This window comes from Ylistrum balloti, unplaced genomic scaffold (assembly GCF_031769215.1).
Source record: "Ylistrum balloti isolate Yb309-2 unplaced genomic scaffold, AGI_CSIRO_Ybal_v1 Utg371830, whole genome shotgun sequence".
In the NCBI taxonomy this organism is placed as follows: Eukaryota; Metazoa; Mollusca; class Bivalvia; order Pectinida; family Pectinidae; genus Ylistrum; species Ylistrum balloti.
This window is the reverse complement of record NW_026782909.1, coordinates 245,626-389,804: the sequence shown is the minus strand read 5'-3', so window position 1 is coordinate 389,804 and position 144,179 is coordinate 245,626. Positions and strand designations below refer to the sequence as shown.

The 144,179-nt window shown below is 36.5% G+C and overlaps 5 protein-coding genes across 5 annotated transcripts in view; 3 read left to right on the top strand and 2 right to left on the bottom strand.

Moving 5' to 3' along the window:
• Nucleotides 1-10,494, top strand: part of LOC132563704 (complexin-like) — a 13,062-nt gene extending 2,568 nt beyond the window's left edge. Inside the window, exons 2-4 of the mRNA XM_060228455.1 lie at nucleotides 116-291; nucleotides 2,587-2,734; nucleotides 10,415-10,494. Of these exons, the coding sequence (XP_060084438.1) occupies nucleotides 116-291; nucleotides 2,587-2,734; nucleotides 10,415-10,494 (404 nt within the window). The remainder of the gene's footprint in view (nucleotides 1-115; nucleotides 292-2,586; nucleotides 2,735-10,414) is intronic.
• Nucleotides 10,495-25,065: 14,571 nt separating this feature from the next.
• Nucleotides 25,066-99,049, bottom strand: LOC132563715 (huntingtin-like). Its single transcript, XM_060228466.1, has 56 exons — nucleotides 98,967-99,049; nucleotides 97,011-97,094; nucleotides 96,097-96,217; nucleotides 95,410-95,549; nucleotides 94,010-94,148; nucleotides 92,930-93,071; nucleotides 92,408-92,589; nucleotides 91,144-91,330; nucleotides 90,144-90,818; nucleotides 85,960-86,118; nucleotides 85,504-85,703; nucleotides 84,516-84,617; nucleotides 83,994-84,094; nucleotides 83,509-83,761; nucleotides 83,119-83,279; nucleotides 82,419-82,561; nucleotides 81,921-82,053; nucleotides 81,012-81,205; nucleotides 79,695-79,813; nucleotides 79,127-79,312; nucleotides 77,161-77,381; nucleotides 76,896-76,971; nucleotides 75,842-76,059; nucleotides 74,899-75,047; nucleotides 74,336-74,472; nucleotides 73,715-73,831; nucleotides 73,298-73,420; nucleotides 71,869-72,074; nucleotides 70,977-71,116; nucleotides 70,318-70,546; nucleotides 69,875-69,974; nucleotides 69,538-69,641; nucleotides 67,960-68,035; nucleotides 67,441-67,617; nucleotides 66,995-67,071; nucleotides 65,581-65,713; nucleotides 65,077-65,196; nucleotides 62,560-62,985; nucleotides 61,511-61,688; nucleotides 61,196-61,273; nucleotides 59,444-59,566; nucleotides 58,121-58,297; nucleotides 57,795-57,901; nucleotides 57,114-57,268; nucleotides 56,357-56,425; nucleotides 54,178-54,283; nucleotides 53,632-53,922; nucleotides 52,197-52,352; nucleotides 50,168-50,355; nucleotides 49,446-49,560; nucleotides 38,868-39,013; nucleotides 38,651-38,718; nucleotides 37,813-37,948; nucleotides 36,393-36,555; nucleotides 31,044-31,204; nucleotides 25,066-29,993 (listed from the first exon to the last, which is right to left on the bottom strand). The coding sequence occupies exons 1-56, from the start codon at nucleotides 99,047-99,049 to the stop codon at nucleotides 29,792-29,794; spliced, it is 8,952 nt and encodes a 2,983-aa protein (XP_060084449.1). The 3' UTR covers nucleotides 25,066-29,791.
• A 2,826-nt stretch (nucleotides 99,050-101,875) lies between these two features.
• LOC132563707 (ubiquitin-like domain-containing CTD phosphatase 1) lies at nucleotides 101,876-122,890 on the top strand. The gene is made up of 9 exons (XM_060228459.1): nucleotides 101,876-102,035; nucleotides 106,018-106,109; nucleotides 106,941-107,026; nucleotides 110,870-110,985; nucleotides 116,828-116,924; nucleotides 117,923-117,956; nucleotides 119,720-119,833; nucleotides 120,469-120,596; nucleotides 120,841-122,890. The coding sequence occupies exons 1-9, from the start codon at nucleotides 101,876-101,878 to the stop codon at nucleotides 120,908-120,910; spliced, it is 897 nt and encodes a 298-aa protein (XP_060084442.1). The 3' UTR covers nucleotides 120,911-122,890.
• Nucleotides 122,891-125,413: 2,523 nt separating this feature from the next.
• On the top strand, nucleotides 125,414-133,109 carry LOC132563705 (charged multivesicular body protein 3-like). The gene is made up of 6 exons (XM_060228457.1): nucleotides 125,414-125,518; nucleotides 127,511-127,571; nucleotides 127,879-128,058; nucleotides 128,576-128,697; nucleotides 129,104-129,218; nucleotides 129,730-133,109. The coding sequence occupies exons 1-6, from the start codon at nucleotides 125,474-125,476 to the stop codon at nucleotides 129,867-129,869; spliced, it is 663 nt and encodes a 220-aa protein (XP_060084440.1). The 5' UTR covers nucleotides 125,414-125,473; the 3' UTR covers nucleotides 129,870-133,109.
• A 1,587-nt stretch (nucleotides 133,110-134,696) lies between these two features.
• Nucleotides 134,697-143,424, bottom strand: LOC132563713 (ankyrin repeat, PH and SEC7 domain containing protein secG-like). Its single transcript, XM_060228464.1, has 5 exons — nucleotides 143,172-143,424; nucleotides 141,594-141,740; nucleotides 140,941-141,168; nucleotides 139,948-140,160; nucleotides 134,697-139,006 (listed from the first exon to the last, which is right to left on the bottom strand). The coding sequence occupies exons 1-5, from the start codon at nucleotides 143,422-143,424 to the stop codon at nucleotides 138,519-138,521; spliced, it is 1,329 nt and encodes a 442-aa protein (XP_060084447.1). The 3' UTR covers nucleotides 134,697-138,518.
• Between the last annotated feature and the right edge of the window lie 755 nt (nucleotides 143,425-144,179).

Sequence of the window (144,179 nt, the reverse complement as noted above, 5' to 3'; positions counted from 1 at the left end):
GGAGATAACCATTTTTGGATATGGCATTATGTCCAGTAACAGGGGACTCCATCAGAGGAGCGGTAAGTGTGAGAGGGTAGATGTCCGTGTTAGCTCTGTTTTGTGTATTTATTAGGTGCTATGGGTGACAAAGACGGTGAGGGGGGAGATGCATCAGCTGAAGATGGCCCTAATTCAGAGCAGCAGAATGAAATAGAGGAAGCACGCAGAGAGGCGGAGGAGAAACGAAAGGAGAAACATAGAAAGATGGAAGAGGAAAGAGAAGATATTCGACAAGGCATACGAGATAAGGTAAAGAACCTTACTCCAAAACAAAGGTTCCATCTCCTGTGGTTTATCTCTGATGGGGTGGCATTCCTGCTTCAAGAGTGTTATTAACTACATCTAGTTAGACCTGGTGACAGTTTATGTATTGTAAGGACCCCGCATTGAGATTCCAGTGCCCTATAGTAATGAGCTTGTCTGTCAGTGTGTCCATCCGTCTGTCTATTTTTGCCTTCCGCACAATAGATTTGTATTTGTTGTCGGATTCTCACTGAATTTGGTATGTGACTTTATATTAATGAGACCTCACATGGGTTTGATAACCATTGAAATCTGTCAATATTTCCAAGAGTCATGAGACTTTGAATGCTGAAAATGTACCGTTTTATTACTTTCTGTAAACTGTGTATTTGCAGTCCAATTTTCACTATATTTGATATGTGGATTTATGTACACGAGATGTGGCATAAATTTTATAACCATTAAATTCTTTTCATAACTACACGAGTTATAGGACTTTGAATGCTGATAAAAATGATCATTATTACTTCCCTGATAAGTGTTGTTCATTTTAGTGCTGATTGTAAAATCCAATATAGCCACCATGTTGATTTTAGTGCAGATCAGAAAATCCAATATGGCCACAATCTCTCCTGAGTGGCTGAGGCATTTTTGACTTTTTGACAAAAATAACTGTTGCCATTGACTTCTAACTTGATACAAATGATCATCATGAGGTCCTGTACAAATGTTGTGGGTTTTTCAAGCACATTGCAAAATTTTAAATGTTTGCTGTGTATAATTAGACCTGGCGAAAGTTTGTCTGTTGTTTGCTGTGTATAATTAGACCTGGCGAAAGTTTGTCTGTTGTTTGCTGTGTATAATTAGACCTGGCGAAAGTTTGTCTGTTGTTTGCTGTGTATAATTAGACCTGGCGAAAGTTTGTCTGTTGTTTGCTGTGTATAATTAGACCTGGTGAAAGTTTGTCTGTTGTTTGCTGTGTATAATTAGACCTGATGAAAGGTTGTCTGTTGTTTGCTGTGTATAATTAGATCTAGGGTTGATTTACCCTAGACGTCTGCTGTAAAAGTCCTGAAAATAGAAGGAAATTGTGATTTATATAGGATCTGTTTCACAACTTCCAGGACATCGTTTTATCTTGATAATATATTATTGTATTTAAGTTATTGTTATACTTACTACTGAGGTCTTGCGTTTCTGTACCTAGTTTTATGATTTTTTATTTGATTTTTGTCAGTAGTGATTTTACTCAGACAGTTCAGACAAAATGATCGGTGTGATAGTCGTGAAATATCAAATTTAGTCTTTGGCTCGTCAGTTCTAGGCAATTCTGATTGACAAGATTGATAAGATGGTCCCCACTAGTAGTTATTGTAGATTTATGGAGTTTGTTACCACTATGTCAAGTATCCAGTTTGGGTGCTGCTTGTTCAGGTCTGATCATGATAAGATGGTCCCCACTAGTAGTTATTGTAGATTTATGGAGTTTGTTACCACTATGTCAAGTATCCAGTTTGGGTGCTGCTTGTTCATGCCACATTACCAGGTCTGATCATGATAAGATGGTCCCCACTAGTAGTTATTGTAGTTTTATGAAGTTTGTTAGCACTTCTGTTAAGAACTATCTAAAGGAATCTTGTTGAAACTTCTGCCATGTGTTTATTACAGCACATGGTGGTAAACCTCAGTGTTATGAGATATAGAAGATTACCACCAGTGGTCATTTTGAACTTTTGGACTTTGGACTTTATCAGTTTGTTACTGACATTATTGTGAGGGATCTTATTTAATCTTTGGTATAAGTTCTATATGGGTTCCTGTGAATTGTTCAAACATTTTTTATTTGGATATTTTTTATATTTTTTTCAAGGTTATCTATAAAAATCATTCTGATATTTTCCCACACATCCAGTCTGTAATGTAGATGTTTATGTTTATAGCTCTGTCAAATATTCAAGACAGATTCAAGTAGCCATTATGAAGTTATTGCTGCTGAGATATCTATATTAAATCTGAGGGACATGTTCAGTATAGAAGGTGTTGGTTGTGAAAGTCACATTTTAGCCCTGATTGGTCTGTCTGCTTTCTATTCAAGCTCATGTTTTTGAAGTAAACTTCCAGATGTATTCCAAATTTATCTTCTGATAAGAACAGAGTTAACATAAAGACAAATTCACAAGTGAGGAAGGCAGATGGTCCAGATATGATTTATGATGCCTGAGATGATGAGTACCGTGACCCCTCTGGGAGTTCTTATTGCTTAAAAGGAAGCTTCAATGGATTGGATCATTTATTTTACAGTATGGAATCAAGAAAAAGGAGCCAGAAGTAGATCCAGCCTCACTCCTACAGGAGGATGGAGATGGACGACTAGGTCGCAAGAAAAAGACACCTGCAGAACTTGCAGCTGAGGCAAATGCTGATTCAGAGGATGAAGATGAATTTACAAGTAAATTTTCAGCCTTGTGTTGCTGTATGAACTTTGTGTGATAACAGTTTCATTTATATAACATTTTCTGTTTCTATATTCATCAATATTCGAATGTGTACCACACATTCATTACACCTCCAAGCATGACTTACTTGTATATATGTCACACCTTTGACTTACCTGTACAACAGTTAACACATACAGATGTGACTTACCTGTGCATCTGCCACACTTCCAGACTTGATTTACTAGTACAACTGTCACACCTCCAGCGGTGATTTACCTATGAATCCATCACACTTCCAGACATGATTTACTTGTATATCTGTCATCTCTTCAGATGTGACGTTACAGTACATCCGTCACACCTTAAAATTTGACATATCTGTACATCTGTCACACCTTTAGATGTGACTTACCTGTACTTCAGTCGTACCCTCAGGTGCGACATATCTGTACATCAGTCGTACCCTCAGGTGCGACATATCTGTACATCTGTCACAACTTTAGATGTGACATATCGGTACTTGTGTCACACCTTCAGATGTGACATACCTGTACATCTGTCTCACCTTTTGATGTGACATATCTGTATGTATGTCACACCTTCACATATCGGTACTTGTGTCACACCTTCAGATGTGACATACCTGTACATTTGTCACACCATCAGATGTGACTTACCTGTACATCTGTCACACCTCCAGATCTGATTAACATTTGTCATGATTTCAGGTAGAAAATTACTCATGTTTTATTTCTTTTGGTGCTATTACTTTAAATTTCTTTCATTTTCTTGCATTATGCTTTACTTCTATTTCCTAAATCTCAATATATCTGTGGGAAATTTTAGAATAAAGCCAAATTATTAAGTTCTGTTGGTTACAATTCATACATGTTTGGAACAGGGCAGATCAGTCAGTATACCCGATAGGTAATTTTTGAAAGAAGGTTACTGAATTGTTGAACCTTAATGATAAGTCTAAACCTTACTGTGCTTAAATAAGAAATCCAGAGTTGAAATTATTTTCCTGATAAATAATGTTGATGCAAAGGATATTCTTCAAAATTACTTTATTTATCCTATGATGTTGTCCTCTCTGAATCTGCTGCCATTGTCATTTCATTTTTGGAAAGAATGATAAAATCCTTGCATCATTTATATAGCTTGTTGTCGCCATGATTGTAGGACTCCATAGGGACACAAAGTCTTCAGAAGGAGTGAGAGTTACGCCCCTTTCATTACAAATCATTGTTGTTTACTCTCATCACACTTGTTAATTTTCATTTCCAAATCTGTGTTTAATAAGTCACTTGGATTGGAAAAGAGGCAGAGTTGACAGTGATTCTCTCTGGTACATCTTATCTAAATAATAAATGGTTGTCAGAGACTTAAGACAAAAACCAGTGGATTTATTTAATATTTGTAATGATAACTGGTATTTAATGAAACAATTTTTTTATAAAAACAATAGCATGTTGGATTTAGTGATATGAAAACTAAAAATGGAAATTAATTTTCTCCAAAAATTGACCAGAGTCTCCATTTTATTTAACAATTTGTATAATGCTGTCTGTTCTCTGCTAAGTTATTTTGAATTATTGTAAAGTCAGTTACACAAGTTATCTCAATCACAATGGACTTCAAATAGAAATTAATATGAAATCAATGGTAGGCTCATTCAACATGACATTAATGTCTGCGTGTATATGTGATAACTTTGTTGATAAATATCATTCTAGAAGATTGAATTCCTAGCCTGTTTAACATTGACTATATGATTACAATGGACAGCCCTGGGAAGGATGGGATCAATCTTTAGTATCATGTTTATATGTAAATTCATGTTGATATTAAAATTATATAAATTTTCTTGTTAAAGTTTGTTTAAAAAGATAAAATCTGACATGTATGTAGATCTAAGAGTGATCAGTATGTAGTGATGTATTAGATGAAACTGATCTGAAGGCTTTTTCCTTTATACAACTAGTACAATGTACAATAAGTTTCAGTTTTGAAACTTTACATCGGGGACCAAATACATCAACAATTGTCACCTCAGGGTAGCAAATGTAAATGTAACTATGTTAACCAATACTATAAATGTAACTACGGTAACCAACAATTTAAATGTAACTGATTACTAGCCTTGTAAAAAGAACTGTAGTAATCAATGCTGTAAATGTTACTATGGTAATCAATGATGAACATGATGAAACATTTAACTTACACTGTACACATACAAATACTGTAAATGTAACCTTGGACACCTACGCTGTACAGATAAGGGCGACTAGCCATGACCTGGCAGTGTCCTGACACTGTACAGATTAGGGCAACTAGCCATGACCTGGCAGCATCCTGACACTGTACAGAGGACAACTAGCCATGACCTGGTGGTGTTCTGACACTGTACAGATAGGGACAACTAGCCACGACCTGGTGGTGTCCTGACACTGTACAGATTAGGGCAACTAGCCATGACCTGGCAGCATCCTGACACTGTACAGAGGACAACTAGCCATGACCTGGTGGTGTTCTGACACTGTACAGATAGGGACAACTAGCCACGACCTGGCGGTGTCCTTACACTGCACAGATAGGGACAACTAGCCATGACCTGGCAGCATCCTGACACTGTACAGAGGACAACTAGCCATGACCTGGTGGTGTCCTGACACTGTACAGATAGGTACAACTAGCCACGACCTGGCAGTGTCCTGACACTGTACAGATAAGGGCAACTAGCCATGACCTGGCAGTGTCCTTACACTGCACAGATAGGGACAACTAGCCATGACCTGGCAGTGTCCTGACACTGTACAGATAGGGACAACTAGCCATGACCTGGCAGTGTCCTTACACTGCACAGATAGGGACAACTAGCCATGACCTGGCAGTGTCCTGACACTGCACAGATAGGGACAACTAGCCATGACCTGGCAGTGTCCTGACACTGCACAGATAGGGACAACTAGCCATGACCTGGTGGTGTCCTGACACTGTACAGATAGGGACAACTAGCCATGACCTGGCAGTGTCCTTACACTGCACAGATAGGGACAACTAGCCATGACCTGGCAGTGTCCTGACACTGTACAGATAGGGACAACTAACCATGACCTGGCAGTTTTCTGACACTGTACAAATAAGGACAACTAGCCACGACCTTGTGGTGTCCTGACACTGTACAGATTTGGAGATGTAGCTTCAACCTGGCAATGATCTGACACTGTGTAGGTTTGGGGAACTAGCCACGACCTAACAATGGTCTGACACTGTGTATGTTTGGGGAACTAGCCACGACCTAACAATGGTCTGACACTGTGTAGGTTTGGGGAACTAGCCATGACCTAACAATGGTCTGACACTGTGTAGGTTTGGGGAACTAGCCACGACCTAACAATGGTCTGACACTGTGTATGTTTGGGGAACTAGCCACGACCTAACAATGGTCTGACACTGTGTATGTTTGGGGAACTAGCCACGACCTAACAATGGTCTGACACTGTGTAGGTTTGGGGAACTAGCCACGACCTAACAATGGTCTGACACTGTGTATGTTTGGGGAACTAGCCACGACCTAACAATGGTCTGACACTGTGTAGGTTTGGGGAACTAGCCACGACCTAACAATGGTCTGACACTGTGTATGTTTGGGGAACTAGCCACGACCTAACAATGGTCTGACACTGTGTAGGTTTGGGGAACTAGCCACGACCTAACAATGGTCTGACACTGTGTAGGTTTGGGGAACTAGCCACGACCTAACAATGGTCTGACACTGTATAAGTTTGGGGAACTAGCCACGACCTAACAATGGTCTGACACTGTGTATGTTTGGGGAACTAGCCATGACCTAACAATGGTCTGACACTGTATAGGTTTGGGGAACTAGCCATGACCTAACAATGGTCTGGCACTCAGTATTTAAAGGGAAGTAGTCATTACTTAACAGTGTTATGAGACAAGATAATGAGGAAGTTCAAAACTTGATTTTTAAAATTTTTGTTATGTTCTTAAATTTTAAGTTGTAGAATGTTTAGTCATAGTTATTTACTTTTAGTAAAATTATGAAACAGGCTAGATATATATACTGGATGTGTTGATGCTCAAATTTAATGGTTTTATGTTTTTACAATATTTTCATGATATTATCAATTGTATATGTGCCATTTATCAATATGTGTGCAATATTTATATATGATTTGAGTGTGAAACATCCATGTTCAATAGAGTATCTTAATATTTGAACATCTGTTTACAATATTGATGTAGGATTTTCCTGTAATACTTATATGTTTAAATGTATGTATACAATAGTGATATAGGATTTACCTGTAATACTTACGTGTTCAAACATCTGTATACAATAGTGATTTAGGATTTACCTGTAATACTTATGTGTTCAAACATCTGTATACAATAGTGATATAGGATTTACCTGTAATACTTACGTGTTCAAACATCTGTATACAATAGTGATTTAGGATTTACCTGTAATACTTACGTGTTCAAACATCTGTATACAATAGTGATGTAGGATTTACCTGTTATAATTAAGTGTTCAAACATCTGTATACAATAGTGATGTAGGATTTACCTGTAATACTTACGTGTTCAAACATCTGTATACAATAGTGATTTAGGATTTACCTGTAATACTTAAGTGTTCAAACATCTGTATACAATAGTGATGTAGGATTTACCTGTAATACTTAAGTGTTCAAACATCTGTATACAATAGTGATTTAGGATTTACCTGTAATACTTAAGTGTTCAAACATCTGTATACAATAGTGATATAGGATTTACCTGTAATACTTACGTGTTCAAACATCTGTATACAATAGTGATTTAGGATTTACCTGTAATACTTAAGTGTTCAAACATTTGTATACAATAGTGATGTAGGATTTACCTGTAATACTAAAGTGTTCAAACATCTGTATACAATAGTGATATAGGATTTACCTGTAATACTTAAGTGTTCAAACATCTGTATACAATAGTGATTTAGGATTTACCTGTAATACTAAAGTGTTCAAACATCTGTATACAATAGTGATTTAGGATTTACCTGTAATACTTAAGTGTTCAAACATCTGTATACAATAGTGATGTAGGATTTACCTAAAATGCTAATGTGTTCAAACCATTGCAGTCAGAAAATTTAAGACTCAGTTTGATTGGAAACAAAGCACAGCAGAAATTATTTCAAATAAGATGGTTGTGTTTGATTGACACTAAGGCTGATCACCTATCACACTCCATGTATTAAGGGACAGTATCATGGCCTGTTTTTGTTTCAGTTTTGATGTTGAACAAATATTAACTATGATTATCACTTTTAATAAATAAGCATGAGTACTAGAAACCTTAGAACCAAACCATGGCACAATGTGTCACTTCAATATAAGAGGTGTACACTGCACATAACATGTTCCTATGGTAATACTACCATCAATATTGTGAATTCTTTTATATATAAAAACAGTATTTGTTGTGTGATAGTGTAGACTTTTTAAAAACTTGGTTCCTGAATGGAGCATAAATCGCATTTCATGTTGACTTTAGACTCTCAATTCAAGTTCCAAAGTTCTAACAATGAAATTACTGCAACATAGTCTGTCCTTTTTCTGTCTCTGATGTGAAATGTATGTCCCTTTAAGGGGAAATAAACGTACATCATTTAATTTTGATATCATCATGAATTCAATAGCACCAAACCTTCTACCCCACTCCATGCCCTGCTATAAGTACATAATTATCCAAGTTTATTTGAGCAGGAATTGTATTAGATGCAATGTATTACTGATTGTCTACCAGTGTTTATGCCCAACCAGTGGCCATACTTCCAGTGGCCAGCTCTAAGGTCATCCCTACATATGGCTAGACTTAGTTGTAGCAAATTGCTGCTGTGGCCAACCCTACCAGTAACCCCATCTTGTAGTCAATCCTGTCTGGGCACTGCTAGCAGTGGCTATCGTCATGGTCACCCTACTTGTGGCCAACCCTACCAGTAACCTAATCAACTGCCACCCCATCTTGTAGTCAATCCTGTCTGGGCACTGCTAGCAGTGGCTATCGTCATGGTCACCCTACTTGTGGCCAACCCTACCAGTAACCTAATCAACTGCCACCCCATCTTGTAGTCAATCCTGTCTGGGCACTGCTAGCAGTGGCTATCGTCATGGTCACCCTACTTGTGGCCAACCCTACCAGTAACCTAATCAACTGCCACCCCATCTTGTAGTCAATCCTGTCTGGGCACTGCTAGCAGTGGCTATCATCATGGTCACCCTACTTGTGGCCAACCGTACTTGAGGTTGACTCTTTACCACTGATAGTTTTTGCCAATGGCCATATCCAGGGTCACTCGAACAGGTGGTCAACCTTACTTGCTGCTGTCCTTTTATCAGTGACCACCCTACATACAGCCATCTCTAGGATCACCCCAATAGGTGGCCACACTTACTTGATGCTGTCCCTGTATCAGTGACCACCCTACATACAGCCATCTCTAGGATCACCCCAATAGGTGGCCACACTTACTTGATGCTGTCCCTGTATCAGTGACCAACCTACATACAGCCATCTCTAGGATCACCCCAATAGGTGGCCACACTTACTTGATGCTGTCCCTGTATCAGTGACCACCCTACATACAGCCATCTCTAGGATCACCCCAATAGGTGGCCACACTTACTTAATGCTGTCCCTGTATCTCTAGAATCACCTCAGTAGATTTGAGCTGATTTGATTTAAACTAACTCCAGAAACATACTCTTCTAGGAAAAGGGAGGCAACTATTTCAAAACAAATTGTTGGAAGAACCTTCAAACGAGATAATATTGACAAGGTTTATAATAGTAATAAAAGTAACGCTGGTACACTGTGCATATCAGTGAAAGAAAAGGGCATTCTCAACAGTGTTAACTTAAACCTCAATATGTATGATATATGTTTGTATCAACAATATATACAACTACATTTGGGTAGGAAAGGTAAACTCCTTACATTTAATGTTTTATAGCCAGAATATTGTCTATCCTTTGAGGTTAAATATCCTCCATGTTGATATTGGTGAATTGCTGTGTTCCCCAGCATTGTTGGTATAGTATCCCTGTAACATAGAATGCCATGCCAACTCCTTGGTTGTGATGCCATCACACCTTAGTCATTTTAACCTTTTCTCTCCCATTTCTTAATTCCATTTTGTCTGTATGTAATGATTTTCCTCACCGTTTTGTTCCATTACCGTCTAAATTCTTTTCATTTTGTTGCTTTTTATATTTCTTTGTGCCCTATAGAGTCCCAGCATTGACAAATTTCCTCCAATGAAAACTTAGATACTGCCATATTACCGTGTAGTAATTACATTTTCAGGGGTGAAAATCAGTGGAAATTTATTTTCATTTTTCCTTGTTTACAGAGAAATCCACATGTTTTGTTGTGTATAAAGTGGCCCTGTCTGACTAGGGAAATCTAAAGTCTGCACAGTCTTAAGACCGCTTATATGTAACTGGTGTCACAAAGATAGATTCCCCAAGAAAATCAGAAAATAAGGCATATTTACTATAACAGTGTCTTACAACAGACTCTGAGACAGGTTCTCACTATAAATACTATAATTACATGATAGACGAGGAAGAAAAAATGACATGGTTCCAATGAGTTTTCTTTATGTTTTCCAGTGCCAAAAAGTCTTGATGAATTGAAATCGAAAGTGGTCACTAGTGTTGGGGAGGTAACTGAAAAGTGTACACTACAGTGAGATATAGGGCAAGGCTTGCTTTCTTATGTAAGTAATTCTCCCAGTGTGATGCACTGTAGTGTAGCCTTCTCACCTCTATGTTGTCAGCAGTTCTATAGTTTCCTTGCTGTCGTGCTACCTTGATGTTGTGTATATGTTGTGTTGTACAAGTTTTCTCTAGATTGTCTCCCTTGCTTACCTCCTATGACTAAGCTCTTTTCTTGGAAATCTACATCTAAGACTTGGTGATTTGGGGTTTATCTATTTTTGTCTCACTGAACAAAGGAAAAGGAATAAGACAGAAGTGTAACTTTGCCATCAGCATCCATATTTGAGCTGCATTTTGCAGTGTCCCAGGAATTGTAAGTAGTACGGGGTGTAATTTTGGTGTAAAGTAGGATCAGAGATTGGCCACAATTTCAATGAGAAGAATAAGAACCAAATGAAAATTAATTTCTTTGATTTGTAAAGCTCTTTCTTATATAGGTATTTTTATTGAGAAACACCAGCCACCATAGTTATGTCCCATGATTTCATTTGTCAGACTAGATCATAGGGTATCACTAACCAGAAAGTATAAAAAGAAAGGGTTTTAATTTGTTTATCATCCATTTTTAGGATAAGTTAATATTGTTTGTCAGACAGGTACTTAGTCTCAGTTCAGATAACACTTTTAAAAATTATTTCCTTTTCATTAATATCATTCCTTGAATACATGTGTTATGAATGTCTAGCTTATGATAACATGATCATATTTTGAAAGTTTCTAAATAAGTCTTTCTATTCTCAATAGGTATTATGATTGATATAATTAAAAAAACAACCTATCAATGTTTGCATGTGTTGCTGTGGTAAAAAGTGTTGTTAATTAAGCATGTGATCACTAGATACTGTATACAAAGGAAGAATGAGTCTACATGTCTGTCATCAGTCAGTTGTCATGGTTTTGTCCCTAAATCATTCTTGTTATCACTATTTTTCAAGAATGTGTTACAGGGATTTTCCTCAAAATTCTCATATTGGTTCCCTTCAAAACCTTCTTGTGTTAAACCAGAAGACTAAAATGGTTGAGGGTAAGTTGTTATGAATATTTCTTGGATCTCACTTTGATTTTATAAGTGGATTCCATTTAGCTGTGGCCGTGGATTGTGTCAAAATTTGGCAGTCAATAGTCTACTATTGCTCTTTCTCAGATGGTAGCTGATAGAGCTTTTTTGAGTTGTTTTGAAAGATTGTCTGGGTCATGAGTTGTGCATGTTTAATTGGAAGGATATGATAGTCAATAGGCAGCCATTTTGGATTTTCTTTCGCAGAGATTGATTTTTTAGATGTTTAGAAGGCATGTTTCATAGACAGGCTTCAGTTGAGCTTATCAATATTTTTATGCTGACCGGGAAATTCAAATGGCTTTCAGCAGAACATTGGAATGTGTTTTTAAGTTTGTTATATGTGTTTTTAAAAGAGTACTCGATGCAGCCATGTTGGATATCAATTCATACGAGTGAAATCAATTTTCATTGAAAAAAAGATGTTGTTAGACTCTGTAACAAAATCTAACTGAAAACAATTGTCAGAATAATTAATTATGTGTAGATTTTATGATTATTAATCTATTATAATAAATTTGGTTTTGATTCCTTTATGTTCAAAGTGAATTAACAAGTGAGTGTTACAGTTGGACCTGTTGTGAGCTGTAGGTGACCTGTACTGTTACCAGTCAGTTGGACTGTCGTTGATTGGTGGTGACCTGTACTGTTACCGGTCAGTTGGACCTGTTGTGAGCTGTAGGTGACCTGTACTGTTACCAGTCAGTTGGACTGTCGTTGATTGGTGGTGACCTGTACTGTTACCAGTCAGTTGGACCTGTTGTGAGCTGTAGGTGACCTGTACTGTTACCAGTCAGTTGGACTGTCGTTGATTGGTGGTGACCTGTACTGTTACCGGTCAGTTGGACCTGTTGTGAGCTGTAGGTGACCTGTACTGTTACCAGTCAGTTGGACTGTCGTTGATTGGTGGTGACCTGTACTGTTACCGGTCAGTTGGACCTGTTGTGAGCTGTAGGTGACCTGTACTGTTACCAGTCAGTTGGACTGTCGTTGATTGGTGGTGACCTGTACTGTTACCGGTCAGTTGGACCTGTTGTGAGCTGTAGGTGACCTGTACTGTTACCAGTCAGTTGGACTGTCGTTGATTGGTGGTGACCTGTACTGTTACCGGTCAGTTGGACCTGTTGTGAGCTGTAGGTGACCTGTACTGTTACCAGTCAGTTGGACTGTCGTTGATTGGTGGTGACCTGTACTGTTACTGATCAGTTGGACCTGTTGTGAGCTGTAGGTGACCTGTACTGTTACCAGTCAGTTGGACTGTCGTTGATTGGTGGTGACCTGTACTGTTACCGGTCAGTTGGACCTGTTGTGAGCTGTAAGTGACCTGTACTGTTACCAGTCAGTTGGACTGTCGTTGATTGGTGGTGACCTGTACTGTTGCCGGTTAGTTGGACCTGGCGTGAGCTGTAGGTGACCTGTACTGTTACCGGGCAGTTGGACCTGTTGTGAGCTGTAGGTGACCTGTACTGTTACCGGTCAGTTGGACTGTCGTTGATTGGTGGTGACCTGTACTGTTGCCGGTTAGTTGGACCTGGCGTGAGCTGTAGGTGACCTGTACTGTTACCGGTCAGTTGGACCTGTTGTGAGCTGTAGGTGACCTGTACTGTTACCAGTCAGTTGGACTGTCGTTGATTGGTGGTGACCTGTACTGTTACTGGTTAGTTGGACCTGTTGTGATCTGTAGGTGACCTGTACTGTTACTGGTCAGTTGGACCTGTTGTGAGCTGTAGGTGACCTGTACTGTTACCAGTCAGTTGGACTGTCGTTGATTGGTGGTGACCTGTACTGTTACCGGTCAGTTGGACCTGTTGTGAGCTGTAGGTGACCTGTACTGTTACCAGTCAGTTGGACTGTCGTTGATTGGTGGTGACCTGTACTGTTGCCGGTTAGTTGGACCTGGCGTGAGCTGTAGGTGACCTGTACTGTTACCGATCAGTTGGACCTGACGTGAGCTGTAGGTGACCTGTACTGTTAACCGGTCAGTTGGACCTGTTGTGAGCTGTAGGTGACCTGCACTGTTACCGGTCAGTTGGACCTGACGTGAGCTATAGGTGACCTGTACTGTTACCGGGTAGTTGGACCTGTTGTGAGCTGTAGGTGACGTGTACTGTTACCAGTCAGTTGGACTGTCGTTGATTGGTGGTGACCTGTACTGTTACTGGTTAGTTGGACCTGTTGTGATCTGTAGGTGACCTGTACTGTTACTGGTCAGTTGGACCTGTTGTGAGCTGTAGGTGACCTGTACTGTTACCAGTCAGTTAGACTGTCGTTGATTGGTGGTGACCTGTACTGTTACCGGTCAGTTGGACCTGTTGTGAGCTGTAGGTGACCTGTACTGTTACCAGTCAGTTGGACTGTCGTTGATTGGTGGTGACCTGTACTGTTGCCGGTTAGTTGGACCTGGCGTGAGCTGTAGGTGACCTGTACTGTTAACCGGTCAGTTGGACCTGACGTGAGCTGTAGGTGACCTGTACTGTTAACCGGTCAGTTGGACCTGTTGTGAGCTGTAGGTGACCTGCACTGTTACCGGTCAGTTGGACCTGACGTGAGCTATAGGTGACCTGTACTGTTACCGGGTAGTTGGACCTGTTGTGAGCTGTAGGTGACGTGTACTGTTACAGGTCAGTTGGACCTGTTGTGAGCTGTAGGTGACCTGTACTGTTACCAGTCAGTTGGACTGTCGTTGATTGGTGGTGACCTGTACTGTTACCGGTCAGTTGGACCTGTTGTGAGCTGTAGGTGACCTGTACTGTTACCAGTCAGTTGGACTGTCGTTGATTGGTGGTGACCTGTACTGTTGCCGGTTAGTTGGACCTGGCGTGAGCTGTAGGTGACCTGTACTGTTACTGGGCAGTTGGACCTGTTGTGAGCTGTAGGTGACCTGTACTGTTACCGATCAGTTGGACCTGACGTGAGCTGTAGGTGACCTGTACTGTTAACCGGTCAGTTGGACCTGTTGTGAGCTGTAGGTGACCTGCACTGTTACCGGTCAGTTGGACCTGACGTGAGCTATAGGTGACCTGTACTGTTACCGGGTAGTTGGACCTGTTGTGAGCTGTAGGTGACGTGTACTGTTACCGGTCAGTTGGACCTGTTGTGAGCTGTAGGTGACCTTGAACTGTTACAGGTCATCAGTTGGATCTGTCGTTGATTGGTGGTGACCTATACTGTTACTGGTCAGTTGGGCCTGTTGTGATCTGTAGGTGACCTGTACTGTTACCGGTCAGTTAGACCTGTTGTGAGCTGTAGGTGACCTGCACTGTTACCGGTCAGTTGGACCTGACGTGAGCTATAGGTGACCTGTACTGTTACCGGGTAGTTGGACCTGTTGTGAGCTGTAGGTGACGTGTACTGTTACCGGTCAGTTGGACCTGTTGTGAGCTGTAGGTGACCTTGAACTGTTACAGGTCATCAGTTGGATCTGTCGTTGATTGGTGGTGACCTATACTGTTACTGGTCAGTTGGGCCTGTTGTGATCTGTAGGTGACCTGTACTGTTACCGGTCAGTTAGACCTGTTGTGAGCTGTAGGTGACCTGTACTGTTACAAGTCAGTTAGACCTGTTGTGAGCTGTAGATGACCTGTACTGTTATCGGTCAGTTAGACCTGTTGTGAGCTGTACGTGACCTGTACTGTTACAGGTCAGTTTGACTTGTTGTGAGCTGTAGGTGACCTGTACTGTTACCGGTCAGTTGGACCTGACGTGAGCTGTAGGTGACCTGTACTGTTACAGGTCAGTTGGACTTGTTGTGGGTTGTTGATAATCTGTACTGTTACAGGTCAGTTAGACCTGTCATGAGCTGTAGGTGACCTGTACTGTTACCGGTCAGTTAGACCTGTCATGAGCTGTAGGTGACGTGTACTGTTACAGGTCAGTTAGATCTTTTGTGAGCTGTAGGTGACGTGTACTATTACAGGTCAGTTAGAACTGTTGTGAGCTGTAGGTGACCTGTACTGTTACCGGTCAGTTAGACCTGTCATGAGATGTAGGTGACCAGTACCGTTACCAGTCAGTTGGACCTGTCATGAGCTGTAGGTGACCAGTTCACTGCCCTGTCCACTTTTCACACCATATTGTGATGTCCATGTAGACAACACATTGCATGCAATATACTCCTGTACTGTAAAATCAATCATTTTTGTGGGGGTTTTAGTTTCACTGAACTCATGTTACTTATAATCCACAAATCATCTTTACATAAATGGTGAATGGATCAGTATCATCATGGTTTCTAGTTCTTGTGGATTTTATTGGCAAGATTTACCCACAAAACTAAGTGCAATTTCATTGGGCATTATTTTATAAAACCACAAAATTGAGTCCTACGAAAATATATGATTTTTCAGTAATGTCATAGAGAGTTATTAAAAAAGATGTATTTAAACTGAAATATTAAAGAAAACAACTGATGTTAATTTAAATTGCTATTAAAAAGTTTTATTTATGAATTAGGATGAGAATTTAAAATTTTTTGTTCTTATCATTGCTATCCTTTCTTTAGGTTTGACAATGACGATAATATTGTCTAATATAGGTCTTGACTGATACATAGTGCCATTGTTTTCTAGCATGTTGGCAGCGTTCAGGACAAGACGGAGGTGGCCACAGTTTGTCGGACCTGTAGGACTTATGCATTAATGTTGTGAGCGCGAGACATTTAGGGCTGTTTGGTCTGGCAGCAATTCTTTTGGCAGTACTGTTGTTGTCACCAATATGTCAGGCGAGATAATTTTTTTTTACTGTGTTATAATTCTTGGATGTGTTTCATTTTTCCAACAGTTACAGATTTGAAAGATTGAAGTAAAGAAATTAAAATAAGAGTAAAACATCTGCCATAACTAAAGGGATATTTCTGTTGTTTAATAACTTCTTCTGTATCGGCTGTTCATTTCCTCAACTCCCTTAATTTCTGTATCCACTGTTGCTCAACTTCTTTATACTCTGTTTAGTTCCTAAACTCCATTATTGACCTTTCCATTCCTCAACTTCTGTATCCACTGTTCAATTCCTCAACTCCTGTATCCACTGTTCAATTCCTCAACTTCTGTATCCACTGTTCAATTCCTCAGCTCCTGTATCCACTGTTCAATTCCTCAACTTCTGTATACACTGTTCAATTTCTCAACTTCTGTATCCACTGTTCAATTCCTCAGCTCCTGTATCCACTGTTCAATTCCTCAACTTCTGTATACACTGTTCAATTTCTCAACTCCTGTATCCACTGTTCAATTTCTCAACTCCTGTATCCACTGTTCAATTTCTCAACTCTGAATACACTGTTCAGTTCCTCAACTCCTGTATACACTGTTCAATTCCTCAACTTCTGTATACACTGTTCAATTCCTCAACTTCTGTATCCACTGTTCAATTTCTTCTCAACTCTGTATACACTGTTCAATTTCTCAACTTCTGTATCCACTGTTCAATTCCTCAACTTCTGTATCCACCGTTCAATTCCTCAACTTCTGAATCCACCATTCAATTCCTCAACTTCTGTATCCACTGTTCAATTCCTCAACTTCTGTATCAACTGTTCAATTTCTCAACTCCTGTATCCACTGTTCAATTTCTCAACTCCTGAATACACTGTTCAGTTCCTCAACTCCTGTATACAGTGTTCAATTCCTCAACTTCTGTATCAACTGTTCAATTTCTCAACTCCTCTATTAACTGTTCAATTTCTCAACTCCTCTATTAACTGTTCAATTTCTCAACTCCTCTATTAACTGTTCGATTTGTCATCCCCTTTATTGACTGTTCAATTCTTCATTAACTCTTTTATCCAGTGTTCAATTCCTCAACTTCTGTATCAACTGTTCAATTTCTCAACTCCTCTATTAACTGTTCAATTTCTCAACTCCTCTATTAACTGTTCAATTTCTCAACTCCTCTATTAACTGTTCGATTTGTCATCCCCTTTATTGACTGTTCAATTCTTCATTAACTCTTTTATCCAGTGTTCAATTCCTCAACTCCTTTCTCCATTGTTCTATCTTCAATAAGTGGTTTCTCTGTTGATGTATTGGAAATGAAATATATTTCAGGGTACCAGAAATGTGTTATTGGTGGCAACAATATTCCTTAGCTAAAGAACAAGACGGTTTAGAGGTTTTAGTTTTAATTATTTGATTAATTACAATATATATATACATACATACATTTTATCATTTATATATGCAATACACAGGTATAGTTTGTCTACATAGTTGAGGTATCCAGTTTGCTAATGAACTAGCAAAGTGAGCAAATGCCTTGTGCAAGAGCTAAAGACAATGCCCAGAGCTGTAGCATCTCAGGCCATTGTCCTAGGTTTAATGATAGTTGAGGTTTTGCCTCATTATCAAGTAAATTGTGGGGAAATAGCGTTTCCCTACTCTACAGAAACCCTGAGGCAATAATCGCTCACACTGCAAGTGGACTGATGGATTTTCACTCTAAGACAGTCGTTCTATTCGTAAGTTGGCCAGTGAACTACAGGATGATGATAACATCTCTAGTAAACTGTGGGATGTTGCCAGCATCTCTAGAAAGCTATTGGAAACTGTTGACATCTTCAGTGAGCTGAAGATTGTTGGCTCACACTGAGATGTTGGATGGTGACACACTCATTAGTGAATTGTGAGATGTTGACAACCTCTCTAATGAACTGTTGAGTGTTTGCAACCTCTCTAGTGAACCGTGGAATGTTGGCAACCTGCCCAGTGAACTGTGGCATGTTTGCAACCTCTCACGTGATCTCTGGTGAAATGTGAAGCTGCCAGCTTGATCAGTTGTGTAAGGGCAGGATATTCCAAATGATCTCTTGATATATAGACAATTGTTAGATTTTGTATTGTACATTTGTATTTTTAACTAAAAAAGAATCATGTAGCATTTATGCTTTATCATTGAATTTGTATAAATGATGGCAGACCTAATTAATTTGTAAACAACTTTCAAAATGAGTTTCTCTCAAAGCATTTCTGATATGTTCACTGAATACAGTAATAGATCGTTTGACCAGAAACATTTCATCATATTTATCTTATCACTATAATGACCCTAAAGGTATAGAGGGACACACATTAGGAATAGGATGGAGAACATGCAATGGAGTGGATTTTACCTGGTAGATTTTCTATATTAGAAGATGAGAAGATAAATGGAAACCTGGATGATTATTTGATGACTTATCATGATAAGGGGTTCAAATGCACATTGATGTAAAGGCAACTGGTTAGCTTCTGTCATAGTCTTAGGTATATCTAAGTCTGTACTTCAGTGTAATGTTAGACAGGCTGGCAATCTCTTCAGCAAGGAAAACTCAGTTATATCTGTTGTAGGTTAGATTAGAACTAGGGGTTTATAGGAACTCCCGCTGTAACTGATGGGTATATGTATTGTAGGAGTGAATGTGACTCATCAGTTTTATTAAATATGCAATTATCTATTATTTAATCATATTTCAAGAGGCATTTTTGCACCAGTTGATCAATGGAATAATTTGTCTCCTATTTGGTATGTATCATGTAGTCTCATTTCTGTCTCTATACAGGAAATCCTTCATCAGTTCAATTTTGTTTATATTTTAAACAAGAAAATATAGCCATACATTCTGATTTCAGGGTATGCCATGTTTTTGCCATTTGACATCATTTCCTAGTTGTAGAATCGTAATGAAGTAGGCCACCTGTATATTTTCTTGAATCTGTGTTTATAATTGAAACAATCCATTTAGTTTATATATATATATATATATATATATATATATATACCTCTATATCCAAATGTACAGAGAAGCCAAGGGGTCATGTAACAGCGCAAAGGGACCAAGGGGTCATTTTACAGTACATAAGGGCCAAAGGGCCATGTTACAGTACATAGGGACTAAGGGGTCATTTTACAGTACATAAGGGCCAAGGGGTCATGTTACAGTACAAAGGGACCAAGGGGCCATGTAACAGCACACAGGGACCAATGGGTCATTTTACAGTACATAAGGACCAAGGAGCCATGTTACAGTACATAGGAGCCTTGGGACCAAGGGGCCATGTTATAGTACATAGGGGCAAAGGGGCCATGTTACAGTACATAGGGACCAATGGGTCATTTTACAGTACATAAGGGCCAAGGGGCCATGTAATGGTACATAGGGACCAAGGGGTCATTTTACAGTACATAAGGGCCAAGGGGTCATGTTACAGTACAAAGGGACCAAGGGGCCATGTAACAGCACATAGGGACCAATGGGTCATTTTACAGTACATAAGGACCAAGGAGCCATGTTACAGTACATAGGAGCCTTGGGACCAAGGGGCCATGTTATAGTACATAGGGGCAAAGGGGCCATGTTACTATACATAGGGACCAATGGGTCATTTTACAGTGCTTAAGAGCCAAGGGGCGGTGTTACAGTACATAGGTACCATGTGGTCATTTTACAGTACATAAAGGCCAAGGGGCTATGTTGTAGTAAATAGGGATGAAGGGGCCATGTAACAATACATAGGGACCAAGGGGCCATGTTACAGTACATAGGGACCAAGGGGCCATGTTAGGTATGGCTACAGTATACCCCTATTACACTAGTGAAGACAATCTATACTGTACCTGTGTGATGAACCTAAGGAGTCACTACCGGTCACTACCCTACTTAGGATGACCTATGGGACTACATTATACCCTTACTTGGTGATTCTAGATTCCTACTTAGGACTACTGGGTCCAGCCAGAGCTCCTTGCTAGGATTGACTGTCCACTACTTTTGTATGATCTATGAGGCAATTCTTGGCCCCTACCTTGTATATCTAACAATCTATAAACACTCCAATTACTGGTTTACTCGCTATCTTTTGTTTATTAACACAACTCTACTAACAAATAACAAATATGCAAATTACATTTCATGCGTTTTTACTCAGCTTTAATTTTTCCTGGAAACTGATTATTGATACATGTATGATGTTGTTTGAACATGTTATAGTGCAGTGTATTCAGCTTTTACAGCAAGGTATGACAAGGTGATACATAGTGATCAATTAAATACAATCATTAGTACATTCCAGTGACCTCACATATATAGTCAGGTTGTGACCAGGGGTCAAACATCTATTTATCATGCAGGGTTGTCTGCCCTTATGTCAATAAATCTAAGGTTAGTGACAAAATTGTCTTATTTAATCAAACTAGACCAATATTTCTTCTATGTTGAGTTGTACTTCGGAAACTCCTCACAAATATCTGTATATATTACTCAGTCTCCTCAAATGCATGCTACAATATTTCCACAAGGCCCCTGTGGCCAATCCCCAATCATATCGTTTTGTCACAGCAGTTCCCATGATTCATCATTCCAGAATATTGAAATAGGTCATGTTGACCCTGATCTCTCTGACAAGTGTTAACGAGTTGATACATTATTGTTGTATAATTTATTTTCTTGTTATTGTTGGTGTGAAATAAGTTATTATTTCTTTTTATTTTGTTTGTATCAATTTTTTTATTCATGATGAGCATAATATTCCAATTGTTTTACAGAATATCATTTCTGTTGTATTCCTACTTAATAGTTTTGTTACGTTACAAATGTTATGGTATTACAATAAGTGAACATGTTACAGTGTATTACAATATATACTAAATATGTTGTAATATTACATAGATATGTTGTGGTATAACAATGTAAATTGTTGTATTACACTGTATGGTGATGTATTACATCACACTGCCTAGAAGTTACTCTCCTATATTGTATTTACACTATGTCTTGTTGTATAGACTGGTACTATAAAAGACAAATGAAGCACTCTGTCCAGTCTGAAGAGACTGTGAACTGACATACATGCTCCTCTTTTTTCCTTGGCCATGACTGATTGCTGTGAGGGATGTGTTTTATCAGCACCATCATCAATTAAGGATTCTTTAATCTTTACATCAGTGTAAGGTCTGTCATGGGATGATATACCAAGATATTATAGCCTGGTCAACACACTCAAGCTAATTGTCCAAGTTGGGCTGCATGACTGGGTGGACCTCTACCAGACTTTGTCTGGGTGTCATAATTGAGTGGAACTGTAACAGGTCTGGGTGTCATGTCTGAGTAGACTTATACCAAGTCTTACTGTCATGGTGAAGTGGACCTCTACAAAGTCTGGCCATCAAGGCTTGGTAGATAGGGCTGACCTGTACCAGTTATGGCAAAGGAGACCTGTACCTGGTCTAGCTGTCATGACTGGGACGACATGTACCTGGTCTGACTGCCATGACCTGTACCTGGTCTGGCTGTCATGACTGGGAGGACATGTACCTGGTCTGGCTGTCATGACTGGGACAATCTGTACCTGGTCTGGCTGTCATGACCTGGAATGACCTGTACCTGGTCTGGCTGTCATGACTGGGAGGACATGTACCTGGTCTGGCTGTCACGACCTGTAATGACCTCTACCTGGTCTGGCTGTCATGACCTGTAATGACCTGTACCTGCTCTGGCTGTCATGACCTGGAATGACCTGTACCTGGTCAATCTGTCACAACCTGTATCAGGTCTGGCTGTCATGACCTGTAATGACCTGTACCTGGTCTGGCGGTCATGACTGGGACAACATGTACCTGGTCTGGCTGTCATGACTGGGACAACCTGTACCTGGTCAATTTGTCACAACCTGTATCAGGTCTGGTTGTCATGACCTGTAATGACCTGTACCTGGTCTGGCGGTCATGACTGGGACGACATGTACCTGGTCTGGCTGTCATGACTGGGACAACCTGTACCTGGTCTGTCTGTCATGACCTGGAATGACCTGTACCTGGTCAATCTGTCACAACCTGTATCAGGTCTGGCTGTCATAGCAAACATATACAGGATTACCAGTACAGACAGTACCCCACTGCCATGACAAACATGCATGCTAGCACTACAATGCAGGATCAGAGTTGACTTTTTCATTCTGTTTAGTTTGAATTGGAACACCAGAATCTCATATATTCTATATTCTTGCAGGACATAATTATGTTCTGCTTATTGATTATTGAAATTTCAGTTTTTAATGTAAAAACAAAAGATGCTGTGTAGATTCTAAAACCTGACAGATTGTATAGCTACATCAGAGCCTGTCCTAGCTGACATCTCTCCGTCTCTCTAAAGGTCATCTGTCCGTACATCACTGTCCGATCCACACTAATTTTCAGTCCATGACACAATCAGCAGTAATTAAGAATCTGTGTAATATGACACAGTGCCTATAATGACCAGCTGGACGGGTGTTGTTTAAGACAGGTTTCGGTGTGTTGTATGTTTGTCAGGTCAATGTGTACTTATTGTGTGTTTATGTCACTTATGTAGTGATAACAGGACATTATCTGTCTGTAGACTCTATATCCCAGCCTCACTATCCTTCACACTGTTTAAATATTGAAATACTTTTGATTCTAGTTCAGCTGTAAGACAATATTTGATAGGTTTTATTCAGGATTCTCATATTTGGAACACTGATAACTTCTGAAGGAAGAGACATATATCCTTCTATCAATTGTTTTTTCTCTGTTTTTCCTGTGAAGAGATACAAATAAAACTACAGTACAAAAGTAAATACTTGTGTCATTAAAAGTATGAATGGCTATCCAGGCTGGGATCAGAGTAACTTTGAACTGTAAATAAATTGCTAGTATGGAAATGCTCATGTTGATTGTGATGATTCGTTGATTTGTAGATAGATCCAACACACTACATGCGTAGGTTACGCTCCGTTAATTTGGAAGCTATCTTGAAACTTTTTTCACCCATTTCTCTTGGGGAGAAACTTCAGAAGAAAGAAGAAAGATCAGACAAGATATAAACAGTTTGGGCATTGTCTTCCAGATAGCTTCTGATTTATAACATTTTAGAACCGTACTTGTTGATTGAATAAAGGATTTAAAGCAAAATTGAGCTTTCCTTATCTATTAGAGAGCCATTAAAAGACATCATCCTAATAGGATGCCTGCACATGGAAAATCTTACGCAAGTGTACCACGACTTGTCTCCCTTGAACATACATCATCTCATATATCTTAAGTCTAACCTTCAGATTTACATAATAGTTCTAATGTACTGTTTCAAAGGATATATATTAATTCTTCACAAGTGTACTTAGAGTTTTCTCCCTTGCACAATTAGTATTATATATCAGTTCTAATGTACACTGTCAAAGGAAAAAGATAATTGTCACCCTCGAACATACATCATCTTATGGATCTCCAGTTCATTAGTGTGTTAAACCTTCAGATTTACATACCAGTTCTAAAGTACTCTGTCGAATGATATATCCAGTCATTTCTGATGGTATGTTCTGACTATAGAATTGTGGCAGACAAAAGAGGTCTATGGAAACTTAACAATTCATCAAGACATTAATTTGTGATGATTTTTGTCATCCTACATAAAAATTTGATTTGAAGACATTGGCTGTTCTACTTCAGAATATATCACAAACATTGGTCTCTCCTCAACATTGTAAATATAACAGAGAACATTGGTCTCTCCTCAACATTGTAAATATAACAGAGAACATTGGTCTCTCCTCAACATTGTAAATATAACAGAGAACATTGGTCTCTCCTCAACATTGTAAATATAACCGAGAACATTGGTCTCTCCTCAACATTGTAAATATAACAGAGAACATTGGTCTCTCCTCAACATTGTAAATATAACCGAGAACATTGGTCTCTCCTCAACATTGTAAATATAACCGAGAACATTGGTCTCTCCTCAACATTGTAAATATAACAGAGAACATTGGTCTCTCCTCAACATTGTAAATATAACCGAGAACATTGGTCTCTCCTCAACATTGTAAATATAACAGAGAACATTGGTCTCTCCTCAACATTGTAAATATAACAGAGAACATTGGTCTCTCCTCAACATTGTAAATATAACAGAGAACATTGGTCTCTCCTCAACATTGTAAATATAACAGAGAACATTGGTCTCTCCTCAACATTGTAAATATAACAGAGAACATTGGTCTCTCCTCAACATTGTAAATATAACAGAGAACATTGGTCTCTCCTCAACATTGTAAATATAACAGAGAACATTGGTCTCTCCTCAACATTGTTAATATAACAGAGAACATTGGTCTCTCTTCAACATTGTAAATATAACCGAGAACACTGGTGTCTGCTCAACATTGTAAATATAACAGAGAACACTGGTCTCTCCTCAACATTGTTAATATAACAGAGAACATTGGTGTCTCCTCAACATTGTAAATATAACTTAAAATATAGGTCTCTCCTCTTCATTGATAATATAACAAATTTTTATCTAATTAAATGCATTCTCTGGCTTATAAAATCAACCATCCAGCACATGGAACCATTGTTATCAAGCATCCTTTGTCTTTCCAGTGGAAAAATCAGGTGTTTCCAGTTTCTATAACAATCATATGATGTTTAACACTTTGAATAACAATATAGGACAAAAAAATATAACACAAATCTTTGAAGAATTTTATTCATACATAGAAATGCCATTACAAGCATCATAAAACACAAGCACATGCCTGGTATATGGTGAAGTACACGAACATATATTGAAGTGTGCTGATCTACGGAACTCACAGTTAATGTGTTACAAGTTATAAAACACATTATATCATCAGTGACATATAGGACCTGACAGGGGAAACTCCAATCCCCAAAAACTGTCAAAGTAGACTAAATTATAAAATCACAAAATTCTAAGCATAACCTGTAACATAAAAAATGAAGGTGACAAATTTAACTTCTCATCCCCACAAACCTGGAGTAGACTAGTCTAACCTGTAACCTCACTTACCTCTGACAGGATTATAGATAAGAAGACTAACCTAACCTCCCATCCCTACAAACCTGGAGTAGACTAGTCTAACCTGTAACCCTCACTTACCTCTGACAGGACTATAGATAAGAAGACTAACCTAACCTCTCACCCCTACAAACTTGGAGTAGACTAGTCTAATTTGCAACCCTCACTTACCTCTGACAGGACTATAGATAAGAAGACTTACCTAACCTTTCATCCCTATAAACCTGGAGTAGACTAGTTTAATCTGTAACCCTCACTTACCTCTGACAGGACTATAGATTAGAAGACTAACCTAACCTTTCATCCCCACATACCTGGAGTAGACTAGTTTAATCTGTAACCCTCACTTACCTCTGACAGGACTATAGATTAGAAGACTAACCTAACCTCTCATCCCCACATACCTGTGGAGTAGACTAGTTTAATCTGTAACCCTCACTTACCTCTGACAGGACTATAGATTAGAAGACTAACCTAACCTCTCATCCCTACAAACTCCTAACCTGTGACCCTCATAAATCTGATCACTAGCTTTACCTACAAAACATGTCACCTAAACACTGATGTTTGTCAGTGAGGCAATGTCTTCAGACAGGATAAATCAATGAGATGGAAAACTACAGGTACTGTTATCTGAGTGAGTGTTAGTCACATACTTCTTACAGTTAACCCGTCCTGGACCCTTGGACTTCTCCAATCAACCTAGTCTAATCTGGACTAACCTACTTGCTACTCCTAACTTACAGGTTTTTATCTCCAGGACTTATTGCCAAGAATTGCCTCACAGACAAAGGTTGATAAACCTCTCACAACTCTTTTATATCACCCCATTTTGGAACACCTCCCTCCCTTTCCAGTCACTTCCATCAAAGGTAAGATGACTGCAGGAATCAGCCAAGGTGTTCCAAATGATATCACATTCCACAAACTAGCTTAGACCAGTCTATCCCAATATCCTCATAAACCCTGGGGCTGATAAGTCTTCTATACATTTGCAAACTCAGTATCCCAACTCACCTGATTTCATAAATGTGAACCTGACACTGACCACACACTGATCTGTTCAAATCACGAGAAAAAAGGAATGGTCTGATATTTCTTCAGCTTTGATCAATATTGAAAAGTTTTTATTCAATTTTTTTATCTAATAAAGTCAAAAAAATGTTTAAATATAACATAATTTCAATGCCAACATAAATGATACCTATACAATAGATTAGGATATCTTTTTACCTAATGAATCTTTAAAACACCCTGTCGCCCATGATTTTGAAGGCCATGACCAGATATTGTTTGATAAGAGGTTAGCGATACAGCAATGAATAAACCTCTCATTAATAAAGCTGTTTATCTGTAGTTTTTTTTTTCATGAAATTCTGTGCACATGTACATATGTACTTCTCACCTTTCATCAATTTTCATATTAAGGCAGTTAATAGAGAACTAGTAAATGAAGTTTGAGTAGAAAATAACAAATGATAGCCAAGTTTACAGTGTAATTTTAGCAACAGATGGCTTCAGCAATTACTTATATGACAGTAACATCATCATTCAGTGTATTTCATCACCATACTACAAATTCATAACTCTAAACAATTTAATTCCTACCTATACTGAAATACAGAACACATTGCATGGTCATTAATTTATTCTTGATATAGTTATAACCCTGATATAACAAAGATGATTTTCAATTCCAGTAAATTGATTGTATCATCACTACTTATGCAGCACACCAACTCAGTGAATGTGAACACTGAGCACATCACAGGTAATTTTGTAACTAAGCTATTGTTTTTATATAATTATGAGGTAAAAAAATGTATAGGGTAAATGTAAGCCCTAGGAACTTCAAAAGAAAAGAAACACAACTTCTCCAAAGTAGACAGTCAGGCATGTATGGGTGGCAGAAATACAAACCTATCATTACCATACTGTGACAGGTCACCACTACATACTAGCGACAGGTCTGCAGACTACATCACTGTATAAATACTACTAGTAAAAAGCATTACAATATATCAATAACATTCATAGAAACCACAGAGTTTACACTAATATTTCACTTGGCATGTAACCAAACCAGAAAATTACATCTCAACACATCTGTACAAATTTGACCTTTACAGCTTAGATTTATATATGTGACCTGATCGTACTGGTGTGACCTTGAGAAGAGCAATTATACTGACATGACTTTGAAATCTGAAATGGTGAAATAACACTGTGTTATTACAAGGATATGACCTTGAGAGTATTGATCTCGCTGACATGACCTTGAGAGGTGAAATGGCCAAATAACATTGACATAACCTTGAAGTTGTAATTACAACGACATGACCTTGAGAAGTTTAATTCACACTGACATGACCTTGAAAAGTTTAAATCACAATGACATGACCTAGATAAATTTAAATCACACTGACATGGCCTTCAGAAGTTTAAATCACACTGACATAACCTTGAGAAGTTTAATTTCACCAATTTGTTTTTTGCAGGCTTATGAACACTAAAGTCTCAATATGGAATGTCAAATAACAAACAAACAAATTCACAAACAAACATACAATACAACACGAGATCATTCTAACTGTCATATCATGATAAAGTTACCACTAATTTTTTTTTGTTTCCTGTGTACAACCATTTCATAGTGTGAACAGCTTCGGGTAAGTTTGCATTGATATCAATATAAATCACATATAGGGACCAAACCTGTAAACACACTGGTTACAACATAAATATTCAACAATAATCTGCCTTACACATTCATCCTTTACTACTAACATCCATCCCACTTGTTACATTATCTATACACATACAGATATTATGTATTCTGAATGTTTATACAGATGTACCACTAGTTATACTATTACTGCTAATTAAATACTTGGCATTAGCCTCATCAGCTATGATATTTGGTATGAAGAGTAATGACACTTAAAAGACATATTGCAGTCATTGTCTGTAATGTATTGCTTATAAAGTTCAGGTTCACCTAGACTAGAATCTTTTAGTAGAGTTTATCACACTAATAGTTTAACAATAGCTCTCCTAAATCAAGTTTATTTCTAGCTAATTAATACACTTTTAATCAAATTCAACATCAACCTTCTAGGTCAATTTTACCTTTATCACCATACTCCTTTCATTCAATCTATAATGACATTTGGCTATAACAGTTGTATTTCTAAAAGCCTGAATACTGAAAATTAGCAGTAATGTTAAGATTTTCACATGATACAGCTTTGAGACATATATACATATATAAATATACAAGGAAATATACAAAACAATAGCACTTTTTTTCTTGTATTACCACCTGTGATTATTCAACCTTCCATCCAACTATTTCAATCACTTCAGATTAAATCTCTTATAAAGATAAAACAGCCTGAAGGAATGTTTTAAACAGTATTTAAATACAGTCCCGTATTTTTCATAATTGGGAATGGAGAATAAGTCATATCTTGTTTCCTACAGAGGAATGTGAAGATTTCCCTTTTGTTTTCCTACCGTCTTACCTTCCTATTATTACTGCACATACAACCCATCCTACATTTGACCTTGCTGAGGAACTGTTGTGGTGATTCACATATTACAGCAGCCCGATCCTCTATTCCTTCCACAGACATACCATCCACATTACTATCAATTATAGAAATACATCACATCATATATATATATAAATATCTTTAAGACAGAAGCTTTTCTGATTGGAAGATAAGGAGGTCACACATAAGAATAAGCTGTGCTGATTGGGTGTCTGAACAATAAAGAACACAAAGGTAATAGTTTTATCACTTATATATAAAGATATATAACTACACTTTATGCAATCTTATGATGGCTGAATATATTCCATAATCCAGAGGTTATAGGGCATTCCTTCACCACCATATAATAAGAATTTTTCACAAAGCAAGCTTATACATGTCAACAATTTCTTTTTACACTTATAATATCTAAGTGCTCCATTACAGAGATTTCCAGGTAAATCACACATTCCTGTTGGCACGATTTCTTATAGGCAGGATATACAGGCTTTGTACTAAAACATTTGGTAGTGAAACTATTCTGTTCTACATTCCTTCAACAATAAACTTGGTGCTTCAAGCCTTAAGCCTTAAAGCAGCAATGGGTTTATCGTTTACCAAGTAATCACATGAGGAAGCAAATTTCATCCATTCTTTTTTGAAGCATCATGGCTAGACTCATTGGCAGTGTGTCATGGTGACTATGACCTCTCTGCATAAGGACATAGATACCACTTTGTCACCTCTCGCTTCCCCAGATGTAGAACACCAGGGCATAGATATCACTACCATCATCTCTCACTTCCCAAGACTCTGGACTCTAGATATGTCGCAGTATTTTAAAATGTACTAGATAAAGGTTAATTCTAAGACTTGGGCAGACTGTTGATATGTTGAAGCAGTTCCTGGTACACAATGCCTGGCTGGGACACTGCCATAAATGTTGATGTAAATGCCCGGCGCTGACTCTCATCTACCAGCTGGTTGTAGAAGTCCATGGCCGTGATGCAGAACAGACGACGGTCAACAATATCCATTCGACCCATCCTTCCTATTACATGATTAAAGCTGATTAAGTTAAGGATTGATACTCCACTGGGAAATTCAACAATTTTCTTGGTTATCTCAACTTCAATTAACAGCATCTATTTTAACTGGAGTTGGATGAGCAAGTTCAGTCAAGCTCAATGTCACAACAACTGAGTATGTTTCATAGAGTCAATCTGACATGGAAATACGGTAAGTGTTTTATCCATCGATTATTTGATATAGCCTAAACAAACATGCTCCTATAAAATCACTATCAGACAGGGAAATTTTGAATTCAACACTACATTGTACATTACTGAGACAGTAGTTAATACCAGGGACAGGCTAGTTAGACGTTATGTATAAAATTTACTGTGTTCAGTACATCACTAATATTATTATGACCAGGGACAGGCTAGTTAGAAGTTATATATAAAATTTACTGTGTTCAGTACATCACTAACAGTATTATGACCAGGGACAGGCTAGTTAGAAGTTATATATAAAATTTACTGTGTTCAGTACATCACTAACAGTATTATGACCAGGGACAGGCTAGTTAGAAGTTATATATAAAATTTACTGTGTTCAGTACATCACTAACAGTATTATGACCAGGGACAGGCTAGTTAGACGTTAAGTATAAAATTTACTGTGTTCATCATATCACTATAATATTACAGTATTTAATACCAGGGACAGGCTAGTTAGACGTTAAGTATAAAATTTACTGTGTTCAGTACATCACTAACAGTATTATGACCAGGGACAGGCTAGTTAGAAGTTATATATAAAATTTACTGTGTTCAGTACATCACTAACAGTATTATGACCAGGGACAGGCTAGTTAGAAGTTATATATAAAATTTACTGTGTTCATCATATCACTATAATATTACAGTATTTAATACCAGGGACAGGCTAGTTAGTAGTTACCAGGTATGTATAAAACTTACTGTATTAATTAAATTACTTACTGTGTTACAGTATTTGATATAATTCTATACACTACTTAACATAAAACAGATAATATTCACTATTAAATACCACAATGATAGACTAAATGCAGACATGCCACAGAAAGGATACAGGGCTCGCAGCCAGGGATTGACTGAGGCACTGATAAAGAAACAAGTGAGACTCCACATTGCCATGGCAATAGGTGTGCGCTGTGTAAAGTTGGATAGAGATAGCATCACCCAGTCCCTTACTAATGCTTGCTGCTTCTGTTGGTGGAGATTGGCAAACACCTGATAATAAAAGAACACAATAGATAACTGAGATCTGTCATTGGATAATAAAAGTACATATACAAATCTACACACAAGTCTCTGAGCAATACTTAATGTTTCTCATCCCAATGTCTTATACACTGGGCAATACTTAATGTTTCTCATCCCAATGTCTTATACACTGGGCAATATTTAATGTTTCTCATCCCAATGTCTTATACACTGGGCAATATTTAATGTTTCTCATCCCAATGTCTTATACACTGGGCAATACTTAATGTTCCTCATCCCACTGACAAATACACTGGGCAATACTTAATGTTTCTCATCCCAATGTCTTATACACTGGGCAATACTTAATGTTTCTCATCCCACTGACAAATACACTGGGCAATACTTAATGTTTCTCATCCTAATGTCTTATACACTGGGCAATACTTAATGTTTCTCATCCCAATGTCTTATACACTGGACAATATTTAATGTTCCTCATCCCACTGACAAATACACTGGGCAATACTTAATGTTTCTCATCCCAATGTCTTATACACTGGGCAATACTTAATGTTTCTCATCCCAATGTCTTATACACTGGGCAATACTTAATGTTTCTCATCCCAATGTCTTATACACTGGGCAATACTTAATGTTTCTCATCCCAATGTCTTATACACTGGGCAATACTTAATGTTCCTCATCCCAATGTCTTATACACTGGGCAATACTTAATGTTTCTCATCCCAATGTCTTATACACTGGACAATACTTAATGTTTCTCATCCCAATGTCTTATACACTGGGCAATATTTAATGTTTCTCATCCCAATGTCTTATACACTGGGCAATACTTAATGTTCCTCATCCCACTGACAAATACACTGGGCAATACTTAATGTTTCTCATCCCAATGTCTTATACACTGGGCAATACTTAATGTTTCTCATCCCACTGACAAATACACTGGGCAATACTTAATGTTTCTCATCCCAATGTCTTATACACTGGGCAATATTTAATGTTTCTCATCCCAATGTCTTATACACTGGGCAATACTTAATGTTCCTCATCCCACTGACAAATACACTGGGCAATACTTAATGTTTCTCATCCCAATGTCTTATACACTGGGCAATACTTAATGTTCCTCATCCCACTGACAAATACACTGGGCAATACTTAATGTTTCTCATCCCAATGTCTTATACACTGGGCAATACTTAATGTTTCTCATCCCACTGACAAATACACTGGGCAATACTTAATGTTTCTCATCCTAATGTCTTATACACTGGGCAATACTTAATGTTTCTCATCCCAATGTCTTATACACTGGGCAATACTTAATGTTTCTCATCCCACTGACAAATACACTGGGCAATACTTAATGTTTCTCATCCCAATGTCTTATACACTGGGCAATACTTAATGTTCCTCATCCCACTGACAAATACACTGGGCAATACTTAATGTTTCTCATCCCAATGTCTTATACACTGGGCAATACTTAATGTTTCTCATCCCACTGACAAATACACTGGGCAATACTTAATGTTTCTCATCCCAATGTCTTATACACTGGGCAATACTTAATGTTCCTCATCCCACTGACAAATACACTGGGCAATACTTAATGTTTCTCATCCCAATGTCTTATACACTGGGCAATACTTAATGTTTCTCATCCCAATGTCTTATACACTGGACAATATTTAATGTTCCTCATCCCACTGACAAATACACTGGGCAATACTTAATGTTTTCATCCCAATGTCTTATACACTGGGCAATACTTAATGTTCCTCATCCCACTGACAAATACACTGGGCAATACTTAATGTTTCTCATCCCAATGTCTTATACACTGGGCAATACTTAATGTTTCTCATCCCACTGACAAATACACTGGGCAATACTTAATGTTTCTCATCCCAATGTCTTATACACTGGGCAATACTTAATGTTTCTCATCCCAATGTCTTATACACTGGGCAATACTTAATGTTTCTCATCCCAATGTCTTATACACTGGGCAATACTTAATTTTCTCAATGTTTACTTAATGTTTCTCATCCCAATGTCTTATACACTGGGCAATACTTAATGTTTCTCATCCCAATGTCTTATACACTGGGCAATACTTAATGTTTCTCATCCCAATGTCTTATACACTGGGCAATACTTAATGTTACTCATCCCAATGTCTTATACACTGGGCAATACTTAATGTTTCTCATCCCAATGTCTTATACACTGGGCAATACTTAATGTTCCTCATCATCCCAATGTCTTATACACTGGGCAATATTACACTGGGCAATCAATACTTAATGTTTCTCATCCCACTGACAAATACACTGGGCAATACTTAATGTTTCTCATCCCAATGTCTTATACACTGGGCAATACTTAATGTTTCTCATCCCAATGTCTTATACACTGGGCAATACTTAATGTTCCTCATCCCACTGACAAATACACTGGGCAATACGTAATGTTCCTCATCCCACTGACAAATACACTGGGCAATACTTAATGTTTCTGTCTTATACACTGGGCAATACTTAATGTTCCTCATCCCACTCCCAATGTCTTATACACTGGGCAATACTTAATGTTCTCATCCCATGTCTTATACACTGGGCAATACTTAATGTTCCTCATCCCACTGACACTGGGCAATACTTAATGTTTCATCCCAATGTCTGGGCAATAATACTTAATGTTCCTCATCCCAATGTCTTATACACTGGGCAATACTTAATGTTTCTCATCCCAATGTCTTATACACTGGGCAATACGTAATGTTCCTCATCCCACTGACAAATACACTGGGCAATACTTAATGTTTCTCATCCCAATGTCTTATACACTGGGCAATACGTAATGTTCCTCATCCCACTGACAAACACACTGGGCAATACTTAATGTTTCTCATCCTAATGTCTTATACACTGGGCAATACTTAATGTTTCTCATCCCAATGTCTTATACACTGGGCAATACTTAATGTTTCTCATCCCACTGACAAATACACTGGGCAATACTTAATGTTTCTCATACAAATACACTGGGCAATACTTAATGTTCCTCATCCCACTGACAAATACACTGGGCAATACTTAATGTTCCTGGGCAATACTTAATGTTCCTCATCCCACTGACAAATACACTGGGCAATACTTAATGTTCCTCATCCCACTGACAAATACACTGGGCAATACTTAATGTTTCTCATCCCAATGTCTTATACACTGGGCAATACTTAATGTTTCTCATCCCACTGACAAATACACTGGGCAATACTTAATGTTCCTCATCCCAATGTCTTATACACTGGGCAATACTTAATGTTCCTCATCCCAATGTCTTATACACAATACTTAATGTTTCTCATCCCAATGTCATACACTGGGCATACACTGGGCAATACTTAATGTTCCTCATCCCACTGACCACTGGGCAATACTTAATGTTCCTCATCCCATGACAAATACACTGGGCAATACTTAATGTTCCTCATCCCAATGTCTTATACACTGGGCAATACTTAATGTTCCTCATCCCACTGACAAATACACTGGGCAATACTTAATGTTTCTCATCCCACTGACAAATACACTGGGCAATACTTAATGTTCCTCATCCCACTGACAAATACACTGGACAATATTTAATGTTTCTCATCCCAATGTCTTATACACTGGGCAATACGTAATGTTCCTCATCCCACTGACAAATACACTGGGCAATACTTAATGTTTCTCATCCCAATGTCTTATACACTGGGCAATACTTAATGTTCCTCATCCCACTGACAAACACACTGGGCAATACTTAATGTTTCTCATCCCACTGACAAATACACTGGGCAATACTTAATGTTCCTCATCCCAATGTCTTATACACTGGGCAATACTTAATGTTTCTCATCCCACTGACAAATACACTGGGCAATACTTAATGTTCCTCATCCCAATGTCTTATACACTGGGCAATACTTAATGTTCCTCATCCCACTGACAAATACACTGGGCAATACTTAATGTTTCTCATCCCAATGTCTTATACACTGGGCAATACTTAATGTTCCTCATCCCAATGTCTTATACACTGGGCAATACTTAATGTTTCTCATCCCACTGACAAATACACTGGGCAATACTTAATGTTCCTCATCCCACTGACAAATACACTGGGCAATACTTAATGTTCCTCATCCCACTGACAAATACACTGGACAATATTTAATGTTCCTCATCCCAATGTCTTATACACTGGGCAATACTTAATGTTTCTCATCCCACTGACAAATACACTGGGCAATACTTAATGTTCCTCATCCCAATGTCTTATACACTGGGCAATACTTAATGTTCCTCATCCCACTGACAAATACACTGGGCAATACTTAATGTTTCTCATCCCAATGTCTTATACACTGGGCAATACTTAATGTTCCTCATCCCAATGTCTTATACACTGGGCAATACTTAATGTTTCTCATCCCACTGACAAATATACTGGGCAATACTTAATGTTCCTCATCCCAATGTCTTATACACTGGGCAATACTTAATGTTCCTCATCCCACTGACAAATACACTGGGCAATACTTAATGTTTCTCATCCCACTGACAAATACACTGGGCAATACTTAATGTTCCTCATCCCAATGTCTTATACACTGGGCAATACTTAATGTTCCTCATCCCACTGACAAATACACTGGGCAATACTTAATGTTTCTCATCCCAATGTCTTATACACTGGGCAATACTTAATGTTCCTCATCCCAATGTCTTATACACTGGGCAATACTTAATGTTTCTCATCCCACTGACAAATACACTGGGCAATACTTAATGTTCCTCATCCCACTGACAAATACACTGGACAATATTTAATGTTCCTCATCCCAATGTCTTATACACTGGGCAATACTTAATGTTTCTCATCCCAATGTCTTATACACTGGGCAATACTTAATGTTTCTCATCCCAATGTCTTCATCCTATGACCATATCAGCTATATATCATGCCTCTAGGTCTTTTGGGTCATGAGAAGAAGTAATTTAAATGTAAATTATAATAGAATTTGTATACTTGTACAACATAAACAACAAATATACCTGGTGTTGGTAACTGAACCAACAAGAACATGACTGCCTATTCCTTATACCTATATCATCAGAACTATCAGACTTACCTGGAACACAACCTTAGCAACAACCTGTGGGTATGGCTGCTGTGAGGAAATGAACTCCCCAATGACCTTGTTCATCACATCCTGAGGTGGAAAAAAGTCAGCCAGGAATGTTGGCAGTACTCGTGATATCACACGTGCCTCATAAGGGTAGCCTTTTTTAATCCTACAATACAAATATCATTCAAAGAGGAAATTCTACAAACAGAAACGTTTATCATTTTTTCACTTCTTATTACAATATTGCAGCCAAAATGACATTTTTCTAATATGGTATCCTGGAAGACAGATACAAAGTTTTACTCAATACAAGAGATCCCAGAGGGATCTTGGCGCCCACCATTTGAGGATCTGTTTTCAGTTCTTGAAGATTTGTTGATTTTTTTTTTGTTACAGGTGTTGTAAATGTTCATGAACTGGTCTTCATTGAATGTACTCAATGATGGCACAAGATATTTTTATTAAGCACCTATTAGCAAATATCATTTGAAAAAGATCCCAAAGTATTATTAGATATCAGTCAGTTACAGGTGGATAATGGACATGGTCTTGAATCAATATGATAGAATATCGAAGAAAATATGCTTGTTTTGTATTACTGTCGACATCCAAGAAGGCTGCCTGTGGGCCACCTTGATTTCAAATCAGTCCAAAAAAGGTACAATGCACAACTAGGGACCAAGGGAAACCAATAACTATGAAATATCAGAAGGATCCATCCAGTACTTCCTCAGAAATAGCGGTAACAAGATTTTACTCTCAAAATCCAAGATGGCTACCTGTCAGCCATCTTGAATTCGAATCAGTCAGTACACTGCACAACTAGGGACCAAGGGGAAGCTCCCTATGAAATTTGAGAAAGATCCATCCAGTACTTTCCCAGAAATAGCGTTAACAAACTTTTACTTTCAAACTCCAAGATGGCTGCCTGTCGGCCATCTTGAATTCAAATTAGTCCAAAAAAGGTACAATGCACAACTAGGGACCAAGGGGAACCTGCATATGAAATCTGAGAAAGATCCATCTGGTACTTTTCCATAAATAGCGGTAACAAGAATTGTTTACGGACGAACGGACGGACGGACGGACCAGGGACGCAGGGCGATTTGAATAGCCCACCATCTGATGGTGGGCTTATAAATATGGGGAATCTGTCTGTTGGTTAGATAAAGACAACTGCTGTAGCATTACAAAACATAATCAGAAAAAGAATATAGCGCATATACATATAAAGCTATAAACAATATAATTTTTAAACAGACAATAGCATATATTTCAATCCCTTTATCAAAAGCACTGGAAGCTTTTATAGAAGTAAATTAGCAGAGAAATTCAATCTTTGGCAAGTGCTGAGTATCTAACAGGCTTTAGTTTACCTGTGACACATTAGTACAAGATCTGTTTCTACAATAACTCATCTTACCTGTCAAAGAGAACAGTGACTCGCTCCATGGCAAGAATGAGTGACTCAGGGTCTTGGTACACCACTTCAAAGTCGTAAGCTGTAGTACCGGGCTCTGCATCACGTGGGGATGGGCTGTACTGGTCATATTGTTTACCTGTACACAAAGTAAAACAAGTCCTGTTTACCATTTCCACTGCATAGTTTTCATTGAATTTTATATGCAGGTAAACATGTGACACAGCAGAGGACAAATCTGAGAAAATACAGGTAAACATGTGACCACCAGAGAATTTACCTTCGTGCATACATGTAAACATGGGACAAAGTCAAGACATATCTAAGTACATATACCGGTAGTTGAACGTGGGAAAAAGGACAGGACTTATCTGGATCATACAGGTAAACATGAGACCAACAGAGAATTTACCTGAGTACATACAGGTAAACATGAGACCAACATAGGATTTACCTGAGTACATACAGGTAAACATGAGACCAACATAGGATTTACCTGAGTACATACAGGTAAACATGAGACCAACATAGGATTTACCTGAGTACATACAGGTAAACATGAGACCAACAGAGGACTTATCTGAGTACATGCAGGTAAATATGAGACCAACAGAGGACTTATCTGAGTACATGTAGGTAATGTAGGTAAACATGAGACCAACATAGGATTTACCTGAGAACATACATGTAAATATGAGAGAATGACAGGATTCACCTGAGTACATACAAATGAACATGAGACGAAGACTGGACTTATCTGAGTACATACAAATGAACATGAGACGAAGACTGGACTTATCTGAGTTCATACAGGTTACCACAAGATGAAGGTCTGACTTACCTGAGTACATACAAGTAAACATCAGACCAAGAGCTGCCAATGACCTCTGTGGACTAGGCAAGCACAATCTATAAAAAATACAAATAAATGACTGTAATTCATAGAAAATATCTTTCAAAAGGTATCCAGATCTATAAAGAAGGCCATCAAACTTTTTATTACACAAATATAGACTTGTTTATATTCATTATATATAACCAGCCTTCCAATACCCTACCTGTCAACCCCGAGTTTGATAATGGCCTCAGCATCCTGTTTTGAGAGAACATCTGTGAGTAGGAGGCGCTCTAGGCCTTTAAGGATGGCCAGATACACTGCTGTTGACACACTATCCTCACTACCTGATGCTGTAATCACTGCCAGCTGTAAGGAAAGACAGGATAATCAATGTTTACTGCTTCTAAACATACCTATTATTTATTGTCATTACCTAGGTCATTACAAAGGAGCTAAATATACTAGAAATTGTATAACACAGTGGGCTCACCAAAACTTAGTCCCAACACCTCAAACCCATAAATGTTCCCACCTACTAAATTTGACCACAGTCACGTTTTACTATTCTATTAAGGAATACATGTAGAACAATGTATTCAACCCGCAATGAGCACATGTATGATAATAAGCCCATCTCTTTGCTGATCAGTAGCATCCCAAATGCTATTCCAATTGATTTAAACATGTTTTATTTGCAAACACAAAAATGGGATCAGCCACAAGTTGAAAAACTTATAATCTATCCTCTCCATAATACAGTATTCTGTAATGACTCCAGCCCCTGACTTTCAGTAAGACACTATCTATTAGTCCACATTTCAATTAATAATACAAACTGTAAATTTTATCATGGATTACAACCTATTGACCTGACCTTACAAGGTTATTCTCAGCTAAATCAAAACTAAGGAAAAATAATGTCAAATCCACTGATTTGCTTGTGAACTATATAATAGATTCATCACAGTAATATTGATCAGACTACAGTTTCTCTATACACAATAACGTCTACCACTAGTGATACAACAGGAAAATCCACTATTTCTATGGTGAGGCCAATGTATGATTGTTCACTATTGACCCCATATCATTATAAAATTATTGTAAATTCAGGCATTTTGATGACTTCGTTTCTTTAGTTGTATCCATTAAGACATTTTCGTTTCACTTACAAACCCCTCTAGTCACAGTCATTCCTAATTACAATCTCAAAGATCAATCAGACGTAAGTTATCTCGGTTCTCCTTCTACAACTGTTCTCATTATAAATATTTCAATTATACAGTGATCCTAAGCACATACCTTTGTACTGAAAATGCTGCATTTAGTGATGAAATAATTTCAAATCAACGCTATCAAGAACTATATCAAATGTTTAATTTCGTGAGCTCAAAAACATGTATATATTTACTTAAAAACAACAATTCTTAAAATAAGGAATGGTGGTCACACGGCACACCTAAATGTCCAAGGTTCAATTTCCCAAATGGACTAAAAAAGTATGGGGTCACCTTCCCACCCATTATGTTTTTCCTTGGTTTCCTCCCACAACAAGACCCTCACACACTTCTATCCTACAAACAATAGAGATAGTGATAAGTTGGATATCTTATTTAACAATTATTGTAATGATTAGTTGGATATCTAACAATAATTGTAGTGATTAGTTGGATATCTAACAATAATTGTAGTGATTAGTTGGATATCTAACAATTATTGTAATGATTAGTTGGATATCTAACAATAATTGTAGTGATTAGTTGGATATCTAACAATTATTGTAGTGATTAGTTGGATATCTAACAATAATTGTAGTGATTAGTTGGATATCTAACAATTATTGTAATGATTAGTTGGATATCTAACAATAATTGTAGTGATTAGTTGGATATCTAACAATTATTGTAATGATTAGTTGGATATCTAACAATTATTGTAATGATTAGTTGGATATCTAACAATAATTGTAGTGATTAGTTGGATATCTAACAATAATTGTAGTGATTAGTTGGATATCTAACAATTATTGTAGTGATTAGTTGGATATCTAACAATAATTGTAGTGATTAGTTGGATATCTAACAATTATTGTAATGATTAGTTGGATATCTAACAATTATTGTAATGATTAGTTGGATATCTAACAATAATTGTAGTGATTAGTTGGATATCTAACAATAATTGTAGTGATTAGTTGGATATCTAACAATAATTGTAATGATTAGTTGGATATCTAACAATTATTGTAATGATTAGTTGGATATCTAACAATAATTGTAGTGATTAGTTGGATATCTAACAATAATTGTAGTGATTAGTTGGATAACTAACAATAATTGTAGTGATTAGTTGGATATCTAACAATAATTGTAGTGATTAGTTGGATATCTAACAATAATTGTAGTGATTAGTTGGATATCTAACAATAATTGTAGTGATTAGTTGGATATCTAACAATAATTGTAGTGATTAGTTGGATATCTAACAATAATTGTAGTGATTAGTTGGATATCTAACAATAATTGTAGTGATTAGTTGGATATCTAACAATAATTGTAGTGATTAGTTGGATATCTAACAATAATTGTAGTGATTAGTTGGATATCTAACAATAATTGTAGTGATTAGTTGGATATCTAACAATAATTGTAGTGATTAGTTGGATATCTAACAATAATTGTAGTGATTAGTTGGATATCTAACAATAATTGTAGTGATTAGTTGGATATCTAACAATAATTGTAATGATTAGTTGGATATCTAACAATTATTGTAATGATTAGTTGGATATCTAACAATAATTGTAGTGATTAGTTGGATATCTAACAATAATTGTAGTGATTAGTTGGATATCTAACAATAATTGTAATGATTAGTTGGATATCTAACAATTATTGTAATGATTAGTTGGATATCTAACAATAATTGTAGTGATTAGTTGGATATCTAACAATTATTGTAATGATTAGTTGGATATCTAACAATAATTGTAGTGATTAGTTGGATATCTAACAATTATTGTAGTGATTAGTTGGATATCTAACAATTATTGTAATGATTAGTTGGATATCTAACAATTATTGTAATGATTAGTTGGATATCTAACAATTATTGTAATGATTAGTTGGATATCTAACAATAATTGTAGTGATTAGTTGGATATCTAACAATTATTGTAATGATTAGTTGGATATCTAACAATAATTGTAGTGATTAGTTGGATATCTAACAATAATTGTAGTGATTAGTTGGATATCTAACAATTATTGTAATGATTAGTTGGATATCTAACAATAATTGTAGTGATTAGTTGGATATCTAACAATTATTGTAATGATTAGTTGGATATCTAACAATTATTGTAGTGATTAGTTGGATATCTAACAATAATTGTAATGATTAGTTGGATATCTAACAATTATTGTAATGATTAGTTGGATATCTAACAATAATTGTAATGATTAGTTGGATATCTAACAATAATTGTAGTGATTAGTTGGATATCTAACAATTATTGTAATGATTAGTTGGATATCTAACAATAATTGTAATGATTAGTTGGATATCTAACAATTATTGTAATGATTAGTTGGATATCTTATTTAACAATTATTGTCAAATAAATAAAGTCTGTACCAAGGAATGTTTTTTAATCAAATTAATAATAATATAGGAAAACATATAGGGGGTCAACATGTTACCTCTGACTTAAATTTAGTGTGTGGGGTTATTACAGGATCCCAGGGGGTCAACATGTTACCTCTGACTTAAATTAAGTGTGTGGGGGTTATTACAGGACCCCAGGGGGTCAACATGTTACCTCTGACTTAAATTAAGTGTGTGGGGTTATTACAGGACCCCAGGGGGTCAACAAGTTACCTCTGACTTAAATTTAGTGTGTGGGGTTATTACAGAACCCCAGGGGTTCAACATGTTACCTCTGACTTAAATTTAGTGTGTGGGGTTATTACAGGATCCCAGGGGGTCAACATGTTACCTCTGACTTAAATTAAGTGTGTGGGGGTTATTACAGGACCCCAGGGGGTCAACATGTTACCTCTGACTTAAATTAAGTGTGTGGGGTTATTACAGGACCCCAGGGGGTCAACATGTTACCTCTGACTTAAATTAAGTGTGTGGGGTTATTACAGGACCCCAGGGGGTCAACATGATACCTCTGATTTAAATTTAGTGTGTGGGGTTATTACAGGACCCCAGGGGGTCAACATGTTACCTCTGATTTAAATTAAGTGTGTGGGGTTATTACAGGACCCCAGGGGGTCAACATGTTACCTCTGATTTAAATTTAGTGTGTGGGGTTATTACAGGACCCAATGGGGTCAATATGTTACCAATGACACAAAGTTAGTGAATGGGGTTATTAAAGAACCCCAGGGGATCAATATTTTCCTCTGACACAAAGTTAGGGGGAGGGCTTATTACAGGACCACAGGGCATCAACACATTACCTATGACTCAAATTTACAGGGAAGGCTTAACACAGGTCCCAAGGGGTCAACATATTACTTCTGACTCAAAGCTAGTAAGTGGGCCTATTACAAGACCCAATGGGGTCAAGACATTGCCTGAAGATTTTTAAGCATGTATACTTAAATATGTGATTGATATGATTGTTTCAAAGGCATCTCTAAAATCAATAATTAATTATAAGCATATGAATTATTCACAAGTTCATCTCAGAAACAATACCACAAGTACTGATTTATATATCATCTCAGAAACAATCCCACAAGTATTGATTTATATATCATCTCAGAAACAGTACCACAAGTACTGATTTATATATCATCTCAGAAACAATCCCACAAGTATTGATTTATATATCATCTCAGAAACAATCCCACAAGTATTGATTTATATATCATCTCAGAAACAGTACCACAAGTACTGATTTATATAACATCTCAGAAACAGTACCACAAGTACTGATTCATATATCATCTCAGAAACAGTACCACAAGTACTGATTTATATATTATCTCAGAAACAGTACCACAAGTACTGATTTATATATCATCTCAGAAACAGTACCACAAGTACTGATTTATATATCATCTCAGAAACAGTACCACAAGTACTGATTTATATAACATCTCAGAAACAGTACCACAAGTACTGATTCATATATCATCTCAGAAACAGTACCACAAGTACTGATTCATATATCATCTCAGAAACAATACCACAAGTACTGATTTATATATCATCTCAGAAACAATACCACAAGTACTGATTTATATATCATCTCAGAAACAATACCACAAGTATTGATTTATATAACATCTCAGAAACAGTACCACAAGTACTGATTCATATATCAAGAAGCATGTAAGACAGGCCATTAACCAATTATATCATGGTTGTGATAGCTATAGGTCTAAATAACTAGAATATTGATAACCAACAACATTTCAAGCCACAAAATATGTCTGCAGAAATGTCTAGCAGGTGTCTTTATATTAAAACAATCAAAACAATTATCATTTGAACAATTCACAACAGATCTACAATATTAATATTTTATTTGTATGTACTATAAAGCAGATTGATACAATTACATGGTAGATTAAATATTACTGACAAGAGCTTATGGAGTGTGACAGACATACAAAGGCCTCTATAGGTATATTGGATTATCAGTGATAGAGAGCTGTCATTGTGTAATTGTCACGCTTCGTGACCACCATGGACAACTGAGGTATCTATAACAGAGAGCTGGTCAGCAGGCACAAGACAACACACTCCTCCACACCACATAGTAAACGAGACATTGTGTGGACATTTAAATCAAACCTACAGAGCTTCAGTCTATGGCTGATGTTGTCTCACACAAGGACGATATGTAAAACTTCTAATCTGGAAAAGATCTGTGATGTAGGATTAAACTAGTCACTCTGCACTTTTACATAAAGATGAAAGGTACAGTACAACAAAGTCAAAAACTTGAATGGTACTAATTTGTATCAAGACAATATCCTGTGATGAAAAGATCAATTAAAGCTCACACTTATCAGTTGTGTATTTCATACTCAAAGTAATATGTAAATCACTACATTTTAAGTTTTTCTATGGAAAGAATCATTTTAGATATGCAAATGCATTGTTATGAACAAATAATTGAAATCATCAAAACAACAAAAGGTGATATTTTGAGATAAAGTGATGACTATTAATGTACATGTGATACAGGATATGCCGTATACTATACTCCTACTGATATGAACTAACTTTGTTGATGTACTCATGAAATACACAGTATGCTTTTTATTTCAACTTTGACTAATGACCACCAAATTCATATGATGAACTTTATGTTATGAGGCAATAAGCTGGATATAAAGAAAATTTGTGTATTAAATATTTTTGTTATATATGCCAGCCAACATAGAGATGCACAACATCATAAATCTTCCTTTGTTTGTAATGTAAATAACAACATGCACTGTGAAATCTTTAAAATTACTGACAATTTACTGATAATGTTGTTCTTTTTTTCCATCTAAAAATCCTGCATGTAACAATATCATTTTGGCCATTTCTTAAGTCAATTTCTGCAAACTTTAAAATCCCATTCCAGAAAGTGGGTCAGAGTTTTTCATTTGAATAAACTTGGTAGCCCTTCATTCTAGTGTGCTACAGGCCCAATATTAGTACCCAAGGCCTTTTGGTTATTGTTTGAAGGGACAGATGAACGGCGAAAACCACTGCATAAGTTCACCTGAACTTTGGGCAGGTGAACTAATAACAATGCCTTCATACAAAAGCACATCCATTTTATATTTACAGATTATACCAAGAGACGATGTGATAGGAGTAACTATTGAGATCTAACTTTCCTCACACAACATGTCTATAAAGAAACCCCTGAACCCAGGACAGGAGACTGTGTCCCTATGTCAGCACCATCCACATGAGGAACTGTGCTACAGCTGTACTGATTGTGATGGCAGCCTTGCATGTCCCGAGTGTGTGACCTCCACACACCAAGGCCACACTCTGGTCAAGCTCAAAAACACTCCTGACTTTGTCTGGAAAAAACTGATAGAGCACTACATAGTGAAAGCTGAGAAATTTGAGATTCCAAAAATCTTAAAAGAATTAAAATTTGCTGAAGGTAAACTTGAACAGAATCGAAAACACTATCAGGAGTTGATAGGTGTAGTCCAACAGAGAGGAGAGGAACTTAAAGCAGAGATTGACAAAATCACACAACGTCATGTTTCCACTATCACAGAGGTTGCTAAAGAAAATACAGTGTACATTGAGTACTATCGTGGAGAGCTGAGTCGTCTCCACACAGATTTAATCTATGCTCTCCGCAAGTGTCATCAGGCCAACGATAGTCAGGACTTCTCTATTGTACTTGATTCCGAGAAAACAATCCGTGCAGGACTCAAGCTTCCACGAGTTCCTATCACCCAGACAACCAAGTACAAGATGGGTAACTCTCCTTTACCCCTGTTGGAGTCTGCCTTTGGTGGTATAGAGATCATAGGGTATAGGCCCAAACAGCTGTCCCCAGTGAAACCACAGACAGTTAAAAAGGTGGAGAAACCTGTGCCTAGTCAAGCCCTGTACAGCATTGTGTCCGAGTTTCGTCATCTGACAGACATTACCTCCCTTGTGCCAACAGAGGATGTGTACAGCTGGATTAGTAATGAAGAAAAGAAGGAGGTGATCCTCCTGGACAGGGAAGGGGATGTCAAACAGAGCACAGGTCTGGGTCTCCACATCCGGGACATCTGCACCTCTCCTGTCACCAACAACTTGTGGTGCTGTAGTGAGTATGACTATAGCATACGCGAGATGACCACGCCCACCAATACAGTAGTCAGACTTAATCTCCCCTTTGTCCCACGTGCACTTGCCCTCACCCAGGATGAGAAGGTTATTGTTGGGACATTTCGTAAAGTGTGTGTTTACAACAAGGAGGGAGATGAGTTATTCACAGCTTCATCAGACAAGCTTGGTCGTCAACTCATAGCCTCACCACAACACATCAGTGTGTGTCCTGTCTCCAGGAACATTGCTGTTGTGGACTGGGATGAACAATCTCATGAGGGCAAGGGAAACCCCTCTGTGACTGTGTTGACCTCTGAACTTCAGCTGCTATTCCAGTACCGTGGACCCACCACAGGAACAAAAGCTCTGAGGTCTGGGAAATCCAGGACAACATCTGCCAGGAGTGGGAGGAATAAAAAGGAGTCTATTTCAACATTCTGGCCTACAGACGCATGTTATGATGTGGCTGGACAACTGTTCATTGCTGAACGAACCAGCAAGTCAATACAGATGGTCAGCAATGATGGGCAATTCATGAGAAATCTCTATACAGACCAAGAATTTGGTCCAAAAACTGTTGGTGTACAAACAGGAGGTTTCTTATGGATTGGCTTTGACTTTGGAATTGTGAAGGTCATTAAGTACAAACAGTAAGACAGAGAAAGTTAAAGGATAAAAAATGTGAGATAGAGGTCAACAATTACAAATGCAAAGTGGCAATTAAGGTAATGAAATGAAATATCACAAGTACAAACCTACAGACTGTGAGGAAATCAAAGGTCACCAGGTATAAACCTACAGACTGTGAGGGAATCAAATGTCACCAGGTATAAACCTACAGACTGTGAGGAAATCAAAGGTCACCAGGTATAAACCTACAGACTGTGAGGGAATCAAACAGTACCAGGTATAAACCTACAGACTGTGAGGGAATCAAAGGTAGCTAGGTATAAACCTACAGACTGTGAGGGAATCAAAGGTCACCAGGTATAAACCTACAGACTGTGAGGGAATCAAAGGTCACCAGGTATAAACCTACAGACTGTGAGGGAATCGAAGGTCACCAGGTATAAACCTACAGACTGTGAGGAAATCAAAGGTCACCAGGTATAAACCTACAGACTGTGAGGGAATCAAAGGTCACCAGGTATAAACCTACAGACTGTGAGGGAATCAAAGGTCACCAGGTATAAACCTACAGACTGTGAGGAAATCAAAGGTCACCAGGTATAAACCTACAGACTGTGAGGGAATCAAAGGTCACCAGGTATAAACCTACAGACTGTGAGGGAATCAAAGGTCACCAGGTATAAACCTACAGACTGTGAGGGAATCAAAGGTCACCAGGTATAAACCTACAGACTGTGAGGGAATCAATGGTAACCAGGTATAAACCAACAGACTGTGAGGGAATCAAAGGTCACCAGGTATAAACCTACAGACTGTGAGGGAATCAATGGTCACCAGGTATAAACCTACAGACTGTGAGGGAATCAAAGATCCCTAGGTATAAACCTACAGACTGTGAGGGAATCAAAGGTCACCAGGTATAAACCTACAGACTGTGAGGGAATCAAATGTCACCAGGTATAAACCTACAGTCTGTGAGGAAATCAAACAGTACCAGGTATAAACCTACAGACTGTGAGGGAATCAAAGGTCCCTAGGTATAAACCTACAGACTGTGAGGGAATCAATGGTAACCAGGTATAAACCAACAGACTGTGAGGGAATCAAAGGGCACCAGGTATAAACCTACAGACTGTGAGGGAATCAATGGTCACCAGGTATAAACCTACAGACTGTGAGGGAATCAAAGGTCACCAGGTATAAACCTACAGACTGTGAGGGAATCAATGGTCACCAGGTATAAACCTACAGACTGTGAGGGAATCAAACAGTACCAGGTATAAACCTACAGACTGTGAGGGAATCAAAGGTCACCAGGTATAAACCTACAGACTGTGAGGGAATCAAAGGTCACCAGGTATAAACCTACAGACTGTGAGGGAATCAAACAGTACCAGGTATAAACCTACAGACTGTGAGGGAATCAAAGGTCACCAGGTATAAACCTACAGACTGTGAGGAAATCAAAGGTCACCAGGTATAAACCTACAGACTGTGAGGGAATCAGACAGTACCAGGTATAAACCTACAGACTGTGAGGGAATCAAAGGTCTCCAGGTATAAACCTACAGACTGTGAGGGAATCAAATGTCACCAGGTATAAACCTACAGACTGTGAGGGAATCAAACAGTACCAGGTATAAACCTACAGACTGTGAGGGAATCAAACAGTACCAGGTATAAACCTACAGACTGTGAGGGAATCAAAGGTCACCAGGTATAAACCTACAGACTGTGAGGGAATCAAACAGTACCAGGTATAAACCTACAGACTGTGAGGGAATCAAAGGTCACCAGGTATAAACCTACAGACTGTGGGGGAATCAAACAGTACCAGGTATAAACCTACAGACTGTGAGGGAATCAAAGGTCACCAGGTATAAACCTACAGACTGTGAGGGAATCAAAGGTCCCTAGGTATAAACCTACAGACTGTGAGGGAATCAAAGGTCACCAAGTATAAACCTACAGACTGTGAGGGAATCAAAGGTCACCAGGTATAAACCTACAGACTGTGAGGGAATCAAATGTCACCAGGTATAAACCTACAGACTGTGAGGAAATCATGATCATGTAAATACATACTTTAAATTTTGCAAAATATCTACAAGACATTCCCCTCTTGATTATGAAAACCAAAATCTGATCAGGTGCTGAACTTGATATTGTGATACAATGGGGTAAATATGAAAGTTCTCAATTAATGTTATTGTTTCCAAACAGACAGGATGGAACAGTTAGACATAGTAACACCATATGCCCTCCAATAAAATTATGGGGGTTTAAGATGGTTATCAAATAAAAACAAAGACTGTTTGGTTATCATCACAAGGTTAAAATACAATGTAAGTAAGCTGTGACTTACCTGAAGGACCTTGCTTGGAAACTCAAGGTCTTTAAGGTCTATATGATAATTCTCCATGATATAGAATGCTGTTGACCACATAGTTAGCATGTAGTTCTGACTGGTGATACAGGTCCTGAAATAAATCAGTATCAAACCACATTTAATGATCTCCTCTATACGTAAACATAGCATTCGTGTAGAACAATATTAACATACATTCCAGCTTTTGTAAGGCTGGATCATGAAATATCATCTTTCAATTCCAATATCATTATATGTTATCTATATACAACTGCTTTATATGAGTTATTACTGTCTATTTCCCCTACGTTTGTTTAAGTTATCACTGGAAAAAATAGTACATATTCCTATAAATGGTACTTACATTTTTAGAATTTGTACACATACTTAACTAGTTACAAGATAACTAGTTTGTTTACTATATTCCAAAGTTTTTCTGATTAACTCTGAAAGAGTAGAATTGTTGTTGTATTGACTCACTGTGAGTGATCATCTCAGGAGGTGGTTCAATGCCAGATGTAGATTGATAGAGGGTGATGAACTCAGTTGTTGAGTCGGTGAGTCAAAAAGCAGATCATGACAGGTAATAGACAGTATTTCAATTTAAGATGGATGTTATACTGAGGGAAATGTGTTGTAATAGAAATTTTCACCTGTAACTCCTACAATATTCGACTCCTTTTTTTGATGACACTAAAAATACCTTGTAATTTACTTACTGACTGACTGCTGATAAATTTCTGAGCAGGAAATCTGTTGCTAAGGGAACAAGTAACTTAGTAACATCCTGTATTCCTGCCTCCAAAAGATAAAGAGTTCCGTGCAGAGCTCCAATTCTGCTTGGTAAATGTGGACTTCTGAAGCCAGCATCAATGATCTTCATCAACTTCTCTGTTGTGGCATTGTCCTTAATAAACAATACGAAAACACATATAACAGTAACCAAACAGAAGCTGTTTTCTATTGTAATAAAATGTTAATAAACATATTTTAAGCAATAAACAGTCTAATTTTATTTTTATTTTTTAGTAGTAAAGATAAGAGTTCAAAATTGCACCTTTAAGCAAGGAATTAAAAATACTTCCGTGGCTAAATTACTCATTTTTATAGGAATGTCTCATTGTATGTACGCTTCAACTGGATTCCAATTAAAACAATTAACAAACTGAATGTAGTAATATACAGGAAGGACATACCATGATATATTGTTTTAAAAATTGAACTGTTGAAATGTTTTAAAGCAATATTTTTATTTTAGGGTGATAAAGGATTGTAATATCCTGTTCTGTCAGAATAAGACCTATGTATCTATAAATCCTGTTGACTTAACATCATTTTAAGAGCTTTTTTGTTTCTAACAAATGAATATATTTTATCTACAATTTTACTAAAGGCAATTTACAATAACTGTAATGTAGTATAATACAATGTTGATTCTAGGAATTGCAATGTAAAGGTACACCAGTACCACATATTCTGACAACCCTATTCATAGACCAACCAGATGGCCTCAGTACATACTTTGTCCACCACTGCTGCAGCCTTACATATCCCCAAGTACTTACCATGCCTACCACTGCTACAACCTTACAGATCCTCAAGTACCTACCATTCCCAACACTTCTGCAGCCTTGCAGATCCCCAAGTGCTTATCATGCCCACCACTGCTGCAGCCTTACAGATCCTAAGTAATTACCATGCCCACCACTGCTGCAGCCTTACAGATCCCCAAGTACTAACCATGCCCACTACTGCAGAAGCCTTACAGATCCTCAAGTACTTACCATTCCCAACACTTCTGCAGCCTTGCAGATCCCCAAGTGCTTATCATACCCACCACTGCTGCAGCCTTACAGATCCTAAGTAATTACCATGCCCACCACTTCTGCAGCCTTACAGATCCCCAAGTACTAACCATGCCCACTACTGCAGAAGCCTTATAGATCCTAAGTACTTACCATGCCCACCACTGCTGCAGCCTTACAGATCCCCATGTATTTACCATGCCCACTACTGCTGCAGCCTTACAGATCCCCAAGTATTTACCATTACCACCACTTCTGCAGCCTTACAGATCCTAAGTAATTACCATGCCCACTACTGCTGCAGCCTTACAGATCCCCAAGTATTTACCATTACCACCACTTCTGCAGCCTTACAGATCCCCAAGTATTTACCATTACCACCACTGCTGCAGCCTTACAGATCCCCAAGTATTTACCATTACCACCACTTCTGCAGCCTTACAGATCCCCAAGTATTTACCATGCCCACTACTGCTGCAGCCTTACAGATCCCCAAGTATTTACCATTCCCACCACTGCTGCAGCCTTACAGATCCTAAGTAATTACCATGCCCACCACTGCTTCAGCCTTACAGATCCCCAAGTATTTACCATGCCCACTACTGCTGCAGCCTTACAGATCCCCAAGTATTTACCATTCCCACCACTGTTGCAGCCTTACAGATCCCCAAGTACTTACCTTGCCCACCACTGCTTCAGCCTTACAGATCCCCAAGTATTTACGATGCTCACTACTGCTGCAGCCTTACAGATCCCTAAGTATTTACCATTCCCACCACTGTTGCAGCCTTACAGGTCCCCAAGTACTTACCATGCCAACCACTGCTGCAGCCTTACAGATCCCCAAGTATTTACCATGCCCACCGCTGCTGCAGCCTTACAGATCCCTAAGTATTTACCATTCCCACCACTGTTGCAGCCTTACAGGTCCCCAAGTACTTACCATGCCAACCACTGCTGCAGCCTTACAGATCCCAACATTTAAATATTGCATTAGAATTTCATCTTCCTGTGGATGGGTTTTATACAGGTCCAATAACACCTCCTGCATCCAGTCATACTGTTCCCTCTCCATGAACAAGTCTGATAAGCACACAATCTGTGACAGAATGTACACAACTTGTCAACAATTTGTTATAGAGTATATGATAGGTCAATATAACTAGTCACAAAATCTGTAACATGTGATTACCATATTTTATGGGTTATAAGCAGCATTAGTATATAAGCCACAAGGTCAATTTTAGTGTTTTTAAAAATTGATCTACATACAAGCAGCAGCGGATTATAAGCCACATTCTTTCTTAGGAAGTGGTAAAGTTCAATGACGAAAGTTTGTTGATATAACGGACCATGGGGGGCAATATATCAAGATCATCAGTGAAACCTTTAATGAAGTTTGCAAATGATTATACGCAGATAATCCTTTATCTTATTGATGTATTTTAAAAATGTAAAACAGTAGATATCAAAATCGTTTTGCTTGGGCTTCTCAGATATAGGGCCTGACATGTACGGTTTACTAAACAATCTCTCCATCTGTGTCTCTATTGTTAAATATTAACACAGAGTCTTGTAAGCTGACCAAATTCTTAAGTCCCACATGATTTTTTCTAGGAAATTACATGAAGCCATTCATATCATAAAAAAGTATGGTGGTCATTCTAGAATTTGACCTATAACCTGATGACCATTGACTATTGTAAACTTCCGTTATGGCTTCAAAGTAAATGCAGAAGTTCAGGAGACATTATTGTGATTCATATTAAAAGATATGATTAATTAGATCCACAAGAATGTGATTTTTTTTCAATATTCAAATAATCCTGTTTAAGATTGCAAATGACGGTTCTAGAGTATCTGTTTCAGTCACAAACATGTGACGGGTAGGCACTCATAAAAAAATCAGTACCATCGGCTGGTGAACTGGTATGCTTCCTGTTTTGTTTTTTGTTTCTGTTTTATTTTTTACAACCTGCCAATTTTTTTTTTTTGTTCACATATAAGCGACTGGTATATGAGTCACATGCACTACACACAAAAAAAAGGTGCTGCTTATAATCATTATAGCATAATATATTATAATTGGTCACAAAATTTGGATACGAGAATCCTATGAAAAAAAAACAGACATAGGAAAATAATATTATAACAGTTGTTGTTAAATGAAGTTTTACCAAAAAGCTTTATGAAAGAAGGATGTGTTTTTCACAGAAAACATGAAATAAGCTAAGATATTCTCTTTTAACTTTATTTTCAAGAGATCTATCTCTAGTAATTTTTCCATCCTGATAAATAACATCCTTTCCAATACTATAGACAGATATAATAGTAAGTACACAGATATCACAACATTATGACAACATAGAAGTACTTACAGACTTGACAACTTCATTCTTGAGCATAAGTGGTGGTCTGGGAGTTGTCAGCATCCATTGACCATACAGCTCTAACAGGAACTGGAGACAAGAGTGGATATCCAGTCCACTAAAGTTAACTGACCGCTCTCGTCGCTCTCTCTCAAATGACAGGAGTGGGAACTGTTGACGTGACCGGCCGGGTGTGTCAGGGGAATCTGTAGTTGGGCTTTCCATAGAATCAGTTGTGTCTGATTCAGCAATGTGGAAATCCAGGGCTCCCACAATCGACCAGATAGCTTCTATTGCAATCTGTTAAATATCCCACATATGCCAATATTCATCTTCCAAATTACCTTCACTATTTCATATTCAAAGCAAGAGGCTAAATGGGTCTGTATCACTCATATCATCTGCCTATCAGTTATTGAAAAGAATTAGTATAGAGGAAAATGTTGACGCTGGATAAACATCTATCATGGAGAATAAATTGTGCATCTGCAGATGATCTCAGAAAAAATCTGAGAAGATGAAATAACACAAACAAGATGTATCTATAAAACGTACCTGTCCAAGGGTATAATCATCGGCCATGATCTCCCTCTCCAAATTACTGTCAAACATATATCGTAGTACATCCTTCTCGTCACCAGTACAACCTGACCTGACCATTCTACAACACAGTGATACACATTGCTATAAACGTTACCTGTCCATTTTACAAAACAGAGGGATACACATTGCCATGAAATTTCCATTGCCCAACAATTCGAACAAGAAAACAATTTATGTCTTAAACACAGTGGAGTACATAAGGCTATAAACATAATTTGTCTTTAATCGCATGAAAATTTTTAAAATTCAAAATGTTTGGAAACTGTCAAAACTAAAGATTCTTTTAATTTAACACTGACGGCCTGGTTACATATCTGCCACAGTGTTATAATACCCTGGTTACCTACCTAGGACAGTGTTATAATACCCTGGTTACCTACCTAGGACAGTGTTATAATACCCTGGTTACCTACCTAGGACAGTGTTATAATACCCTGGTTACCTACCTAGGACAGTGTTAAAATACCCTGGTTACTTACCTAGGACAGTGTTATAATACCCTGGTTACCTACCTACAACAGTGTTATAATAACCTGGTAACCTACCTACAGCAGTGTTATGATATGCTGGTTACATACCTACAGCAGTGTTATGATGCAATGGTTACTACCTACAACAGTGTTATGATGCCATGGTTACTACCTACAACAGTGTTATGATGCCATGGTTACTACCTACAGCAGTGTTATGATGCAATGGTTACTACCTACAACAGTGTTATGATGCCATGGTTACTACCTACAACAGTGTTATGATGCCATGGTTACTACATACAACAGTGTTATGATGCAATGGTTACTACCTACAACAGTGTTATGATGCCATGGTTACTACCTACAACAGTGTTATGATGCCATGGTTAATACCTACAACAGTGATATGATGCAATGGTTACTACCTACAACAGTGTTATGATGCCATGGTTACTACCTACAACAGTGTAATGATGCCATGGTTACTACCTACAACAGTGTTATGATGCAATGGTTACTACCTACAACAGTGTTATGATGCCATGGTTACTACCTACAACAGTGTTATGATGCAATGGTTACTACCTACAACAGTGTTATGATGCCATGGTTACTACCTACAACAGTGTTATGATGCCATGGTTACTACCTACAACAGTGTTATGATGCCATGGTTACTACCTACAACAGTGTTATGATTCCCTGGTTACTACCTACAACAGTGTTATGATGCCATGGTTACTACCTACAACAGTGTTTCATGATGCCATGATTACCTACCTCGGACAGTGTTATGATGCCATGGTTACTACCTACAACAGTACTATGATGTCCTGGTTACCTACCTTCAACAGTATCATGATTCCATGGTTACTAACCTAGAACCGTAATTTGATGCCTTGGTTACCTACCTTGGACAGTGTTATCATGCCCTGGTTACCTACCTAGGACAGTGTTATCATGCCCTCGTTACCTACCTAGGACAGTGTTATCATGCCTTGGTTACCTACCTTGGACAGTGTTATCATGCCCTGGTTACCTACCTAGGACAGTGTTATCATGCCCTCGTTACCTACCTAGGACAGTGTTGTCAGGTCCTGGTTACCTACCTAGGACAGTGTTATCATGCCTTGGTTACCTACCTAGGACAGTGTTATCATGCCCTGGTTACCTACCTAGGACAGTGTTATCATGCCCTCGTTACCTACCTAGGACAGTGTTGTCATGTCCTGGTTACCTACCTAGGACAGTGTTATCATGCCTTGGTTACCTACCTAGGACAGTGTTATGCCCTCGTTACCTACCTAGGACAGTGTTATCATGCCCTCGTTACCTACCTAGGACAGTGTTATCATGCCCTCGTTACCTACCTAGGACAGTGTTGTCATGTCCTGGTTACCTACCTAGGACAGTGTTATCATGCCCTCGTTACCTACCTAGGACAGTGTTGTCATGTCCTGGTTACCTACCTAGGACAGTGTTATCATGCCTTGGTTACCTACCTAGGACAGTGTTATCATGCCCTGGTTACCTACCTAGGACAGTGTTATGCCCTCGTTACCTACCTAGGACAGTGTTATCATGCCCTGGTTACCTTCCTACAACATCATTTTATGATGCCATGGTTTCCTACCTGCAAATATTTTTTGATTACCCACCTACGACAGTGAAGATTGTGGACTTCCTGTTCTATCACACCTCGTATCACAGTAAGCTTCTTCCCACATCTGGTTATAAAACAAACAATAGATTTATGACTTAAAATTCAGCAACCTACTTACACAAAATCTCACATGAGTGCAAATGTGATATGAAATTCATTTAATGAGCTCAAAAACCTTTAAGCAAGTGACATTCAAATGGTCAAATTACTGAACGAGTGTAATGAATTTCATATTACATGAAAAAGAGTATAAGATTCTATTTATCATAAAACTTATATTTCTGAAAAAGAAGCAAAAAACTCTCAAATTCATTTCTCTGTAACACAGACTTATATTGATTCAGATGGTATGTTTTCCACTACCAAGAAAAATGACATCTTCACAAAATGACTTAACTGTGATGTCACAACAGTGTTATTACACGAGTGTCCCAGGATATTTATTTAATGCCAGTTGATATGACACAAAAGGCCACCTATATGATAAAATAGTTATTGCAGGCCCAAGCTTTTTGCCTAAATAACAAAACACAAACTGCCACATGCAGGAACCATCAAACTATACACCTCAGGTTTTTACCTGAGGTTATGTAGACCAAATGAGCTTTGGCAGCCCCTCCTGGAGCTGTTCCACAACACTCAGTCCTACCATGGTACAAACATCTCCAGTTTCACTTGAAAATCTTCAAAAAGCCTATTTTATAAATGAAACAAATGTATATCTGTACTGTTTTAAAACAAAGTAATCATACCTTGTATGGAGAAATCCTAGAGGTTTGTCTCTGGGTCGGATCTCGTATGAGCTGTAACTGGTGTTGCCTGGTACTGGGATCAGAGTGGATTGTATAAGGAGGGATGTGATTGCTCTTACTGCCATAACTGTACACTGGGCACGTTCCATCTCTTCCTATTTACAGATATATTAATACCTCATATAATTCAATGATGTCTGAATTACTGCTAATTGAATGAAATGAATATTTCAAATCCAGGGCAGTTTTTGTTTAATGGTCTGACCAGTTGGACGAAAGCTGTTTGTTTAATAAGAACAAACCTACTGATCTTATAAAACTTTCTAACAAGTCTCACAAAATCTTTCTAAACCAGTATTAATATCTTGATTTATGCCTGAAATGATAAATTTAGAGTGTCAACAAATCTACTATTCCTAATAAACAAAAAAGCATTATCCTAAACATGGTCTGCAATTTTACAACTTTCCTTTTATATCAAAGATTTCAGAACTTCACATAAGTCTACAGCCCATAAAATTGCCCAGGAGTAGAGTAAAAGGACACTTGGACCATGAAAAAAAAGGTCATGACAAGTTAAGAACCTATGTTTAAAATAAATAAACTTTGTTTTATTTTGTTTGCAATACAACATCTAACTTCTTGGAGAGTCAGAGAATACATCTTCAAAATAACACTTACCTCAGGGGAGACCACCATTTCCTCACCATTTGATGGCATTGTTACAGGATTAACAACAGACAACAAACTCATCCATGTTTCCTCAAACTGTTGTCTGTTAATCCAACCTATCAAGGAAAGAAGTTGAGCATAACAAAATAAATATTTATTCCAATCCTTTCCATTCTTAACTGTTTGTCTATTTGCTGGCTACATGATATGCTTACAGAACCTTACAACATCAACTCAATATTCTTATTATCATTCATGACCATTCTAATCATTTTTAAACCTGAAGAAAAGACAGTGAGTATTTCACCAAAATAAACAGATTTTATGGGTCATACCAAGAGAGTTAATCCTGAAAACATATTCCCTCAATACATCCTTGTCTTCCAGGAAATCAACAGGCAGGGGAGGTAACTTGGTCTTAGGTTCTCCATTTGGTGATGGTATCCAGCCCATCTTCCAGACAATGGACGGGGTTCTGGCGTAACTGTTGAGTACTGGTTGTCTTCCTAAACCTACAAGGAACAATCAGCATAGTTGTCAGAAGAAACAAGAGACCCATGGGCCTTAACAGTCACTTGAGGTCTTCAGGTATCTGGACAGTTTTAGAACCCATCAGTCCCAGCATTTCCAAGTTTAAAGGCTTAATTTTCAATTTAACAGAACAGATAACATTGTTTGTTGTTGAAATTTAGTATATTTGTCCCCTGTGACCTTGAATGGAGAGCAAGCTCATTTATTTAAACTAACATGATACTCTTCATCCCAGCATGCTACTGGCCCATATCATGACTCTGGGTCATTGTGTTATTGAGAACAGTCATTTAAAGATTTTTAACACATTTGATCCCTGTGACCATGAAGGTATGTCAAGGTCATTCATTTTAAAAACACTAACTAGCCCTTCATCCTAGTATGCTACTGGCCCAATACCATGATCCTGGGCCTTTTGTGCTTTGGGAAGAAGTCAAAAATGTCAATTATTTACAACGGACGATGCTTGCACATTAGACAATGGATGACAACAGACAAATGTGATCGCAATAAATCACCTGAAACTTTATCTCAGGTGACCTTAAAAGATCTACAACCAGACCTGTGACCCTAGCTTACAAATCAGTTATCAACTAATGTCTGTATTTTCCAATTTTGAAAAGACTAGATGCTTTCTATTCAAAATATGACAGCAACACAGTTGTCCTATATCCTATCTCTTTTACAGTTTTATGACTTGGTAGGACCATCAATATTTCACAGTATTTTAAATGGTGATTCAGTCATCCTACATTCTACCTCTCTTATAGTGTCATGACTTGGTAGGACATCTATACTTCACCTTACTTAGCAGAGTGATTCAGTTACCCTACATTCTATCTCTCTTTACAGTATTATGATGTGGTAGGACATCTATATGTCACCTTATTTAGCACAGTGATTCAGTTACCCTATATCCTTTCTGTTTTACTTCAATTAATAAAGCCTTTCAAAAATATGTTGGATGTAATGCCAGTAAACATAAATAAGATTTATCACACATTTGTTTATGATGAGGTACTTCTTGCCCATTTGAGACAGGTATTGTTTTGTTATATCATTGCCTTATGCTGACCTGTACATAGTTATCAATATTGCTGTACATATAGTTTAAACAGCTGGTTTACCTGTGATAATATTCCTGAGATTATGTTGTAAAAAGCTTGGTATCACCTGGGACCTGCCTGACAAATGATGTTGAGAAAATTCCACCAGTTCTGATACCTGGTCACATGCTTTAATGATCAAATCTACAGAAAAAAAAGAGAATAAGTCATCAAGTAACAGAATAATTACATCTTAGTGAAATACATTTTCTTATAATTCTACATTGAGTTGCTGAGGTTGTCATAATTTCCTTTTCAAATTGAAAATATAACTAAGAGAGATTTCACTTAATAGACCAGTTGAAATAGTAATTGAAACTGGAGTATAAATATTTCATAATCCAGTATGAATCTGGAGAGTTATCAAGTATGTACACATGTAAAGTTGAAATTCATTATCTCATAATTCAAGAGACAATGAAAAATGTTTCCATGTTGTAGATATAAGTTTTCTAGCGTTGGTTACTGCTGAACAAAGCACAATTGTAATGTATAACTCTGGACCGAAATGCTTTAGCCATTTGTTAATTACAACACAGGAGACTTTCATATCTGTATATATATTGATCAAAAATGTTCAGAAGACATTCTTATGATTAGAAAACAAGAGGCCCAAGGGACTTAATGGTCATCTGACTTTAAAAACTTCAGCAGGGAGAAGGGTTAATTTTTCTACTTTGCATGAAATCTTACTAAGAAGCTGTTTTCCATGACACAGATGGTAGTTTTGGTGAGGAGTTGGTAACTGTAACAAGTTTTATCTATTTTTTGACAATTAAGTTGGAGCTCCATCCAACTGGTGAAACTTGAGAAAGTTTGAAATAGTTGTTGCCCAGGAACATCATGATTGCACAATCATTTTACCAAATGGCCTTCCTGGCTGCCATATCAAAGTTTTGTCAAGGTCAAAAAATAACAACACTTTGTTGGCTACTTTCCTTAAAGTTCCCACCAATTTTTAGCTCAATATCACCAGTGGAACTGGAGAATTTTAAAATATATTTTTCAAGATAGCGGCCACGGCAGCCATCTTGAATTTCAGACAGACCAGAAAAATAACAACACTTGGTTAGGACCATTTCAAAATTATTGCATGCAAGTTTGAGCTAAATCCTACTGGTGAAACTTGAGAAGTTTGAAATGTCAAAAGTCTATGTATGATGGATGCGCACAGTGACAGACGAAGCACGATGGTTATAGGTCATCATGACCCTAAAAATCAATTTCAAGACGAATGACTTTTCAAATGCTTAACAATTGAAGAGATTGAAAAATCGCTTGAATTCATTTTGACTCAATGAAATTTGAGTTTTATAAACTAACTCTACAAAGATGAAAAAGAAGAAAAATCAGAACTTGGAAACGATTTCAACTCAAACAGAAATTTGGTTCAAGCCATTTTGTGACAATTTTGCATCAAATGTAGGATTCTATACTACCAAATGTATAAGAATGAATAAAACATGCTGAAAAGAAAAAAAATTATAACTAGAAAATGTCTGTAAGACATGAATGCCCCCGCCCCCCATGTGAAATAATAGTGAAAGGTCCGAATGAAGTTGTTAGGCGGTATATACTGATTTGGGACGGGACGCGACGGGACGGGACAGGACGCGACGCGATGCAACGGGACGGGACGGGACGGGACGGATGGACATGGGCAACGCTATATGCCTCCGGCCATAAATGGTGGGGGCATAAAAAAGATATAAGATAGATAATATATATTTTCCACAGACACTCTGTAAATAAATGTTCCTATTTTACACTGACCATTCAGTGTTTCCTTGGAATGATCCCCTGAGTTTTGTGTCACTGTTGACACCAGCTTTTCTCCTGGTACCACCATTACTGAAACATAAATAAAGTATCATATTCAACAAACCTACACAAAATCAGTCAGTTCCATCACAGAGTTAAGTTCTCTCCTGTACTCAATTAGGCTAACATATATGTATATCATTCTGTGAAATGTATGTGATCTGACAGCAGAGTAATTAAGAGTGAAGTCTCAAATGTACCAAAAGTGGTCCTTATTTTCCATACATAAACAGTTTCCAACTTGGCAGTTCCAACTGTAATACTTACAAGAGTAAACAGTTTGGTAGGCTGTTCCAGTAAGTGCACAAACCCATGAGGTGTGCTGTTTCTGTCCTATCACTACAGACAGTTGGGGATGCTGGAGTATCAGAGACATACACTGCAGACAGCTGTTGAGACGCTTGGATGTTGGCAGCAAATCATGATGGAACATCCAGTCTATCATCTACAATTTAACCGTATACATCATTAGACCAAACCATGTACTGTCAGACAAACATCAAACCATGAACTATCATATTGACATCAAATTGTTCTATCATACAGACATCTAACCATACAATATCAGACAGACATCAAACTATTTACTATCACACTGACATCAAACCATGAACTATCAGACAGACATCAAAACATATAATATCAGAGGCATCAAACCATGTACTATCACATTGACATCAAACTGCTCTATCATACAGGCATCTAACCATACAATATCAGACAGACATCAACCCGTATAATATCAGAGGCATCAAACCATGTACTATCATATTGACATCAAATTGTTCTATCATATAGGCATCTAACCATACAATATCAGAGACATCAAACTATTTACTATCACATTGACATCAAACCATGAACTATCAGACAGACATCAAAACGTATATCAGACAGACATCAAACCATGTACTGTCAGACAAACATCAAACTATTTATCAAACCATGTACTGTCAGACAGACATCAAACTATTTACTATCACATTGACATCAAACCATGAACCATCAGACTGACATCCCACCATGTACCATCAGACTGACATCACACCATGTACCATCAGACTGACATCACACCATGTACCATCAGACTGACATCACACCATGTACCATCAGACTGACATCACACCATGTACCATCAGACTGACATCACACCATGTACCATCAAGATATTCCCACACAATTTTTTTTTTGTATTTTGAGGATGAATCTGCAACCAATGTCTACAAGGAAAAGATACACTCAATCGAGTTATTTTAGCTATGTTCACCAAATCAAAACGCTGAATGCTATTGATTTCAGACAGAAAAATCACTTACCTCTGCACATAAAACACAGAACTGACCAATATCACAGTGAGATTCAACAGGCACCTCCGGCTGCCATGGAAATGTAGACAAAGTTTGAATGTAAATGTTCAAAGATGAAACTAACATAAACACCATATCTGACCACGACGTGTCCGAAAAAAAGTCATCCATTTTTTCTAGGTAGCGTGTGCGTTTGGCAGTCTTTGAGTCTGTACCATATTTAATCACTTGGTGGGGCGTAGGGAGCATGTTGATTATATTGTTAACATGACGTATAAGTGTCAGCTGGGCAGCCTGTAGCAGTGGGTCAAACATTGGTTCTTGTGGAATCTTGTTGCCTTCACTGTCTAGGATATCAGTAGAGTCGTTGTTTTTGATGAGTGTATCGTGAGCTCCCAGTAATATACACTCTGGAAGGATGCATAGGTTAAATTCCTGCCAACAAAACAATAAAAAAATTAAACAAGAGGCCACTGGGCCTTAATGGTCAGCTGACTATAAAGACCTACACATGAAAGAGGCGAAATAGACCTAAAATAAATTGTTCAAATACTCTACAGCTCACAAAGAAGACATTGGTTCATCAAAACATTTTCTGCAAACTTGAAATCATATTCTTTATACATGCACTACACAACTGCCATTACTCCGCAAGAATTGCTTGTTGAAAAAGCAAGCTACAAGCCCAATATCAAGATCCTTCAGTTGGCTTTTCAGTTATTGAGAAGAAGTTGTTTAAGCATTTCAACACATTTGACCCTTGTGACCTTGAATATTGAGAAGTTATTGAGACATTTTAACAAATTTGATATCTATGACCTTAAAAGTGGGTCAATGTCATTCATATTAACAAAGTTGGTAGCCCTAACATCCTAGCATGCTACTGGTTAAATATCAACAACTGGGCCATCTGGTTATTGAGCAAAGTCATTTAAAGATTTTAACATATCTGACACCTGTGATTTTGAAAGCCGGTCAAGGTCACTCAAATCAATTCGGGGCTGAATCAACTTTCTGAATTTAAGAAATGATTCCCCACTCTCAATGATGTTTCACATCAAATTTGGATGAAATCCATTTAAGCATTAAGAAGTAGTAGAATTTTGAAGCAAAATCTTGTCAAACTTTGGCATTTGGGGCCCTGCCCTTAAGTGCCTATGGGTAATAATCAACTTTTGGAATCTAAGAAATGATGTTTTATACAAAATTTGGTTGAAATAAATTCAAGCATTAAGAAAGAGTAGCATTTTGAAGCAAAAAATTGACTAACTTTTTTCCCATTTAGGGACCCACACATCCAAAGGTTAATAATGGATGAATCAAGTTTCTGAATCTAAGAAGTGATTCTCTCGATCAAGGATGTTTCACATCAAATATGGTTGAAATCAATTCAAGCATTAGAAGTAGTAGCATATTGAAGCAAAATATTAACTTACTTTCCTATTTGGGACCTAAGTCATAGTGATGGAGAGAATATCTACGTAATTAGGGCTATTGGTATGTACCTGTGTCATAGTGATGGAATGAGTGTCTGCGTATATAAGGTTAATTATATGATGGAAAGAATATCAGCCTATGTAATTTTAACATACCTTGGTCATAGTGATGGAGAGAATATCACAGCATATAAAAGTTTATTTGTACATACCTTGGTCATAGCCATGGAGAGAATATCTATGTAATTAGGGTTATCGGGACATACCTTGGTCATAGTGATGGAGAGAATATCTACGTAATTAGGGCTATCGGGACATAACTTGGTCATAGTGATGGAGAGAATATCACAGCATATAAAAGTTTATTTGTACATACCTTGGTCATAGTGATGGAGAGAAAGTCACAGCATATAAAAGTTTATTTGTACATACTTTGGTCATAGTGATGGAGAGGATGTCACAGCATATAAAAGTTTATTTGTACATACCTTGGTCATAGTGATGGAGAGGATGTCACAGCATATAAAAGTTTATTTGTACATACCTTGGTCATAGCCATGGAGAGAATATCTATGTAATTAGGGTTATCGGGACATACCTTGGTCATAGTGATGGAGAGAATATCTACGTAATTAGGGCTATCGGGACATAACTTGGTCATAGTGATGGAGAGAATATCACAGCATATAAAAGTTTATTTGTACATACCTTGGTCATAGTGATGGAGAGAAAGTCACAGCATATAAAAGTTTATTTGTACATACCTTGGTCATAGTGATGGAGAGGATGTCACAGCATATAAAAGTTTATTTGTACATACCTTGGTCATAGCCATGGAGAGAATATCTATGTAATTAGGGTTATCGGGACATACCAAAGTCATAGTGTTGGAGAGAATATCTATGTAATTAGGGCTATCGGGACATACCTTGGTCATAGTGATGGAGAGAATATCTATGTAATTAGGGCTATCGGGACATACCTTGGTCATAGTGATGGAGAGAATATCTATGTAATTAGGGCTATCGGGACATACCTTGGTCATAGTGATGGAGAGAATATCTATGTAATTAGGGCTATCGGGACATACCTTGGTCATAGTGATGGAGAGAATATCAGCATACGTAAGGTTATGCAGTAGTTTGGCACATTCACTGGGATTACAGTCAGCACTAAAACACTGGTTCTTCACTATAGACACATAGCACTCCTGAAGTTGAAAAAGCATCCATTTTTCATATGAAATTTTCATATTAAAATTTATCTTATATCTAACAAATGGAACAAAATGCAGAAGAAAACCTTTTGTTATAACTACTTTGCTAAAGTCCATACAAAAATAGCTGAAGCTTAATGTATGTCATACATAACTAGAATCCTTACTAAGCAAGTTTATAAGACTTTCAAGGTGAACTCTTCTGAATTTCTGTGGAAGTAATGATTACAAAACAACATTTTTATAAGTCTTTTATAAGACAAACAACAGATTAAAGCTGAATAGTGGGGCACCATCTGATGGACTGATGACCATCAAAACCTAAGCCTTTAGCTTGATGTCCTTAATGTGGTAACAACACAATCTGTAGCAGCTGACCTTGTTGATGTTTATATCAGACAGGGACTTCGGGAGAGACAAAGGGTGTGGCCTTTCTCCCACAATATCAGCTGTTTCCTCCGGGTGTATCTCCATCCTCAGCTTCTGTAGCAGGGACACCAGGCGTGCATGACTGGGAACAAGAGATAAAATACATATTTCTGTTTTGTCTCAATTAGTCAGCGACTATAAAAACTAAAGGCCTGTACAATGTCAGAGTTTTGATGTTAATTGGAATCCAGGAATCTGACTTTTCAATGAAACTAGATTTTAACTTATTCTAATAATGTTCAAATGTGCAAAAGTAATATGGACGACAGTAAACAGCTTTATAAGTGACCCTGTCAAACATATGAACAAATACATCATTCATGGAGAATATTATGAAGACAAATGTCATTTATTATCAAAATCAATGCAGTGGAAAAATTACTATTATTAACTTAAAAGGTTTCTGTTGACACAGTCATGAGAGGCCAATGTTATGTAAGATCATCAATATTTCTACATCAATCAGGTAAATGTGGTTTATAAGATATTCAACCCTAACTATCAGGTTACCACTAATATACCACATTAAAAGTATTTTTAAGAACCCACTCACTGTCAGGTAAGTACATCCTTTTTCCTAACTATCCACTCACTGTCAGGTAAGTTTATCCTTTTTCCTAACTATCCACTCACTGTCAGGTAATTCCATCCTTTTTCCTAACTACCCACTCACTGTCTGGTAAGACCATCCTTTTTCCTAACTACCCACTCACTGTCTGGTAAGTCCATCCTTTTTCCTAACTATCCACTCACTGTCAGGTAAGTCCATCCTTTTTCCTAACTACTCACTCACTGTCTGGTAAGTACATCCTTTTTCCTAACTACCCACTCACTGTCTGGTAAGTACATCCTTTTTCCTAACTACCCACTCACTGCTTGGTAAGTCCATCCTTTTTCCTAACTACTCACTCACTGCTTGGTAAGTCCATCCTTTTTCCTAACTACCCACTCACTGCTTGGTAAGTACATCCTTTTTCCTAACTACCCACTCACTGCTTGGTAAGTCCATCCTTTTTCCTAACTACTCACTCACTGTCAGGTAAGTCCAACCTTTTTCCTAACTACTCACTCACTGCTTGGTAAGTCCATCCTTTTTCCTAACTACTCACTCACTGTCAGGTAAGTCCAACCTTTTTCCTAACTACTCACTCACTGCTTGGTAAGTCCAACCTTTTTCCTAACTACTCACTCACTGTCAGGTAAGTCCAACCTTTTTCCTAACTACCCATTCACTGTCTGGTAAGTACATCCTTTTTCCTAACTACCCACTCACTGTTCGGTAAATTCAGTACACACTTTTTTCCGACTACCAACTCACTGCTTGGTAAATTCAGTACACACTTTTTTCCGACTACCAACTCACCGTTTGGTTAGTTTGTTGCTTTCCATGTATTTAAGAAGCTTGGTGAGATCCTCTAGAGGCAACTGTTTGAAGGCATCCTTTAAAAAAGGTAAAATGACAATTACCACAGTTGTCAAAGTTTGTACCAGTGGTAACATTTCCCTCACATGGTCAGAGTCAAAATATGATGATTAACAACAAAATTATTTCACAAAATGTCCTGATGCTGTGACAGACAGACTGAGAAACTTATTTAAGATATTTTTCAACAGAATTCCTTATGTAGATAATTTTCCAAGATGCCATGTTCATGTTGGTTTGACGGTTTTGTTTTGATCTTTCCTGCAGATGCACACAACTGTATATGATTTTACAAGATATCACTGATTAAGACATTTTACTACTAAATTAATTGTGATCATTATTTGATAAAGAGCTTGGATAATTACAACTGCAGATAATTTTACCTGTACACTGTCAGCCAATAACATCTCGACCCTCTTACATGCGATACTGTCACAGATACGTGCCACAGCCAGGTGATGTGTGTTGAGGAACTTGTCTATGAGCAAGGTAAGAAGGGAGCCCGTTTGGGACAAGTGGATCGCCTCAAGGCATTTCATCGTCTTCCTTACCAGTGACGGCTGTTATATAACACATATACATATCACTCACTTTGATCAACAGGTTTCATTATGTCAAGTTTTGCTCATACCAAGCTAAATGTGTATTGATATTCAGTAAAATGGTTTTGTCTTCAGGAAAATGGCTTACTGTTAAATAATACAAAAGCCACAACATGGACATCTTTTATCTTAAGTTATTAAAATTCTTTATCTATTTTCAAGGGGGAAAGCATTTGATTGAAGCACAATGAAAAAAATAAAACAGTCCTCTTTCAGAGGAGCAATATATAGAATAACACAGTTTTAAACAGATAAAACAGTAACAGAAAATGTGTTACTATTGAATAGCTTATGACTTACCTTTGAGACATTTTCACACCTCGCATGTATTGCCTGTATAAAGAGACTACTGGCAGAGGAATTCCTGTGTATGGCACTGAAAATAACCCCAAAGATAATAATTAGACTTGGGCAGTTCTATAATGTTACTTAGTATCAGACAAAAGGTTCAAGGACAATTATTAAATGATCCTAGTCAGAGTGACATGTGAAATTGCAGGTCCTAGAATGACCAACATATTCTTAACAAAGTCCTAGTGATCAACCTCTTCTTAACAAAGTCCTAGTAACCAACCTCTTCTTAACAAAGTCCTAGTAACCAACCTCTTCTTAAAAAAGTCCTAGTAACCAACCTCTTTTTAACAAAGTCCTGGTAACCAACCTCTTCTTAACAAAGTCCTAGTAACCAACCTCTTTTTAACAAAGTCCTAGTAACCAACCTCTTCTTAACAAAGTCCTAGTAACCAACCTATTCTTAACAAAGTCCTAGTGACCAACCTATTCTTAACAAAGTCCTTGTGACCAACCTATTCTTAACAAAGTCCTAGTAACCAACCTCTTTTTAACAAAGTCCTAGTGACCAACCTCTTCTTAACAAAGTCCTAGTAACCAACCTCTTCTTAACAAAGTCCTAGTAACCAACCTCTTTTTAACAAAGTCCTAGTAACCAACCTCTTTTTAACAAAGTCCTAGTAACCAACCTCTTCTTAACAAAGTCCTAGTAACCAACCTCTTCTTAACAAAGTCCTAGTAACCAACCTCTTCTTAACAAAGTCCTAGTAACCAACCTATTCTTAAAAAAGTCCTAGTGATCAACCTATTCTTAACAAAGTCCTAGTAACCAACCTATTCTTAACAAAGTCCTTGTGACCAACCTATTCTTAACAAAGTCCTAGTAACCAACCTCTTCTTAACAAAGTCCTAGTGACCAACCTCTTTTTAACAAAGTCCTAGTAACCAACCTCTTCTTAACAAAGTCCTAGTAACCAACCTCTTTTTAACAAAGTCCCAGTGACCAACCTATTCTTATTAAAGTCTTGGACAAATGACTTCTGAGAGAGTGCTATTATGTCACCATACCTGACAAAGTCCTGGACAGGTGACTCCAGAGTGAGGGCTATGATGTCACTAACACCTACCTGACAAAGTTCTGGACAGGTGACTCCAGAGAGAGGGCTATGATGTCACTAATACCTACCTGACAAAGTTCTTTACAGGTGACTCAAGAGAGAGCTATGATGTCACTAACACCTACCTGACAAAGTTCTGGACAGGTGACTCCAGAGAGAGCTATGATGTCACTAATACTTACCTGACAAAGTCCTGGACAGGTGACTCCAGAGAGAGGGCTATGATGTCACTAATACCTACCTGACAAAGTTCTGGACAGGTGACTCCAGAAAGAGCTATGATGTCACTATCACCTACCTGACAAAGTCCTGGACAGGTGACTCCAGAAAGAGCTATGATGTCACTAACACCTACCTGACAAAGTCCTGGACAGGTGACTCCAGAAAGAGCTATGATGTCACTAATATCTACCTGACAAAGTTGTGGACAGGTGACTCCAGAGAGAGCTATGATGTCACTTACACCTACCTGACAAAGTCCTGGACAGGTGACTCTTGAGAAAGGGCTATGATGTCACTAACATGGTTGATTACCAACCATGTCATATGTTCCGCTTCAGTTAGATTTTCACACTGTAAACATGAGATTTGAATTAAAGTGTAAAAATAAGTGATCTCACTTCCTGTAACTACTCTATCATAATGGTTCTTTGAGTATTTAGATATTTATACATAACAAAACTTTTAAACAATTACAGAATAATGAACCTTATTGACATTATTTTCTGTTTTGATGAGAAATGAAAAATGATTATAGGTAATGAAATTTTCAAATGGCAAATACAGGTGGAGACTGAGAAGCTCACCACATAGTCACAGAAGAGAACTAGGCCTCCACGTCGCAGGATCTCCAGGTTACAACAGTGTGTCATGGGAGACACCTGTACCTCAAGGTCTGCTGAATGACTGTAATTTGAAACACCAGATGTTATTCGCAATACTTTTATCAATAGCTGCCATCCCAAAGGATAAAAAAATACCACCTGTTTATCACAAATATAGCTCTACTGAGCTAATTTTTTAAAATTCTGTGATATACGACATAAAATAAATATTCTTGCGTGTTGTATCTAGTAGGCGCTCATCCTTTATAAACAATCAGAGACCTTTGTTTCATTTGAGGTTGTTATAAACAAGAGGTCCATAGGGCTTGTATTGCTTACCTGGCTTTGCTTTACTGAAATTGCTTCATTAAAACTAAAGGTAAAGGAATTCAAAATATCGCTATGATTTTGGCTGTTTGTCTTACCTTTTGCCAGGTTTAAGGAAGCGCTTAGGGGTCTGCATCACTGTACTCCACAGTGTCTGATCATCAAAGTTGAGGAGAATTAAAATATTACACCACTGTAGAGTGAGGGTGGGAAGTGTCATGGAGACTGACAGAAACATGTGATTGAGTTCCTGGATACTATGATAACAGTGTGGGGTGTCTAGGTGGGAGGCCTTCATTGCTGATGTAGCAACCTTCCTAAACAGACCTGAGAAAATACAGACATCAGAGATCAATCCTTGTAGTTGACTTCAATGTCATAAAGTTAATTACTCTTATTGGAGTTCAATGCATTCTGTATTTGTTCTATAAGAAGAACATTTCTGAATTGTTTATCAATTAAAATTACCATAAAACAGGGTTTATTTTTTGCTCATTTTTATCAAGAATTTAGATGAATAAGGAATACCTGAAGACAAAATCCACATTTTCCTAACTCTGAAGTTAATCATTTTCATGGCTGATTTTTTTCTTTCAAACACTTCAGTATGATTTAATACATTATAAATGTTAACATGTTCAAGTTTTGGTAAAACGGGTTTCATAATTTATCAACTTTTCGTATCCCTGTAAATTGTAGACATTGTAGTCTGGAACAATAAGATGAAGAATAGCTGGTGTATAATGTAGAATCTCACCAGACTGGAACATGTGTGTTACATAGAGGAGAAGCTGAGACAGTTGCTGGGTAAGAAACGTGGACGAGGAAGACAGACCGGTCAGCTCACATTTCTGACTGATGTAGCTGGCACAGTTACCAATCACCTGTATCAGGAACCTGGGTAAACAAATAAATAGGGCATTAGCTTTACTTAAATGAATACTGCCCTCATTCATATTTTCCTCGCAATTTTTTTCCTGTGCTCATAATAAGTCTATAACTACCTGGATGTTCCCAATACAAAATCTGGACTTTTATCAGAGTAAAGCCATCAGTACCTTGATAAGTACACCTGTACTAATACATTAGTATGATTACCTCCTACTAACTGGTGTTTATGAACTGTTCTCTGCCATCAAGACCCATATCTTAAAACTTACAAATAAAACCCTAAGTACCAGGATATTACAACCTCTTACATGGACTACTATAGGGTTCCACAGCTTTACTTGGGATATTATTCACCTTACATGGATTAATTTAGGGTTCCGTCTCTTTATCAGGATATTACCTCCCATTACATGAACTGATTAGGGTTCCAACTCTGTTCCATGATATTACCTCTCTTTATAGGGACTCATTTAGGGTTCCTCCTCTTTGCTAGGATATATTCTCCCCTTCCATGGATTAATTTAGGGTTTCACTTCTTAACCAGGATATTACCGCCCCACCCCCACCCCTCCCCGTTACTAGACTAATTTAGGGCTTCCTCTGTTTACCAGGATATGACCTTTACGTGAACTGACTTAGGTTTCCACCTCTTTTCCAGTATATTACCTTCCCTTACACAGACTGATTCAGACATTGAGAAATGAAGTGTCTGACTTTCTGATTAGCTATAAGGAGCTTCCTCTCTTTCCGTCACTTACCAAGCTAACACTTCCTCTGGTGAAAGAGTGAGGGCCAGATCTCTCTCCTCAGTTGTCATCTCCCGACTGGGTACCTTAAATACATTCAAACCAAGTCCTAGTTCTTGCATGCGTGACAAGATCACTTCCTCTTTAGACTGTGCCATTAGGACACGCAGGACGGAGAGGACGAGGGACACCCAGCGCTGGAGGTTCTCTACACAAGCCTACAAAAAACATAGACATTACAATCTTTTAACGAAAATCTACACATAACTGAAAAATTTAGTCCCAAAAACAAAATTTATTATTGTTGCAAGCTAACCATCAATAAGAGTTTATGTATTAGTGTATTTAAAATGCAGCTTTTTCTTTCAAGTATCCTTATATTGGTCAAAGGACCCAGTAACACATAATGCAGCAGTCTCGGTAAAACAAAAATAACTTGTGTGCTGCGAAACGATTATGGTACCATAAATAATTTGGTATTCACTAGTTTCATAGTAAGAAGTATTAGAATCAAGGGAAAAAAATCTGTCAATAAAATGGAAACAAAATTAAAAAAATAAAAGAGTGTCCCAGCTTTTAACCTCCAGTCATAACCAAGTTCATATAGGTATGGTACCATTAAGTTATCAACTGTGTACTTCACAATACAAAAGCAGCTAACCTGTAAAAAATCCCGTTGTTGCTTGCTACTTAAAAGTACCCAATACATTTTTAGAGTAACTTTCATGTCATTTAGAAGCTTAGCAACTCTTTCAAATGTGCATATACTCTCATATATGATGCAGCTTTTAAACAAAATGGCGGCCTGACAAAATATTTGCCAAATGTTTGGCAAGTAAACCTTGTGCAATGTCTCTGTGAGGTCAAATCATTTAATTTGTTAAATAAGCGATCAGATCAGTTGTTCTTTATTCACTAATATCATTTACATAAATTTGTAGGCTAGAGTCTCTGATCGGTTAAAATATAACAGGCAATAACAAAGAATTATATCAAACCAACCAAAAAACTTTACATGACTCATAAGTTCATCTTACATTCTGTGAGATGTAAATTTATGTCCACATAAAAAGATAAGTTTACAAACTTCAGTACAAATCTACATCTCAGGATGCCAAAACAACTAACCCTTTTCTATTATTACTCAAGCTAGCTCAGATGTGTAACAGTAGTAACAACATATAATGGGGTTTGTAAAGGAATGTATATAAGCTCTAAGCTTGTTTTCCGGTTTCCCATATAAATTATATGTATGTTTGAAATTGTTGAATAATGAATACAAATATTGTTTAAACCAATTTTTTAATATCAAGTATTCAGAGGAAGGTTTTGTGGTCAATCAACATAAAGATCCGATACCTAACATACTAAGATCGTGACAGGCTCTCTTTTGCAGCAGATCAGGTACTAAAATCAAATAATTGTGCATCACAGAACTTACCACATCCATGGGTTCTTGGAGGAGGGTCTTCAGTAGGATATCTACTGGTCTGAACACGATAGGGGCTAGTGACTCGAACAGACGGTGAAGAGTCTCCAGTGCAGCCATGCTGTCAATTGTTACCTGGATATTGAAAAGTGACAGATTTATAAAATTTATAATCTATAATAAACGTCTGAAGTCTGATGATCGATATACATGGCTGTTAATTACAGGTAAATGAAGCTCCAAATAGAAGTCTGGGATATAAAGAGATCAGTTTACACTGCAAAAAACATTAGGGTACAAAATTCTCAATTAGCAAAAGATGGGTGAAGCTACAGAAGACAGTAGATAGTCTTCAACATGTATTCTTGCCCAAGTATCAAGAGTATCAGAGAAAAGCTTTGATGACCTCCTACTGGTTAATTGATATACCTGTTGTCTGGCTAGCGATGGCAGGATGGTGTCTGTCACCTGTCTTGACAACTTCTTCCAACGTTCCTCACTTTCCTTGTGGCATTGTTGTAGGACTATTACTAACAGGTCTAGAGTCTGTAACAGTTAAAACCATATACCCAATGAAGTATATACAGTCCAATACAACACGTAAAACCTTCTAATTAATAACACAACAATCTATTCTGTCAAATAATCTCCATCAATTACATCAAGACAAATACACCTACTCAAATATCTCCCAACATTCCAAGCGAAATTCAAAATTCAAATACATTAAGTTATTAATCATCTAAACCAAAGATAAGAATTTTTTCTTCACAATATTCTTAGTTTTTCAATTAAAAAGGATCATAATATCTAAATGATATCCAATTGTTCTACTTCCCACACCGGTATAGTCTGTCAGTGTGCAGATACTTCAGCTTAGATCAGAAATCCTTTCTGTCATGTTTCTAATTCAGTACAAACTTCCAGACCACAGCATGTGACATAAATACTTGTCAACAAAACATGTATACAATGTAAGTAAGGTAGACAAGTTTAATCTCCAACAATCAATTTCTCAGCGAAATGAAGAGCTGAGTACATCCCTCATACCTCATGATACTGAATGAGGCGAAGTAACATGGACACGACTACCTCCCTCTGTGTCTCCAATTCACGACTGATGTCAGATTTATTGGCAGCTCGTAGCAAGAACAAATCATATACAATAGGCTTCAGAGCAGGGATAGCTGAAAAACAGGCACACAACTATTACCATTAAATAATCACACAATTACTGTCAATCATTGTTTTAAGTAGGAGGTATCGAAAGTAGAAATCCTTTTGAAGTTAAAGCAATTTTAGGCCTGTCATAGGGGAAATTCTATAAATAAGCAAACATGCTGGCAAATATCAAAACACTGGCTGATGCTATTCAATAATCTCAACAAAATCCTGTTTTTTCTTAAACTCCTGCATACAAGATTCAGAGAATGTTATAGTGATAATTGTCTAACAGACTAGTCCAATACCAAATGAATTCCTACAGATTACAGCACTAGGAAATTTGTCCTCTTTTGAATGTATTTATACCATTGACCTTTTAATTTTTTTAAAACATAAAATGTATCAGTAAAAAAAATGTGCCATCAGACTTGTTTAGGGTCAATACCTACCGTGAGTTGTAGGGTGAAGGCCGCTAGCCATGATGCCATCACACAGTTGAATAATCTTGGGCATTCCAATTATAGATTTACTATGGTATTTTTCATATGACAGCATCACCAGGAAGTTAAACAAGTTAGGAATCAGACTGTCCGAGTTTCTGAAATAACAAGTAAAGAAATTGACTGTCCAAGTTTCTGAAATAGCAAGTTAGGAATCAGACAATGCAAGATTATGAAATAGCAAGCTAGGAATCAGACAGAGCCAAATTCTGAAATAGCAAGTAAGGAATCAGACAGTGCCAGATTCTGAAATAGTAAGTAAGGAATCAGACAGTGCCAGATTCTGAAATAAAACACTTATGTTTACCATAATGACACCAGTTGCAATATTGCCATCCATAACATTAAGCTTAGATTTATAGGAATATAGTCACAATATGATGTCAACCATCCAACAGAATGTGTAGATTTCATTCAGAGTTCAAATGAATATCTTTGGTTTTGTTCCAAGATGGAAGAATTACATTTGGTATCCAGCTGATTTGATTAATTAACACATTTTGGTTCTGAACACTTTAAAACACATGTAGTAAAGAGAAATCTTCCCCACTGGATGGGTTACTCCCTGATCTGACTTAAAAAAAAAATTCCCATTCATGTATTCACACCTAATCTGGCCTAGACACATTCTCTTTAATTGTGCTTCTACCTGACCTGACCTCGACACTTCCCTTTTAATTGTTCTCGTATTTGATACAACCTAAACACCTTCCCATTGGATGTGTTTCTACCTTATCATACCTAAAAATCTTCCAATGAATGCTCTAACCGGACCTGAACTAGACACCTCCCCTTTGAATGTCTTTCTACCTGACCTGAACCAGACACCTCCCCTTTGGATGTGCTCCTATCTGATCTGAACTAGACACTTCCACTTTAGATGTGTTCCTACCTGATCTGGCCCTCCTCTATGAAATCTATCTGTTTGATAATGAATCCGATGAAGACCTGATCTGAGTCGAGGAGGCAGTAGTTGACACGGAGCTGTATAAGTTGAGACAGGAGATCAAGGACCTGTCGCTGAAGTTCTAGGCAGCTTGTCACGGTATATTGCTTTAGGGCCTTGATTACTAGAGGCTCAAACAGGCGTATGTATGCAGCAATAGCAGCCTAAGAGGAAAACACAAACAAAACCATCAACAAATTCAGTTACGGTACTAATTAATGTTATTACATGGCAGGATTTTTTCCTTTTTCCTGTTTGGCTGAAATTCAAACTTGCTCAACTTGCTCAAATACATCAACAAAAAGTCAGCCCTCTGGGTTCAGATAACAATCCAACAACATCAGTTCTTACTTAAATGCAGTAACAAGAGACTTTCCCACATCTATTGTTAAATAATTGCACTAATGTATCTGAAATTGAGCAATCTGTCTTGAAATATATTGGCATAGAAATTTCGTTGAATTTTTAGCAATATCACATGATCAAGTCAGTTGAAATCTCTATACTGTTTTTATTGTTATTTTCAACCTTTTCTCTTCCTTCCATCAATCACTATTTTTTCTTTTTATCCATTCTATCTGACGATAGGAAACAATCATTTTGTAAAGTGAGAATGTTGGGGAAACATTATATGATAAAACAGTTATCAACTTGTAATTCTCTAGTTACAATGATATATCATCAACCCTTCAAAGTGATTTTTCCCAAGGCCGAACTCGCATCTCATAAATAATTGTATTACTATATTGTCTGATACTCTGTAATGGTCAGAAGAACTACTTCTCCTGATGACATCACAATTAAAACATGATACTACAATGGAATTAAGAACCATCTTTCATATAAATGTAAAATTTTAGCATAGGTGTCTCCTCCAAATTCCCCCTAAATAATTCGAAATAATTCCAAATATTCCAAATTAGGACTACAATGTATCGCTATTTTATCATTCAATTGACTAGTCTTGTTATTAACAACCTTTCATAGATCTACAACTCACCTTATCTGTTTTACTTCCAGGTTTCAGAATTGCTGGAAGCTTTCTTTCTACACATTTCTTCAACCAATTTAAAATACTGAAACAAATTATTGCAAATAAATAAACAGCAAGGATTTTCATAATGTCAGACAACAATATCTGAACATCAGAGACATTTTTTCATAATATCCAAATGTAACCCCCTGTATTATCTTTTCCTGCTAAGATGTTTCCATTTTTGGACATTCAGTTAAGTGACCTTGACCCTGTATAATTTCATCCCTACCTGGTTGTCTCCTCCTGCTCAGTCTGGGCAGTGGCTTTGAAGGTGGCAGCAGCGAGGGATTGTGTGAAGTGAGAGTAAGGCTGTGTGAAACAGTGACTGTAGAGCCCTGGTCTGGTGTTGGAGGTCAGTCGTGTGGCCTTGCCAGGTTTGTGTGACACATTGATAGCCTGCTGCGGCTCCCACTGACTTACTAGATTTGTACCAAACAATGCTTTCAAAAGCTGAAATATAGATTTATATAAAAATACAAAAGTTTAGAACAATGTCATATACATTGTATCATGTATAATAATACCTTATTTACTACTTAAATTTTCATTGATTAAAATATGTACAGAATCAGTGATTTTTAGCAGCAATAATATTTTCACTATTTTGAGGGGCAGTACCATAAGTGTGACAATTTGATTAGTGAAAATAATCAGACACAAGTAAATATTTCTGTGATATGATATACGTCTGTTTTCTTATTTGTACAGCCAATAGCCAACTCAGAAGTTTCCAATTATCTTCTGACATAACAGCTATTTAGAACGGATTTAAGGCTATTTGTTACAGTTAAAGAATATTTTTGTTTAAAAGTACAAATCATTGTTATGAATTACAGTGGTGTTTTGACTGAAGACTCATTAATCATCTATTTGAAACTTAACATTGGGAGCAATATCTTTAAAAATTTAATATCCTTTAAAATGCAGATCGCAAAATTTTGATTTGGTGATATGTAATAAATTTATTTTAATCTGTACACAGGCAACTTTTGGACCTACCTGGTTTACATATTTAAATTTAGACAAAGCAGCTGTACAGGAAAGGTTTGGGTTAAACTCACTATAAACAGGCAGGATTAGTTAATATCTTTTCAAATAGGTGGAGTTAGGACATACCTAATGTAGAAAGGTGGATCAGGACATATCTATTGTATACAGGTAGGTTTAGTGACTACCTCATGTACAGAGGTGGATTTACAACGTACCTGCTGTACACAGATGGAGTTAGGACATACCTATTGTATACAGGTAGGTTTAGTGACTACCTCATGTACAGAGGTGAATTTACAACGTACCTGCTGTACACAGATGGAGTTACGACATACCTATTGTATACAGGTAGGTTTAATGACTACCTCATGTACAGAGGTGAATTTACAATGTACCTGCTGTACACAGATGGAGTTAGGACATACCCATTGTATACAGGTAGGTTTAGTGACTACCTCATGTACAGAGGTGGATTTACAACGTACCTGCTGTACACAGATGGAGTTAGGACATACCTATTGTATACAGGTAGGTTTAGTGACTACCTCATGTACAGAGGTGAATTTACAACGTACCTGCTGTACACAGATGGAGTTACGACATACCTATTGTATACAGGTAGGTTTAATGACTACCTCATGTACAGAGGTGGATTTACAATGTACCTGCTGTACACAGATGGAGTTAGGACATACCTATTGTATACAGGTAGGTTTAGTGACTACCTCATGTACAGAGGTGGATTTACAATGTACCTGCTGTACACAGATGGAGTTAGGACATACCTATTGTATACAGGTAGGTTTAGTGACTACCTCATGTACAGAGGTGGATTTACAAAGTACCTGCTGTACACAGATGGAGTTAGGACATACCTATTGTATAAAGGTAGGTTTAGTGACTACCTCATGTACAGAGGTGGATTTACAATGTACCTGCTGTACACAGATGGAGTTAGGACATACCTATTGTATACAGGTAGGTTTAGTGACTACCTCATGTACAGAGGTGGATTTACAACGTACCTGCTGTACACAGATGGAGTTAGGACATACCTATTGTATAAAGGTAGGTTTAGTGACTACCTCATGTACAGAGGTGGATTTACAATGTACCTGCTGTACACAGATGGAGTTAGGACATACCTATTGTATACAGGTAGGTTTAGTGACTACCTCATGTACAGAGGTGGATTTACAACGTACCTGCTGTACACAGAGTATGGTACATGTGGGCTCCAGTGATACAGTTGTCCTGAGATAGCCGAGCAGCTCTTCTGCATACTTCCCAATGTCTTGCAAACTTGCAATCTCTAGCACTTGGGCCAGACACTCAAGTGTACACTTCAGTAGGACACAGAACTTGTCAGTAGTCCCTAGGTCCAAGGAAATCTGAAAACATACCTCTTTATTGTTAACAGGAAAGATGAACCATCCAAAATATTCCCCTTGACTTGATATGATGACAAATGGATTCAAATACCAGAACAAATACTTTATAATAATGAAAAATTCTCACATATACTTTTCCTGCTAATTTTGAATGTGGACATGAATTCATGACCAACTCTTCTGCTGCAAACACATATAAACTTCTCCTTCTATTCTAAAATGTTTATACAGCAAATACACTGCAGGAATTTTAGCAGAATTAATTTCCAACATCAGAAAGACTGTTTTCTGGTAACTTCCAATAGTATTTTAATTTTTGAAAATGTTGTATTTAAAGCTGCCCAAATGACCAAAGTATCTTAAGTTTATTTACAATACTGACTTTATAGGTAGAGTACGCTCCCCTGAGGACTTCATACAGCTTCATGTACTGTGGCAGACTGTAAAATGTACCAAGTCCGTCCTTCTTGTTTCGCTCCCTCTCAGGTTCTTTGTCTTTATCTAAGGAAAGATAACTCTCATATTTCAGTAATACCAAAGCCATCAAATGAACTTATTTGGCAAAGAAATTATTTACACAATATCTTTATATCACCTGTCTGAAAAAAACAAAATGAGAAAAAAAAGGCTTTCAATTTACAGCATATTTTTTGACATCTTTGAATATATTTGTTTCTTACAGATATTTGTCAAAAGAGACAATTTTCACTCCAAATATACGAGATTCTTCAATCTCATGCAATTAGCTGTTCTTGCAGGTTCTCAAACCTTAAGCAGACAATATGTTTTTAACGGATATATTTGTGAGAATTATGCCTTCTATCATTTTGGTGTGGACTTTTGGGATGACCATGGGTACCTGGTACTAACATACTTTTCTGTTCTTTTTAGATACCCCTAGGGAACCAGGTATTTACTTACCTTTCTGTTGGTTGGGTGTGGACTTTTCAGATAACCCTGGGGTACCAAGTAATTACATACCTTTCTGTTGGTTGGGTGTGGACTTTTCACATGACCCTGGTTATCAGATACTTGCATACCTTTCTGTTGTTTGGGTGTGGACTTTTTATATACCCCTGGGGTACCAGATACTTGCATACCTTTCTGTTGTTTGGGTGTGGACTTTTTATATACCCCTGGGGTACCAGATACTTGCATACCTTCCTCTTGTTTGGGTGTGGACTTTTTATATACCCCTGGGGTACCAGATACTTGCATACCTTCCTCTTGTTTGGGTGTGGACTTTTTATATACCCCTGGGGTACCATATACTTGCATACCTTTCTGTTGTTTGGGTGTGGACTTTTATATACCCCTGGGGTACCAGATACTTGCATACCTTCCTCTTGTTTGGGTGTGGACTTTTTATATACCCCTGGGGTACCAGATACTTGCATACCTTCCTCTTGTTTGGGTGTAGACTTTTTACATACCCCTGGGGTATCAGATACCTGCATACCTTCCTCTTGTTTGGGTGTAGACTTTTTATATACCCCTGGGGTACCAGATACTTGCATACCTTTCTGTTGTTTGGGTGTGGACTTTTTATATACCCCTGGGGTACCAGATACTTGCATACCTTTCTGTTGTTTGGGTGTAGACTTTTTATATACCCCTGGGGTACCAGATACTTGCATACCTTTCTGTTGTTTGGGTGTAGACTTTTTATATACCCCTGGGGTACCAGATACCTGCATACCTTTCTGTTGTTTGGGTGTAGACTTTTCAGATGATCCTGGGGTACCAGGTGCACTACTGCCATCCTTCTCTCCCTTAGCCTTACGCTTGATAGGACTGAGGGAAGGGGCAGTGGGAAGAGAGGGCAGGGATGGTTTGATCTGTGGGGGACCAGGCAACTGTTCATCAATCACATGGCAACAGGCATTCAGTAATCTGTAAGTAAACATCAGAACCTCTCTTTACAAATCAGATTCTGTACTTATAATAGATTAAGTAGAGAAATGCCTTTCACAATTTCCTATTTATCACATGATTGCTTGGTTATTTAGTGAATATACTCATGTAATATTTTTGCGTATTTAACATGTGTAACATAGTTTATCGTGACGTCACTTTAGATAATGAAATGTCACACATTCACAGTGATATCACTATGGATCCATAAATATAGACCCAAAATTTTTAGGTGAAAATATCCATTTTCTAACATATTTTCTTGAAAAACAAATAATGTGATAAAAAACAATCTAAAATTCACTTCCACTGTACATGTGATTTATTAAACATGTCAAGAATTTTTCATCTTTCCTTGCCAAAGGCTTATTAAAATAAAAAATTCTTATACTTATTTCATAAATTCATATATCAAACAGAAGCTCCTGTAAGATCCTCTTTATTTATTCCCTATTTCTATCGGTAGATAAACATAGCCTAATATCATTTCTATTGTGTATGTTTTACAAGCATCTTGCTCCACCTGAGCTGAAATTATAGGAAAAACTAGAGGTTGAAAGCATTTCACTTATAGACTACATATGAGAATGAATTGATGAACAAGGATCCAAGTGAGACATGAGAATTTTTTTATATCTCCTCATAATAAAAACCAAGATCAGGGATTCTACCCAACCTATCTTCCTGTACTTACCTGGCTATATGTGTGAGGAACTGCTCTATCAGGGGATACAGGACACGGTCTGATATGCCTTGCCACTTTGTGTCCTCAGAGCTGTCAGCCAAATTATAATTGTCTACACTTCGCAGACATTTGTAGGCAGCCCCTACAAATAACCACAACTGATAATTAGAAAAGTAAATATGATGCAAAATTTCAAATCCTGACAAAATTTGATGAATAAATGATACCAGCAACTTTTAAGTTTGATACACTATCAGATATAATCAGCACACTCCAGTTTCACCATGTTCCATAATTTATAAGGACCTCAGTAACTTTGGCAGACTTTACCACACATTTAGCAGGAAAAGTCCGTTGTGGTCTACAGTGGTGAAAGGTCGCATGGATGTGTCTGCGTATGGTATATGAACTTACCTGTGTGTGCATTGGAGTAAGGTTGTGTGTTGTTATGACACCTGACTAGGAACTAGAAAAAATATTTTGCCACATTTTATTCCTTCTACATACCTGAGACTAAATTGCCAGCCAATTTTAGAGTATCATGGTGAGCAGTCAGGTCAAGACTGACCAACGAGGAGGTCAACAAGGAGAGCATGATGGTCAGTGGTCCTCCACCCGACCCTCCTGACATCTCATCCAAGCTAAAGGTACTGGATATAGAAAATAAATAGCATATCATGACAAAATGTAAGTTCAACATCTTTGAACCTAGACCTCTAGCTTACTAGTCTTACAATAAACCAATCAACCAAGAAGAAGTTTTCTCCAGCGGTATATTAATATTCTGATTATTTTCCACAGCAGCAGGCCATTTTGTATGTCAAATAAAATCTGTATCGCTAATCAATTCAGAATTTGGAATGATTACAGAGAGGTTACAAAACAAGAGTATCATGAATGCTCCCCAAAAACAACTTTATTGAACACAAAATATAATCAAAGGGCAATGATTCTTTAATTAAGAAGTTGCTGGGTCTGAATTTGATATACTGCATATTCCCAGAGTATGATCAATTTGTACACCGAGTTTTAATAACTCCTTATAGAGATCTATCTACCTATGAAGTTTCATGTTGATATCTCTTACAGTTCAACAAATTGTGACAGCAACATTTTCAGCAACAAACTGTGTTACCAACAAACTGTGACAGCAACGAGCTGTAACAGCAATGAACTCAGTTAACAACAAACTGTGTGAGAGACTTGCCTTGATCCACTGAGGGAGCGACTCGGAGGGCGCCTCATAACCATTCTATTGGTACTGTCCCGTGGGACAAGTGGTGTGGGAGGTCCACAGCCCCAGGAATGGGCATACTGGGTAGCAGGAAAGCAATCCGACAACAGGCACAGTGCATGGCAACATCCATACTGGAAAAAAACATCCAATTAGCATACTCTGCTTAAAACATAAATAGCAAGCATTCTATCAACTAACTTCTTGTAATGGACAATTTTCATATACAAATATGTCCTTTTCTAGAAAAACAAAAAGTGTCACATTGATGATATCAGTTACAGAAGGGATTCTTGTTTGTTAAATTTCCAGGTTAAGATGGGAACCAAGGTGCAAGTCACAGAGGATCTGAAATCTACTGACTGTGTTGTGTTTAACATTGGACAGGTTGAGTTCATGGAGTAGTGCCATTATGACCCTGGACAGATTACTCTCTATGTGGACATTGGACACATGTTCCGCCCCAAAGTGGAAAGGTTTGACCAAGCCCTGGACCAGAGGGGGAGAGTCTGACAGAGGATCAGGGGTCAGCAGACGCCCAGTATGGTCTTTAGCTATGGCAATCACAGGATCCTGTTGGCAATGGTCCGCCGCAAAAAACAAGTGGGGAATCAACCTATAACAATAAAAATATAGAAGTATTTTACGATCATAATGAGCACAACAGGTCAAAATCAGCCTGAATGTTTGGACCTAAGAGTCAAACTTTCTAAGACTTAAAACACTTGACTTAACACATGAACTAAAGCATGTGATATAACATATTGCTATGAACAAACATTGAAAACTAATATTTATGAATTCGTCCACATATGCTATAAAGGGGTTGTTGATTGTCAGATACTCACTTGACAAGAGTCTGTGCAGCACTGTGACGAACACGGTGGTCCTCATTTCCCAGTAGTGGTATAATCACATTATGTATTACTCGGTGTTGGAGGTTCAGTTTCTGCAAAAATTATGGAACTCTTTCTACAGAGAATATTTTGCATCATTTATATTTCCTTTAGAGCTGTCTTCTATACCTTTAAGTGTTACCACAATAAACTGTATATCTTCTTTGAAGAGGCTCAATATCAAACTATATCACTCCTGATGACAGACATATGCATCAATTTTTTTATAACCCTCTTGTAATTAGGAGAATGTAAGACAATGCTATATGTTAAATCAAAGGACACTTATCTTTAATATACAAGCACAAGTTTAAGTGATTGTGAGAAGTGTTAAATTCAAATCATTAGAATATTTTGGAAGAGTTGTGTCCGCAGACAACTACAAAATGATTTCAGCATATTCCCACCCTTACTCTTAATATTTATTACAGGGCATAGTAATTTAAGGAAAGGAAGCTTGATGTTTATACAAACCCCTAGAAAGTGATGCTGTCCCCTCTGGGCCAGGGTACAACAAGACTCCAGGTGTACTAGAATCTTAAAGTTGATGCCACTTAGCAGGTCCAGTAACTCTGTCTGTAAGTATGAAAAAGTTCATCAGTAAGACCAAATCATTTCCTGCTAACCTTAACATTAGAAACTTAACAGACCTTCATAATAAATAACCATGTATTTTAGACATCTGCATTCAAAGACATTTTAAAGCAATGAAGCTGAGGACTTTGATATCTGATCTTCGTTACAATATCAACCTTAACCAGCCAGTAGGGCATGACCTTGACTTCATTAGTCGGAGTAGGACTAAACAGCCACTTCACTGTGAATATTATGACATTAACCTTGACCAGCCAATAAGAATTGTCCTTGACCTCCATTGGCCTTAGTAGGACTAGAAAGGCCAGTTCACTGTGAATGTTATGATATTAACCTTGACAAGCCAGTAGGGATTGTCCTTGACTTCCATTGGCCTCAGTAGGACTAGAAGGGCCAGTTCACTGTGAATGTTATGATATTAACCTTGACTAGCCAGTAGGGACTGTCCTTGACCTCCATCAGCCTGAGTAGGACTAGAAGGGCCAGTTCACTGTGAATATTATGACATTAACCTTGACTAGCCAGTAGGGATTGTTCTTGACCTCCATTGGCCTCAGTAGGACTAGAAGGGCCAGTTCACTGTGAATATTATGACATTAACCTTGACAAGCCAGTAGGGATTGTCCTTGACCTCCATTGGCCTCAGTAGGACTAGAACGGCCAGTTCACTGTGAATGTTATGATATTAACCTTGACTAGCCAGTAGGGATTGTCCTTGACCTCCATCAGCCTGAGTAGGACTAGAAGGGCCAGTTCACTGTAAATATTATGACATTAACCTTGACCAGCCAGTAGGGATTGTCCTTGACCTCCATTGGTCTCAGTAGGACTAGAAGGGCCAGTTCATTGTGAATGTTATGATATTAACCTTGACTAGCCAATAGGGATTGTCCTTGACTTCCATCAGCCTGAGTAGGACTAGAAGGGCCAGTTCACTATGAATGCTCTGTAATAGTGGATTGATACAGGTCTGTAGGGAAATGATTGCTAGTCTAATTGCCACCGATGAGCTGTCTTTCACAATGTCCAGTATTATGTCCACCAGGGACTGGATACTCAAGTCCACCACTTGAAAAACAAAACAATTAAAAATATTAGAGAACATTTAGGGGAAAAAAGGTGGAAACTTCTGTTTTTGAAGTTTAAATTCCAACTGCTTCAGATATAGATTTACTGAAGTATACATATGCATATTGAAATCTTAACATACCATCAACTTAGGATATGATATATCACTTTTTCACCTTTTTTATAACAGCATAATGTGTTCAACAAATAATATACCAATCTCGCAACAAGATAAAACATGAAAGTAATGTGTTACCTTTTCCAGGGAAGTCAGACAGCCACTTTGTGAAGTTACCTCGGCTTTCCTTCAGAGCAGACATGATGAGGTTAGCAGCTATCTGTGTTGTATTACCCTTCAACTGCGGGTCATGGTGATTAGCAAACAATAAGACATCCTGAATTTCCTGGTCTAAATCTGCATAAATACATACAATAAGACATCCTGTAACTTCTGGTCTAGATCTCCATAAATACATACAATAAGACATCCTTTAACTTCTGGTCTAGATCTACATAAATACATACAATAAGACATCCTGAATCTCCTGGTCTACATCTCCATAAATACATACAATAAGACATCCTGAATCTCCTGGTCTACATCTCCATAAATACATACAATAAGACATCCTGAATTTCCTGGTCTACATCTCCATAAATACATACAATAAGACATCCTGAATCTCCTGGTCTAGATCTCCATAAATACATACAATAAGACATCCTGTAACTTCTGGTCTAGATCTCCATAAATACATACAATAAGACATCCTGAATCTCCTGGTCTAGATCTACATAAATACATACAATAAGACATCCTGAATCTCCTGGTCTAGATCTACATAAATACATACAATAAGACATCCTGAATCTCCTGGTCTAGATCTACATAAATACATACAATAAGACATCCTGTAACTTCTGGTCTAGATCTACATAAATACATACAATAAGACATCCTGAATCTCCTGGTCTACATCTCCATAAATACATACAATAAGACATCCTGAATCTCCTGGTCTAGATCTACATAAATACATACAATAAGACATCCTGTAACTTCTGGTCTAGATCTCCATAAATACATACAATAAGACATCCTGAATCTCCTGGTCTAGATCTCCATAAATACATACAATAAGACATCCTGAATCTCCTGGTCTAGATCTCCATAAATACATACAATAAGACATCCTGAATCTCCTGGTCTACATCTCCATAAATACATACAATAAGACATCCTGAATCTCCTGGTCTACATCTCCATAAATACATACAATAAGACATCCTGAATCTCCTGGTCTAGATCTACATAAATACATACAATAAGACATCCTGTAACTTCTGGTCTAGATCTACATAAATACATACAATAAGACATCCTGTAACTTCTGGTCTAGATCTACATAAATACATACAATAAGACATCCTGTAACTTCTGGTCTAGATCTACATAAATACATACAATAAGACATCCTGAATCTCCTGGTCTACATCTCCATAAATACATACAATAAGACATCCTGAATCTCCTGGTCTACATCTCCATAAATACATACAATAAGACATCCTGAATCTCCTGGTCTAGATCTACATAAATACATACAATAAGACATCCTGTAACTTCTGGTCTAGATCTACATAAATACATACAATAAGACATCCTGTAACTTCTGGTCTAGATCTACATAAATACATACAATAAGACATCCTGAATCTCCTGGTCTAGATCTACATAAATACATACAATAAGACATCCTTTAACTTCTGGTCTAGATCTACATAAATACATACAATAAGACATCCTGTAACTTCTGGTCTACATCTCCATAAATACATACAATAAGACATCCTGAATCTCCTGGTCTAGATCTCCATAAATACATACAATAAGACATCCTTTAACTTCTGGTCTAGATCTACATAAATACATACAATAAGACATCCTGTAACTTCTGGTCTACATCTCCATAAATACATACAATAAGACATCCTGAATTTCCTGGTCTAGATCTCCATAAATACATACAATAAGACATCCTGAATCTCCTGGTCTAGATCTCCATAAATACATACAATAAGACATCCTGAATTTCCTGGTCTAGATCTCCATAAATACATACAATAAGACATCCTGAATCTCCTGGTCTAGATCTCCATAAATACATACAATAAGACATCCTGAATCTCTGGTCTAGATCTACATAAATACATACAATAAGACATCCTGAATCTCCTGGTCTAGATCTCCATAAATACATACAATAAGACATCCTGAATCTCCTGGTCTAGATCTACATAAATACATACAATAAGACATCCTGTAACTTCTGGTCTAGATCTACATAAATACATACAATAAGACATCCTGAATCTCCTGGTCTAGATCTCCATAAATACATACAATAAGACATCCTGAATTTCCTGGTCTAGATCTCCATAAATACATACAATAAGACATCCTGTAACTTCTGGTCTAGATCTACATAAATACATACAATAAGACATCCTGAATCTCCTGGTCTAGATCTACATAAATACATACAATAAGACATCCTGAATCTCCTGGTCTAGATCTACATAAATACATACAATAAGACATCCTGAATTTCCTGGTCTAGATCTACATAAATACATACAATAAGACATCCTGAATCTCCTGGTCTAGATCTCCATAAATACATACAATAAGACATCCTGAATCTCTGGTCTAGATCTACATAAATACATACAATAAGACATCCTGTAACTTCTGGTCTAGATCTACATAAATACATACAATAAGACATCCTGAATCTCCTGGTCTACATCTCCATAAATACATACAATAAGACATCCTGAATCTCCTGGTCTAGATCTACATAAATACATACAATAAGACATCCTGTAACTTCTGGTCTACATCTCCATAAATACATACAATAAGACATCCTGAATCTCCTGGTCTAGATCTCCATAAATATATACAATAAGACATCCTGAATCTCCTGGTCTAGATCTCCATAAATACATACAATAAGACATCCTGAATCTCCTGGTCTACATCTCCATAAATACATACAATAAGACATCCTGAATCTCCTGGTCTAGATCTCCATAAATATATACAATAAGACATCCTGAATCTCCTGGTCTAGATCTCCATAAATACATACAATAAGACATCCTGAATCTCCTGGTCTACATCTCCATAAATACATACAATAAGACATCCTGAATCTCCTGGTCTAGATCTCCATAAATACATACAATAAGACATCCTGAATCTCCTGGTCTACATCTCCATAAATACATACAATAAGACATCCTGAATCTCCTGGTCTAGATCTCCATAAATACATACAATAAGACATCCTGTAACTTCTGGTCTACATCTCCATAAATACATACAATAAGACATCCTGAATCTCCTGGTCTACATATCCATAAATACATACAATAAGACATCCTGAATCTCCTGGTCTAGATCTACATAAATACATACAATAAGACATCCTGAATCTCCTGGTCTAGATCTACATAAATACATACAATAAGACATCCTGAATCTCCTGGTCTAGATCTACATAAATACATACAATAAGACATCCTGTAACTTCTGGTCTAGATCTCCATAAATACATACAATAAGACATCCTGAATCTCCTGGTCTAGATCTCCATAAATACATACAATAAGACATCCTGAATCTCCTGGTCTAGATCTCCATAAATACATACAATAAGACATCCTGTAACTTCTGGTCTACATCTCCATAAATACATACAATAAGACATCCTTTAACTTCTGGTCTAGATCTACATAAATACATACAATAAGACATCCTTTAACTTCTGGTCTAGATCTCCATAAATACATACAATAAGACATCCTGAATCTCCTGGTCTAGATCTACATAAATACATACAATAAGACATCCTGAATCTCCTGGTCTACATCTCCATAAATACATACAATAAGACATCCTGTAACTTCTGGTCTACATCTCCATAAATACATACAATAAGACATCCTTTAACTTCTGGTCTAGATCTACATAAATACATACAATAAGACATCCTTTAACTTCTGGTCTAGATCTACATAAATACATACAATAAGACATGATGAATCGCCTGGTAAAGTACATAAATACAAGTTCTAGAGCTATACAACTAGTATCTATAATTAACTTATAGAGTCATTATAAAAGAGAAATTTGACAGTTGAGGGTAATAAGATATTTACTTTCCTTACAACAAACAAGACTATGACAATTTCATTTTAAATTAGCACTAATTAATAATGATTTCTATCAGGCTACTGGATTTGTTTAAACAATTTCAAATAGATACTAAGAATGAGGTTTTCCAGGTATATTAAAAATGAGCTGTATTTTGATACATCTAGATATAATGAAATCAAGTGTTAACTCCTTGTTAAATTGTGTGAGTTATCTACCTTGTGAGACGTCTGTAAACAGGTTGAGAAGAAACACTTGGGGGTACATGGCCACGGCAGAGCTGACACAGGTGAGAGCCAGAGACTTGACACTTACACGTACAGCTTTGTCAGGTTTCAACACACGCTTGCACCCAGATAACAGAAACCGAGAGGCTATAAATCGTATACAGTACACAATAGCAGGCTGTCTGTCTATCAAGGAGCCAATACTGACACTGACGTCTTCCCCTGGGGACGGCAGAAGGCTGCGATCGCCTTCAAACGTATCTTCTATCTCAGGGTTGCCATTTAAGTCCTGGCTGACGCCCTTTTGGAGAGAAGGTTTGCGAGTTGGACTGATGCTCTGTATACTGAGTAAAGTCTCCTGGCTACTACTGCAGACTTGTGTCATGTTTGACTTCTCCGACTTTTCCTCATTGAGATCACCAATTTCAATACCAGAATATTCAGAGTCTGTTGTTGTGACAATAACTTGTGTATCCACCGGACTTGTATCTTCAGATCCTGCTCCAGACTCCCCACGAGCTACAAATGTATTATAGACATAAGCAGATCCCTCAGCTGATGAGGCATCCCCTGCAGGGTCTGACACAGGATCAGGGATGTCAGCATCATCCTCAAGCCCAGCAGACTCCTCTGCCAGTTTACTAAAGGATGGCACTTCTTGTAGAGCTGAAGAACAAATGAAGAACAAAAATAGAACAAAAATAAGTGTCAATCAGATGGCGAAACTTAGATTTTGAAAACCATTTATGAGAAGGCCACATGCAAACATGCGTTAACTCAAGCCAATTTCTTCAAACAACATAATATCAAGACAAGGAAAACCTGTTACATGTATAATGATTAAAGAGGGGGGGCATTTTGGTTGTCCCAATATACAGGAAGTGTTAGGCAGGAGATATATCATTGGGATACTTATTCTTTCAAGAGGAGACTTGGTTGTCCCAGTAGACAGGGAGTGTATGGTCAGGAGATATGTTATTGGGATACTTACAGTCATTGGAGGGAGAGGAGGCTTGGTCAGCAAGGTACACAAGGGTCCGAGTAATGGTACCTGGCACAGTCAATATGGACACTAATAAGGGGTTGGGGTTACGCAACAGCTGTATGAAGGCCTCCAGGGCAGCTGTCACAACATTGTGGTCTCGGTGGGTCATCAGGTGCAACAGCATCTGGATCACCTGTCACAATAAGCCAAAGATATTAGAGTTGTATAATATATATGACAGCACATATTCAGACAATCTTTCACGAGCTTCCATACAAATTAACATTAATGCATTGCATGGTTTTTCATTTAACTGAACCTCAGTATGTCATACTAATCGTTATTCATTTTACAACAATTGTGAAACAAGCTTTAAGCTTATATAATCACTCTTGTTGGCCTGGACTGAATCTTTCTGTGGGAGGAAACTGAAGTATGTCACACTAAATATTTATGTAATGGGTGCTGTTACAATGCTAACAGTGTAGTTATTTGATAAAAAGTTTTATCAAACAAGAGTTTCAAGGTGTATTATTAGTTGTAATGGGAATGAGAATCAAGTACACACAACTAAAACAATTACCAATACATGATTAATGGTTATTCACATAGAAGATATCAGAGGGAAACTTGTCCATATACAGAATGACAGTGTATATATGATATGGTTGACACACTACTTTTAATTTGTAACTTAGACAAAAGATTGGTTGTAGGTAATAAGTTTCTGAAATCCATTTTTGTTTGTTCTGTTATTCAAATACTTCATTCCTGTAGCTATTGAAACTGTTAAAAATGTATCAGGCAACAAATTTACATAAGCGACATAACGCTTGTTTTTGTTTCCTTTTATATTCTTTATAATACATAATTGATTTTAATTTGTATTGTTGAAATCTGATTAAAACAAAAGTTTAAGCCATAAGTGTTTAAACAGATATAGTTGAATTATTAATTTTGGAGGGGGTGGAGGTATTTTTGTTAAGTTTGCGGTTACTCATAATACATGAATTTATATGAAATGATCGATAAAGCTTATGATTGATTATAGTATGTATGGATTTTGAGAGCAATATTTAACCTCAATCAAGAGCCAAAGAAAATGCATATTTTTACACCACATAATTTGAGACCCATAAAAACGTATGATTTTATTATTAATTTGCTACCATATTTACTTGAAATAAAATAAGTTTAAATGCGTCTCCATTAATGCCCCTTCTACAAGCTCAGAGTTCTCAACATTATAGAGAAGCCTTTACTATAATACCTTTATTAGCTGTTCTTTGCTGACAGATTCTATCTTTTCCTTTGTCATCACACCAAAGCTGCCCTTTAATCCCTGTTCAACCAGACTTGCCTCCCCTAAATGGGGGACCAGAGACCTCATACACAGAACCACACCCATCAGGGTGTGTAGATTCTGATCTCCATCCACTGGTAAGACCATGTCTGGAAGTAAAGGTGATCCATCTCAGTTTCAAAGAAGAAAATTAACATTATGTATATTGCAGGATCATTAGATGACCATAACAGTAAACTATGATCTGTGAAATGTATGACAACAGAATTTGAATTAATCAGATATGACTCAGTATCCATCAATAAGCAAGTACAGGTTTTTCAATTCCTCATATTTCTTTTAAACATATATTACCACTTTGTCACAGCTCAAAATCAATCATATCTTTTCAAGTCTGACTACATCACTTTTCCTATATGTAAAATTTTAAAAAGTCCAGTGTTGTTTTGTACATACAAAAATGAATCTCTAACTAAAATTACCACAGACCTAATAAGACATTCAGCAGATAGTTGTAGAAGGATGTTGGGCTCCTTGAATACTGACAGATCAAAACCAGACTGGTAGCAGCTGTCCTCCGACACGAAGCTGAAGGCGACTTCAGGTTAGGAAGGAAAGACTTCAGTAATGCCTGAAAAATTCAGAAAGGAAACATGTACACTTCTTTAATATTGAAAATTATTACATTTGGCAATCTTGTGTCATGTCCTTTTCAGATTGAATATAAAGAATGCTAACACTCTGTAATATTATTCCATCAGTTCAACTAGGTTAACAAGTGTTGTGATAATTTTTTTTAAAATTAGCTTTGATCTTTCATTGATAAAATATTAATACACCTCTACTTTGTTTATTCTGTATCAAATCAACAGGTTTCATTCCTACATTTGCCTCATCTTCCCTTCACTATGTTTTAGACTTGTGTTCTTTTCAGAGAAATAAAACACACATGCACTTTAGTGTTTCCTCCGAGTAGATAAAGAGTAGGGAAGGCCTTATAACGAAAGACATGAACCATGTCCACATGACACAAGAGAGGGACACTTTTTCTACAAAAATTCCCTTGCTCACAGAGCCCACAACAATTTCTCTGACAGAAATTATAGTGATCACTAAGCACAAAACATTTTCTCAACTGAAATTACCATGCATACAGTGCACACGACACTTTCTTTGACAAGAAATTTCATTCTCACAGTGCACGCAAGACTTTCTCTAACAGAAAAAGCACCATGCTCAAAGTGCAAAAGAAACTTTCTCTGACAGAGATTACCTTTCTCACAGTACACACACAAACTTCTAATAGAAATTTCAGTGATCACAAAGTCCTCATACTTAGCTGAGAGTGACTTAGAAACCTTCTTCGTGAAAGATATTTACAAAAATTTTCTCATTAGTATCCTTTTAATTAAATAAAGTGAGGGCTTGAAGGACATAACATCTTAAACTATTATCATTCTCAATGTCCATTAATGGCAATTGATTGAAAAGATAAAAAATAATATTGCATATTAATTAATAATGTAATCTGTTATTTTCTTCTGTTTTCATTTATATGTAATTACCAACCTTTATCTCAGATTCATTGGCAAAAACCATGAGAGCAGGACAAATCTTCACCATAGAGCTAAGAAGAGTTTCCTGTACTGCCTCCTCTTCCCTCTTACATATCCTCGCCAGACAGGGAAGCATATTCACCATATAAGGTCTGTAAAATGACATTTAAAATTGAAATAATCATATATTCAAAATTATCAAAAGACAGCAATAAAATAGTGCCATGCAGTTACCATTACTTAAATCTTAAAATTTCTCGATATTTGGATTTAAGAGCTGCTTACTTTAAAATACTTCAGTGCTGGAACATTGTGCATCATAAATACAGTACAACTCACTTGTGTCCAACACACTTGAATCTAATACATCGGATGAATAAAATGGGTTTTTTTGTCTGGACAAAAATCAGATGAGTTAAACACTATTGAGTTGAATACTGCATTTGTGTCATATATTTTTTTGTCCACCTCTATGAAGTTCTACCATGATTTCCTTTTTCGAGCCGAACATTCTGGCATCACCTTGTCTCAGATATTCATTTCCTGGCTCAAGTGTGATCAGTCAGTCATATCTGTGTTAACTAGCCCAACTGCAAGTAACTTAAATCCCTGCGTTTTATACAGGTGCACAGATGAAAATTTGAATTTATAAAGAATTAGGCAACCAAATAAAATCAAATACACTATAGTCTGTTAATCATAAATCTACTATGTTTCATTTTTATGTGCATGGCACCAGAAGGAAAAAACAAGCAATAACTACCATGCCAATGCATATCAATATAAAAACTAGTTTGTCATTGACACATTAGTTTATGATTAAATCAATTTACTAGATATATATGTACATATACAAACTGCAATTTTTATTTTAATCTATTTAATGGTATAGGCTCTTACTATGTAGTTTGTGTGTAGTTATGCTTCACTGATGTTGCCGTAGCCTTCATCTTTTCATAACCTAGCTCATTGCTATTGATGTTATTTTGTAATAATGTTGACAGAACTTGTTATTCTTAAGGATATAAATGTGAGTACAACACTTGTATAACTTTAAAGTATTAATTTCACTAAGTTATGTGTATTGAGAGTTGGTGTGTATCTACATGTGTGTTGCAATGACGAATGTTTCACATCACATTTTTTTGTTTTATATTCATACTTATAACTGTTTATTTAAATAAAAGATACTGTTAGGGTATAAAATCATAAGATGTTTTTTACTTATTTATTACTTATTAATAACGTCACACCACACTATGAGACATGTATCCAGTAAACAACTGATCAAAATAGGATCAACCTTCTATGTAAAACATCTCCATTCATAGGAACACAGCTTATTCAAACCATCAGATAAGTCAATATTTCATTAGGTCTCATCAACTTCAACTTATCCATGTTTTATTATACCTGCACTTTTGTGGTCTAATGAGAGGAGCCATCTCAGCGAACCTCCAAAGAGCTGCACGCAGAGTGCGAGATGATCCATTTTTCTTTATCTCCTTATACAGCTCTACTTGAAGTCGTCCCAAGTTGGTCTCCAGAAGTACCTTTAAGGCAAAACAAGTAGGATAACAACAAGAAATATCATAGAAGTGTTGTGTCAGTCATTGCAAGGGACAACATAATAATACAGTACATTGTTAATCTTCCTTAACATCCTTTCACAGAACAGCATTATGGCATCATACCTTTAGTAAAATGGGGCAAAGCCACAATTGGCTGGGTTGCGGGATGCATACAATGTTATATGGTATTTATAAGACAGTTATGGGTGTTTCATTTGTTGAGTATGTAGAATATTTGTTATAAAAGATAAAAAGCTTGGTTGTATTTTATGAATTCGTGAAGAAAGGCATTTAAAGAAAGAAGTTGCAGCCATTTTTGATTTTGAGATGTTCAAAAAATAGACAATGGACATCTAGGGCCCCAAGGTGATTTATATGCGGAAAATGACTAAGTTCCAAAGCCCCGAAAATCAAAAAAAAATGTCCGAAATGAATTCATAATAGCAGGTGCACATCTTCAACATATATATAAACATCCTACAAAGTCTCAAGTTTCTATGTCAAAAACTCTAGGAGGAGTTGATTCTACCTTGATGGATCTGTTGATACACTCATCTGCAACCATTCTCACATCAGACTCAGCATCATCACAGAGGTTCAGGAATGTTTCCATCGCAATACCAAGAAATTTGGGGAAATCAATGATAGCTCTAAAAACACATCAAAGAACATTTTCATTTTTCATTTTCTAGGACCCTTTCTCGATATGATTTTAACACAGATATCACATGAGTGTTTCATTAATACAGGAGTGTAAAAGAAATTTAAGAACATATGGCCTTGGTCAAGTATACCTTCCAGAATACCACTAGCCTGAAAATAATTTCTACTTACCCCCAAAATATATTATTAAGGTAGAAGATACAATGACAAATGAATGTCCTCATTACTGAGATAACTAAATTTATAAATATTAAGTGCTATTTCTCAATACCTTAATATTTTCACTATCAATCATTTATTTTGTCAGTTGCTACCCACTGAAGAAAGAAAACAAACAATTTTCTTTGTTATCAAAATTCCTGAATGGTTATTCCAAACCATTCTGAAGAAAGAAAACAAAAAATTTTCTTTGTTATCAAATTCCTGACAGGTTATTCCAAACCTGCACCTGTTCTGTTATAAAACAAAGAATTAGATTTCCTCCTTTCTAAACCATGCTGCTTTACAGCTAAAAAAACTGCATTGCAATGTCGTTTAAAGAACATACATTCAAGACTTAACTTAAGTGAATCCTTCATAACCTTATTTAAATTTTCAATATTTATTCCTTACCACCTGAAGTTTACACAACTATGAACATTTAAAAACATGTAAAATAAGCAAATATCTTTACTTGCCCCTGGCAAGTGTACGAATATTTAGCACTTCTCTAAGTATAAAAATTGATTGTCTAAGGTATTGTGCTAAAAATCTTTCAAAAGCTTGAAATCAATGATTTACCTCATGTTAGGTGCACATATGCAGTCAGCCACTATGTTGCAGTTCATTATCTTGTCCTTCTTGCTGACAGACTGTTCCCTTTTCCTTTAAAATAACAATAATATCACCTTTATATCTGTCTAATCATATGGTGATAAAAATTTGCACATCAGGGTCATGTAAATTCTATCATTTAACAAAAATTAGGAGATCAAGAGAACAAAATTATATTATTGTGAAATTTCAATTATGCCATTATTTTAAACCTTATAGCATCCAGCATGTCCATGTTTGTGGTGATTTGATCAAGACCTACCCATTCCCAACAAGAGCACCACAGGAGGGTACAATATACATGTACAACCATCCCGTGCAATAGAGAAAGCATTGTTGTACTTTATATACCGTAAATATTCGCGGATAGTGCGCACTTTTTTAAGCTGAAACTGTCGTGTCAAAAAGGGGGTGCGTACTATACGCAGGTACATGCCATTCCTGGGGTTATCATTCCCGAGTTCTGCATCCGCCATATTGGATTACCTCCCTTCACATAGTTATATGTAAAAGTCGTCGGTCTTATATGATAGTTTGGAGATAAAAACAACAAAAAAATAAAATAAAAAAATGTTTTAATCATCTGCCATTCACGCTAGCATTACGGTGAATCTAATTTTTTTTCGTTTCCCGTCGGTCTTACTATTGGTCGGGGCTATAGTAGTGTCTGAATTTCTGCCTCATTTTGATGCTGTATCTGTGGAATTCAATGAATCCGGAAATTTTTAGGCGATTGTCGTTCTGTTCATAAATTGGACAGCCCATCCCACCGATGCCCAAAGTTGGTGACCCCATGACCTCTCTTGATCTGCATGGCCCGCACGCGCAGTTCTGTTGTACTGGCAGCGATGCCGGGATATCGGCGATCGCATACAAAGTTGAACAGCTGTCTCTCTCCATCTCTGGGTGTTTCGCTGTCGCACCTATGTCAGCCCTATTGGTCAGTGGTTGGGACTTTAGACGGTCTGTTCTTTCTTCCGTGCCTTGATATTTCACTCTGGAATGTCGAAGTGGCGACCGGCGGCACGAAACTCCAGTCTCTCGGCGTAGTCAAGTGGCATTCGCTGTTTCCCCATGTCGAAGTCGGTGTAAACAATTTATCATTAAATACCTTCGGATACCGCGATGGGTACAGATACCATGAAAGATCATGCCTATACTGAACAAACCACCTGCTTTTATGGGGACAAGGTAGGATTGAAAATGTTCAGACAGTTAAAACAACATCGTTTTCTGACCAATAGTACGCGTTCAGCCCAAGCCGGGTGTCATCAGTCTCCTCATACTCAACGTGTTCACTGTCATTAACCGTTAATTATACAATCAGCCAAGCCTTTCATGCTTGTTAGGTCACCTGGGTAAATTTGTTTACTTAAGGTAATTACATGTGTTAGGGTCACGCTCATTGTGGTTTCCTAATTATCAATGGATCAGACCACATCAAATGTTTCGTCACAGTGACCCGTCAATTAATTTTTCTGTAGATTTTTTTTTTTAATCTGATCTCCAAAAAGTACCTGCGCACTATACGCGAGTGCGCACTATACGCGAATATTTACGGTATTGAAATGAATACATATGTGAAAATAAAACAATAATCACACAATAAAATGCCAATGAGAAAGCACAATTTTGTGTCACCATATTAAAGTCTACTAAGTTCAAAACAAAATTGGTCGAAAAGAAAGAACAAAGGGCAATAACTCCCAAAAAAATAATTGATTCAAAATGCTGTTTTTTAAAGACACAATTTCATGTGATATGGCAGTAGTAAATCATACAAGGCTTAAAATAGATCAGTTGAAAACTATGAAAAGAGATCTTCAGACAAAAAAGAAGATTATGACTGACATACCATATTATGTGATATAAAAATTTGGATGAATGTATGAAAAGATAAGATAAAAAAAATATTCTACTTACTTTGAGTCATCTGAAGTACCTCCTCCAGGCTGGAACACCTTTAAGGCTTCAAAGGCCTTAATTAGTTTCTCTATTGTTGCCATGTCTGTGTTATTGAAAACTGGTACACCTAAATGACAAACAAAATTCACCAGTAAATATAAGCTCAGATTTGTAAATCATGGTAACCTAACTCTAAAGGTCATTTTCTACCAGACTACAGTTCTTCATGCTACAAAGCAGACCATATAGTATGTAAACTTTACTTTGATGCTGTGACAGTATTAATACATTAAATATCAGCTGACAAATCTTTTACCATTTTTAAAAAAGTCAAATAAAATATATATGCTAATAGTTAACTACTTAACTACATGTGTTCAAATTCAATATATATCCTATACTGCACTAGGGACGTATAATACATACTGTATTATACGTCCCTGACTGCACTCAAGGTTTTTTTCATGGAAATATCAAATTCTGTGAGGTTGCCATCATTGATTGTCGGGATTATTTGGTACTCAAAACTAACACAAAAAGGATCTGAAGATTTATCTAGGAACAACAATAATAAATAAGATAATTACTGTATATCCGACTATCCAAGTCAATATCATGCAAAACCAGGAAAAAGTGTCTATAAATGTGATAGCAACTAGCTAGACAAAATGATCGGCAAAGACAGTACCCTGTTTTGGAATTGAAAAATATCTTGATTATAATATTATCTTTTGAAACACTTATATGTTCAACAGTTAAGAAATTGACAGGTCTCATTTTATTCTACTTCACATCTAATATCATGACAAACCAGAGACTATAAACACATGACCATTTTCATGTGTAAAAGCAAACATTATCCTTGACAAAATAGTAAGTGGAGTGCCGATTGAGCCTTATCAGATTATGGATTTAATTCAATATTTATTAAAATTGGTCTCATTTGTGTTTATGAATGATATCTATATGTCTAATTACAACACGGGAATAGCATCTGTGCAATTATCTCACCAGAATGTGTAATGATATGCCATTCTTCATTTGACAATACTCATATGCATGCACATTCTGTGCTCTGTATACCAATTGCTTGCATATACAGAGTTGGGGCCTCAATTAAGGTCAGCTTGTGCAGCCTGCTGTGCCAGCCGGACATGAAAAAAAACTTGACTCGGGGATTTCGTAATTACCTTAATTGGTCATTAATAGGTAGATGATGACTTGTACCAGAGATTTCAACACTTAACACTGTTGATTAGGGCTAGTGTGAAAACAAGTGCTTCTGTATGCAAAATAAATAATGGATAATTGGTTAGGTAAGTGAATGATAGCGAGATGAGACCGATGTTAAAAGAAAAAAAAAAAAAAATGCACAAAACTTAGACTGTAATTCAACGAAAGGTTATTGAAAGTCAGCAAATGAAATGAAAACAAGTTTTGAAGAAAATACTTTCAAGTTTTGGACTTTTATATCATTGGTCTGATGTTTTAGCTGAACATTTTCCAAGATTGATATCTTGACTCCCAGAGATCGATTTTTGCAGAATTTTGGGGTGATCACATTATGGAAGCAGAATTTTTTTTTTAACCAATTTCAGATCCAAAAAGTACCTACGCACATTACGTAGGTGCATACATTACACAGGTTTTTATGGTATGGACAATATGTACTATGCATTGAGTGGTTAACATTTCAAGATATCAAGAAATGAATTCTGTTGTGAATTTTTGTCAAAAATTTACTTTCTTTGTCTGATTATTAAAAGAGTAATCATCTTTGCTCTGTGTTGTTGTTTTTTTTTTTTTTTTTTTTTTCTTTTTTTTATGCTTGTAAAACTTTCATATTGCCAATTCTAAAATGCTCTTTCGTAGATGTTGCATTGTTGCCTTAGATTATGTTATTTTAACATATTACCTGTCAATTTTTTTGAAAGTTTTGCAACATTAGCATACATATATATATATATGCACAGAAGACCCATGTCACTCAATATACAATCTATGTGCTGCATGAGCATATATTTTTGCATGGTCTTCAAAAATTGTATCACTTAACTATTTATTCTGCTATCTGTGATGTATTGTGATATCAGATTGTGTTCATTACTGCACAGTTGTAAGAGTAGCAGGCTAAGTTACCAGTTCAAAACAGGACTTTAAAATTCCTTGTATTCAATTCAATATTTTGAATGCAGTCACAAAACAGTTTTGATACCAAACTGATATATATGTATCGTTATAGTTTAAGTTATATGCTAATACATATACAGACATGTGGTCTACATCCATTACTATTACATTTCATCAAATCGTTTACTGCACAATTTTCTTCTCGTCCAGAAACCTGTTAAATTAGACGAAATGAATACACAAGACATCACTTAACTACTTGTTCACTTCTCCCACAAAACCCTTGATGTCAAGGTTTATGCATACACAGTGTTATACATGTTGTAAGACTGCTAGTGATGAGGGAAAAGGCCGGTGCTGAAACTGGACTCCATCACTCTGAATGTCATGCTTTTCCATATCCACAATTATAATGGAATACGGCAACTATGAACCCTCCTCTATAAACGATATCATAAGGACTTAACAGAGATTGGATTGCAGACCTGCATTACCTTGGTACCAAGAGAAAGTGGCTCTCTTTTGTTATGACATCTCGTATTTACTCGTTGACACCTTCTGCATCTCCTCACATTGGCGGAAGTCACGTGAACAAACATATTAAAATCTTTACCACAGTTTCGAATAATAAACTTCCATCTGCATATTTTATTCTTTTCGTTAGTTCATTATTTTCACAAATATACTAGTTTTTTGTTAAAATCTGTACGAAATGAATTAATTGTCGTGGTATAGTTTTCGTGCAGAGCAGCTTCAAATATGTTGCTAGCTTTGCTTTACTCACATTTTGTTTAAAGATGGCGGGAGAAGGACAGACTGTGGTCATTAAGTGGAGTGGCAATGAATATAGGGTCACCTTAGCGGACTCATCAACTGTGGCAAATATGAAAGATTGTATTTACAAAGACACAGGAGTAAGACCTGAACGACAGAAGTTACTGGGTCTCAAATATAAAGGTGAATTCAGAAAATTATTTCCAATGATGTTTAACTTTGTGTTGCTATCGTGCTGAGATTTGCACGCAGGTAGGACCTACATGTATGTATCACAGTGATAAAATCTTATAATGATCCTCTTTGTGGGTAATCATCCGGCATTTGAAGGATCGTTACTGACTATGAGCTATCAATTAGTAATTCAAATGCAGTATCATTTTATTTGAAATTGGATAATCAAGGGTTTTTAGCATTTGCAACAGACTAGGATTTGGAGACTGTTGCAGATGGTAATATTTCTGTGTGAAACCATTGCCAATGTTCTTGTAATGCAAATTTGACCAAGATATTGCCAAAATCTTACCTTGTAGAAAAAAACCCTAATTTTTGGTAATATTGCATGGTAATATGATACCAATATATACTGTTCTCTGTATTATTATGCTGCTAGATCCCAAAAGTGGTTTAGTTGCAGTTTCACTGTTGTAAAATCAAGTGGCGTAAATAAGTTATTGTGTTGTAAGACTAATATTGTCACACAGACTGGGAATGACAGGTTAAACCATCTACTTCTACTTCTAAATGATAATGACCAACTTCAACAAGTTGAAGATAATGTCATGAGAGAGAAGGAGATTACCTTAAAGAAAAAGAAGGAATATATGTATATAAATATTTCATTTTAAGGGTACAGGGAGTTGAGAGAAATTTTGAAGATTCAGTGCTAAGACAGGATGAGATGATATCTGGTGGGATCTTATTCCACGCAGATATAGAATAAGGGAAAAATGATTGTTTTCTAGCCTGAGTTCTGCAGTGAGGAATTTGGAAGGATTTGTGATGGACATGTCTTGATTGCCTGGTCACTGGTATTAATCTATTGTAGGCTGATAGACAACTGGTTATTTACAACTTTAAACATTATGCACAGGCTTATTTCTCTGCATCTATCAGATAGGGGACGCCATTTAAGGTGGTTTATCATATCAGAGACCCTAGATGTTCTATGAGGACAGATGTTTTTATTTAGCGCATAATGTGCAGCCCTGCATTGTACCATTTCTATCTTGTTGATGTTATCTTGGGCATATGGGTCCCAAACAGGACATGCATACCCTAGGGATAGATGAAATAAAGATTTGGATGCCTGTGCCTTAACTGATGTTGAACTTATTTTTAGATTATGATGGAGGAAGCCAAGAGTAGAGTTTGCTTTGTTGGTAATGCTGTTGATATGGGAATCCCATTTTAGGTTGGAATGAATTGTAACACCTAGGTATTTTGCTTGGTCTACATGTTCCAGTGTATGCCCATAGAGTGTGTAATTATGGAAAACTGGGTTTTTCATCCCCTTGTTTACAAACAACACTTTACTCGGGTGGAAAGCCATTTTCCATGTATTTTCCCAGAGTGCCAGTTTGTCCAAGTCTTGCGGTAAACTTACAGCACCACTGCTTGACTTGACAACTAGATATGCAATAGTGTCGTCTTCGAACAGACAGATGGTAGCATTTAGGTCCACAGGGATATCATTGATGAAATAAAGAAATAAACTTGGTCCAAGGACCGATCCCTGGGGCACACCAGAATGGACATCAACGAAGCCAGACATCCCCCCCTCAACCACTACAGACTGTTTTCTACCAAGAAGGAAATCCTCAATCCAGTTAACAACATTTCCCCTTATACCATAATGTTTCAACTTTTGAATGAGGAGGGAATGACTGACCTTGTCAAAGGCCTTGGCGAAGTCCATGATAAGGATATCAGTCTTGTTGCCTTCGTTGAGGTTCTTAGATATATCATCTATGAATTCAGTCAACTGACTCTCACATGATCAAAAATTGTGAAAGCCATGTTGGAACGGATACAGGATGTTGTTTGTAACAGCATGATTCATGATGTTTATATTGCTATATTGCCAGTCTAGTAGAAGTTGGGAAGTTTTCTCCCCTTACTTAATATTTGTATTGTACTGGCAATGTTAATCGGGTCAAATTTATCGCTAAATGAAAAAGATCACATTTAGTAGTTTCATTGAGTCTGATATGGGTAGAAATTGAAATATCATATCATCAATATGCTGCCAATAAGATGTACATAGTTTTTTGTGGACAAGGTGCTTTATGTCTTTAAATTTTGATTTTAACGAGGAATCCGCAGGTGTTTTAGCTTTTACATAAAGCCTATCTCGTTTTCTTATGAGCTTTTTTATCTTAGGGGTAACCGATGGTAAGTTAGTTTTGGATGTTATGGTTTTCTGTGGGATATGTTCCTGGACAGTTTTCATAAGTTCACTTTTAAAATATCCCCACATTGAATTTGAATCACATTCATTATTTGTTAACATATTGTTATAAACATACCCTAAGTGTAATTTGATAGAATTCCAATTAGCATTTTTGTATAATGGGATTTTTCTTGGTTTTTGAAGTTTTTTGGGTGTGAGAGTAAATTCAACAAAGATAATGTTATGGTCAGATATTCCAGGGATGATTTTAGTACGGGACACTTGATTAGGAGAATTTGTTATGACCATATCTAAGGTATTATCATTTTGGGTCGGTTCTTCAACGACTTGTGTTAGACCAGTGTTGTCCAATAAATTTGAAAAGTCATAGTGGATTTTGGTATGACAAGTTTTGTGTTTAAGAACTTTGTTCTTCCAGTCCCAGCCTGGAAGATTGAAGTCTCCACCTATTATAAGGGCTGCATTTCTCAATTTACATGCCTCGTTTACCGAATCAATGAATAATTTCATGCTATCTTCATCAAAGGTCTTTAGGATGGTAAAAAGAGCTGACGTAAAGGGTTTTACTCCCAACTATCTTAACCTTAGCCCATACCATTTCACATGAGCTGGTGGGTGTAAGATTGTGTACCTCATCACTAATAAGTTCTTCCGTTATTGCAATAAAAACACCTCAGACCTGAGGTCTCAAGATAACTATGGGTTAAAACATGATTGGTTCATGGTACAAGGCCTTTTGGGTGATAGCTACCCAGAATCCTCGAAACTTTATGTTAATTATAATGCTGTTTCACAACAATACATTTATTATTCATGTATAAATATGTAAAAGGCAGGAGTAATTTAAAAAAAATGGCCCTGGCAGGGGTTCAAACTTAACCATTTCAGTCTCTAGCCAGAGATTCCACTGCTAAACTAAAGGGAAATTGCCACTAACCATGGCTAGTAATTAAGGTGACCTGTACTCTTAACGTCAACACTACTCACTCCTTCACAAAAGTCTTTGACCCTGAAGACAACAACCCAGGTTCAATATCTCCAAGATGTGTCTAAAGATATTCATGATATGACACAATGGATGAGATATGTGATAAATATGTTCTTACCGTGATGTTCCTACTAGAGCAAGAGGTCTCTAGTTCAAGCCCCTCTGGACAAGACTTTCTCATCTCCTCCCATTACACATTGATTTTTCTACTAACTTACTCATATATCAAAGCCATTGACATTGACCTATATCAATTTTCCTAACATCAACACTTTGAAGCACACCTTTGAAAATTACCACCAGTTCTCAAGGTTATCTTTCTTCCAGGTTTGTAATTAGATTATAAAATCTCTTATGAAATATTGTGATAGCAACCATTGAAGATATTTACCAACAAATTAGCAATTCCATGTTATACATAGATTAAAAACTGTTGAGGTATTTTACCATAAATCTTGCTTGATTTTTTCACATGTAACAGTTACCTTAAATGCTTAAGGTGTGGGCGGAGGGGAGAAATCAACATAAGATTTCTTTGATATTTTAACTATTTAAAGAGTTGCATAAATTTCTCCAATTTGTACATTACATTACATACATTTATATTGTACATTTACTAACATCTTTTAAATAACCAATGAATGTTGTCAGGACTCTAGATGTAGATGCATGCTGTTTAACCCGATCAAATGTGGGTTACTGAGGTTGTGAGTTACTTGAAGAATTATCCAGATTCATATCAAATTGTAAATGAATTATTACAGGGAAAGTTCCAGCAGATGACGTAGTCATATCTGAACTGAAACTAAAACCTAATACCAAAATCATGATGATGGGATCAAGAGAAGAGGAACTGGTGAGTGAAAATGGTCAGAGTGGTGATCAGAAAAGAAACCCATAAATTTTCATGTGTCTGTTTTGTTTTTATTGTCCTCCATCATTAATATTTCCATGTCCTCACAATATGTAGTTTATTGAACTTTGAATGTCTATCTTTCTCTCTGACTGTTCATTGTAAATATATACTTTGAGAGTATCAAATTAAGAGTACAGTCCACTGCTTGAAGTGTTAGCTTAACTAAAGTCAAAATCCACAACAGGGGCACCAGGTTAAAAACCAGAAAACTGGAGATTCTTAGTTCGAAAGGCTTGTTTATTACGTTACTTTAATTTGCAAATTATATTACAATCTGTGATTTAAAATCTTATTATAATCTCATGTATTGTAATCATCTCAGTTAAAAAATGAAACCATGAAAATACATGTACAGTGTGGTAAACTATTGAGACAATAATTTTGGACTGGATATTTCCAGATTTACTAACATAAAATAGAGGTTCCGGTCCATAACTGTATACTTGACAGGTATAAAGACATTGATGGTATAAGGGTGATAATTTACATAAAATGTTGCACTGATAAAGACTCTCTTAAGAGTCAAAACTTGTCAAGTAATTAATTTAGAAACAAGAACCAAAACAAAATCAGCTTGGGACATTTGAGCTGTGGTGGATTTGCATGATTAGACTATGTGTTATTAATTGAACAATTATCAAAATTTAGTGATGACACACCCTGAGAAATACTGAGGTCAGCATGCTTATCACAATGTAGGCCAACATGATAAAGACTTGCCATTTCACACAAGTATATTAGTTATGATTGGATATTAATGTTATATTTCAGGATAAAGTAAAGGAGCCTCCACCTGACTTACCAGAAGTCATCAATGACTTTGATATAGAAGAGGATGAAATTGCTATAGAAAATAGGTACTGTTGAAGTGTTTTAGCATCAGTGTTCCTTGCTATAGAAAATAGGTACTGTTGAAGTGTTTTAGCATTGGTGTTCCTTGCTATAGAAAATAGGTACTGTTGAAGTGTTTTAGCTTTGGTGTTCCTTGCTATAGAAAATAGGTACTGTTGAAGTGTTTTAGCTTTGGTGTTCCTTGCTATAGAAAATAGGTACTGTTGAAGTGTTTCAGCATTGGTGTTCCTTGCTATAGAAAATAGGTACTGTTGAAGTGTTTTAGCATTAGTGTTCCTTGCTATAGAAAATAGGTACTGTTGAAGTGTATCAGCATCAGTGTTCCTTACTATAGAAAATAGGTACTGTTGAAGTGTTTTAGCATTGGTGTTCCTTGCTATAGAAAATAGGTACTGTTGAAGTGTTTTAGCATTGGTGTTCCTTACTATAGAAAATAGGTACTGTTGAAGTGTATCAGCATCAGTGTTCCTTGCTATAGAAAATAGGTACTGTTGAAGTGTTTCAGCATTGGTGTTCCTTGCTATAGAAAATAGGTACTGTTGAAGTGTTTTAGCATTGGTGTTCCTTGCTATAGAAAATAGGTACTGTTGAAGTGTATCAGCATCAGTGTTCCTTACTATAGAAAATAGGTACTGTTGAAGTGTTTCAGCATTGGTGTTCCTTGCTATAGAAAATAGGTACTGTTGAAGTGTATCAGCATTGGTGTTCCTTGCTATAGAAAATAGGTACTGTTGAAGTGTATCAGCATTGGTGTTCCTTGCTATAGAAAATAGGTACTGTTGAAGTGTATCAGCATTGGTGTTCCTTGCTATAGAAGATAGGTACTGTTGAAGTGTATCAGCATCAGTGTTTCTTACTATAGAAAATAGGTACTGTTGAAGTGTTTCAGCATTGGTGTTCCTTGCTATAGAAAATAGGTACTGTTGAAGTGTATCAGCATCAGTGTTCCTTACTATAGAAAATAGGTATTGGTGAAGTGTTTCAGCATTGGTGTTCCTTGCTATAGAAAATAGGTACTGTTGAAGTGTATCAGCATTGGTGTTCCTTGCTATAGAAAATAGGTACTGTTGAAGTGTTTTAGCATTGTGGTTCCTAACTATAGAAAATAGGTACTGTTGAAGTGTTTCAGCATTGGTGTTCCTTGCTATAGAAAATAGGTACTGTTGAAGTGTATCAGCATCAGTGTTCCTTACTATAGAAAATAGGTACTGTTGAAGTGTTTTAGCATTGGTGTTCCTTGCTATAGAAAATAGGTACTGTTGAAGTGTTTTAGCATTGGTGTTCCTTACTATAGAAAATAGGTACTGTTGAAGTGTATCAGCATCAGTGTTCCTTACTATAGAAAATAGGTACTGTTGAAGTGTTTCAGCATTGGTGTTCCTTGCTATAGAAAATAGGTACCGTTGAAGTGTTTTAGCATTGGTGTTCCTTGCTATAGAAAATAGGTACTGTTGAAGTGTATCAGCATTGGTGTTCCTTGCTATAGAAAATAGGTACTGTTGAAGTGTATCAGCATTGGTGTTCCTTGCTATAGAAGATAGGTACTGTTGAAGTGTATCAGCATCAGTGTTTCTTACTATAGAAAATAGGTACTGTTGAAGTGTTTCAGCATTGGTGTTCCTTGCTATAGAAAATAGGTACTGTTGAAGTGTATCAGCATCAGTGTTCCTTACTATAGAAAATAGGTACTGTTGAAGTGTTTCAGCATTGGTGTTCCTTGCTATAGAAAATAGGTACTGTTGAAGTGTTTTAGCATTGGTGTTCCTTGCTATAGAAAATAGGTACTGTTGAAGTGTATCAGCATCAGTGTTCCTTACTATAGAAAATAGGTACTGTTAAGTGTTTCAGCATTGGTGTTCCTTGCTATAGAAAATAGGTACTGTTGAAGTGTATCAGCATCAGTGTTCCTTACTATAGAAAATAGGTACTGTTGAAGTGTTTTAGCATTGGTGTTCCTTGCTATAGAAAATAGGTACTGTTGAAGTGTTTTAGCATTGGTGTTCCTTACTATAGAAAATAGGTACTGTTGAAGTGTTTCAGCATTGGTGTTCCTTGCTATAGAAAATAGGTACTGTTGAAGTGTTTCAGCATTGGTGTTCCTTGCTATAGAAAATAGGTACTGTTGAAGTGTATCAACATTGTGGTTCCTAACTATAGAAAATAGGTACTGTTGAAGTGTTTCAGCATTGGTGTTCCTTGCTATAGAAAATAGGTACTGTTGAAGTGTTTTAGCATTGGTGTTCCTTACTATAGAAAATAGGTACTGTTGAAGTGTTTTAGCATTGGTGTTCCTTGCTATAGAAAATAGGTACTGTTGAAGTGTTTTAGCATTGATGTTCCTTGCTATAGAAAATAGGTACTGTTGAAGTGTATCAGCATCAGTGTTCCTTACTATAGAAAATAGGTACTGTTGAAGTGTTTCAGCATTGGTGTTCCTTGCTATAGAAAATAGGTACTGTTGAAGTGTTTTAGCATTGGTGTTCCTTGCTATAGAAAATAGGTACTGTTGAAGTGTATCAGCATCAGTGTTCCTTACTATAGAAAATAGGTACTGTTAAGTGTTTCAGCATTGGTGTTCCTTGCTATAGAAAATAGGTACTGTTGAAGTGTTTTAGTATTGGTGTTCCTTACTATAGAAAATAGGTACTGTTGAAGTGTTTTAGCATTGGGGTTCCTAACTATAGAAAATAGGTACTGTTGAAGTGTTTTAGCATTGGTGTTCCTTGCTATAGAAAATAGATACTGTTGAAGTGTATCAGCATCAGTGTTCCTTACTATAGAAAATAGGTACTGTTAAAGTGTATCAGCATCAGTGTTCCTTACAATAGAAAATAGGTACTGTTGAAGTGTTTCAGCATTGGTGTTCCTTGCTATAGAAAATAGGTACTGTTGAAGTGTATCAGCATTGGTGTTCCTTACTATAGAAAATAGGTACTGTTGAAGTGTATCAGCATTGGTGTTCCTTACTATAGAAAATAGGTACTGTTGAAGTGTATCAGCATTGGTGTTCCTTGCTATAGAAAATAGGTACTGTTGAAGTGTATCAGCATTGGGGTTCCATGCTATAGAAAATGGGTACTGTTGAAGTGTTTTAGCATTGGTGTTCCTTACTATAGAAAATGGGTACTGTTGAAGTATATCAGCATTGGGGTTCCTTACTATAGAAAATGGGTACTGTTGAAGTATATCAGCATTGGGGTTCCTTACTATAGAAAATAGGTACTGTTGAAGTGTTTCAGCATTGGGGTTCCATGCTCTTGTTTGCAAGGTTTGAAATTAATTTTTAAAACTAAAAGCAATTATTTTGGTTATGTTTGAAAGATTAAACAAGCAAAAGAAACATCCAGACAGCAAAATAAATTTATTGTGAATGCTTCATTAGTTTTTTTATATATCATGCCGTGGATAAAAGATTACAGGAGTGACAACATGTCAAGATATTATAGTTAAAGCTTCTCTGGCCTTTTGTCCTCTTGTCATTTATCCACCATTTTATTAGTCAGATTTTTCAGTTTTCCTGTTTTAGGTTATGTATTCATGTCTGATTAAAAAGATAAAGGCTGTGTCTATCATAGCATATCTGATAAAAAAATGTACATTGTGGAAGAAATACAAGTGTGTAGTTCTAAAGGCATAGTGATGCTTCCTACAAAGATAACAAAGCTCTGTATAGCTTCACAACTGATATACAAAATCAATAAAAAAGAAAATCATCATCAGAAAGCTTGATTTCAACCCTATGTGCCTTCTGAGTTGTGGTATACAGGTCAATTAGTAATTCCCTTTTTTCCTATATTGTAAATTAAACAGTCCTTGCTTTATATAAACATTACTGATTTTATTTGTAGAGAAGAATATTTGTCAAAAATTGACAGAAGAGTAAGAGATTACAAGATTGAAGTGTTTAACCCGCCAAGGGAAGGAAAGAAACTATTGGTCCTAGACATTGATTACACACTGTTTGGTAAGTACAGGTCAGAATCACTTTTGTTTGATAAGTACAGGTCAGAATCACTTTTGTTTGGTATGTACAGGTCAGAATTACTTTTGTTTGGTATGTACAGGTCAGAATTACTTTTGTTTGATAAGTACAGGTCAGAATTACTTTTGTTTGGTATGTACAGGTCAGAATTACTTTTGTTTGATAAGTACAGGTCAGAATCACTTTTGTTTGGTATGTACAGGTCAGAATTACTTTTGTTTGGTATGTACAGGTCAGAATTACTTTTGTTTGATAAGTACAGGTCAGAATTACTTTTGTTTGGTATGTACAGGTCAGAATTACTTTTGTTTGGTATGTACAGGTCAGAATTACTTTTGTTTGATAAGTACAGGTCAGAATTACTTTTGTTTGGTAAGTACAGGTAAGAATCACTTGTTTGTTTAGTGTCAGTCTGTAACACTATCATCAGGTGTGTACAGGTCAGAATCACATTTGTGTGGTAAGTACAGGTCAGAATTACTTTTGTTTGGTATGTACAGGTCAGAATTACTTTTGTTTGGTATGTACAGGTCAGAATCACATTTGTTTGGTATGTACAGGTCAGAATCACATTTGTTTGGTAAGTACAGGTCAGAATCACTTTTGTTTGGTATGTACAGGTCAGAATCACTTTTGTTTGGTAAGTACAGGTCAGAATTACTTTTGTTTGGTAAGTACAGGTCAGAATTACTTTTGTTTGGTAAGTACAGGTCAGAATTACTTTTGTTTGGTAAGTACAGGTAAGAATTACTTTTGTTTGGTATGTACAGGTCAGAATCACATTTGTTTGGTAAGTACAGGTCAGAATCACTTTTGTTTGATAAGTACAGGTCAGAATCACTTTTGTTTGGTATGTACAGGTCAGAATCACTTTTGTTTGGTATGTACAGGTCAGAATTACTTTTGTTTGGTATGTACAGGTCAGAATCACATTTGTTTGGTAAGTACAGGTCAGAATCACTTTTGTTTGGTATGTACAGGTCAGAATCACTTTTGTTTTGTATGTACAGGTCAGAATCACTTTTGTTTGGTATGTACAGGTCAGAATTACTTTTGTTTGGTATGTACAGGTCAGAATCACATTTGTTTGGTAAGTACAGGTCAGAATCACTTTTGTTTGGTATGTACAGGTCAGAATCACTTTTGTTTGGTATGTACAGGTCAGAATCACTTTTGTTTGGTAAGTACAGGTCAGAATTACTTTTGTTTGGTATGTACAGGTCAGAATCACATTTGTTTGGTAAGTACAGGTCAGAATCACTTTTGTTTGATAAGTACAGGTCAGAATCACTTTTGTTTGGTATGTACAGGTCAGAATCACTTTTGTTTGGTATGTACAGGTCAGAATCACTTTTGTTTGGTATGTACAGGTCAGAATCACATTTGTTTGGTAAGTACAGGTCAGAATCACTTTTGTTTGGTATGTACAGGTCAGAATCACTTTTGTTTGGTATGTACAGGTCAGAATCACTTTTGTTTGGTAAGTACAGGTCAGAATCACTTTTGTTTGATATGTACAGGTCAGAATCACTTTTGTTTGGTAAGTACAGGTCAGAATCACTTTTGTTTGGTATGTACAGGTCAGAATTACTTTTGTTTGGTATGTACAGGTCAGAATCACATTTGTTTGGTAAGTACAGGTCAGAATCACTTTTGTTTGATAAGTACAGGTCAGAATCACTTTTGTTTGATAAGTACAGGTCAGAATCACTTTTCTTTGGTATGTACAGGTCAGAATCACTTTTGTTTGGTATGTACAGGTCCGAATCACTTGTTTGGTATGTACAGGTCAGAATCACTTGTTTGGTATGTACAGGTCAGAATCACTTGTTTGGTATGTACAGGTCAGAATCACTTGTTTGGTATGTACAGGTCAGAATCACATTTGTTTGGTAAGTACAGGTCAGAATTACTTGTTTGGTAAGTACAGGTCAGAATCACATTTGTTTGGTAAGTACAGGTCAGAATTACTTGTTTGGTAAGTACAGGTCAGAATCACTTTTGTTTGGTAAGTACAGGTCAGAATCACTTTTGTTTGGTATGTACAGGTCAGAATCACTTTTGTTTGGTATGTACAGGTCAGAATCACTTGTTTGGTATGTACAGGTCAGAATTACTTTTGTTTGGTAAGTACAGGTCAGAATCACTTTTGTTTGGTATGTACAGGTCAGAATCACTTTTGTTTGGTAAGTACAGGTCAGAATTACTTTTGTTTGGTATGTACAGGTCAGAATCACTTTTGTTTGGTATGTACAGGTCAGAATCACTTGTTTGGTATGTACAGGTCAGAATTACTTTTGTTTGGTAAGTACAGGTCAGAATCACTTTTGTTTGGTATGTACAGGTCAGAATTACTTTTGTTTGGTAAGTACAGGTCAGAATCACTTTTGTTTGGTAAGTACAGGTCAGAATTACTTTTGTTTGGTATGTACAGGTCAGAATTACTTTTGTTTGGTATGTACAGGTCAGAATTACTTTTGTTTGATAAGTACAGGTCAGAATTACTTTTGTTTGGTAAGTACAGGTAAGAATTACTTGTTTGTTTAGTGTCAGTCTGTAACACTATCATCAGATGTGTACAGGTCAGAATCACATTTGTGTGGTAAGTACAGGTCAGAATCACTTTTGTTTGGTATGTACAGGTCAGAATCACTTGTTTGGTATGTACAGGTCAGAATCACTTTTGTTTGGTAAGTACAGGTCAGAATCACTTGTTTGGTAAGTACAGGTCAGAATTACTTTTGTTTGGTATGTACAGGTCAGAATCACTTTTGTTTGGTAAGTACAGGTCAGAATCACTTTTGTTTGGTAAGTACAGGTCAGAATCACTTGTTTGTTTAGTGTCAGTCTGTAACACTATCATCAGGTGTGTACAGGTCAGAATCACATTTGTGTGGTAAGTACAGGTCAGAATCACTTTTGTTTGGTATGTACAGGTCAGAATCACTTGTTTGGTATGTACAGGTCAGAATCACTTGTTTGGTATGTACAGGTCAGAATCACTTTTGTTTGGTATGTACAGGTCAGAATTACTTTTGTTTGGTATGTACAGGTCAGAATTACTTTTGTTTGGTATGTACAGGTCAGAATCACATTTGTTTGGTAAGTACAGGTCAGAATCACTTTTGTTTGGTAAGTACAGGTCAGAATCACTTTTGTTTGGTATGTACAGGTCAGAATCACTTGTTTGGTATGTACAGGTCAGAATTACTTTTGTTTGGTATGTACAGGTCAGAATCACATTTGTTTGGTAAGTACAGGTCAGAATCACTTTTGTTTGGTAAGTACAGGTCAGAATCACATTAGTGTGGTAAGTACAGGTCAGAATCACTTTTGTTTGGTAAGTACAGGTCAGAATCACATTTGTTTGGTATGTACAGGTCAGAATCACATTTGTTTGGTATGTACAGGTCAGAATCACATTTGTTTGGTATGTACAGGTCAGAATCACTTGTTTGGTATGTACAGGTCAGAATCACTTGTTTGGTATGTACAGGTCAGAATCACTTGTTTGGTATGTACAGGTCAGAATCACTTGTTTGGTATGTACAGGTCAGAATTACTTTTGTTTGGTATGTACAGGTCAGAATTACTTTTGTTTGATAAGTACAGGTCAGAATCACTTGTTTGGTATGTACAGGTCAGAATCACTTGTTTGGTATGTACAGGTCAGAATCACTTTTGTTTGGTATGTACAGGTCAGAATCACTTGTTTGTTTAGTGTCAGTCTGTAACACTATCATCAGGTGTGTACAGGTCAGAATCACATTTGTGTGGTAAGTACAGGTCAGAATTACTTTTGTTTGGTATGTACAGGTCAGAATTACTTTTGTTTGGTATGTACAGGTCAGAATCACATTTGTTTGGTATGTACAGGTCAGAATTACTTTTGTTTGGTATGTACAGGACAGAATCACATTTGTGTGGTAAGTACAGGTCAGAATTACTTTTGTTTGGTAAGTACAGGTCAGAATTACTTTTGTTTGGTATGTACAGGACAGAATCACATTTGTTTGGTAAGTACAGGTCAGAATCACTTTTGTTTGGTAAGTACAGGTCAGAATTACTTTTGTTTGGTATGTACAGGACAGAATCACATTTGTTTGGTAAGTACAGGTCAGAATCACTTTTGTTTGGTAAGTACAGGTCAGAATTACTTTTGTTTGGTATGTACAGGACAGAATCACTTGTTTGGTAAGTACAGGTCAGAATTACTTTTGTTTGGTAAGTACAGGTCAGAATTACTTTTGTTTGGTATGTACAGGTCAGAATCACTTTTGTTTGGTAAGTACAGGTCAGAATCACTTTTGTTTGGTATGTACAGGACAGAATCACATTTGTTTGGTAAGTACAGGTCAGAATTACTTTTGTTTGGTAAGTACAGGTCAGAATCACTTTTGTTTGGTATGTACAGGTCAGAATCACATTTGTGTGGTAAGTACAGGTCAGAATCACTTTTGTTTGGTATGTACAGGTCAGAATTACTTTTGTTTGGTATGTACAGGTCAGAATTACTTTTGTTTGGTATGTACAGGTCAGAATCACTTTTGTTTGGTAAGTACAGGTCAGAATCACATTTGTTTGGTAAGTACAGGTAAGAATCACTTGTTTGGTATGTACAGGTCAGAATTACTTTTGTTTGGTATGTACAGGTCAGAATCACATTTGTTTGGTAAGTACAGGTAAGAATTACTTGTTTGTTTAGTGTCAGTCTGTAACACTATCATCAGGTGTGTACAGGTCAGAATCACATTAGTGTGGTAAGTACAGGTCAGAATTACTTTTGTTTGGTATGTACAGGTCAGAATTACTTTTGTTTGGTAAGTACAGGTCAGAATTACTTTTGTTTGGTATGTACAGGTCAGAATTACTTTTGTTTGGTATGTACAGGTCAGAATTACTTTTGTTTGGTAAGTACAGGTCAGAATTACTTTTGTTTGGTATGTACAGGTCAGAATTACTTTTGTTTGGTATGTACAGGACAGAATCACATTTGTTTGGTAAGTACAGGTCAGAATCACTTGTTTGGTATGTACAGGTCAGAATCACTTTTGTTTGGTATGTACAGGTCAGAATCACTTGTTTGGTATGTACAGGTCAGAATCACTTGTTTGGTATGTACAGGTCAGAATCACTTTTGTTTGGTAAGTACAGGTCAGAATCACTTGTTTGGTATGTACAGGTCAGAATCACTTTTGTTTGGTATGTACAGGTCAGAATTACTTTTGTTTGGTATGTACAGGTCAGAATTACTTTTGTTTGATAAGTACAGGTCAGAATTACTTTTGTTTGGTATGTACAGGTCAGAATTACTTTTGTTTGATAAGTACAGGTCAGAATTACTTTTGTTTGGTAAGTACAGGTCAGAATCACCTGTTTGTTTAGTGTCAGTCCGTAACACTATCATCAGGTAAGTACAGGTCTGAATTACTTTTGTTTGGTAAGTTCAGGTCAGAATCACTTGTTTGTTTAGTGTCAGTCTGTAACACTATCATCAGGTAAGTACATGTCTGAAACACTTGTTTGGTTAGTGTCAGTCTGTAACACTATCATCATGTAAGTACAGGTCTGAATCACTATCCAGCTCCTTTAACTGAGTCCATATACGTTCATCAGAAAAAGTTACTTTATCTTCACTGTAATCACTGTACCTTCATTCAGGTTTCATATGTATATCAGAATTTGATTAATTCTGTAAACATTTCCAGGTACAGTATAATTTGTCCCATTAATATAAAATAATTTCATAAAAGTAAAAGTTACATTTCTTTGATAGTTTAAAACAAATATCACTTGTATAAATCACACATACATTTTTTTTCAGATCACAGATCAGTAGCAGAGACAGCTAATGAGTTGATGAGGCCTTTTCTACACGAGTTTTTACAGTCTGCCTATGAGGACTACGATATCGTTATCTGGTGTAATAAAATCTTTGTTCTTAATTAAATGTATTTATATGTATTACCGGTAATTACATTTCATACAGAAAAATTGGTTTGAATATCTTCTTAAATATAGTCAAATCATTGTGAGATTTGTAGACCTCGCACGAAATACCTCTATGCATGGGAACGGGCATTCATGTCTTACAGACATTTTTTTTTTTCTTAAACTTAAATTCTATTATTTTCTATCATCTTGTTTATCCTCATTGTGTGGAACCATTGAAAATGTTCAGCTTTTCATTATTAGCTGATATTAATGCATGAGATTTACATCTATGTTGAATGTAACCATGTTCTTATAGTACAGGGATTTACATATGTCACCACCAATGTATGGTGTTATATGTATCACATTATGTGTCTAAAATCACATACACCACCAATGTATGGTGTCATAGGGGTATCTGTTTATGTCATCACCAATGTAATTGTTTTATGTCACATGTATCTTTATACACCACCAATGTATGGTGTCATGTCATCACCAATGTATGGTGTACTCACCAATGTATGGTGTCATATGGGTATGTCATCACCAATGTATGGTATGTCACAACCAATTTATGGATAGAGGTATGTCACCACCAATGTATGGGGTTGTAGAGGTATGTCATCACCAGTGTGTGTCATATGTCATCACCAATTTATGGTGTCATTGGGGTATGTCACAACCAATTTATGGTGTTATAGAGGTATGTCACCACCAATGTATGGTGTCATAGGGTATGCCATCAACGATGTATGTTTTCATGGAGGTATATAATCACCAATGTATGGTGTCATAGGGGTATGTCACCACCAATGTATGGTGTCATATGAGGTATGTCACCATGTATGGTGTAGGGGTATGTCACCACCAATGTATGGTGTCATAGAGGTATGTCATCACCAATGTATGTTGTCATAGGGGTATGTCACCACCAATGTATGGTGTCATAGGGGTATGTCATCACCAATGTATGGTGTCATAGGGGTATGTCACCACCAATGTATGGTGTCATAGAGGTATGTCATCACTAATGTATTGTGTCACAGTTGTATGTCATCACCATTGTATGGTGTCAGGGGTATGTCATCACCAATGTATGGTGTCATAGGGTATGTCACCACCAATGTATTGTGTCATGGAGGTATGTCATCACCAATGTATGGTGTCATTGGAGTATGTCATCACCAATGTATAGTGTCATTGAGGTATGTCATCACCAATTTATGGTGTCATAGGGGTATGTTACCTCCAGTGTATGGTGTCATAGGAGTATGTCACCACCAAAGTATGGTGTCATAGGGGTATGTCATCACCAATGTATGGTGCCATAGGGGTATGTCATCACCAATGTATGGTGTCATAAGGGTATGTCATCACCAAAGTATGGTGTCGTAGGGTTATGTCATCACCAATGTATGGTGTCATAGGAGTGTGTCACCACCAATGTATGGTGTCATAGGGGTATGTCATCAACGATGTATGGTGTCATAGGGGTATGTCATCACCAATGTATGTTGTCATGGAGGTATGTCATCATCAATGTATGGTGTCATAGGGGTATGTCACCACCAATGTATGGTGTCATGGAGGTATGTCATCACCAATGTATGGTGTCGTGGAGGTATGTCATCACCAATGTATGTTGTCATAGGAGTATGTCACCACCAAAGTATGGTGTCATAGGCATATGTCATCACCAATTTATGGTGTCATAGGGGTATGTCACAACCAATTTATGGTGTTATAGAGGTATGTCACCACCAATGTATGGTGTTATAGAGGTATGTCATCACCAGTGTATGGTGTCGTAGGGGTATGTCATCACCAATGTATGGTGTTATAGAGGTATGTCATCACCAGTGTATGGTGTCGTAGGGGTATGTCATCACCAATGTATGGTGTCATAGGAGTGTGTCACCACCAATGTATGGTGTCAGAGGGGTATGCCATCAACGATGTATGTTTTCATGGAGGTATATAATCACCAATGTATGGTGTCATAGGGGTATGTCACCACCAATGTATGGTGTCATGGAGGTATGTCATCACCAATGTATGGTGTCGTGGAGGTATGTCATCACTAATGTATAGTGTCATAGGAGTATGTCACCACCAATGTATGGTGTCATAGGGGTATGTCATCACCAATGTATGGTGTCATAGGGGTATGTCATCACCAATGTATGGTGTCACAGAGGTATGTCATCACCAATTTATGGTGTCACAGAGGTATGTCATCACCATTGTATGGTGTCAGGGGTATGTCATCACCAATGTATGGTGTCATAGGGTATGTCACCACCAATGTATTGTGTCATGGAGGTATGTCATCACCAATGTATGGTGTCATTGGAGTATGTCATCACCAATGTATAGTGTCATTGAGGTATGTCATCACCAATTTATGGTGTCATAGGGGTATGTTACCTCCAATGTATGGTGTCATAGGAGTATGTCACCACCAAAGTATGGTGTCATAGGGGTATGTCATCACCAATGTATGGTGCCATAGGGGTATGTCATCACCAAAGTATGGTGTCGTAGGGTTATGTCATCACCAATGTATGGTGTCATAGGGGTATGTCACCACCAATGTATGGTGTCATGGAGGTATGTCACCACCTATGTATGGTGTCCCACGACTCTGTGTGAAACTAGAGTAACTAGGTGGTTTTTTGGTATTTTCATCATTGCAGGTGAAGATGTTAGGTGTGATGTAGGTGGTTTTATTATTACATGTGAAGCTTTTAGGTGTAATTTGGGTGATTTATTATTTCAGGTGAAGCCACTTGGTGTGATCTGGGGAAAATATCACCAATGGACACCAAAGAATACTATTATGTTTGATGACATCAGACGAAACTTTATTATGAACCCTCAAAATGGACTGCGGGTATGTATTATAGCAAATTTACCTGGTGATATAGAGTTTAAACAAAACAAAATGAATTCTTATATTCATAGTAGTTTCCCACCTCCAACCAGAAGGGACTAAATTTTTACCTTGTGTACATCTGTCCTTCTGCTATCTTATCCAGGCCCTCTCTTATGCACAATTTAACACAGAACTTAATACTTGGGATATGTGTTCACCTTGGTGAGACAGTATTTTGTACCAAAAGTAGGTCACACTGACCTATATTTTAACCTTGGGCCAGCATCAAAGAAAGACATTTGCCATACCTTATCTTCTACACTTCTAATCAGGGAAACTTAACACTACGGATGGGTATTCATCTTGGTGAGAAGATGTGTTATTTACAATAGTAGATCACTCTGACCTACATTTTGACCTTTGACCTACATCAAATCAAAAGCTTGTCCATGCTCTATCTCCTACACTTCTAGTCACTGGTACTTCATACTTCGTTTAAGGGTTCATCCTGATGTGTCAGTGGGGAACTTTAATTCTCTGAATTGTCTTGTTTTATTCAAGTTTGTTCGTTCTGAGAATACTTCTTTGAGAAAGCATGTGATTATGTTGTGTAGAGGTGAATCTTACTGTTGTATGTTCATTGGACATGGTAGATAAAGGCATTCAGAGAGGCACATCAAAACAGAGCCAAAGACAGAGAACTTCTTAAGCTGGCCAAGTATCTCAAAGACATTTCTACAGTTGATGATTTCACCACACTTAATCACAGAAAATGGGAAAAGTACGTATTAGTATCCTCTTATATGTGATCTCATGAATTATATATACTGATTTTAACACATTGGATATATATGGTTTTAGGGGAATTCAATGGAAATGATATTGTTTTGAAGACGGTTCCTAATAAAAATGGTATTTTCTCCCTTTTAATATATATCCTGCTATGAAAACTGTTATTTCTGGTACATAATTACAAAGATATTACTTTCAGTACTTACAGAATCAAATTAATTTTTTGTTTGCAGATATAGGAGCAAGAGGAAGCATGATCATTCAGATGGAGATAATGTCTCTGAGAGCCTCAACACAGACTGACTGACCTATGGAACATTATTTAAGAAACTGATATATAAGCCAAGACAGAAATAAGCAAATGACAGATACTACATTGTGATTCGGCAAAAAAATAGACTTTCTTTTGCTGGGTTTATGGTCTCATGAACAGTCAAGATATGTTTTCTTCACGTCTATCCAAACGGCAGAATGTTGCATCATTCCAGTCGTTATCATTACTTCCAATGTAAATTTAAGTCAGAAACTAGAGTTTAATGGTCAAACCAAGTGAGACTCATTTACCATAGCTGCACATTGAAATGGCATTTGTCTATCACTTGTGGATTCCTTACTTCAGCTGTGAGTAGGATTATCATGTATGAGTAGTATCTTGTTTTAAATAGTGTGAGTATGTGATCAGGGTATTGCATAGATGTAAAACGTAAACATGATGTGTGCAATATATGTCTAATGTTCAATATGTTTAGTCACTCTTTGGATAGCTAAACAAATAGGAGTGCTGGTCTGTACTTAAATCCTATGTATTAATCACTTCCCATCTCAATAACATGATCTGTATTATCTGCTTTGTGCTTCTGTCCAGCCCAACTATTAACCAATGTTCATATCTTGCTTCATAAATAACAAAAATGGTAGAACCAATGTCAGTTCCGAGTGAGTTGGTTGATAAGTGAGACACTGTGTGTGGGTGTGGATACCAAAAAGTGTGTGTTGTGATTGAAACTTACTTGGATTGTTTCATAATTAATGCAAAATAGAAGTTAATGTTAAGTTTTGATATCTCTCCTTGAAACGCATGAGATTTTTGTTTCCTGATGGTGCCCATATAATGCTGAATTAGTTTAACAATTTCTTGACGAAGAAAGCACTACTGATGATTTAAAATCTTTTAGGCCAAGTAACTTCATCAGAAGAAGTACTGTATCAATTCTTTGTTGTGAATTTTGTCTCCACTACTGCTGTGGTAATGGTTCTTTCAATGATTTTTTTAATTTTTATTCTTATATATTCAACCTACTAAAATTCATAGGGAAGACATTGTTTTTGTTCACTAAAACAAATCTCTAGCTTCATGCTGGTTCAAGCTGTTTCAACTTGTGAGAAAAATATTGTTGCATTTTTTATCTAGTTATGTTTAAAACATAAGGGATATTTTTACCATTTGTATTAGTGAAACAGTTGCAAAATTTTCAAAAGACAATGCCTAGATGCAATTTTATGTTGTAATGTTAATTGTCTGTGTCTTGTACTTGTTAATTATGCCTAAAAGGTCATAACTCTCAGTCATTGATATATGTGTTTTCTGCTGATATTCTGAAGACAAAGTGCTAAATCTTGAATGGTTGATCCAGGTATTTCACTATTATTGTTGTTAAACAATACCACAGCCTATGATACCCAAGATTTAAAACAGTATCTTACTGACAGTTCTAAATATAGAATGATGATGTAACTTAGGTTTGTATTTATTTCAATGCCTCCACTAAGACTCGAACATGAGACCCTGTGCTTACTAGTGTGACAATCAACCAATCGAGCTAAAGAGAAGTTTTCTCTTGCCGAGTGGTATATTGCGGCTAGTATTTTACCAGGGTAAAGAACTTTTCCTCAAGTTTCCTGGGATTACAGCAATGTCTGTGGGACAATACTGAGTATTATTCCTGGGTCCCTACATAGACGTCAATGTAACAGAGGTCATTATTTATTTCATTACCTGCTTGGATTAGAAACCAAGAACCCTGGCTTACTAATCTGACTTTCAACTGATCAAGCTAACAAGAAGTTCTGAGCGTTATGTTGCAGCTAGTATGTACAACAGTTAAATGATATAACAATTAATTGGTATAAACTCTCCAAAATAACTTAATCACCTAATGTATAAGCTATAACATTGCCAACGGTCTCCTTTCAACCCAATATTGTTATACCTGAATCAACCACCAAAACACTGATTGCTTTTATTATCAGTGTTTCAAAATAAAAATATGTTGATACCAAAAAGGAAGTTGTCTTGTTTTGTTTAGAAAACAATGGTACAACTTTTATATGGAATAAATGCTAAAAATGGTCATAGAACCAAAGTAGTAGAAGACATAAAGTGGATACATGTAACATCACTTCCTATACAAACCCAATAATTACAAACTTGTTAGCTGTAGAACATTGATCATTTTGAAAATTCAAATTTATTTATTTAAATGTTTCATCAAAAAGATCAATTATTATTACACACATGTTAAGATATTCACTCTTTACCATTTACCATACAAAATTAATACTAAACAGGAAATCTGTTTCAAATATTTGAAAAAAAGATATTGCAGTTTTGATATAAAACATTTTGTGAATTTGGAACCAGAAATGGATGGCATACAACCAAACAACTTATCAACATGAACCTGCAAACAGGGGTTGCCACACTAACTTCTACTAACGGCCCCCAACCCCTCCCAATACTGACTTCACAATCACAAAATATAAACATGGGAAAGATACATGACGATAGGAACAGTATGGATTACAGAAAGTATAGACATTGGAAAAGCGATTGGTTATAGAGTGAAAGGAAAGACAGAAATGAAAAGAAGAATTATACCCGCATGGACGAGAGAAAAAAAAGTTCACCAACACCATACTAACAACTTATCATTAACCCACAGTCCGTCGGATGGGACTTTCAATTATGCCAGCCCAGAGGTTAGAGTTGGATTAACATTTGGTAATATTTATTAAGTAATTTTGACTGGACCTCCAAAATACAATCAACATATCAGAATTTACCCAGTGTAGAAACCCCTTCTGCTCCCTCTCAGTCCTGACAACGTTCTTCTTGCTGCGTCGTGCTGAATGTTAGGCTAGAAATACAATTAGGAATGGGTCGCCTTCTAAATTATAGTTTTATATCAGGTCAAGTAGCATAGACAGCCCCTCTCTACCTCATCTCTATATCCCACTCTCTCCCATCAATCCTACTTCTCCTCTTCTACTCTTTTTCCTATCTGTTCTTGTCCGCTGAAAGACAGAAATGTCGTAATAGTGGACTTTAAACCTATTAAAATAACTTAAAATAAATACTCAACACCCAGGTATAGTGAAATCAAATGCTCTCTAGGAATGGGAACTTAAGTTGCTTTAATTACCAAAATGGGTCTCGCATTTCTTCCTGCATAGGAACTTTTTTAAAACTTTACTGTAATTTTCATAGAAAAATGACATTTTTGAGCAAAACGTTTGTTATTTCCCAATGGATTTCCCAATGGATTTCCCAATGGAAATAACTTTGTAAGAATCATTAGTACAGGATTACAGTTTCGATGACATGCATGTATCGACACTGGCTTACTATATTGATTAAACTGTCACAATTTCTGTTTTATTACACTTGATAGCTACCTTTTAACCTTTATATTCAATATTGCTTATCTTCAGTGACTGTCAAGGCCACTAGGCCTCTTGTTTTTTGGGTTTTTTTTTTTTTTTTTTTTTAAACAATGCCTCTTTTCAGGAGTACTGAAATTAAAAAGTTTACGAACGAAATGTCCCAGATGGTAGTAGGTGGTTATATTGAATTCAACATTGAATACTGTGCATTAATCAGTTGAACAAGGTTGGATGGCCTTGACTTTTAACCATCATTAAAAAGAAAAGATATTCCAATAAGGAAGTATTAAACAGCGATGTAGATTCATCAGCCTGAAAAAAATTAGGCTTTTAAACAGAAACCATAGACCGAAACTGACGACGCTGACATGGGATCTCTTTTATGATGGCTTGTTGTGCCTTAAAGCTGCCATACATAATATTTTGTCCTTTCATATACTTATCTAGTCAGTTTTTAAATTGATATATTGGTTCTGGGTCAATATTCTTTGTGAGACTGTTCCATAGATTAACAATGCTCACCATAAAAGGTTGATGTTTGCCCTTTGTAGATACATATCATCAGTGTGTCCTCTGGCTTTATGTTCCTATTGGATATATTAATTCAAAATTTGAGCTCAGGACATGCTTCCTTGTCATAAATCCTACTTGTCATTTTGAAAATTGTTCAATCATATCACCCCTTACCGATATGCAGCTTAATGTCGGTAATTTCAGTTGTTGATACCTTTCCAGGTAAGATTGTTCCATTTGTTTTATGTATATGGAGTCCAGACAGAGCTAGCACACTCTAGATGTGGCCAGAGCAGGGATTTATAGAGGGGTTGGAATGTCTCAGGACCTAGGTATTTGAAGACCCTTCTAATAAAAACATTTACCTGGTTTATCAAAGCATAATGCCTGATCCACAATGAATTTTAATGTTGTCTTTTCCCTTAATTTCTATTGGTATCATTTTTCTATCATTGGATATCAAACTGCATTAGTTACTTACTTTAATATTTGGTAAAAATAAAAAACAAAACAAATCTTTAATTTCTGCCTCCGCTGAGCGTCGAATCTTTCAATGAATAACATAATAAAACGTTTGTGCGACCTAGAATCGTTGTCTTGCGCAAGTCTATGCGGAAGTTTACCTTGGCAAATCAACCTTGCAAAAACGAGAGTGTCTAAATTAGGATTTAGACGTGACATCCGTTAGTCATGGGGCTCTTCGGTAAAACACCAGAAAAATCACCAAAAGAAATGGTAATTAATCTCCTGTGGTATCGTCTGTAAAATTAAGTGCGGTCAAAATCTAACCTATCTTTCCGGTAATTTGTACTGTACTGTCACTCAACTTGTTTACATTTCACGAATTGATATGGGCAAAAAGTCAGCTAAAGAAGTAGGGATGAGCATTTTTAGTTTTCAATTTGTGATTTTCAAATTTACGAAGGTAATAACGTAAACGTCTCTCAAACCAAATACACTCATCCGCCGTAAAATGTAACAATAAAAAACATGTCGCCTTATTCGCTTATAATTTGCCTTAAACAGAAGTTTGGTAAATAATTAAACATATACATGTAATCTATTCAATACAATAGATTTAAACTTTAGGTGCACTTCTGAAAATTGCTTTTGAAGTACTAAGCATTTTTCATTAGCTTAATCTATCTGTTGTCAATGTCATATTGAATTTTGACTATCAATGTGAGAAGTGTCTTACGCTGGGGATTGTCCATGCTTTACCTTCATGTGGCCAGTGTCTTACACTGGGGTATGTCTATCCTTTACCTTTATATGATTAATGTCTTATGCTGGGGTATGTCTATCCTTTACCTCCATATGACTACCGTCTTACACTGGGAAATGTCTATCCTCTAGCTTCCTGTGAATAGTGTCTTACACTGGAAAATGTCTATGCCCTGCCATCAAGTGACTAGTGTCTTACACTGGGGTATGTCTATCCATTACCTCCATATGACTAGCATCTTATACTGGGAAATGTTTTCCCTCTACAAACCTTTACTTCATGTGAGTAGTGTCTTACTCTGGGAAATATCTATCATTTACCACCATATGACTAGTGTTTTATATTGGGAAATATCTATCATTTACCACCATGTGACTAGTGTTTTATATTGGGAAATGTCTATCATTTACCACCATGTGACTAGTGTTTTATATTGGGAAATGTCTATCATTTACCACCATGTGACTAGTGTTTTATATTGGGAAATGTCTATCATTTACCACCATGTGACTAGTGTCTTACAGTGATGTATGTCTATCAACTATTTCATGTTACAATTGTCTTACACTAGTAATTGTCTATCCTCTACCTCCATGTGACTAGTGTCTTACAGTGATGTATGTCTATCAACTATTTCATGTTACAATTGTCTTACACTAGTAATTGTCTATCCTTTACCACCATGTGACTAGTGTTTTATATTGGGAAATGTCTATCATTTACCACCATGTGACTAGTGTTTTATATTGGGAAATGTCTATCATTTACCACCATGTGACTAGTGTTTTATATTGGGAAATGTTTTCCCTCTACAAACCTTTACTTCATGTGAGTAGTGTCTTACTCTGGGAAATATCTATCATTTACCACCATGTGACTAGTGTTTTATATTGGGAAATGTCTATCATTTACCACCATGTGACTAGTGTTTTATATTGGGAAATGTCTATCATTTACCACCATGTGACTAGTGTTTTATATTGGGAAATGTCTATCATTTACCACCATGTGACTAGTGTTTTATATTGGGAAATGTCTATCATTTACCACCATGTGACTAGTGTCTTACAGTGATGTATGTCTATCAACTATTTCATGTTACAATTGTCTTACACTAGTAATTGTCTATCCTTTACCACCATGTGACTAGTGTCTTACAGTGATGTATGTCTATCAACTATTTCATGTTACAATTGTCTTACACTAGTAATTGTCTATCCTCTACCTCCATGTGACTAGTGTCTTACAGTGATGTATGTCTATCAACTATTTCATGTTACAATTGTCTTACACTAGTAATTGTCTATCCTCTACCTCCATGTGACTAGTGTCTTACAGTGATGTATGTCTATCAACTATTTCATGTTACAATTGTCTTACACTAGTAATTGTCTATCCTTTACCACCATGTGACTAGTGTCTTATTTTAACTTAGTTGAATGTCTATAATTTACCACTGTTTTTGATGTGTTTGTTGCTCATTGTTTTTTACTCACTGACAGGTCCAGGAATGGAATAGTAAACTGAGAAAGGAAGGACACAATGTGGAAAGAAGTATCAGAAGTAAGTTAAAACTCTAAGAACTTGATATGGTTTTTAGCCTTCAAGCTGTCTTTTTTTGAAAAGCAAATCTCTGCAATATCAGAATCTAGATCAGCACAATTGTGCTGATTTTTCTTCCCTTCCTGCTTTTAAACATGTTGGTAAAGTTTTATGAAAGATTGAAAGTTTTAAGTCTTCACATCAGGATGTAAGTACTAGTTTGTATGCATATTTATTTTACTCCAGTGAAATTCCTTACTAATAAACTCTAACCACAGACATTGCTGTTATTATGATATGGAAAATTGGTTTTATATCCTGTCTGTAGGTATACAGAAAGAAGAAGCTAAAGTAACTCGAGAGATCAAGGCTTTGGCAAAGAAAGGCGATAAAGATGCTATAAAGATTCTGGCAAAGGAAGTTATCAGGTCACGGAAGGCTGTGTCCCGTCTTTATGCTTCCAAAGCTCAGCTCAACTCTGTCTCCATGCAGTTGAAGAATCAAGCAGGTAAAGAAAATAAACATCCATAGCCAATGGGTCACAGTAGAAAACCTTGATAGCCAACAGATTTTACTAGGAAATTTTGATAGACATCAGATCTCAGTAGGAAACATTGATAGACATCAGTGGGAAACTTTATCAGATCTCAGTGGGAAACTTTATCAGATCTCAGTGGGAAACATTGATAGACATCAGATCTCGGTGGGAAACTTTATCAGATCTCAGTAGGAAACATTGATAGACATCAGTTCTCAGTAGGAAACTTTAATAGACATGAGTTCTCATTGGGAAACTTTAATAGACAATCTGATCTCAGTGGGAAACCTCAGCCATCACTGTAAATTACAAATCTACCAATCAACTTAAGGCTATTCCCCTTAAGTACATATCCAACAAGAGAACTACAGAGTTAAGATATGGTATACTAAAGAAAAAAGTTTTGCATTATTTGAAATAATCACATTCTATGTGAAAACTCAAAGTGTAACTGTGTAGTGTATGGTATAAATATTGTTGTTGACAGCTTTGGTGAGGATGACAGGTGCCCTTCAGAAGAGTGGGGATGTGTTAAAAAGCATGCAAGAGCTGGTGAAGGTGGCAGACATTAGTAATACCATGAGGGAAATGTCCAAAGAAATGATGAAGGTTAGTCGTATGTATAAAGGTGTAGTAACTCACTATAGATCATAGAAAAACTGACTAATGTCAACGATACTGTGAGGGAGGCATTCAAAGAAATGTCAGAAGTAACATCCTACATTGAGGTATTGTAGGTCAATGTAGGGTGTCCCTTTCATTAACTTCAGTTGGTAACACTCAATAGGTCTCTTTGATACTATCATATCATTAATTATCACAGGGACTTATTTTCATTGATTTTGTTGGTACTTTTCATTCTAGACTTTATGTGTTGAGATAAGCCATTAAGTAGATTTATTTTCCTATATTTATCCATGACACCACAAAAACTCAGTCTCAGGATAGTTCTTAATATATGATTGATATGTTTGAGTGTTTAACATCACAATGATTGTATCCACTTGTGAATTAGGCTGGCATCATGGAAGAAATGATGGAGGATGCTTTTGAAAGTATGGATGACCAAGACGATTTAGAGGAGGAGGCTGATAGTGAAGTTGAGAAAGTCCTATTTGAGTTGACTGCAGGTAAGTTTTGGGTTCTAGGCCTTCATAGATTTTGTTAGTGCATGTGTAATGAACTCTCCAGGTTGCCTTTGTGTGTAGGTGACCTGATGTATGAAACGAATCCTTAGGTAAATTTTTCTTTTTGTTGTGTGTTAATTTGAGCAAAACAGTAAGCATGATTTATAAGCACAGCCCACATACTCGTAAAAAAATTGTGACTGCTTAGACTTGGTTTTCACCAATTACAGCTGCTTAGTAGCCATGTTGTATAAAAGATCAGGGTCACCAATAACCTTGTTATTAACGCCATCAATTTTCAAACACTCAAGTGATGCAGGAGAATATAAAATAATAGATGCTGATAAAGAGATGTTTACTGTGATTGCAAATTGTCAAATCTCACATATACAAATGATTACATGCACTCTTTATTTTTCTTTGTATGTATATTTGCCAAAAATATTTGTATAAATCATGTGTGTATGCAGATTAACTGAGACAGTGTGTATATGTATACTTTAACATTTTTCAGGTACACTAGGCAAAGCTCCAGAGGCTGTTGATGATTCACTTCCTGTGCATGAAGATGACAAGAAAATGGAGGCTGCAGCTAATTACTCCAGTGATGAGGAAGAAGATCTCAAGGGTCGACTGGAAGCATTGAGGAGTTGATTAAATCCATAGATATTTTCTTATCATCATCATCATCATTGTCATCATCATTGTCATCATCATCATCATCATCATCATCATCATTGTATGTGAGCTTGAAAGTGCTGGTCACTAATTTTGGTGCAGTAGAAATTCTGAACAAGATCCTATGCAGAAGACCACCATTATTTAGAGGCTTCCACTGTATGGATATTCAAAAGATTATGTTTTATTTACGTGTATTAGAGTTATATCTGTACCATGACTTGAACAAATTACCGTAAAATTATATATTTTTGTAGGGTTACAAATTCACGTTTTTTTAAAGGTAGAAAATATTTTGGCACTTGATTTTGTTGGTTACATACATGATGAAATCACCTTGTACATGTACTAAAAACTCACTAAAAAGTTCAACAATTTACTAATTTATGGACATGTGAATTGGTTGATGACAGTAATAGTTCCTTAAGATAAAAAAAAAGATAAAACACCCACACAAAAAATTGAAGATTTTACACTAAGCCATTTCCATGTTAGTATTTTTCTTATCTAATCATAGGATCTATGTTATATAAATTCTATATGAAAAAATACATATATGTACCAGGTCATTTCACCATCCAAATTCAGTTCATTATTCAACTTTTCTTTTTTTTCTCCTTTTTTTTTTTGTTTTGTTTATGTGTGTGTTTAGATTTTAATTACATGATGATTATAATCTACAAAGTCTACACAATTTATTTATGGTGTGAAAGTATGTGCGAATGATGAGTTTGTCTGAGTTCTAAATTGCAAATAATACATGTATCATTTTATTGCTGAAAAATAGGTGCCTGTTACATATTCATCCACTGAGAAAGGGTATATTGTGATATTTCTACATCTGTTCAAATTCTTATTGAAATACTGAAATTAAGAAAACCATAGAAAAAAACTATGGTTAAATAACCTGTGTGAATTATTGTAAGTGTTTCATTTTTAATTCATTTTCTCTGTCCATAATGAATTATATTGCAGTACATACTGTGTTAGTGCTGATAAAAAAATCCATCTCTAATAAATGCCCCCACACTTCCCTTTACAAGACAACAGGCCCAAAACAGAATATCCAGATTTTCGTAGGGCATTAAAAAATGTTGTGTCACCATTAAATGTTAACTCCATTAAAGATAAAAGAGATAAAACTGAAAACCAAGAATTTTCTCTTTCTTTTAAATATTAGACATCAGTGTACATATATACCAGATAGCAATATTTAAAAAATGTACTTATTTGTTTATTGGGAGTCTGGTATAGAGGAGTCTGCTAGTCCTGTATCAGAAATATAGTTTTCTTATGTTATCTTATAAGTGATAAATAGTAGGGAGGCTGATTATGTTGGTATTTACTACAACTCTAACGAAGAAGATATAAATACCAAGAGTGAAATATCAAACAGTTTTCAGGTTATTTTGTCACTGCTTGTCAAGGATTGGCTTTAAAATATGGATACATAGAATGTATCATGTTGATACATTTGCCTTATTTAAACACAATAAGCTTTTATTTTAATTTATCGAGATCTACAAGTATCAGATATAATGTCATCATCACAATAATTAAACACTGTATTCTCTTCTTGTACAGCATGATCAAACTTTGTACATATTTATGGAAAATGTAGATAATCTATTAGAATAAGTGTTAGTAACATTAGACAGGTGTATACTTAAAGGTCACTGGCAACAGTATTTTGCAGGTCTCTATATTTTGACATAGATATCACCTGGGTAGTACCCTGAATCGATTTTCACTTCTTGATTCAGTTATAGCCAAGTGTGTTCATCTACAGGTGGTTTGATTACCTGTTCATGCTTTGACTTTTGCTGGTAGCTTTTGGGAATGTTCAGCACCCAAAATCTGTGACGGTGGTGACAGTAGGAGTCTCATATATTGCGACTGGTGTAAACACAGTGGAAGTCTCATACATGTATAATGTGGTAGTTTTATAATTTGTCTGATTACACCAGTGATGGTTGTGTAGGGATATTATAAAACAAGTGAAAAATTAGTTTTTAAGACATTATCTGAAATAATTTTCATGAAAAATGAACTTTTTCTTTTTCATTGCCGGTGACCTTTAAGGATAAGGACCTATTGAAATAAGTGTTAGTGACATCAGAAAGATGTGTACTTAAGGATGGAATATTAATGTATCATTTTTTAAACCTGCATGATTTATAACAGTATACGTAGTTCTTAGAAACCTTATAATTTTTTTCAAAGTTGTGTTTGAAATATGTGAATGTTGTTGGTTTGGCAAATCACTTAGCAAATAGAGTGATTCTTCTTCCTATAGTGTCATGATTTTTCTCTCAAATAGGTGGAACTCTTTGACATGGCCACTTTGTAATCATACCATATTCCTATGACATTTACAAAATCTGTAAATGACATGGTCCAAATATTGTAACTATTTTAAGTTGAATACTAGATATTACTAACTCTCCCTCGTTCTGTTTTTTAAAATGCATGATACACCGACTGGAAATAAATGCTACAGTTTTATGTAAAATCACTGATCTAAAACATAATTGTTTATTTGGTTTAAATAATATGTATTCAATTATCAAATTATACATATAAATGGATACATTGATTCATTATTATGAATGGTGATTAGCATGCACAAAAGTGTTTAGCTTATTAGCTTACTTTCCCAAAAATCAGATCACTTATGTTAAAGTAAGACACCTTCATATTCTCAGCAACCATGAGGCCAAGAGTTGTATTATTAGGACATAAGGACACAGAAACGATTTTGATCAAATACTGAATGACCTAGGCCCACTTATAAAGTCACATGGGTCATATTTGTTAAAATACTATATGACTTTCCAATGATCAAGAAGCCTTTGGGTCACAATACATGGGCAATTTCGGATCCAAAGGAATGACTTAAATCAACCTTTTGTAGCCACATGAGTTAAATAATGTGATTCTATATCGTGCATATGTGTATAACATTACCAACTTTGAACCGAGATGAATTACAGGCTGAATTTGGCATCTTTGTTTTCTGAGTAGAATAAGGTTTTCCCGAAGTAAAACAAGAATCTTTTAATTTGATGTTTGAAACCAATTTTAATGTTACAACTATTTGAACATTAAAACCTGTAGTATTTTCTACATTTGATATATATCTTGTTTTGTGTGATTGATCACTAATTATGTCGTTCTCTGTAAATTACACAATGGTATTAATAAATTTTAATGTAGGCTGACCTCATTTTCTTTATTTGATATGGTTTATGAAAGTATGCCTTATGTAGAGAAATCAGGAAGACAGGAGAACATTGTGCTTAATATCCTACTTTAATGTAAAGTGACAGCAGGGCAAATCTGTCTGCAAAAATCAAAACATAAAAACAATCAGTTATCATTTTCTGTTACACTTTGTGCCAAATAAGGTTCAAATAATTTTCTCCCTCAAAAAATACTCAAGATCTCTCTCTACAAATTATGTCCTGGACATCTGTTGGGATACAAAAAGTGGAGTTTCATTTCAATTACCTTTTTAATTGTCATGTTCACTTGAATCCCATGGTTTGTGAAGAGCTCCTTTGCTATTTCATTTTACATGACTAGGGGTGTAGAGCCAACACCATAATTCTCATGTAGGTATCGAAGGTTCTGTAATCCCTTGCTTGGATACCCCAAGGTATGCAGGGCAATTGAAGAATAGTAGGATCGCAACAAACTTCTTTCGTGTTATAACTTTATCACTACATCTACCGGTTTTACCAAAACATTTGGGCTCCTTCAGGACAAATTGTGGTTTACATTTTACCAATAAAGTAATGTAAATGTGGTACTCTTTCACATTGTTCATTATGACATTGTACTAGCCATATGACCAGAACTAAGACCAGTAACAAAGAGTTACATAATGTGTTCTATTACTGAACGGTACGTCTACTGGTAAAGAGCTGGTGGAATTGCACTGTTCCTATCCATCTTGTTGTAAAATAGACCATTACGTTATCATACTAAACAAAATATAGACCAGAAATATAATATAACTTATCAATATAAAACTTAAAAATTGAAATTAAAATGAAATTAGCATCTAGGCACACAGTATTTTTCAATGAAGACCTGTATCTGTAGGTCCCAGTGTTGTCTTCAGATTGGTTGGCTATGGAGGCTGTGCTGCATGAATTGCTATCCGACAGCTCCAAATCTTTTTTCAATACTTCCATGGCAGAGTCCACTACTGGTCTGAAATTCATGTGGGATGGTCCCACCGTTCTTATACCTACTGCCGATTTAACTCAGAATTTTACGTGGTCCAGCTGAGTTTTTATCAACACCTCGAATGTGCATTTGTTTCCTGGTCTTAGTGCATCCTGCCTGGTAGTATCCCTGGTGACCTCTAGTTCCAAGGTCTATCCTGGGTGCTGTTGTTGTAGATGATGAAGATAACTTTCCTTTCTTCCATATGATCATTTGCAGATTTTACATTTGTACTATGTTTGTACTGGCCCATGGGCCTTACTACTTACACTTACATAAAACTTATTCAAATAAACTTTATTTACACCAATTTGGAAACAAAATATCAACTAGTGCTTGTTGGTCAGGATTGGAGAGTGCAAGAGGTCATAATGTTGAAAGAAACCCGAGTACCCTGGAAAAACCCACATGGTCGGCAGGTGACCCCAGACCTTTTCACCTCTGTTCCATGAATCGTCCCTGGATGCTTAGGTGAAAGTGTGTTATCATTGTGTCACCCAAAAACTTTAATAAAATAAAACTTATCACTGATCAAATTCCAGTATTTGGGCGATAAAACAAACAAATTAATGCATCTTTATTTTTATTTTTAATCTCATAATGATATAACAGGAACAGACATTTCTTTTCTAGAAAAAAAATGACGATATTTGATCACACATTTCTTTTGTGTGGTTGAAGTGGTGTACATGCCATATATATATATATATATACCATGAAATGTACTTTATATACAAATACTAACAACCAACAGTTCATGTAATAAATTGGTTCAGTTCTCAATAACAGGTAAGATACAGATAATGGATAATGTAATAATTCTACCCTATACAACATGGCTCCATTTTGGAATACTCAACACATGAAAGACTCAAACACTCTAATTATATAATTTTGACAAGCACTTCTGTCAGACTTAAATAAGTTGTAGAGAACGAATGAAAACAAAATATTGTCACATACTTGGAACAGTTGTCTCCTCTTGACAAACTACCATCGCCTACTTGGTAGAGAATTTCTCCCCTTGACAAAATATCACTTACTATGTGGAGTCATCTCCCCTTAAAAATCATCATGCATTTACAGATGTACATACAACAATATTTTTAATTGAATTGTAACTAGTCAAGGCAGTTCAAACAGTCGTGTTCACCTCTCATTGTTATGTAGATTACAGATGAGTCTATGTTACAGTAAGGAGCACAAATACATTGATCACTTTTTAAGCTGTACTCTATACACTTAACAATTACCTCAGAATTAACCTGAAGGTGTACAGGTCCAAAATTAAACATCTCAAGTAAACTTCAATGTCATAGGTCATTCTGGTTAAAATTTATCATAATATTTGTAATCATTTTTTTTTTGTCTACTTGTCTTGCAGGTCAAAAACATTCAAATAAAATATTTATAGCTTGGAAAATGCTATAGAACAAAGCAAGACACATGTAATACATATTACATAAAGCATTGATACTGCTTCTTCTACAAGCCAATTTGCCTTCATCAGAGCAAAGATGTTTACGGGTTAATCACCCTGCCTGGGGTTACTTCAAGGCAAGGTCTCCTTGTAGTAACTGGTAGCTATATCACTGAAGAACATATGGGAGTCCTGTGGCAAACAATCTGGAGCAAGGGTAAAGTGTCTTGCCCAAGGACACAAGCATATCAGCACAGACTCATCCATTTCTCAAATTCCTTAGAAACGTTAACAATCTCAGGCAGTGAACATAATGCATCTCAGACCTTAACAATACATAATGTAAGCCAACATTCAACTGACTGAGCTAATGCCTCACTCTGACATTAAGGAAAGCATACATCAAGTGATTAATATCAACTTAAATTAAAAAAAAACAAAACAAAATTAATTTTGTGTTCAAAGATTTAACAGAAAAAACAACAATAACTTGCAGTCTTTATGTCCTAGCTTTTACTTTCTAAAAAAAACTTTAATGAGGCCATAAGACAAACGAGCACAAACCATTTTTAAAGTCTAGGGTCCTCATCTAACTTTTTATTATTATTACAGTCTGCATATATACCAAATTTGGTTCCTTTCAATAAAATGTACTGAATACAGAAGTGATTATTAATGTGAATTCTAACATTATAAGCAACACCATAGTGTTTGTTATAAAAAGACAAAATGACTTTCTTGTATTTGCCCTAAAACATCAATGCAGTCAATTACTAGTGCATAATGAACATCTTAAATTTTTTATTGAAATACTGGAGGGTTTGGGGGAGGGGGAGGAGACATACAATAATCGATAAACAAGCATCTAGACTAATTTCAGCAGATATAGTACCAATAAAGTTATGCGACCTCTGACCCCTTGGGCCCCTGTAAAGGTCTTGAATGTGATGACTCAATTATTATCACACACAAGCCATTCAGTAGTTATGGCTGAAACAGATATTCTGCAGAATGTTCCATATTCATGCTTTATAGGTTGAGACTACCATTGTCCAATGCCATACAGTCATAATAAATCAGATAAAGTAGATATAGAAATATTTGTGTTGATGCAAAAATGAGCTTTGATAAGTTTGGACTGCTAAAAATGAATTCCATACAAAAATATTAATATGTATGCCTTGTGCATTTGTCTAGTATTTGTTTCTCTGGTATTCCATCAACTTTTTTCGAAAAAAGAAGTTGAAAGCACCTCAGAACAACTCGGACTAGGATGTGTTAGCCTTATCTGAAAACGGATATTGGATTTATTGAATTTTCCATGCAAACGAAACCTCTCAGTTGTATTAAAGTCGCAAAAAGGTACAGTACATAAAATCAAACCGACATTTATGAGAAATTTTAATATAACTTCAAATAAAGATAATATTAGAAACATGGATGTAGAAATAACTTATAAATTATTAGTGATATCAATTAAAAAGGTTGATACTACTTTTAAACAATTCACAAATAATATTATTTCTACTTTCACATTCATCTAAAAGGTTGAATAGTTTAACACATGGAACTGTCAACATGTTAGACAGGATCTTTAATACACCAGCACTTTCGTATCTCTGTAAATAAATTAGAATCTCATAATTCATGTGAAATCCTGATAATTGCAAAGAATAAACCCTATATTACAGTTTCCAACTTATTACAGATGTTTATTGTTAGGATTCATTGGTCATAATAAAACCTTAAAGACTTGAGGTATTCCTCTCAACTCTTTCACCTTATTCACATATTGCATATACTTGAATTAATTAGCACTTGAGGGGAATGTCTAGAAAATACTAACTGCTACTTCTGTCTTCTAAAAAAAATACTTTGTATATATACCACTTACCTGCCTTATTCAAAGAAAGTGCTTCATTTCACCAGTCAAAAACATCAAGTCTCAGCGAAAATATATCAATTACATTGCTAATGCCCCAGAGGCATTCCATACAGAAAATATCATTTTAAATACTTGGAATAGCAAAAATATCTACCCACAAAAATATTGCTGTTTGCAGTTTGGTATATACACATGTGTTGATGTATATACTTAAACAATTAATGTACCGTTAGATAAAATACTGATCGCTTTCCCATTTAAGAAGATATTTAATTGATTACATCTCCAGGTGGAAAATACTTTCTTGATATTTTTTCTATTGAACTTGAACTATATACATGTTTAAGAAGAAACATACATCTAAGAAGTTGGACAGAGGGAAAAAAAAGTAGATTCAATTTTCATCACCTGTCTGCCTCTATTTGCTCCCACTATTATATATATATTTAGTGACTAGAGGTTGATACATATTAAAGCAGAATTCATGCTGACAAAAACCTTTCATGGATTGATGTGTGAATGGTATGGTCCCAGTAAACATTGATATTCTAGCACTGATTATGCAAATAGTAGAGAAAACACATTTCGATGAGATATGAATGACAATCTGTAATTTAACTGCTTTAATATCTGGAAATAGCAAAAATTCAGTGTCATGTGCGTGACGAAATTTCTGAACTATGAAATGCATGATATGAATAACAAATTTAAAAAATATGTCCGAAGATACTTGACGTCTCAATCTATGTTCAAAACTACTTCAATACTGTATTTATCCAGCAATAAGCCTGGTAAAAAGTCAAACCGAACTGCTGCAAAATCATAAACAAATCCTACTTCATACGCCTGTAATAACCCTCTACCCTAACTCTCGAGTAGGAAATAATGTACTGGCTCCTTGGGTTATTGCTGCATAGATACACATGGTCATATCATATAGATCTCACAGTGATGACTGGTCAAACATATCTTATTACAGCAAATGATGATAATAAGCAACTGATGTCCTAATACAGAGATTCAGTATGTCAACAAATGTTCATAATATTCATGTGAAAAAATCAACAATGAAAATAAATACAACACCTCACGATCTGAACTCTTCCAAAGTCAAATGCAGATATTCCTTAAGGGTTGTAGGTAGGGGCAGAGTATCTATTTTACTCAGCCTCCTCACTCCAATGGTGTTACGAATCACACATCTGCAGTAGTGTTGGAGGGGGCGAGGATCCTTACAAAGGTCACGGTACCATGACAACTTGGCACACTGTTCATCTGACCGATTCAAATTCATTATTCCCTGATGACCAGGATCACGAGCACCAGGGGTCAATATGTGTGCTGACACTGCACCAAGAGACTCTAACGTTGGAAGGTAAGCTTCACTTTTTACAATGGCATGTAGAATTGTTCTGTCTGTGTTTTTGTTACGGAGTTCGTACTGAAGTACGTTATCGCCTTGCCGATTTAATATTTTATATGAGGCTCCATAGGCAATCAGTAATGCAGCAGCTTCTGGTCGTCTCTCCTGCATGGAGGTTTCATGGAAACAAACATAATGGAGTGGACTGTAGCCTGAAACACATAACTTAACAATAAAGGTCTTATGAAAACACATGTTATGGAGTTGACTGTAGTCTGAAAGGCATGAAACACACAACTCAACCATAGAGGTCTCATGGAAACACATGTTATAGAGTGGACATTAGCCATAAACACATAAAACATACTACTCAACAACAGAGGTCTCATGGAAACACATGTTATAGAGTGGACATTAGCCATAAACACATAAAACATACTACTCAACAACAGAGGTCTCATGGAAACACATGTTATAGAGTGGACATTAGCCATAAACACATAAAACATACTACTCAACAACAGAGATCTCATGGAAACACATGTTATAGAGTGGACATTAGCCATAAACACATAAAACATACTACTCAACAACGGAGGTCTCATGGAAACACACATAATGGAGTGGACGTTAGCCTGAAGCACATGAAACAAAAAGCAAAACATCCTCCCAATTTTTAAGAAAAATTTACAATATTTTCCCAATATATTCAGACATTGGCAGCAGTAAAATTCCAGTAGAGTGAGACATTGAATCAGGTTTGATACTTCTCCCAACAAAATATATTAAGTATTCATCAAACAGTTTCTGGAAAGTCACTTTTAAGAAATATATCGTATATATAATTCAAGTCATTCAATCCATACATACATCTACATGGTTTCCCTAATGTATACATTTCTCAAGAATCATAAACTTACCAGGAGAATTTATACCTACACAGGGTTTTCCATAAGAGCCGTTCGCCGGCCAATTTGACCGGCTACTTTGATCATTTGGCTGCCTACACCAATCCAGTTCCGTAATAATGTTCCGTACACGACTACATGTACACGGCAGGCCAGCCTACTACTTTCACTACACAGCCTACTACTAACAAAATTATGGAAAACCCTGCCTACATCTACATATCTCTTTAGAACGATAAACTTACCAAGAGACTCTGGGATGTTGACATCAGTATTGTACCCATTCATGACCAACTGTTTCAGCATGTCCATAGAGAATGTCTTATTAGCTTGAACAACTAAGTGAAGAGGACTAAAACCAGCCATGTTCTTGTGGTTCACATCTGATCCTCGCTTCAGCAGGGACTCTACACAGGACAGCATGCCGTTCTTCACACACTCATGGAGAGGAGTATCACCTGCGACAAAAATGCAGAATTTTTATGGTAAATGCTCCACATGTTACCACACCAGGTACAGAACTGCAGTACATGTAGAGTGACCATGGAGTGATTATTTGTGATGTCAATATCCCTTATCAATAGTTAGGCATATCTAAGATTACATGTGTTAGAATAATTTAAATTGCAAGTGAATGAAAACTATAAAGGCATCGCACTATCACTGGACAGAAAATTATTGTTTTTTCATCGAAAAAAATCATGTATTTTTATTACCCAGTGGTTTACATATCTGAAGAAAACACATGTGCTTGTGGATGTCTTAAGTGAAAGATAAGCATTATGAATGTGCCATGTGACCAAATTTATTTTCATGTAGTTATCCACTTCTCTAATGTATATCTATAAATGATTTCATTTACTTGAACTTCAGTATTCAGTAACATATTGCAGTTTGGTGCCACATGGGTGGTTGTAAAGAGAAACAAAACGAAACAATTTATCGTAAATTAAGGTTCATGTTTAACCCTTCAGGCATGAATCCATAGTTCCTGTCCTCACTTACCTGTGGTTTACATGTGGGGTTTTTTTTGTGACGGTCAGCAAAATGAAGTGATATTAAGCATTGCCCACATGAAAATAAGTGACGATTTCAGATGTTGGATTACATAGAATAAATAGGAAAGAAATTAGTGTTTCAAGAAAACCATGATATTAAGTAGAAAGTGACATTAACAGACATGACATTTAGGAACAGTAATAAGTCCTGGATAAACTAACAAAATATTGAATTGATACCTGTCTGTTTAGAAGGAAGAGATAAAATGTCTTTCCATATGGCATTATTGAGATGAGCATGAACACAATCTTCAAATGTCTTCTGAGCTGCTATGTACAGACTGGTGCGGCCAAACTCGTCCACAGCATTATAGTCTGCCCCGTCCCAAATCAGCTTGGTTACACATTCAATGTGATTGTTAGCAGCTGCCAGATGCAGTGGGGTTGTGCCCCCTGCATGAGGAAAAGCTGAAGCAGAAGGAAAAATAAATTTTACCATAAAAATCCCAAATGAGACAATACATTTAAATAGCTATTTACCTGGTAGTATCATAAAACGACTAATGATTAAGTGAACCGGCTAGCAGCTTATTTTAGATGGATACTGAATGAACTGTTGTGAACTTTCTAATCATCTTTAAGCCTCATTCTAAATTTCCTCCAATAACAATATATTTAATCTTCTGTTATTTTATTCTAGAAAAGTGATAAATATAAACATGTTAAGGCCATACCAAATCAACTAATAATTTATTAGGAATCAAGCTCCTAAAGTAAAGTCAGTGATCATGGAACTACTATTCTTTTTGTATCTTAATAACAAAGATGTATCTGTTTAATTACCAGAAAGCAGTTTAGATTTATTACCTAGTTGTTTAGAAGTAATGAAATACCTGTGTAAGATCCCTGTTTAGAATATTTGGTTCCAACATTGCATAATGCTTCAGCATCCAGAAGCTTTTGTAGACAGTCTGTGTGACCCATTTCTGCTGCCATATGTAATGCTGTCACATCGAAGCGATCTTTGGCATTAATGTCAGCTGTAATGTATAAAGTCTTTAGAGGTGTACACAAGGCTAGATAATTTCATATCATTATATTCAAAATATGTTCATGTACTATACGCCAAAACAAAAGGTATATTGTGCATTTTTTTTTATGGAATGTCAACTCCATGCAAACATATGTACTTCAAATATCTAGTGTCTAGTGTATGTAGGGGCTATAGAAAACTCAATGACTAATCTACTAGATGGCTAGTGTAAAAGCAACTGTACCATTCAAACTCTCTTACACAGTACACTACTTATCTGAATTATCAGACATTCTATTATCTTTTTATAACCGTCTGGAGTCAATGAACATGTTTTGTAACCCTGGTAAAACACTATCCGCAATATACCACTCGGCTAAAGAGAACTTCTCTTTAGCTCGATTGGTTGGACGTCAGACTAGTAAGCCAAGGGTCCCGGATTTGATTCCTAGCGGAGGCATTGAAATAAATAATGACTTCTGTTACATTTGTGCCCATATAAGGACCCGGAAATAGTACTAAGCCATGCCCCACCAGCATCGCTGTAACCCCTGGAAACTCAAGGACAAGTTATTTCCTGGAGGAGGAGTATGTTACCCTGGTAAAATACTAACCACAATATACCACTTGGCTATAGAGAACTTCTCTTTAGCTAGATTGGTTGGACGTCAGACTAGTAAGCCAGGGGTCCCGGGTTCGATTCCTAGCTGAGGCATTGAAACAAATAATGACTTCTGTTGCAGTTTGATAGAATTTAAAAGAGGAATGAAAAAACACAGCCACTGTCTTCACAAAGTCTTTGACCAAAAAGATAGAAAAAGACCTTTCTATCTGTTCACAGAAAGTATGTAAAGATGACAACTTCTTTCCATATGTTTTGTCTGAATATCAACCCTGGAACTGCTCACTTATTTTACCCAACTGGTTACATGGTCTGATTTCTGAAGTTTATAGACTCCTAATCATGGCCGAGAGGAACTTGTAACTTGTAGGAAAAGACTTATTTAGGCTATAAGCCTGTTGTCCAATTCCTTTTGTTAATACATGTATACTGTACTTTCTTTTGTAAATTCAATTATTGTATTGTATATGTATTGACAAAATTGACGAAATGGCCGAGAGGAAAAGTCGATAGGACGTCGAAATAATTAGGAATAACTGCAATACCACAATGCCTTTGCCTCTTGTCAAGTGAGAAGTGTGCAACATATGTGAAGTAACTATATTTCCCCTTACCCCTATTCCACAATTTTTAAACTCCTTTAAAAATATAAGTCATATATAGTTTTAATAGGTGTTTTCAGCAAAATAGAAAGGCGGACTTTCGGATGACTATGAATTTTCTGAAATCATGCACATGTCAGTCATATCAGACACAAAGCTAGTTATAAACAGTAGTGTCTTATTGAATATAACTGACTACTTATTAAATGCTTACCTCCCTTTTCAATGAGATACTGGACGATCTGAGGATATCCCATCGCAGCAGCATTTTGTAAAGGGGTGGTGTAATTTTGTGATGCATAAAACAAATTTTTGTTGTATTCGGTTGCATCAGGTGATGCACCGAGTTCGATTAAATTTTTGACCTCTTCGAAATCGCCCTCTTTCGATGCCAACACCAACAACCTGTCCAATTCAATGTCTTTTTGAATCATTTCGGAGCTTTTCCTTTTCCTAATGTGCGCCATGACACATGGAACACTTCCGTGATGGAGGGGAGCGTTGATTATAGTAGAAACAGTGCCAAAATCTAGATATGCTAACAATAAGAAATACTTCTTTTGATTATAAAATAATAAATTATTTAAGAAGAATCTTTTTCTATCATAATTTCAATCTATAATGCCCTTTATCAATAATACAGTACAGGTTCCCATGATAATATAATAAGTTCTCCCTATCTATGTTTTTAATGTAGGAGGTAGGATTGTTATCGTAGGAAGAAGTAATGGCGGGCAATAAGAAATACGAAGACCCCGTACGTAAACAAACGCAATAGTTTGTCGTTAAACATTCCACTTTATGATATACGACCTTAATATATTGACAAAATAACTCAAACCTTGAGAGTCAATTGTTTATTTACACGTGTCATAACAGATATTAGACAATCTTGTTGATCAAACACACATGTATCCCTGCGCATTAGTTTCGGACACATTAAGAATCATTTTTTGCTAGTGACGCTATGTCGATGAACTGCCACCAAGCTAATACAGAAATGACTTGAAATGTCTTCATACTCTAATATATATTTAAAAACTGACCGATGACAGACCAGTACTTGTCTAAAAAAATTATCCACGGCTGTGATCTCAAATTTGCTCACCTGAAATGAACGACATCATTCATTGTTTGAACGGGAATGACAGTTTGGTGGAAATAAAAGTCAAAATACAATTATGGTGCGAAGGTGGTGGAAATCTGTGTTTATGTGTTTGCA

What these genes read in the sequence shown, in the direction of transcription:
- LOC132563713 (XM_060228464.1), bottom strand. Translation starts at nt 143,424, where the DNA reads ATGGCGCACATTAGGAAAAGGAAAAGCTCCGAAATGATTCAAAAAGAC. An exon ending in GTATCTCATTGAAAAGGGAG is followed by an intron (nt 141,741 to 143,171) that starts GTAAGCATTTAA and finishes TATACATTACAG; the next exon opens with CTGACATTAATGCCAAAGAT. An exon ending in TCTTCCTTCTAAACAGACAG is followed by an intron (nt 140,161 to 140,940) that starts GTATCAATTCAA and finishes TTTTTGTCGCAG; the next exon opens with GTGATACTCCTCTCCATGAG.
- LOC132563715 (XM_060228466.1), bottom strand. Translation starts at nt 99,049, where the DNA reads ATGGCAACAATAGAGAAACTAATTAAGGCCTTTGAAGCCTTAAAGGTG. An exon ending in ATAGAGGAGGGCCAGATCAG is followed by an intron (nt 75,048 to 75,841) that starts GTAGGAACACAT and finishes TTGTTATTTCAG; the next exon opens with AAACTCGGACAGTCTGATTC. An exon ending in TATTGGCTGACAGTGTACAG is followed by an intron (nt 67,072 to 67,440) that starts GTAAAATTATCT and finishes CCTTTTTTAAAG; the next exon opens with GATGCCTTCAAACAGTTGCC.
- LOC132563705 (XM_060228457.1), top strand. Translation starts at nt 125,474, where the DNA reads ATGGGGCTCTTCGGTAAAACACCAGAAAAATCACCAAAAGAAATG. An exon ending in TGTGGAAAGAAGTATCAGAA is followed by an intron (nt 127,572 to 127,878) that starts GTAAGTTAAAAC and finishes TCCTGTCTGTAG; the next exon opens with GTATACAGAAAGAAGAAGCT. An exon ending in GCAGTTGAAGAATCAAGCAG is followed by an intron (nt 128,059 to 128,575) that starts GTAAAGAAAATA and finishes TGTTGTTGACAG; the next exon opens with CTTTGGTGAGGATGACAGGT.
- LOC132563707 (XM_060228459.1), top strand. Translation starts at nt 101,876, where the DNA reads ATGGCGGGAGAAGGACAGACTGTGGTCATTAAGTGGAGTGGCAATGAA. An exon ending in ACTGGGTCTCAAATATAAAG is followed by an intron (nt 102,036 to 106,017) that starts GTGAATTCAGAA and finishes GAATTATTACAG; the next exon opens with GGAAAGTTCCAGCAGATGAC. An exon ending in CAATGTATGGTGTCATAGAG is followed by an intron (nt 117,957 to 119,719) that starts GTATGTCATCAC and finishes TTATTATTTCAG; the next exon opens with GTGAAGCCACTTGGTGTGAT.